The sequence below is a fragment of the Gossypium arboreum genome, chromosome 10 (genome assembly GCF_025698485.1).
Source record: "Gossypium arboreum isolate Shixiya-1 chromosome 10, ASM2569848v2, whole genome shotgun sequence".
NCBI lineage: Eukaryota > Viridiplantae > Streptophyta > Magnoliopsida > Malvales > Malvaceae > Gossypium > Gossypium arboreum.
In genome coordinates, this window is record NC_069079.1 from 961,397 (window position 1) to 1,103,183 (window position 141,787).

General features: G+C 31.7%; 17 protein-coding genes, 1 long non-coding RNA gene and 1 pseudogene across 37 annotated transcripts; 6 read left to right on the forward strand and 13 right to left on the reverse strand.

The window, feature by feature from the left end:
• The first annotated feature begins 867 nt into the window (after nt 1-867).
• On the forward strand, nt 868-5,305 carry LOC108489462 (aspartic proteinase A1-like). Of its 3 annotated transcripts, none has more exons than XM_053019989.1 (14): nt 868-1,020; nt 1,881-2,258; nt 2,376-2,436; nt 2,858-2,952; nt 3,024-3,136; nt 3,222-3,390; nt 3,485-3,524; nt 3,649-3,713; nt 3,960-4,073; nt 4,158-4,222; nt 4,325-4,481; nt 4,571-4,690; nt 4,782-4,870; nt 4,964-5,305. In XM_053019989.1, the coding sequence occupies exons 1-14, from the start codon at nt 883-885 to the stop codon at nt 5,046-5,048; spliced, it is 1,689 nt and encodes a 562-aa protein (XP_052875949.1). In that variant the 5' UTR covers nt 868-882; the 3' UTR covers nt 5,049-5,305. The 3 variants fall into 3 exon arrangements, with proteins under 3 accessions (XP_052875949.1, XP_052875950.1, XP_017649513.1); XM_053019990.1 differs by having other exon boundaries at nt 889-1,009; XM_017794024.2 differs by having other exon boundaries at nt 964-1,132.
• Nucleotides 5,306-8,653: 3,348 nt separating this feature from the next.
• Nucleotides 8,654-10,264, forward strand: LOC108488486 (mitogen-activated protein kinase kinase kinase 18-like). The gene has a single exon (XM_017792759.2). The coding sequence runs from the start codon at nt 8,785-8,787 to the stop codon at nt 10,123-10,125; it is 1,341 nt and encodes a 446-aa protein (XP_017648248.1). The 5' UTR covers nt 8,654-8,784; the 3' UTR covers nt 10,126-10,264.
• A 1,688-nt stretch (nt 10,265-11,952) lies between these two features.
• Nucleotides 11,953-14,284, reverse strand: LOC108487074 (uncharacterized). The gene is made up of 2 exons (XM_017791302.2): nt 13,774-14,284; nt 11,953-12,623 (listed from the first exon to the last, which is right to left on the reverse strand). The coding sequence occupies exons 1-2, from the start codon at nt 14,054-14,056 to the stop codon at nt 12,247-12,249; spliced, it is 660 nt and encodes a 219-aa protein (XP_017646791.1). The 5' UTR covers nt 14,057-14,284; the 3' UTR covers nt 11,953-12,246.
• Nucleotides 14,285-24,045: 9,761 nt separating this feature from the next.
• On the reverse strand, nt 24,046-26,665 carry LOC108487375 (autophagy-related protein 8C). Of its 2 annotated transcripts, none has more exons than XM_017791700.2 (6): nt 26,373-26,665; nt 26,195-26,261; nt 25,252-25,307; nt 25,102-25,154; nt 24,772-24,890; nt 24,046-24,361 (listed from the first exon to the last, which is right to left on the reverse strand). In XM_017791700.2, exons 2-6 carry the CDS (start codon nt 26,229-26,231, stop codon nt 24,255-24,257), a joined length of 372 nt encoding a protein of 123 aa, XP_017647189.1. In that variant the 5' UTR covers nt 26,232-26,261; nt 26,373-26,665; the 3' UTR covers nt 24,046-24,254. The 2 variants fall into 2 exon arrangements, with proteins under 2 accessions (XP_017647189.1, XP_017647187.1); XM_017791698.2 differs by having other exon boundaries at nt 26,195-26,246; nt 26,373-26,664.
• A 7,259-nt stretch (nt 26,666-33,924) lies between these two features.
• Nucleotides 33,925-34,810, forward strand: LOC128282497 (uncharacterized). 3 transcript variants are annotated; one of them, XR_008272777.1, is made up of 2 exons: nt 33,925-34,045; nt 34,506-34,810. It is a non-coding gene; the product is annotated as an uncharacterized LOC128282497 (long non-coding RNA). The 3 variants fall into 3 exon arrangements; XR_008272775.1 differs by lacking the exon at nt 33,925-34,045 and adding an exon at nt 34,054-34,387; XR_008272776.1 differs by lacking the exon at nt 33,925-34,045 and adding an exon at nt 34,054-34,387 and having other exon boundaries at nt 34,521-34,810.
• A 2,928-nt stretch (nt 34,811-37,738) lies between these two features.
• LOC108487359 (probable beta-1,3-galactosyltransferase 2) lies at nt 37,739-41,994 on the reverse strand. Of its 4 annotated transcripts, none has more exons than XM_017791680.2 (11): nt 41,612-41,994; nt 40,778-40,865; nt 40,230-40,288; nt 39,920-40,131; nt 39,363-39,426; nt 39,218-39,290; nt 39,009-39,129; nt 38,812-38,899; nt 38,591-38,716; nt 38,366-38,475; nt 37,739-38,231 (listed from the first exon to the last, which is right to left on the reverse strand). In XM_017791680.2, exons 1-11 carry the CDS (start codon nt 41,719-41,721, stop codon nt 38,029-38,031), a joined length of 1,254 nt encoding a protein of 417 aa, XP_017647169.1. In that variant the 5' UTR covers nt 41,722-41,994; the 3' UTR covers nt 37,739-38,028. The 4 variants fall into 4 exon arrangements, with proteins under 4 accessions (XP_017647169.1, XP_017647168.1, XP_052875568.1 ...); XM_017791679.2 differs by having other exon boundaries at nt 40,230-40,291; XM_053019608.1 differs by having other exon boundaries at nt 39,920-40,126; nt 40,230-40,291; nt 41,612-41,661.
• A 3,485-nt stretch (nt 41,995-45,479) lies between these two features.
• Nucleotides 45,480-46,488, reverse strand: LOC108488704 (uncharacterized). Its single transcript, XM_017792994.2, has 2 exons — nt 46,379-46,488; nt 45,480-46,127 (listed from the first exon to the last, which is right to left on the reverse strand). The coding sequence occupies exon 2, from the start codon at nt 46,123-46,125 to the stop codon at nt 45,727-45,729; it is 399 nt and encodes a 132-aa protein (XP_017648483.1). The 5' UTR covers nt 46,126-46,127; nt 46,379-46,488; the 3' UTR covers nt 45,480-45,726.
• A 2,505-nt stretch (nt 46,489-48,993) lies between these two features.
• On the reverse strand, nt 48,994-55,653 carry LOC108489251 (soluble starch synthase 3, chloroplastic/amyloplastic-like). 2 transcript variants are annotated; one of them, XM_017793649.2, is made up of 16 exons: nt 55,021-55,653; nt 54,681-54,747; nt 53,267-54,592; nt 52,610-52,824; nt 52,148-52,418; nt 51,887-52,062; nt 51,553-51,660; nt 51,363-51,472; nt 51,143-51,248; nt 50,869-51,042; nt 50,635-50,763; nt 50,361-50,543; nt 50,025-50,156; nt 49,815-49,926; nt 49,428-49,551; nt 48,994-49,339 (listed from the first exon to the last, which is right to left on the reverse strand). In XM_017793649.2, exons 1-16 carry the CDS (start codon nt 55,114-55,116, stop codon nt 49,207-49,209), a joined length of 3,462 nt encoding a protein of 1,153 aa, XP_017649138.1. In that variant the 5' UTR covers nt 55,117-55,653; the 3' UTR covers nt 48,994-49,206. The 2 variants fall into 2 exon arrangements, with proteins under 2 accessions (XP_017649138.1, XP_052876183.1); XM_053020223.1 differs by lacking the exon at nt 54,681-54,747.
• A 1,505-nt stretch (nt 55,654-57,158) lies between these two features.
• Nucleotides 57,159-58,937, reverse strand: LOC108488167 (protein MITOFERRINLIKE 1, chloroplastic-like; annotated as a pseudogene).
• Nucleotides 58,100-65,622, reverse strand: LOC108489669 (uncharacterized). 7 transcript variants are annotated; one of them, XR_008272566.1, is made up of 11 exons: nt 65,469-65,622; nt 65,036-65,171; nt 63,267-64,912; nt 62,833-63,190; nt 62,599-62,683; nt 62,443-62,499; nt 61,948-62,007; nt 61,648-61,869; nt 59,688-61,190; nt 58,812-59,461; nt 58,100-58,665 (listed from the first exon to the last, which is right to left on the reverse strand). XR_008272566.1 is itself a non-coding variant. In XM_053020498.1 (10 exons), the coding sequence occupies exons 3-10, from the start codon at nt 64,840-64,842 to the stop codon at nt 58,964-58,966; spliced, it is 4,359 nt and encodes a 1,452-aa protein (XP_052876458.1). In that variant the 5' UTR covers nt 64,843-64,912; nt 65,036-65,102; nt 65,469-65,622; the 3' UTR covers nt 58,100-58,963. The 7 variants fall into 7 exon arrangements, 3 of the variants coding, with proteins under 3 accessions (XP_052876458.1, XP_052876459.1, XP_052876457.1); XR_001872045.2 differs by lacking the exon at nt 65,036-65,171 and having other exon boundaries at nt 58,819-59,461; XR_001872049.2 differs by lacking the exon at nt 65,036-65,171 and having other exon boundaries at nt 58,100-58,596.
• Nucleotides 65,623-66,350: 728 nt separating this feature from the next.
• On the reverse strand, nt 66,351-69,755 carry LOC108488624 (uncharacterized). Its single transcript, XM_017792914.2, has 6 exons — nt 69,123-69,755; nt 67,949-68,737; nt 67,654-67,844; nt 67,321-67,527; nt 67,178-67,238; nt 66,351-67,093 (listed from the first exon to the last, which is right to left on the reverse strand). Exons 1-6 carry the CDS (start codon nt 69,348-69,350, stop codon nt 66,512-66,514), a joined length of 2,058 nt encoding a protein of 685 aa, XP_017648403.1. The 5' UTR covers nt 69,351-69,755; the 3' UTR covers nt 66,351-66,511.
• Nucleotides 69,756-72,048: 2,293 nt separating this feature from the next.
• Nucleotides 72,049-76,034, reverse strand: LOC108489630 (calcium-dependent protein kinase 21-like). Its single transcript, XM_017794302.2, has 8 exons — nt 75,042-76,034; nt 74,166-74,309; nt 73,936-74,088; nt 73,559-73,674; nt 73,220-73,387; nt 72,978-73,105; nt 72,524-72,623; nt 72,049-72,444 (listed from the first exon to the last, which is right to left on the reverse strand). The coding sequence occupies exons 1-8, from the start codon at nt 75,787-75,789 to the stop codon at nt 72,343-72,345; spliced, it is 1,659 nt and encodes a 552-aa protein (XP_017649791.1). The 5' UTR covers nt 75,790-76,034; the 3' UTR covers nt 72,049-72,342.
• Nucleotides 76,035-81,128: 5,094 nt separating this feature from the next.
• On the reverse strand, nt 81,129-82,312 carry LOC108488619 (uncharacterized). Its single transcript, XM_017792909.2, has one exon. It carries the CDS (start codon nt 81,978-81,980, stop codon nt 81,351-81,353), a length of 630 nt encoding a protein of 209 aa, XP_017648398.1. The 5' UTR covers nt 81,981-82,312; the 3' UTR covers nt 81,129-81,350.
• A 13,080-nt stretch (nt 82,313-95,392) lies between these two features.
• LOC108487534 (uncharacterized) lies at nt 95,393-98,756 on the reverse strand. The gene is made up of 3 exons (XM_017791904.2): nt 98,332-98,756; nt 97,669-97,791; nt 95,393-97,165 (listed from the first exon to the last, which is right to left on the reverse strand). Exons 1-3 carry the CDS (start codon nt 98,644-98,646, stop codon nt 95,639-95,641), a joined length of 1,965 nt encoding a protein of 654 aa, XP_017647393.1. The 5' UTR covers nt 98,647-98,756; the 3' UTR covers nt 95,393-95,638.
• A 12,256-nt stretch (nt 98,757-111,012) lies between these two features.
• Nucleotides 111,013-111,689, forward strand: LOC108488809 (uncharacterized). Its single transcript, XM_017793095.2, has one exon. It carries the CDS (start codon nt 111,147-111,149, stop codon nt 111,489-111,491), a length of 345 nt encoding a protein of 114 aa, XP_017648584.1. The 5' UTR covers nt 111,013-111,146; the 3' UTR covers nt 111,492-111,689.
• A 1,320-nt stretch (nt 111,690-113,009) lies between these two features.
• On the forward strand, nt 113,010-118,151 carry LOC108487052 (uncharacterized GPI-anchored protein At1g61900-like). The gene is made up of 8 exons (XM_017791268.2): nt 113,010-113,442; nt 114,901-115,080; nt 115,535-116,140; nt 116,588-116,833; nt 116,978-116,989; nt 117,318-117,461; nt 117,559-117,603; nt 117,691-118,151. Exons 1-8 carry the CDS (start codon nt 113,373-113,375, stop codon nt 117,765-117,767), a joined length of 1,380 nt encoding a protein of 459 aa, XP_017646757.1. The 5' UTR covers nt 113,010-113,372; the 3' UTR covers nt 117,768-118,151.
• A 2,358-nt stretch (nt 118,152-120,509) lies between these two features.
• On the forward strand, nt 120,510-126,413 carry LOC108489136 (protein DETOXIFICATION 40-like). The gene is made up of 7 exons (XM_017793438.2): nt 120,510-120,954; nt 121,229-121,860; nt 124,013-124,069; nt 124,241-124,479; nt 124,625-124,743; nt 125,519-125,605; nt 126,094-126,413. The coding sequence occupies exons 1-7, from the start codon at nt 120,586-120,588 to the stop codon at nt 126,157-126,159; spliced, it is 1,569 nt and encodes a 522-aa protein (XP_017648927.1). The 5' UTR covers nt 120,510-120,585; the 3' UTR covers nt 126,160-126,413.
• LOC108489135 (heat shock 70 kDa protein 16) lies at nt 125,763-136,724 on the reverse strand. 5 transcript variants are annotated; one of them, XR_001871905.2, is made up of 11 exons: nt 136,423-136,724; nt 134,844-136,175; nt 133,928-134,140; nt 133,671-133,763; nt 133,508-133,570; nt 128,144-128,344; nt 127,448-127,594; nt 127,244-127,372; nt 127,028-127,158; nt 126,716-126,943; nt 125,763-126,186 (listed from the first exon to the last, which is right to left on the reverse strand). XR_001871905.2 is itself a non-coding variant. In XM_017793437.2 (10 exons), exons 2-10 carry the CDS (start codon nt 136,011-136,013, stop codon nt 126,856-126,858), a joined length of 2,235 nt encoding a protein of 744 aa, XP_017648926.1. In that variant the 5' UTR covers nt 136,014-136,175; nt 136,423-136,724; the 3' UTR covers nt 125,763-126,855. The 5 variants fall into 5 exon arrangements, 2 of the variants coding, with proteins under 2 accessions (XP_017648926.1, XP_052875831.1); XR_008272003.1 differs by having other exon boundaries at nt 126,301-126,943; XR_001871906.2 differs by lacking the exon at nt 133,508-133,570.
• A 3,256-nt stretch (nt 136,725-139,980) lies between these two features.
• Nucleotides 139,981-140,629, reverse strand: LOC108488166 (uncharacterized). The gene has a single exon (XM_017792464.2). The coding sequence runs from the start codon at nt 140,583-140,585 to the stop codon at nt 140,241-140,243; it is 345 nt and encodes a 114-aa protein (XP_017647953.1). The 5' UTR covers nt 140,586-140,629; the 3' UTR covers nt 139,981-140,240.
• Between the last annotated feature and the right edge of the window lie 1,158 nt (nt 140,630-141,787).

Sequence of the window (141,787 nt, forward strand, 5' to 3'; positions counted from 1 at the left end):
GTGGTTTAAGAAATATTATTTGAAAAATCCCCTAAAAGGAGAAAGGGATATTTAACAACTTTAGAGAATAATTAGGTTAAAAATAAGGGTTAATGTACTTCTTGACTATTAAACTTGGCGACTAAGTCTATTTTAGTATTTAAATTTGTTTTATTCATGTAAGTCTTATAATTTTGTAGCTTTTTTCAATTTAGCTCATGAATCTAGATTTTGTTAAGGTTTGATGACGTAAAACTCTAAAATTCTACCACATCATCTCCTGACATTATTTTGCATAAGCTTTTCTCAATTGTATGTATATGTTAAGCTTTCATCACACATTAATAAAATTTAAGTTTAAGGGTCAAATTAACAAATGTTTTCGATTTCAAAGACTAACATGGATAAAAAAAATGATTTATATAGTAAAGTGAATTTAACAGTCAAATTTAGGAGACAAAAATTACGGTAAAAAAAAGCCCAAATGAGGCTAGGCTGTGAAGGTCCAATCTCAAAACCTTTTGGGCTCTTAATATCCCAAGCCACTATGTCTTAGGGCTCAAAATCCATAACTCCGAAAACAGAAAAACGCCGCCGTTTTAACGACTAACAGTAGTGCGTTAATGTTAACAAATCTTATTAGAGTCCAAAAAGTATGGCTTTTACAGCCACGTAGTCGTTTCAGTTTTAACCTCTTAATTAAATTCCATTAATTTAAGCATCACAACCGTCCATCTCTTCATCATCGCCATCAATTCACAAAGATTAAAGGCATTGATATTCAAAAACACCAACACTCAAAAGCATGGAACCATTGCCCTTACCCTTAAGCTGTTTAACTTTTACTCGTTATAGTAAGATGGTCCGAGAAACGAGATAAATCGTGTGCCTTGTTATCCTCCCATGTTTATCTTAACCGTTAAAACTACAGCCCTCGATAAAGATCAACGGCTCAGATTGAGCAATAGAATCATTAGCTTAAATATCGGGTTTGCTGAGTCGGACCCCACCGGGTCTAGGAATTTGACAGGTAGCTTTAAGGTTCCTTTCTGTTTCATTCTTGGGATTCTCTCTATATATTTGTTTCCTCTTTTTTTTAATTTTCTCACATCACCGTACTTTACCTTTCCCTTGTTTGTTTTCGTCTAAAGCGGTGAGCATTGTTCTTTCTTGGTCCTCCATTTTCTTTTTAATTTTTCGTATTTTTTAAAATCTTTTTTGGTGTATTTTATGCTGATATTTTGTTGCTCGGTTTTGATCTTGTTGGATGATGCTCTGCTTGTTATCGATGCATGCTTCTTTGTAGTTTAATTTAGCTAGAGACTTTATTTTTTTTTTCTGTTGTTGATCATGTTGAATCAAGGCTTGAATGGAGTTTCAGTGACTATAACCTGTAAATGATGACTTGTTTTCACTAGCTAGTTATTTGTTTGACGGTAAATGAGGAATCAAATTGGTTGAGCTGACGTGAGGATTAGGATCTAGTATGGAGTTTGAAGAAATATATTGTTATTGAACTTTGTTTCTTCTTAGTTGTAACTAGCTTGAGGATGAGGATATAGTATGAATTTTGAAATATATAGTTGTTGAACTTTGTTTCTTCTTAGTGCTAACTAGCTATATGGCAGGTTAAAATTGAAAAGATATATATATATATATATATATATATTTTAAAATTTTTGTATGCAGGAAACTATATAAGCTGAAAACAATAAAATGTTTAAGATGTTTTGATGTTTTTATAGGATTTTTAGAATTTATAACTTGCCAGGTTCGAAGTTATGGCAGATGGGTGTTGATATTAGCGTTTCTTCATCGTGCATAAGTGGATAAGTGATATACCTAATTCTTTGCCTTTCTGTTTGTTATCTAACAACTGATTGTTCAATGGGGCTATATAGGTTAATATGGGAATGTCTATGAACGTGGTTGTGCTGTCATTGTTCGTCTTGTCTATTTTGTTTTCTGTCATGACTGCATCCGACGATGGGTTGGTTAGAATTGGGCTGAAAAAGAAGAAATTTGATCCAAACAACCGACTTGCTTCCCGGCTTGAGTCCGAGGATCGACAGGCTCTCATAGCATCTATGCAAGAAAAGTATGGCCTCCATAATAATCACGGAGACCATGAGGACACAGATATTGTTGCCTTGAAGAACTACATGGATGCTCAGTACTACGGTGAGATTGGTGTAGGAACTCCACCACAAAAGTTCACTGTGATATTTGACACTGGCAGCTCAAATTTGTGGGTGCCATCATCTAAGTGTTATTTTTCGGTGAGCCCCTGCATTTAAGTTTACTATGAAGTATAGGAAAAAAACTATTTGCCTTGATAATTGGGGAAGCAGACATGTTTCAGGGCAAAGGATTTATGTTCTTTCATTTTGGTGTAGGTTGCATGCTACTTCCATTCCAAGTACAAGGCAAGTGAGTCAAAAACATATAAGAAGAATGGTATGTCTTCTCTTTTTACGGCACTCATAATTGTTTTAGAAACTTGTTCTTCTTGATTTTAAGGGCATACGAACAATATCAAGTTCCTGATTTTATTAATTTGAGTGGTGATGTGTGAAATAATTATTTTCAAAGTAATGATCTCTGATATTCTTTAAGTACATGCACCTAGGTCGATCATAATTGCTGTGTAATGTATGGTTGTTTCTTTGGTTGGTCTATTCCTGGTAGGTTTGACTTCAGTAAGAAGATGGGTTCCTACAACTCACGACATTATGCATGTTTTTCTGGCCTAGTATTAATGAAATTGCACTACGTTCTTGCTACAGTTTTCTTGTAGGCTCACTTGATAAATTGAATTATGCTCGTCTATTCTCCTTGATGCTAAAATAATATAGTCGTATTTTCATATTTGGTGCAGGGAAACCTGCATCTATTCAGTATGGCACTGGAGCTATTTCTGGTTTCTTTAGTTATGACAATGTCCAAATTGGTAACTTGGTTGTGGAAGATCAGGTTAGTGCAGCTAATCTTCTTCTATTTCATCTGCACATGAAAGCTAACCTGGTAATTGTTTTCTTTATCAGGAATTTATTGAGACTACTAAGGAGCCAGGTCTTATATTTTTGGCGGCCAAGTTTGATGGGATTTTAGGACTTGGGTTTAAGGAGATTTCAGTTGGGAAAGCTGTCCCAGTGTGGTATTTTTCTTTTCTAATTTTATTGGCTATTTAAGATTTCTCTAAATGGTATGTGCTTATCTGGGAACACTTGTTTGTTTTACAGGTACAACATGCTCAAACAGGGTCTTATCAAGGAACCAGTATTTTCATTTTGGCTTAACCGGAACGTAGGGGAAGAAGTGGGTGGTGAAATTGTGTTTGGTGGGGTTGATCCAGACCATTACAAAGGAAAACACACATATGTCCCTGTAACACAAAAGGGATATTGGCAGGTTAACCTTTTAAACTTAAATTATTACGTGCAGATGAATGATCTGTACTTAGTTGTCTTTTTCATATTTCTTAATTATCTCTTCTTTTTGACAGTTTGATATGGGTGATGTTCTTATTGGTGACAAACCAACTGGTATGTTTCTTCCAATGCCAAGTGGGATAAAGGAATACCTGAAGCTCATTAGTTACTTTCTTTCAATCAACAACATTTCTTGGCATTAAATTTTCTAATTTTTACCTGGGCATATGTTATTCAGGATTTTGTGCTGGCGGCTGTGCAGCAATTGCAGATTCTGGAACTTCTTTGCTCGCAGGTCCAACGGTAAGCCATAATGCTTCATTGTTGGATCTTTTGATCAGTCTCTTGTTTAACAGATTAAAACAAGGTGGTTTCAAGTCATTTTTTCCTGGGCTTCAAATTATTTTTGCAATAGAATAATGTTGTGTAAAGATAAATGTTATCGACTAGGGGAAGTCTTTCATACTGCTGATCAAGCTCCTGCTGTTTATTTTACTTGTTAACCTGGTTATTGATATGATTCCCAACCGTTTATTTGTCTTGGTGCAGACTGTGATAACCATGATAAACCATGCAATTGGAGCCACTGGAGTAGTTAGTCAGGAGTGCAAGGCAGTGGTTCAACAGTACGGGCAAACCATCATCGATCTACTTTTAGCTGAGGTGAATTCTAGTTTTACTCAGAATGTTAATTTTAATATAAAGTTGCAATTAATTTGTATCCATTTGTTGTAAACTTCCCAACAGACACAACCACAGAAAATCTGCTCCCAAATTGGATTGTGCACTTTTGATGGAGCTCATGGCGTTAGGTCAGACCCTGAAGTTCTTTATCTGTTCATTTGTGCTTTAATACCGTATTGCTACCTTGTTTAAGCGGTAAACTAATGGTGTGCGCAAATGTGTTTGTATAGCACGGGCATTGAGAGTGTGGTGGAAGAGGGCAACGGCAAATCATCCGGAGTTCAAGGCAATGCTATGTGCCCTGCTTGTGAGATGGCTGTTGTTTGGATGCAGAACCAATTAAAGCAGAATCAGACTCAAGACATCATATTGAACTACGTCAATCAGGTAACCTAATAGACTCGATGCTTGTTGAATAATTCGTGAGTGCATTCCTTCCAATGCCTGATTCTTTCTTCAATTTGATACTTATGCAGCTATGTGACCGTATGCCGAGTCCGATGGGAGAATCTGCTGTTGAATGTGGAAGTCTATCGTCCATGCCAACTGTTTCCTTCACTATTGGTGACGAAGTTTTCGACCTTTCCCCTGAAGAGGTAAAACCGATCCTCATTTTGTGTTTGTACTATATCAATAGTTGAAAACTTGTCCTACTGATGTTAATTATATCTCTATTGGTGCAATCAGTATATTCTCAAGGTGGGTGAAGGTCCTCAAGCTCAGTGCATCAGTGGCTTTACTGCTTTGGATGTTCCTCCTCCTCGTGGACCCCTCTGGTAATTTTTCTAATGGTCAAATTATGATTTTGTTCGACTTAATTCGATCCTCCTTAACATTAGTCCAAATTGTTCACGTTTTATTTGATGCAGGATTTTAGGAGATGTTTTCATGGGCCGCTACCACACCGTGTTCGATTTCGGTAAAGAGAGAGTTGGCTTTGCCGAGGCGGCATAAAAATACCTTATCATGGAATGGGGTGACTGAGTTTTCTTCAAATGTCCACCCATTACTGTGTTAGGTATAACTTTATATAAAGATGGTTGGAAACATGGAGTCACTAGCTCTCTCAGCCTCCATTACGTAAAGATAGTGTTGTGTTGCTTGTAAATATTTCCGTCGTTGCTCTATTACGTTTAACCATGGCTGAAAGTTGGATTTGCTACTTTGTTTTATAATCAGTGATCAAAGATACTTATTAATCAGTTTCCATACCTATTTCTTCTTCATTATTGCCTTTTAATTAATCATTTTATAGTGCTTAGAACAATCTTCAAGGTAGGGGCAGAGGAAGCAAAACTTCATGCGTCTGGTTATATTTTTGGTGGGTTAATTAATACATATTTTAGAATTTCTGAACTTAGTTTGAGGTTTGGATCTATTTTAGGTTTGGTCATGTTTTAGATTCGAATCGTTATCCTATTTCGGATTCATTTATTCGAATTACACTAGATTCAAGTTATTTTCAATTAAGTTGGATTTAAGTTTTGGTTTATTTTAGATTTGAGTTTTAAATTCGGGTTTAGGTCATTATGGATGTATGTTATTTTAGGTTTGTTTGGGTAAATTATATTGAAGGTTATTAAATTACTAGTAATTATTTAACTTTAATGGTTAAATTATATTGACACTTATTGATACTTTTTAAGTTTTTATTTTAATTATTTAATTTTGAGAAATTATAATGTTACTGAAATTTTGTATAAGTTTCTGTTTAAGTCTTGGGTTAGGTTGTTAAATTTTTTGATGAGCTTCAAAGTACTGTACAGTTAGTAAAATATGCTTTAGATGTAACAACATAGTTTGACTAGAGGTTTGACGGTTTAAAATTGCTTTATTAAAAAATTAAATTTCATAAAAAAGTTAAATGTAGAATAAGTGTAGGATGGAGAATTTTAGATTGATGCACAGTATTGAGTTTAACAACTTAGTGACTAATAAAAGTTTTTGGTATTTTTTATTTTATTTTAAACTATGAAAAAGTAAATATGTTTTAGTGGTTTTTAGTTGATATTACTTTTAGTTAAAGATTTTTCTTTTTGCCTTTTTAGAAAGAACATTTTTAGAAAGAACATTGTAACTATGTAGTTTCTTCTAGGATATCTACGTGTTTATTTATAAGCTTTTCCTTTAAGATATATGCCTACGTGTTTGTTCATAAGCTTTATATCTACGTGTTTGATTATAAAAATCATAGAATGGCATGTCAAGCCAAAATATTAAAAATAGTTCTTACTTTTGGATTATTGTTACAATGCTTATACTTTAAGCATATTATAATTGATGCATACACACTTTAATATGAGTTTATTTTGGATTAAGATATGGGCAAAACTTTCTCTAACACTTAACGAGCAAGTATGTTTGAAATATTATTGGCACGTTCAATAAAAACGTGCCAGTAAAATAATAATGCTTCGGATGTAGACAAAAACCGACGATGCAGAAAACAACACTCTAGCTGGGAATTTCACTTGAAAAGGACTTCGTTTGAGGTGCCAACAAAGGCACCCACGCTAGTGGATCTTATTACAAAAAAAAGTCAATAAGTTAGATCCATTTTATCTGAATTCAAGATTGATAAATTTATAGAGTATGATATGGTCGCGTTCTAAAACAATATGCTTTTGAAAGCATAATTAATTTGTTCTAAATAAACTTAACTTAAAAATAATTTATTCAGAAAAATAATTTCAAATACGTTTGAAGTTTTTAAAGACGAATGAAATGAGTTAAACTCAGAATCGACCTAATTTAGATAAACTTGATTTGAAATTAACCCAACTAACTCCAATTCACACGTCTACAGGTCTAAAGCAATTAGAATTTAAAGATGGTAACCAAACAAATAAAATTTGGATTATGAATGAAGAAGGGTGGGTTGGAGAATATGAGTTGGGTTAGCTTTATTAGGTCACTGCCTTGCCTTCTCTCAACTAAATGCCGACCCCACCAATCCTTTTGCCTTCTTTCACAATAAAGCCTTCACTTTTTTTGGCATTGGGGTTCTCTTCTAAAACTTCACCCACAATCCGAAAGATATAAAACCAACTAACCCACCGCATCTAATAATTTAGCTACCATGGGTGCAAAGTGCCATGTCATTAGGTTGTTAGGTGTTGGGTATTAGCATTTAGTGTATTTTTTTTCTTTTGAGAACTACCCAATTGCTTGAGTATATGAACATTGTTCAAACATTTAACCATTTCTAGAATGGATTGTAATAATCTTGAGGATGAAATTAGAAATTCTTTTTTGAGGTTAAAATTAAGTTATATTTTTCTCGAGAGCTATTCATTATTATGTTATCTTTTAAAAAAATCAAATTAAATTTTATAAATTTTAAGGTGAAATTATAATTTCAACATATTTCAACTTATAATTTTATAAAATTTATATGGAGAGTAACCAAGGCCCTTGCCAATCCGAACATCGTCTCTATCTTCATAATTTTTAACTTATTTAAAATAACTAGTAAGGGTTTTGGTAGTATTGATAAAAATTAAGATATTAAAGTATTAAGCATTCAAGTTTAAATCTAATCGTATGTAGGTTTTGTTCAGATATATCTAATTTAACTATGTTACTGTTCTTAATTTATTGTACTTTGAATCAAACTGATTCTAGTTCTAATTAATCATGTATTAATTATGATTTATACTGTACTTTTAAATTTCTTGCAAAAATAAAAATATCTTGATTCATGAACCATTGATAAGGAAGCGTTTACTTTCTCTTAAAGTAGTCTACATATTTTTATCATTTTAATTAAGCATCTAAGTAAACAACTTTATATAGTCCACCATTGTAGTACGGATTAGATTAGGTTAGGTTAGATAAAATACAAGTAATGGGTTATTTGCATTGACATCTTTGAACTATGATCTATATTTTAAATTAATCCTAAATTTTATAGCATTCAAGTTGAGTTCTTAATGGATTATTATCGTATCAATTAGGTCATTCTATTAGCCTAATCATTAGCTTAACTATTAAATGACAATTCAAATTTGACTTAAAGCATATTAAAGCCACGTAACTCAAATTGTAAATATATATATATTTATTGCATAAATACCTTAAATCTGACGAGTCAAAAAACATCAAATTCTAATTGTCCATGCAATCTTTGTGCTATAAATATGTTCCGTTTAAATTGACAATTAAGTTAATACAAGAACGTGATTGGTACAATATTAAGATTTTAAGAACTTAATAGGAACATTTTTCAAATTTAGGACTAATCTTAAATTTGAACAATATTCCTTGAACTATTAGTGAAATTAACCTAAAAGTAGGTAACTACTATAAGCAAGGGCCAACATCTTGAGGTGGCCATTGTATCTGCACCAAAGACCAACTTTTAAATACAGGCCATTCTGCCAACTCACCTACCACGTGCCACTACATGATTCATTGCTTAACTGGCTATAAGCTAAGCATTGTAAGCAAATCCGCCGTCCAGTCGGCCAAAGCTTCTCCTTTTGCCACGTGGATCATTGTCGGTACAACATGAAGAGAAAGGCGGCCGCCCATTGGCCATGGAAAAAATGACCTTTTTTTCTTATTGCGATTAAAGCTAAAACCTTTACCTAACTAAACCCACAAAGATTTTGCATATAAATACTCACACCATTCAACTCACAAAGATTCAAGCTTCTTCTTTTTTTTCTTTTTCTTTTTTTTTTATAAAATGGACTGGACACGTGGCAGAACAATTGGACGTGGCTCCACCGCCGTCGTCTTCGTCGCTACTGATAACTACTCGGGTGATGTATTTGCCGTTAAGTCCTCTGAGCTTTACCGAGCTGAATCTCTTAAAAGGGAACAGAGGATTCTGTCTACATTAAGCTGTCCCCATGTCGTAGCTTATAAAGGGTGCGACGTTTCATCGGAAAATGGTAAGGTTTTGTATAATCTTTTCATGGAATACGCGCCGAAGGGCACCGTCGTGGATGCGATTGAAAAGCACGGTGGTGGCCTGGACGAGGCGACGGTCCGATCTTACACTCGCGGGATTTTATTGGGTCTCCGGTTTCTTCACGGTAATGGGATTGTGCATTGTGATATCAAGGGCCGGAATATTTTGGTCACCGACGATGATGGTGTGAAAATCGCCGACTTGGGTTGTGCTAAGCGAGTTAATGGAGTGTCGTCGTCAGTTTCCGGTACGCCTCTTTACATGGCACCGGAGGTGGCGCGTGGGGAACAACAAGGGTTCCCAGCTGACATATGGGCGCTTGGGTGTACGGTTATCGAGATGGTCACCGGAAAAGCCCCATGGCCTGACGTCGATGACCCATTATCGGCCTTATACCGAATCGGATTCTCATCTGATCTGCCTGAAATACCCAATAATATTTCGAAGCAAGCAAAGGATTTCTTAACCAAGTGTTTAAAAAGAAACCCTTTTGAAAGATGGTCTGTAATTCAACTTCTAGCTCATGAGTTCGTGAATGAATCGAAATTTGCAGTAAATGGAAGAGATGGGTCTCAATCTGAGACACCCACCAGCGTATTGAATCGACAATTATGGGATTCAATGGAAGAAATTGATACAAATCAGATTCTTTCTAAGAAACCATGTTTTCCCAGCAAGTGTTTGATGAAAAGGATTCAGCTATTGGTTGAAGACGATCTGGTTTTCTCTTTGAAAATGCCTAATTGGGATTGTGATGAAAATTGGGTAACTGTTAGAAGTAATGGTAATTTAGAAGAAGAAGCGTGGGTTAGCAGTAATAATGTGGATGAACCTCACATGAATGACGATTATGGCTTAGACTTAGAGATTAGTGGGCAAAAAACTAGTAATAATTTTGAGAGTAGGTGTAAAACAAGTTCATTCATGGCATGCAAATATGTGACTTTTATCTTATGTACGAAATTGAATTACTGTAATGATAGATATACTTTTAATGAAATTTTACCACTTGTAGTTATTGGGATTCTAAATTCATATTTATTGATTCATAAGTCCTTCAAAGTTTTGTCACATTCAAAATACAACTTTATGGATCCAAACCCACATCCTTAAACATGAAAGGATACCGATTGATCTTACGTAGATCAATCGGTTATTGATATTCTCATTATGTAGAGTGCGTTCATTTGTGTGTGGTTGATGATGCGGTTAAGAATGATGAGATCTATTTGTGTGTGGTTGATGATGCGGTTAAGAATGATGAAATTTATGAATATCCGAAGATGAAACTTTTAATTTGTGAGTATAGTTAAGTTGATATTGATCTTAATGCTTAGTAGTTGGCGATTAATTTTGGTAAAAATATCTCTAGAGTCCCTCTCAATTTTAATATTGAGTAAATTGGTCCCTTTAAAAAAATGAAATAGTTTAATGCTTATCAATTTCTAAAATAAGCAGTTAAAGATAACTAATCACAATATTTATTTTTTCCGTCAATTTATCCTACTTTTAACTGGTATAAGAATAGATTTAACCTTCAATATTTACAAATTCTTTCATTTTGGTCTTGATTCTAAAAAAGAATCAACAAATTTAACTATTATCTAATATTAAGAAATTTAGAATCAGGAACAAATTGATAGAATAAATAAATATATGGTTTAATTTATATAGTTTTAAAAATTAGGATATAATTGATAAATATATAAACAATGAGAACTATTTATACTAATCAAAAGTAAAATAAATTGATAAAAGAAATAGATATTACGATAAATTATTCTTAATTGTTCACTTTCGATACTCAATATCGAAATTGAGGACTTGAGAGTAACATTAATTTTTGACAGTTTGAAACATTTAATTTGCATATTCGAACTTGGAACCGATGAGCAGCATCTTTAAAGATAGTAGGAAAGAAAGTTTGAAACATTTATTGTTGTGATTGCTATTTACAGGCTTGCAGGCAGTCTCATTTCAAAGTAAATTATGTGTAGAAACCGTGTTAAGGCTCTGTTTTTATTACAAGTATTGTAGAATGTAGCCTTTGTAAATTGTAGGTTTAATTAATGTCTGCCAACTCTGAGAGGTTGATAGCTGGAACAAATTTATCCATTTCTGAGTTTTTCCGAGTTTTAATAATTTAGTGTTTGAATTTGGTTACAAAGATGTTTTCAAATTGGAGTTTGAATTTTTTTTTAAGTTAATTTTTGAACTTAAATAATTATTTTCAAATTAAGATTTAAAGATTAATTTAGACAAAAAAAGTTCAAGTTTTGAAAACAATTGTCAAGTTTAGAACTTAACTAAGACTAGAAAAAGTTCAAGTCGCAATGTGAGAAAAATTACCAAGTTTAAGCCCTAAAATGTGATTTAATCCTTTTTCCAATAATCCAATTATTTAAGGGCTAAATCATTGTTTAGAGCTTGAACTTGACAACAATTCTCATATCGAAGCCTGAACTTTTTTTATCCAAGTTAGACTCTAAACTTGATAATTGTTCTCATATTGGAATATGAACTAGACAATTAATCTTAAATTGAAGCTTGAACTTTTTTTTTGTCCAAATTAATCCTTGAATTTGTCAATTATTCTCATATTAAGACTTGAACTTTAAGATTTTCCTAGAAAATATTAGAACTAAATTGGACAAAAATATCCAAATTCTAATGTTGAAACAATTACTAAATTTAGAGATTAACTTAAATAAAAAAATTCATGCCATAATATGTAAATAGTTACAAAGTTCAAGCCTTAAAAAGTAATTTAATTATATCTACTCTTTTTAATACAATACTTAAGAATACTCATAGCCCCTCCCCACCTCCATAAATAAAAAGATGATGTATTCCAGCGCGTTCAAACCCACATCATTAATTTAACAATAAAGTGATATTTCGGATATTTTAATTTTCACTTATTAAATGAAACCCAAAACCTTAAAACTAATGTTTATCAATATATCAAGTAAAAAAACTATCCATTCAACATTTTAATTCCTACTTAAATCATACACATCAACCCAAAAAAATACACAAAGAGGCTTAATTTCTCTAACTTTTTTTTTTCTCTTTCTCTTTGTATTTTTTTTCTGTCCACACTTAAAAAACTTGAAAACTCATACATGAATCATATAAACTAAACTGCTGCAACCCACAAATCCATTGCATAACTATATTAAAAATGATAATGAAACTTAAAAAAAGAAAATTTACCATAGGTCCTCATTTTCCTCAAGTATTCTTCTTATTCCCCGAACGCGACGGACTCTGTTCCAAAGATTCCAATTGGTTCCGAAGGTTTTGGTTCTCCTCGAGTAACCGATCATACTCGAGAAGAAAACCTTCGGACTGTTTCCTTAAAGCAACTGCATTAGCGTCTGCAGCATCCATTTCTTTTGTCTTTGTTTCGAGATCGGATTCTAGCTGCTTCAATTTTGCCTGCAGGGTAGTTACTTCTCCCTCCAAGGCCTTAACTTTGTCGGAGCCACCCGACTTTCCATCCTCAGGACCCTGTTTCTTGATAGCTTCCATGCTCTTCCTTCGAATCCGAAGTTCTCGGATATAATGGTGCAATCTGTCTATCATCAGTGCTAGGAATAGTACTCCCCCTGCAATAAGGTATCCAACAATGAAAATAGAAGTTAATGGTGCAGTAGGAACCAACATACTTGCCAACACTTAAGATCACAATTACAACGTCCCTAATCGCCAAAATATATATACACAACATCCCTGAACTCTCACTCATATTCTAAACTAGACCCTAAACTTTAAAATGTTCTAGTAACAGTATCATATTAATCAGATCATTCCATCAATCTAGCCACCTATAGCATAAACAACTTGAATTTGAGGTGTTGAAAAAAGTAATATTAATAAGATTTAAGAGGGTTATTTTTTCTTCTTTTTTAATTATATAAAATTTCAAATAATAACGTGGTACAATTTTAGAGTGTCACATACAATGTTCTAATAACCGAACTGGTGGTTAAGCCAATTAGACCACTAGTTTCTGATTCAAGCAGTTTGATCGATTCATCTACTAAACCAATAATAATTAGTCAATCAATTAATTTTTTTATTAAAAAATTATTAAACTAGCTCAACATATTCAACTACTGTTCCTTACTCAGTTTTCGATTTTTACTGATTTCGAGCCGTTTTCAGTTCAATTGGTTTAACCCATTTGTTTGGACCAACCGGTTTGTGGTCCAACTGGTGTGGCTACGAAGTAATCCAATCATGTTCCAATAATACTAGTAATATCAACTAATCTTGTCAAGCTCTAAATTCAAAGATTAAAATGAATCTAAATATCAAATTTAGATATTAAAATAAAAAATAATATAAATATTATATTGGACCTAATTACAAATTCAAACCCCAAAAATTATAGATTCCCTAATAATAACCTATACTTTTCCCTTAATTGTGAGATTAAGTTACTGTCACCCATTAGTCAAAAACCTAACTCAGTAGCAGAATTATTAAAACTCATTTTCATTATTTTTATAAAAAATTATTACTATGAGCATCGTAGATCATAATTTTTAATATTTTATTTTTTATATAATTCTTTTAAAAATAATTATCGCATAATTTTTTTCACTCTGCCGTAATCTACCACTAATAATAGATTCTACATGAATTTTGAATCTCAAATTAATTTCCCGCACAAAAGTGAAAAATAAAAATAAAAATCCAGCAATGAAAAAAGCAGCTTAGATTCGAAAATTTTGAAGAAAAGGACTAATTTACCCATTAGAGTAGCTTCGAGAAGGTGTTTGACCATAAGGATCTGTTCCGTCGGATTAGCCGATCCATCATCGATCCACCGCTTCTGGATCATCATCATGCTGTAAACGCTCGATATCATCACTACCGCTATCGTTGCCGCCACTGTCTTCACCATCAACGGTCCCCGTCCCCGTTTCACCCGATCCAAAACCATTAGCGTCAGCTTCCTTAGCGGTGTTTTGAACGACAATACCATGATCACCGCCATCTCGGAGAATATCACCAAGAACAATAACTGAAACATCTTTAAAATTCCCTTTTTTTTACGAATCCAGAGAAAAAGGGTCAAAATTAAAGAAAAAAAAGGTCAAATTCTTTGCTTTTTTGCTTAATTGAATGGTTTGAAAGTTAAATATTGTGAATTTGTATGGAACCAGTGTGAGCTTGAGAGCTTAAAGAAGAAGAAGAAGAAGCAAGGCAATGAAATAAAAAGGAGTTGAATCTTTGGTCGTAACGTCGAGTTTGATCTTTAAGTATTTTAGTTATTTTTCTAAAAAGTCCCTTAATTTTTAGTTTATTTGATTTCTTTCTTCTTTTTTTTTCTCTTGGTAAAAAGACTTCTTTAGTCCCTCTTAATTTTGATATTAAGCAAATCAGTCTATATCAAAAAATTAAAACAATTTAATTCTTGTTAACTTTGAAAGTGAGCAACTAAGACAATTAATCGTAATTTTAATCTTTTTCGTAAAATGCTCATAGTTTTATAAGTATAATAATAAATTTTGCCTTAAAATTTACACATTCTGTCAATTTTGTCCTGATTAAATAAATTTAACTCATAACATTTACACATTTCGCCCATTTTATTCTGATTTAACAAATTTAACCTTAATATTTATACATATCATGTCAACATTTACACGAAATATATAAACATTGATGGCTAAATTTGTTATTATAGTAATCAACATTATGTACAATTGATAGAAAATAGTAGATTAACTGCCATCGATTGTTCACTTTTGTAATTGACAATGACTAAATTGTTTCAATCTTTTTAGAGGGATCTATTTGCTTAATATCAAAATTAAGAGGAACTAGAGAGATGGGTTTTATCTTTTTTATTTTAGGATAAACAACCTTAAACATTTTTGAATTTATCGATAAATTTTAAAAATTTTAATTAATTCTTTAAATTATTATTTTATTAATCAAATCTTTCCGTCACTCTAATAGTTAAATTGGTTGCTAAATGTCGGTTAAAATTTATACTATCCATGCAATAAATATAAACGTATTTAAAAATTGATTTATATTTCTTAGATATATTTCACATCAGACTTGAGTTGACATTTAATGTATAAACTAGCAATTAGGTCGGCAAAAGAATCAGATTGATATGATAATACTTTCATGACAAAATCAAAATGTTCTGACATTTAGAGATTATTTTAAATTCAAATCATAACTTGAGGATCTTTCATGGAATTAACCCTTTACTTTTACTTTATTCATATATATAAAACTTTATGAGCTTTTTTAGCTTTCTTCTCTCTTTATTTGTTTCAATTTAGAAAAGAAAAAGTAACTGAATAAAGGTTAACAGCAAGGCTTGAAGGCTAAGCAAATCTAACATGTCCTCATTCCTCACTAATTATGAGCTTTATTAAGGAATTATTATTATTATTATTATTATTATTAATTCCAAGTTAGAAACTTATAAATTGAATGTTGTTCTTAAATTACTTTTAATACAAATTTAAATAAAAAAACATATTAATCACAATCCATAATAATAATCTCAATATTATACATTAGTTGTATCTATTTTTACTATTTAAAACTTAATCTTTGCATTAGTATAAGTCACACCCGACACGTCACGTGTAAGTATCGATTATTCTTTTAGTTATATCAATTTTAAGCAGAAAAATAATTAAAATTTTTAATAAAAAAATTAATTTATTTTGTATTCAGAACTAACCCATTTATTTTTTAAATAAAAATCTTACTTTTATCCTAAAATATGAAATTGGCAACATTGACTACTCAAATTGTCGGCAAGGAATACACCTTTGGTCTTAATTAATTCCCCAGTCTAGACGTGGTCCGCGGTTGGACATTGACTACATGTACACATGGATGAAAAAGCAAGCCTTAAGCTGTTAATTTATTTGGTCAAAGTAGTGAGCCAATAATACGACCCATCGTTTGACCTTCGAAGATCGAATGCTATATCAGCGGCCACCATTTAAATTCCGCGTGTGCGAATGGATTGTTCCAAGCAAGTCCCAACAGTCGGCACATGGCTGCCTCAAAAACGCATAAATTCCCACTTATTCCGCTTATTTATCATACTTTAATTTGATTTCCAGTTTTTTTACCTAAGTTGAGATAAAATAACATTTATTTAGTATTTAGATTTGACAATTTTTTTAATTTTATTTTTAAATTATATATTCTTTTAGAATACACGTGAAAATATAGGTGAAAATACGGGTATATTGATGGAATTTTTTTCAAAATTTTTAAACTATAAATTCCAAAATGCGGGTATTCAGTGAAAAAAAAAAAGAAATTATTTTTTAATGGTGTGGATTTTCGGAACCCGTGTATAGACACTCTCGAAACCTCCATCTATGGGTCTTGAATTCCATATTGTTGACTTGATGGAGTGACATGTTGAACGGGTTTCACATTCGCTAACTTAGCAAACAACTCAACTAATTCAACGTTCACGTTCCCAGTCAAGCAATAAATTGTGACATTGTCTCTACGTCTTTATCATCTACAAGTTTCATCTCGGTATAATTCTATGGATTTGATGAAACTGGAAATTTGTAAAATAGTCTTGACATCCTACTCTCACAACCTCGAGCAATTTTTGCACTAATTTTTTGTTTCATATCATCGACTTTTACATTCTTATTAAACTTCATTCCTCTTTGCTAGCGAGATTCAAATATACAACCAATAGTTGTTTGTAAAATTACTCTCTCGAAATAAATGTATACGAAAAATTAGTTATTTATATTTGATACTAAATCTGTAAATAAATAACAAATAAAAAAATTAACTTTTATTTAAAAAATATTAGATCCTACTAAAAAAAATATAATTACAAATTAACCTTATAAACTCGAACTTGATTTTTGCAGTCTCAAGCACAATTCTTTTTTCTTTTCAATAGATAACAAAAAACTTCACCAGAAACTCAAAATTTCACCAAAAACTGATTTTTGGCCTAAGAAGGGGTGTATATAGTGGGTGATGTCACCTGACAGCGTCATGGGATCGCTGATGTTGCCTAACATGTCGGCAGCACCACTAATAAATTAATTTTTTTCTTGGTTTCCTTTTTTTTAACAAAATTGTATTGGTGCGCTTGACACATCAACAACACCCACTAAAAAATATTTTTTAAATTTATTAGTGATGCCACCAGACACACTGGCGACACTTATTAAAAAATATTTTTTTATCTTAGTTTTTTTCCTTTTTGACTATTTTTTTTAATTTCACCGGTGCTGCTTAATACACTGGCGACACCATTAAAAAAAGTTTCCACTAGTATACTTGTATTTTCACTGTTATTTTAGAAAAATATATACCAATGTCACCTGACATAATGGTAGCACTAAATTTTTTTTAAAAAAAGCACATGATTAAGCCACGATTGCCTGAAAAGTGAAGGTGGTGCCACTGATGTGTCAGGTAGTATCACCAGGTACTATTTTTAAAAAAAAACTAATTTTTGTAAGTAATTTGTCCTCCAACTCATTTTCATAATTAATTAATATGTTTATATAAAAAAGTCCACTTATTTTAATAAAATGAGTTTTGTTTTATGTTTTTGAACATTATTTCATAAATTTTCAAAATCAATTAAAATATTAAGCAAATAAAAACCAATCAACCAATGGCTTAAATAATATTATGTTCAAAAATATTTTGATATAGCGTTTTGAAGTTATTTTCACAGTTTTAAATATAAAATATTTATTTTACATAATAAAAATAAAATTAATTATAAATCAAACAAAAATAGAATCCAATTCAATTTGAAAACCATAATATTTTAACTTATATTTCATAGACGGTCCAAACATTTTGATTCGAATAAGTTTTTGGTTTCTTAATTTTTCTTGATCATCAGAGATTGTTGATTCAAATCAAATCTGTTGAATTCAATGGAAACTATTATATTTTGACTAAATTGGGAATCGAGCAAAATTAGATCTTTAAATAAGGAAAGCTTTAAGATGTTGTTTTCTCTATTTACAAGACGTGCACTAGATACTTTACTTAAAGGAAATCAAACTCCTTATCATCCGATCCAATAAATAAGTATAGATGAAGATAAAGTTAATAGCACGAAAAAGCCTTACCCAAAAAAGATTCTTTCACTTTTACGAATTATCTCAATTTCTTAGAAATTTCAAATATTTTCAGCATAACTTGACAACAACCAAATTCCATAATAAATGAAAAAGAATCAATAAATAAACATAAAAAGGGGGGATTCATAGAATATAGGATAAACGTGCCCTTGAAGAAGCTGACAGGCTTGCAAATGCAAAGGTCAACAACACAAAGCATATGTTAAAACCAGATACATTCACAAACGGGAAAAATTAGATCCAATAGGGAAGTAACTCATCGGAATTGGTGGGCTTTTCTTAGCTTTGCTTTCCTTCAATTTAGCCTTACTAGCAGTGTTAGCTTTGATCGACGACGGTGAACCCTCCTCTACTTGAGAACCAGAGAAACAACTGAAGAAACTGATCAAGAGAGCCATGAAAAAATTAGGGTTAGCTTGCACAACTTTGAGGACTGATTCTTTTGCAAGAGCCGAGTAGTAGTAGTTGTTTGTTGGAACATGATATTCTTGGTGGTCTGGTCTCTTTATATAAGCAGGCTGTTGGGTTGTAAGAGAGGAAAGGACATGCATGGAACCTGGACTGATGTTGTAGCTTTCAGGTTGTTTTTGGTGTGTTCGAAGAAAGGACTAAGAAGGTATGTGGCGTTTCATGCATGGTACCAAGCATGAAAAAGAAAGGGTTAAGTTGAAATTTCAACACAGTGCTCATAGTTGACTATTATCATCTTTGTAATTAAGTTAGTAGCCTATGTAAACCATTTCAAATTAAATGACGTGTACTTTTGGGGATGTTACGTATATGAAAAAAAAAATTGTCACACAAATATTTACTGAAATACCATGATAAAAAAAATTTCAGTATTCCGTAAATCAATGAAGAGTACAGGAGAAAATACTCTTAGAACAATAAAACTCAAAACTCGTATACAAATTTTTTCAAAAGAGTTCAATTGGAAAAAAATAACAGACTTTTACTGGAAAACCTAACTTATAAGGGAATACGCCGCCACGAGTGATAATTGTTAGATAAAATAGTTCAATTAACTAGAAAAATAGATAGCATCCTTAAAATTTTCGGTTAATCGATTGATTAATTGAAATATTTCGGTTTGATTAATTTTTTTACAAAAATTTCAGTTCAGTTAACAGTTAAAGAATTAAAAAGTTCGGTTAATTCGGTTAATACTAATTCAGTTAACTGTTTGAATACCCCTACGTCTGACACACCGGCGGTACCCATTTAAAAAAACTTTTTAAAATTTATCAGTGGTGCAACCTAACATGCCGGTGGCACTCATTAAATTTTTTTTTTGTCCTAGCTTTTTCTTTTTTCTGACTTTTTTTTATTTAACCGGTGTCACTTGACACCCTAATGACACCATTAAAAAATAATTTTTTATTTTATTTTTTTCCACCGGTATACCTATATTTTTATTGGCATTTTGGATAAATACATACCAGTGCCGCTTGACAGTAGCGATGCAAAAAAATTCTTTTTTTTAAATCACATAATTGAGCCATGATTGCATGAAAAGGGAGGGTGGTGCCGCTAATGTGTCAGCAAAGACTGGCAGAATCTGTTAAAAATAACTCATTTTATAAATAATATTCTCCCAACCCACATTCGTAATTAATTAATAATTTTATATTATTTATATAAAAATTTATTTAAATAAAATAACTTTTGTTTTATATTTTTGGATAAAGTTTCAAAATCAATAAAAGATATTAAACAAATAAAAAAAACAATCAATGACTTATATAGTGTTTGAAAAATATTTTGATACAGTGTTTTAAACTTATTTTCACAGTGTTATATATAAAACATTTATTTTTACATCATAAAAATTAAAATTAATTATAAATCAAATAAAAATAGAATCCAATTCAATTTGAAAATATAAATTTTTAACTGATATTACATAGATAGTCCAAACACTTCGATTCAGATAACTTTTTGGTTTCTCGATTTTTCTTGATCATCAGACATTGCTGGTTCAAATGAAATCTCTTGAGTTCAATGGAAATTATTATATTTTGTCTGAAATTTTTTGGTATTCAATAGTCATATTGTATTCTGGCTAAATTAGGAATTGAACAAAATTAGATCTTTAAACGAGAGAAAGCTTTAGGATGTTGTTTTCTTTATTCACAAAACGTAAATTAGAGACTTTATTTAAAAGGGAATCAAACTCTTTACCATTCGATCCAATATATAAGAACCGAAAAAGATAGAGTTAATAGCAAGAAAAAGCCTTGCCCAATAAAAAAAAAGGCAAAAATTACTGTATATTCCTTTCAAATTTTGTGAAATTTCTAATTAATACAAAGATTTTTTAGATTTTTCCAACAACAATATTAGAGCAAGCTGGGCCTTTTACCCTTTTGTTTTTGCTGCTTGAGTTTATAAGCTTTGGGCTGTTTTATTTTTGAAATATTAATTATAATTTCATTTTAATTATAATGAAATTTATTATTTAAATATTTTATATAAATAGATTTAGAATTAAACTAAAAGAATTATGAGAAATTTCTTAGAAATTATAAACATAACTTGAAAATTATATTGATTATAATTTCATTTTATGAATTATCTCAATTTCTTAGAAATTTCAATTATTTTCAAGATAACTTGGCAGTAACACAAATTATAACACAAATTGCTTATTAATGGAAAAAATCAAAATCAATAAATAGACATAAAAAGGGGGGGGGGGGGTTCATAGAGTATAGGATAAAGGTGCCCTTGGAAAAGCTGATATTCACAAACGAGAAAAATTCGATCCAATAGGGAAGTAACTCATCGGAATTGGTGGGCTTTTCTTAGCTTTGCTTTCCTTCAATTTAGCATTACTAGCAGTGTTAGCTTTGATCGACGACGGTGAAACCTTCTGTAGTTGAGAACCAGAGAAACAACTGAATAAACTAATCAAGAGAGCCATGAAAAAATTAGGGTTAGCTTGCAAAACTTTGAGGACTGATTCTTTTGCAAGAGACAAGTACTAGTAGTTGTTTGTTGGTGGTCTGGTCGCTTTATATAAGCAGGCTGTTGGGTTGTTAGAGAGGAAAGGACATGCGTGGAACCTGGACTGATGTTGTAGCTTTCAGGTTGTTCTTGGTGTCTTCGAGGAAGGTGTGTGGTGTTTCATGCGTGGTGAACAAGCATGGAAAAGAAAAGGTTAAGTTGAAATTTCAACACAGTGCTCATAGTTGACTATTAACATCTTGGTAATTAAGTTAGCAGCTTATGTAAACCATTTCAAATTCAATGACGTGTACATATATAAAATTATAAAATTTTGGAGGGGTAGGTTAAAAAATTTGTGTTGTGTTGTGTTTAGTGTCACGCGACTAAAATTTAAATCTTGTAAACTCCGCAATTTTAGCTAGAAACTTAGCTTTAAATATGCAGAAGTTAACTTAACTTTCGAAAGTGAGAATTCACAAAAAAAATTCTTCAAGTCATCAAAATAAAGCGGAAGCAAAATCAAAGTGGAAAAGTAACGAAAGAACCAAAAAAGCCATAAGAACTTTGAATGAAATGTTTACAAATGAGGGAGAACGCCTCGATTTAAAGTTGAACTCCCCCAAATCTAACAATACTGTCTAAATTACATCAACGATCAAAACTAAAGTCTATTTATAAGATAAGAGTCTTAAGCGATTTAAACTCTATATAATATTATCCCGTAGGATTTACAATATTCACCATGGTAACTCTAGTTTTACTAATTTAGTGTTCCATTAGACCACCAACGCTTCAAATAGATAGGTTTCTCTACATATTTTACAAATCGAACCAGTTCAAATGAGTCGATTGAGCTTCATTTAATCGTTAAGCTTTATTGGATGTTCTGTGTGCTTTGATTCGTGGTCCATGGCATTAGGGCTATCTTACTTTGTTTTGATTTTCTTGTGTTAATAAAATGATAATTTTTTTATTAGTCAATATACTCTGCATAAGTCGTGGATTTAGTCATTGTAGTTTAATTTGATCAATTTTAATCCTTATACTTTTTCGAATTTTGAAATTTAAATCCTAACCCAAATCGTAACAGTTAAATGGTTAAACTTTACTATTAGTCATATAATATGTTTGTAGATTTTATCCGTGTTTTCTAATTACATCATTTTTAATATCTATATTTTTTGAATTTTGAAATTTCATTCTTAGCAGGGCAAAGGGAGGGGCCGGGCATTGGCCACCCAAAATTGAAAATTTTTGTTTTAAACCCTGTAAATTTTATAAATTTATAAATTAATTCACGATAAAATTATAGTTTAGCTCCCCAAAATAATAAAATCTCGATTTAGTCTCTCAAAAAATTTTGAAAATATAAATCAATACAATGGTGAAATCGTATTTAGCTCTCATCAAAATATATAACATAATCCCGCCTCCAGAAAAATTTTCTAACTTCACCCTGATTCTTAATCTTTATACTTTTCAATTGAATCATTTCATTTGATGATTAATTTAATTGAATAAATTAAGTAAAGTTAATTTGATTCGATTAAATCAGTAACTAATTAATTTGGAAGTTGATTGATTGAACCGAATATTCATTGGTTTAACTAAAGTTATAATTTGCACTTAACACACGTTCTTAATGAAAAATATAGCGACACATTTGAGTAATAAAAATAATTTTTCCAAATATCAATAATAATGAAATTTCTTACAAAAGAATACACTAAACTCACTAAACTCTAACAGTAGATTTCCTGAACAAACATTATTAACCTTGTCGAAGATGAAAACAAATTAATACAATTCTCAAAATAAAAAACAAAGAGTTGATTAAATACAGAGAAAACGTGCTCTTAAAGAAGCTGACATTCATGTAAGCATATGTTTCAACTCCAACATCGGACTTGAGACCAATCTGTCTCGGGACATGAGCGTTTAAAGTAGGGATTCCAACTTATACTACTTCAACCAACAGCTTTCATAACAGGGAAAGTTTTGATCCGATAGGGAAGTAAGTAATGGGAATAGGAGGGTTGTTCTTAGCCTTGCCTTCCTTCAGTTTAGCATCACTACCTGCTTTAATAATGGTCGATGATGATGGTTGAGTGTCTTCTCCTTGGGAAGCTAGCTTATTAGAACCAGAGAAGAAACAAGTGAAGAAACTGGTTGAAAAGAAAGCCATTGAAAAAAGATTAGGGTTTACTGAGCAGTGATTTTTATTTTGCTGTGTTGTTGGATATAATATTGTTGGTGGTGTCGTATATAAGCAGGGTGTTGGGTGGCGGTGAGGAAGGAGAGAGGAAAAGTGGATATAAAATGATGCATGGATCCTGGAATGTTGAAGTAGCTTTCAGGTGCCTTCTTGGAAACAAAGGCTATGGTGTTTTTTTCATGAGTGTCCAACAAGCAAAAGAGGAAGAAAGGGTCAAAGTTAAAAATTCAGCAGAGTTCATTGTTTTGACTAACTATGATCTTCATTATTAAGCTGTTTGTTATTTTAGGGTTTAGTTGATGTCGTGTTCGAATAATTATCAAATTAATAAAGTATAAACAGATCAAAAATTAGAATAATCAAAATTAAAACTCCCACATAACAATCGTTTAAGTATATAGAGAAGTGTAAGGAATCCCAACAAAAACTTTGACTAGAATCATTTCAAGTCTAAACTTTTAACTCGATTCTTTTTAAGTTTGAAACTTGAGTTCTTCGAGTAAATCATTTCAAATTTCAATCATTTCAAACAAATTTGAATGAAAATGGATTAAAATTAATTCGAATACAAATTGTTAACCTCTTATAACTAAATGGAATTAAAACCAATATAACCATTGATTTGTCTTCTCACCTTATAACCTCTTGCAATTCATTCAAGAATCATATCTTCAAATTTGAGCTACAATGTTATTTCTTGATTCATCATTTTCCACTAATCAAAATATCTTAACTAAAAGCATAGAAATACCATTAGAAATCAGTGATAAAGTTAGTTTCGGACATTAAATTTACAGAAAAACAAAGGTTCCAAGTTCAGACAGTTAAAAGAACTGTCATCGTAAAGGGCAAATCATTTACTCAAGCAAACACCATATAGAATTTACACCTTTTCTTTTAGCTATATATACATAAGCTTCTTTCTGCATTGCATTGAATCAAGCTAAAAGTAAAGGGGAACCAAATGTGTTTTCTCCACTGTAAGTCATGTAAAGAAAACCATCTTCATCCCTGTTTTCCTCGTAAATAGCGGACATCAAGGCGGCTGCGTCGAAAATAAAGAAACAAATAAGCCTCACAACTAGAACCCAAAAAAAATGGGTAAAAGTAACCATAGCACCCCTCCAATAGGAGTCGGATCAAAGAGCAAATTGATATTTTCTGTTAAAAACTGACGTAGTTGACAGAAAACCCAAACAATTATATGTGACATGCCATGTGCATCTCTTGATACATGGACCAACTTTTAACAGTAAAAATGAATGGAACTTTTAACAAAAGGATCAATTTGCTCATTGATCTAACATATAAGGACTAATTAGCCCATTTTTTGAGTAGAGGGGTCAAAATGCTATCCGACTCCTAGTACAAGAACTTCAATGGTACTTTTACCCAAAACAAAAAATGATTTGAGTTATACAATACTTGGAGCTATAACGTGTTCATATAACTCACCAGTAGGTGGGAGAGTGTTCTTCACAAAGACAAATATAGCTTTCTCGGCACTAAGCTTAATCCTTTTACGAACAACATAAACAAACTGCCCCACAGTCAAATCAGCAGGAACGAGATACCTGAAGCCATGATTGAAGAAGAATATTGAGAAAAAGAACATTGACCGGGATAAGAGTAGGTTTATCTTGCACAATTCTTGAGAACTCATTAACATTGATGATCCAAGCAGATAATAGACACGAGATATCGTTCACTAGAAAGTGAGTTTGGCAAGTACATATCATACTACAACGAGGGATTTCAATATAAAGAAGGGAAAATGCTACTAACTTCTTTTTGTCAATATCGGGAATGTCACTTCGTTCGGCTTTCTCGACGATGACCTGCATTGGTTACTCATTAGCATTCAAGAACATTAAGAGACTAATATGGGATAAAGAAATCAGCAGAATGGGAAGATGGTAATTCAAATATTCTTACGGGAATTCTGTCGGGATACTTTTCCCTGATTCGACCAGCTTCAGCCTGTCTCCTTTCTGAGAAAGGGAAATTTTCGAAAGGGGTGAATGAGTACTTACCGAAATTTTCTTCGATTAAATCGGATCAAAGAATAGGAGAAACATGACAAAACAAGGAAGATGCAGCAACTAGACTCAAAATAGGCGAGACAAATTACGACCAGCCAACCGACAAGACAAGGCTTAAGGAAATGAGAGTATCTTGCTGGTTGGTCGAACCATGGTAGCAGAAAAGGTCTCCTATATGATGGAGGTCCCGAGTTAAAAGGCTAGGAAGGCACACCTTTGGGTGACAAAGCCGATGGTCATTCAAAAACAACCCAATCAAACTACCCCCAAATTGATCCAATTGAGCCAATCAAACTACTCTTCCTAAAATTGAAATTTAGTCCCTATACTTCTATTTCTAGGAATTCAGTTCCTCTAGTTTTCCAATTGTTAACACTACAAAAATTATTCTGTTAAATTTACATTCATTACAATAACATTCATTACAATATTATTTTCCTAGTTTTTTATTCCAAAATGTCACACCATCAAATTTAACCAAAAAAAATTTAAAATATCTTAACAATTGAACCTGAATTTTAAAATTTGAAAAGTAGAGGCTAAATTCTTAGAAATAAAGGCAAATAGGCTAATTTCCAAATTTGAGAAGAGTACAGGGACTGATGGCATATTTTAACCAAAAGTATACCAATTTTCTAAATTTTCCAGACAATGTTCGAAGTTAACAGATAAAGAATAAGAATCAATAATAATTATATACTTTTGGATCAATTTTACAAATCAAAAAGATAAAACAAAGAATACCCAAAGCAAATCTAATAGCTACAATCAAGCAGAAAATTCGACATTCATAAAAGGGGAAAACAGAAAAGATTAGGGGAATCAAGGAAGCTAACCCAAAGGATGTTCAAGCTTGAAGGAACTTTTCGCCATTGCAAAATTTAACACCTGATTATATATTCACTGTGAATTAGGGTTTCTAAATTAGAGAAAAAGGAAAAGAAAAGGCGAAAACATATGTATGAAAGTAAAAAATTGTCAAAAATAGCTTTCAGAAAAGAAAAAAAAAAATACCCAACACGGAAACAACAAGGAAAAAGCTTCAAGAAATTAGGGTTTCAATATTGATTGATTGATCGCTCAAGAGGAAAAAAAAGGATCGGTTTCAACTTTCAAGCAAAGAAATTTATAAGAAAAATTCAGAATTTATATAATGAAGGGGAGATTTTTGAGGCAACAACAAGAAAACCTTCAAATGGTTTTACTTAAATTCGAGGCGAAAACACGAAACCAAAAAGCTTAAGGGGGAATTTGTGAATCGAATTATTCATTGGTGAAATTTCCCTATTTGTTGCCCTTGCCCCGGTTACAAGGAATCTAATTCAACAAATTTTGCTATTAGTCCATGTAGTATGTATAAATTATGTATATAGTCCCTATACTTTAAATTGACCAAATTTAATCTCTATACTTATGGAATTGATCAACTTTAGTCCTTGCATATTCTTTGAACTTTAAAATTTCTATTCTAACCCAATCGGTAGCAATTAAATATGTTTGATTAAATTTTTCTATTAATATTATACAATGCTTGAAGTTGTAGATTTAGTTTATATTCTCCAATTTGATCATTTGTGTTTTTTATCAATGATGTTTAAACCAATTTGAATCGATCAGTTGGGCCAATTGGATCGAAAACAAATCGGGGTATCAGTTCAAAAATAGCCATTACATTAGTTGACCCAAGAATCAATATGGGTCGATTGAATCAAGCAAAAAAAGATTGAACTGGTTGAAACGAATTTTTTTTTAATAATTTATTTAATTGAACCAGATGGGTTGGTTGGACCGATAAATCGGTGAGCTAACTGGTTCGATCAGTGTTTGGTTTTAAAAACCTTGTTTTTTTATACCTTTCAATTTTGAAAATTTAGTCTTCATATAAACATGGTGAATCCATAAAAATTTTTAGGAACAGAATTAAATTATAAAAATTTGAGAGGTCAAAATACAATTTTATCATGTATTAATTTATTATTACATTATTTTTAAAGGATTTAACAAGTTTTTTTTAGTCAAAGTGCAGTTTGACCATATATTTATTTATCATTTAAACATTTATTAAGGGTTTCCATAACAATTTTTTTCATTTTTAAGGGGCCCTTCAGTTCATCCTTGGATACAAATGAAGTCACCAATTTCGTTAGCTGACGATTTTTGTTAATAATATGCGGAATAACAAATTAATATGACATTGTACATGTGATAATATATCTGTCTTATACAATTTTAAAAATAATAAAATTTAATTTTATGAATTTAGTAGTTACCGCTTAGTCGGTATGAACTTTAATCATAATTTATGCATAACATAAGGAGTAACGAAAAAATTTAACCTAATCTAATTGGGACTGCTCAGCTAAAGTAATAAAGTAAGCTTAAGTTAGTTTAGATATCTTTTAATTAGGAATAAATATGAAAACTAAACATAAACTTTAATTTTTATAATGTTATACATTTAATTTTTATTTAATTCGATTTTCATAAATTAGCACAATTTACGTTGATATATTACATACATAAACAATTATATTGGTCTAATATGAAAATAAATGTGTATATATAAACCATAATTCAAGTTTCATATATATAATTATACCAAATCAAAGTTCATGTATTAAATTGTATATTAGATCAAAATTCATATATAAATTTGATATTTCTCCTTTATGATTATCATTGAAGTTTGGGCTCCAATGGGCTGCCATAAACAATAATAAAGGGGGTTGGTTTAGAATTTGATGGGCTTTCTTACTAGTTGATAAGATTTATAGCAAATAAACTTGGATTTAAACATGTGACCGTAATTTTAGGTATAATATTTGGGTTCATGGAGTTCGGATTATTTTTTATTCGAGTTTTAAATTTGGATCTGATTATTCAGATTTTGATCATTTTATATTCAAATAATTTCGATTTAGGTTATTTTTTGTTTTGATCATTTTAGTTTGAATCGTGTTAATGTTTAACGGATTAAAGTTATTACTTTTAAAGTTATTGTCAACCCTATAAAAGAATAAATAATTAAAACTCTTGTATTTTTTTATTAAAAAGACCCCAAAAAATAAATTTTACGTGTTGGTTTGATGGTTAAAGTGTTCGCTGCCCCAAGTGAGGTCTGAGTTCAAATCATGTTGCGATTAGGGCTTCACCCTGTTATTGTAATTCCCAAAAAATTCTTTCTCATTTATATTAATTGCTAGTCCAAATTTTGAAAGGATTTAAATAAAAATATAATGTCTGTTTAAAGTTTAAGTCGGGCTTGAACATTCAAAGCTCAAGTCCAATTCAACCGTATCCGTTTTCTATGTTTATAATATATTTTATTATGTTATATATATTAGATCATTTATAAAAAAATAAAAATTAAATCTACGGTAATATATAATACAATAATTTAAATATTAAAGAATTTAGTCTTTATACTTTTTAAATTGGTCTATTCTAGTCATTGTACTTTTGAGTTTGAGTCTTGGTACAAGTAGCAATTAAAATCATTTGATTGAATTCAATTATTAGCTATGTATAATGCGTACAATTTTATATTTTATCTATATTCTTCAATTAGATCATTCGAGTCTTTATTTTTTAAAATCTGAAATTTCAATCTTAACATAAAATGAGTTATTAATCTATCATCTAGATTTTAGTGAATAATAAGTAAAAATAACAAACCGACATGATATTACACAATATGATAATATGTTTTTGGTGCATCAAAATTTTAAAATAATAAAACTTAATAAATTTAACAATTATCGTTTGATGATTATCGAATCTTTAAAATTTAAAAATATAAAATTTAAAAATAACCAAATCAAAATATATAAATTAAATCAATAACTTTTACTTTTGAACACTCTTTTGTGTTTATTAACTTGCTTTCATAAATTGTGCCGTGATCTTCAAGTATCAATGATGTGAAAAAAGTACCACTAGCCTACTACCTTAGTTCAATGGTCATCATTTACTCATCCCCGAAAATGATGGTTAATTCACTCGTCTGCAATAAATTCTATTACCGAGGTTTAAAAAGATAGGATATAATTTAGGGTTTTTTTAGCTACGAAAGATAACACGATAAATAAATTTTCAGAGTCTTACATAAAAATAATTATTAAAGTAGGGATAGGTCATTGAATGAGTTGGTATACTTGGGATTCTTTTTTTTTTTTTATGATTAAGGAATCTATTGTTAATAGTAATCATATTCATAGGTGCTCTCTAAAATAGTAAATTACTAGACATTAAATGTATATTATTCTCATGAATAAGAATTGAATTTCCGACTATATGATTAAAGAAAAAAAAACGTATTCGCGCTTTAAACCTTTTATATTGCCACATGAGTAAACTATAAGAAAAGGTGTTAACTAGATGTAAATAAAGCGTAATATGTAAATATACGAGCTTTTGTATGTGAATATATATATTTAGAATTTAGAGTTTAGATTTATAGATTAATATATATAATAAAATTTAAAGTGTAGTTTGGTTTATCTAAAATAAATGCATTTCTTTTATTAAGGTCAATGGTTTCCTTGTATGATTTCTTTATATTTATTATATATATTATCTTAAACTTTGCAAAGAATATTAAAAGAAAAATATTTTTATTTTAAAAGTCTGAGATCTTGTCTCATCAAATGGTGAAAATGTGTAACACACTTTGTTAGCTATACCTAAGGCAGTAGGTGTACACCTTAAAATATTCCTTTCTTAAAAAATTTCCTATTTCATTTTCTTTTTGCTTTCGCTAATTAAGTCTTAATTCGATTAATATTAATATTATTGTCAATACAAGAGGATATGAGTTCGAGTGTGTTAAAGCGTGTTATCTTTCTATTTAAGGATTATGGAAAGATTATACCTAGTTCTAGGCATTATATTAAAAAGAGTAAATATAATAATAATAATATATAATGAGATAGACGCTAACCACGAGTTTTATCGAAATAATATTTAATGCATTATCAGTATATAAATTGTTAAGTACGAGTCTTGTTTTAGTCAAATTTGAAAAATAATCTTCCAGTTAAACTCTAATTATTTGTTTCAATCAAACTCTGATTAGTATTGACTTATGAATTTAGCCTATAAATAGACTCTTTTACAATATTAGAAAATACACCCATTAGAGACATTAAAACTCATAACACATTTAGTTTTTATCCCAATCTTTTGTACTTTTCATTCTTTTGCTATTATAGTAAAATTATCTTTGCCATAATTTTTTATCATTTTTAGAGGAGTTTTTTCACGTTAAATTTGTGTGTTCAATTTTTTAATTTCTTCTATTATTTTTACTTATTCATTACTTAATCGAATCGATCTCCAACATAAATCTCATATGCCATCCATAAACAATAAATCACACTCATTAAATAATATTTGATTCACCATAATTCTAAACTTCAGTGGGCTAGTAGGTAAGCATATACCATCAAACAAGACATTGATAGAATATGAGCGGCAAATTTGTTGTTGTATTAAAGGCATCTAGTAAGTGGTGGTAGCCAACCAAAGTTTATCATTAAACAATTGGAAATTTGATAATTAAGTGCCTTATATTTCTATTTCTTTTTCGCCATATTTTGACAAATTACGATAAAGTCTATATATGATATTAATATATTTTATATTTATTTCAATTAGTACAATTCAAATATGTATTTAAATTTTTTCCAAATCCACTTATATTTATAAATATATTATTTTTGAATTTAATATTTTAGATGATTTTTCATTTTTGGCAATTTAAATTTAGACAACTTAAATTTTTAAACATTTACAAGTATTACATTAATATATATTTAATTTTATGCGATATGAAAATAAAATAAAATATATTACAACGATATAAAATAGGACTAGTTGGATTAGACCCAAGCCTTAAATGTTAAACCGACTCAACTTATATTTTAAACGTATCTAATTTTTTTGCTCAAATTTATTTTTTAAACTTCGTATTATTGTTCAAACCTTCTCATATTTTGAACAACCCTTTAAGCGTGAATAAATAACTTGATTCATAAATAGGTTTAATACATAATGTAAAGGGCATGTGGACAATTGTAATTTTACCCCTATAATTATTAAATTATAAATTTAAATATAATAAAATTACACTTTGACCTCTCAAAATTTATCTAAAATCCCCCTATTAATATAATATGATATTAGATATAGCATTACATATAGAGAGTTATATTGAACATATATTGATCCACAAATAATTTCAAGAATCAAAAAGTGATGGAACATGTTTTGTTCACTGCTTTTATTAGGGGGGTAAATGCTTCAAGCATATATTCACCATGAGGGGTCTGTCAGTAAAATGATCAGAGAACAGTCTTATAAAAGACAAATTATTTAAATTTTAGGGTCCCATGGCTCAATCTTTATCATTTATTTTGTGTCTTACACATGCTCTTCTTTTTGTTTATACAAATTAAACATAGATACTTATATCATGTTAAAATTCCCAGAATCTTCAGAGAATATATCATGTCATCAATGATGCAATGTGCTATTAAGTTTTAAGGACCTAAATAAAATTTTCAAATATTTAGAGGGTTAATTAGAACTTTTAAAACTTTTGAAAGGCTCAATTAAAGTTCCTAAAAAATTGGAGGGACTAAATTTTAAAGGATATGAATTTATCAATTTTGATCCAAATAATTTATCTGAATTTGATTCAATTCAGAATTAAATCTGAAATAATCCAAACTCAATAAAAATTCAAAAATTTTAAAACTTGATTCGTACTTAGCCCAAGTTGATATACTTATCGATTTCCATGTTTATAGTTTGAAGTACTAGAGTTGTACAGTTACAGATGAGTACATCTTTCGACGTATATTAATGTAAAATTAAAATAATTTTATAATTTTTTACTAGTAATATTTTAATTTATCAATATAATTATATTTCTTAAATATATAAATTTTAGAACAGATATCTATTATAGCAATTTAAAATATAGTTTTTATTAATATATTTAACATTAAAAGTATTTTTGTAAATGAAATATGGAACATGATTGGTCAAAATATATAAACTACGTTAAGTTCAGGTTACTGAAACAAGCAAAGTTGATGGCTTGAACCACCCTAACTTAGACCGTTGAATTAGGACCTCTTTTTTTTTTTTTTTTGGGTGGGCAGCAGCTTGAGTCTTGCTTGAGCTAGAAAACCCTAAAATCAACTTTACTACCTTCACCGCGAGGGGCTCAACTAAAATTTTTAAAAATTTTGATGACCGAATTAAATTTAATGAGGCCAGACTTTCCTCAGATTTAATGACCGTTTGCCTCTTACATCTCATTATAAATTCTGATTATGTCTGTTATTTTTGACACGATACTTAAAACTATTAAAAAAACTATTTAAAGTCCCTAACTCATAAATAAGAGGATAATGCATTTCACGCATTTGAACACACGTATCCTACATTGACAATAATATCTATACGTTATTGATATATATACTATAGAAAATGAAGATCAAGCATTGGACCACGGCCTCTAAAATTAATACCAACATTTAGGATATCATATAGTATTTAGCATTTTCTAAGGTTATTAGTTGCAAAAATTAATACCAACATTGGAACATTCTATATGGGCTATATATCTTATATGGTTTTATATACAAGGGTTTTGCTAACTTACTTTTTGATTTATAATAATAAATTAAATAATATTACTTTCAATCTTTGGTTCTTAAACGCGACATCTCTTTCCCAGAGATATGGTTTAGTAAATAGACACAAAACCTAAAAGAAAATTTAAGTTCACCAACCGAGGACTTTATTACAAAGCTTCCCCTTTTTTTTAAATTCAAATAATATTAGTGGAATTTCGGACTAATTTGTGCATATGATTTTGTTTTTTTTAATTGTTCAAATATTTTTTTTTAAGATTTAAGGAAATAGGTTAATTTTGAGAAGAGAGTGTGAAAATATGTTTAGCTGGACAAGCTTTTGCTGATATATTAAGGAAGTGTATTCAATTAGAAACGTTTTCTGAAAATTTCGAAGAAAATGTGTTTTGCTAGGCGTACTTTCCCTGACATATTAATAAAAGGCTTTCTTGACAACTATACGAAAAGCTTACTTAGCTGGACGTGCTTTTTACACTTTTTCGTCAAAATCAACCTATTTCCTTAAATCTTAAATAAATAGCTAGAATTTTTTTAAATTGAAATGCCAAAATTTTACTTAAAAATAGGGGCAAAGGAAGGGACGTGACGTTGACCTTACCCTCCTCCAAAAAATTAAAAAAAAAAAAGTCTCTATTGGTATTTTTAGTTTTTAAAAATTATAAATTAATATAATAATAAGAATATATTTTAGCGCTTCAAATTTCTTTCATATATCCCACCTCATAATTAATACAAAAAATTGAAAACCTTGATTAAAACCTTGATATTTAATATACCAACCCCCCTTTTGCTCTTTGGGTTGGTGCCAATATTCAATGCTTACCATACCCTTCTCATGTCCTCTCTCTCTCTCTCATTCATTTATGAGAATCTCTTAAATTCACTCTACCAAAGAGCATAATATCCCCACCTCTTCCTCTATTAATGCGTCTTCTCTTCATTACCCTATAACCTATTCTTCTTTCACGAGTCTTAAAACCCTTTCTTCTTCACATGTTCTATGATCATCACTTCAAGTTGAAGGTAAGCTTACTTCACCATTGTTATGAAACTCATGTATTGATTTTGAGTGCGATCGAGATATTGGTGCGGTTCAATCAGATAGAACTTCACTCTTTAAAAAAAAAAAAGGAAACAATAGAGTTGTGTTTTATTTGATTGAGCCGTGCCAATATCACGCACAGTAACTCATGGTTTCTGTCAAAGGGACGTCGTTATATAAGTCAGTATCGGATTCTCAATGAGGTATTGTTCTAAGGATGTCTATATAGTATGACATGAGTTTGAGGTAAACCAAAGTTAATACCGAACATTACCTCCATTGAGGGTACGAGACTCTCCCATTGAGCGAGCTACCCTCAGCAGGTATATATACACACCCTTTTTTCTCTTAAACCTGCAATGGATTATTAGGTTATTAGACTCTCTTTTTTGGCCATATATGCAAAATGATTATAATCTAAACCCTCTCTCTTTTGATTAGATTTTGAATATGCAGGCTTTATATTGTGTAGTATATGTATATATATCATGTGTGGAGTTGCATGCAGAGCTTTCATGGTGGTTTTAAGTGGGGGTGCATCATACCTCAAGGAGAAAAAAGGACCATTTCAAAGTTACTGAGATTTTTTTCTAGAAGGCAATGAGAGTGGTAGAGTAGTAGGTAAGATAAATATTTTTAATTAATGAGATTGATTTTTTTTTTTTTTGTATCAGTTACTTCTAGTGTAAAAGGTGTACAACCTTTTTGACAAATTGATATGGTAGTTTAACAAGGCTTCTTTATAACACACTCCATGTATGTATGTATGTATGTATGTACGAACGAACGAAAGATACAAAACAATTGGAGGTCTATATTAATGAATGCCAACACATTTCCAATGACCATTTCAATGTACTAATTATGTTATATATTAATTTAATTTAATTTTTGATGTGACATAAATTTTTAAATTGTTGATGTTATATTTTATTAAATTAAAAATAAATAAATTTAAATTATTTTCACCTAAATTAAGAAAAATAAACACATTTCAAAAAATATTTTTATTTTCTCAGAAATATATTTTTAATCTATAAAGATAAATAATTATTTGTAATATAATATATCAATTTTAATTTAATATATTTTTATACATCAAATTTTAATTTTAGTTTAATTTTTACGTTTCATAACTCTATTTTTCATTTAACATAATTCTCTATTAAGTTATATGTAAAGGTTAAAATCCAAAGGCCATGGCTCCACATGGTTTTCCAATAGGTTTTACTTAATCAGAGGCATGATTCTGGGACCTAAAAGATTATGTTTGGCTGTAAATTAAACATAAAGAAATGAGTACTTGAAAGAAAAGAAAACAGTTTCCCAGTATGCCAATTTTTTTTAGAGTTGAATCACTTTTTGGTCTCAATTTAAGGATTATATTTATATTTATATTGAAATTTGAAATTTATTTAGTTCAAATTAGATCTTAAACTTGATAATGGGTTTAAATTTTTTTCTATTGTTTTAAGTTAATCTTTAAATTTTGCAATTATTTTTTGTTAATTCTGGATATTTTTTGAAAAACTTAAAGTTCAGACTATAATATGAGAACAATTGTCAAGTTTAGGCCTCAATATGAGAGCAATTACCAAGTTTAAGTGTCATGCATTGCACATGGAGATCTAGCCCCGTGACGTAAAGACTAACTTGGACAACAAAAAAGTTGGGTTAAATAACTTTTTTGGGACCTAAACTTGGCAATGATCTCCACATTGGGGTCTAAACTTTTTTTTTATTTAAGTTAGGTCCTAAACTTGGCAATTGTTTCTATATTGAATCTTAAACTTTTTTTTTATCCAATTTGATCCTTGATATTTTCTTTAAAACCCTAAAGTTTAGATCCTAATGTGAGAATAATTACCAAATTCGAGAACTAACTTGAACCAAAAAAGTTTAAACCCAATGTGGAAAAAATTGTCTAATTCGGTCCTCAATACAAGAACTATTATTAAGTTTAGAGATTAACTTGGACAAGAGGCATTTATACACCGATATAAAAATTGTTTTCAAGTAGAAGCCAAAAATGGTAAAATTAAGTTCTCAAATTTGTTAAATTTATTGTAATGATAAAAAAGGCATGCCACGTGAATATATTTTCAGCATAAAATATAAGAACAAACATGGCTCGCCCACAAGATCACATTCCATGGCAAAATTAAGGGAAAGCCAAACCATGTACTATTTGGCTTTGATTGCTGTATATTATATGAATCCAAGGCCCCCCAAGAGGACGCTTGTAGCGGAGTGAATGGAGAGTTTTTGACTTTATTAGGTAACATTATGTAACATTTTGTAACATTATCATAGTGATTCAGTGCTATTACAGCATTAGAAACATGAAAAATAATGCCTATATTTAAAGATATATATATTTATATACTTTATGTCCGATCTATGGTTCATGTTAAGGGTTCGTGACTGTCTTTTTTAACTATGTCATCTTTAAAGTTCGAACTTGAATTCTCTCTTTGTTAAGTATATATTTTTAATGGTGTTTTGTTTCAATCCATTTAAAGTCATATCTTTATCATGATTTTTATCGGTGGGCAGGTTATTAAGTTATCTACTACTACTCTTATTTCTATAGGATCTATGGCTGCGAGTATAAACTCTTGAGGAAAATGGATTTCGTTGCAATAAGAGTTAGATTACGTTTTACTTATTTTATTAAAAAATAGATAAATTAATTCCTATACACTAGATTAAAGAGAAATTTGATCTTTTTTGTTAAAAATTTCATTAATTTGTACTGTTAAAAATTAACATAGTTGATAGAATAACTAAATAGTGACATGTGATGTGCCATGTGTACATCATGTTGACATATAGGGATTAATTTTTAATGGAAGGATTAATTTACTCTTTGATATAATATACAAGGACTAATTTGCCCATTTCCCAAGTAGGGGTAAAATACACTTAATACATAAACCTCCATGATACTTTTACCACTTATGAGTTAAATCACCATTTGGAACTTAAATCTTAAATCTGACAATTATTTTCACATTGGGGCCTAAACTTTTTTTTTATCAAAGTTAGGCCTTAAATTTAACAATTATTCTCACATTAAGCCTAATCTAGACAACTGTTCCACATTGGGGCTTGAACCTTTTTTCTTATCCAAGTTAGCTGTTAAACTTAACATTTGTTCTTATATTAAGGCCTGAACTTGCAATTATTTTCATATTAAGGCTTAAATTTTAAAATTTTCAAGAAAATATAAAAGACTAACTTAGATAAAAAAAATTCGAATTCTAATGTGAAAACAATTGTAAGTCCAGAGCTTAACTTAAAAAAAAAACTCAAACCCCAATGTGACAATAGTTACCAAGTTTAGACCAAAAAAGGATTTAAATATTTAAATATTAAAAAATCGATTCAATCCAATTTTTACCCGATTCAAGTAGCTAGGCCTTACCGGTTCTCATATCAACCCGTCCAATACCCTTTTTCAAAATGATACCTCGATTTTCAGTCCAACTAACCTTGAACTACCTTACACATAATCTGGGAGATAGTCTACTCTTGGCAGGCCCAACTTAATTGGCAAGGTTTTCTCAGTCAAATGGGATATCCCGACGAGGTTTAACCAAGCAATGTTAAGAGCATAAAACACCTCAGCCAAAGTCATCATCGATATTATCAAGAGATAGAAGCATCGCATATATAAAAATGTGTATATTATTGATCTTTATTGAGTAAGAAGCAGCAAAATACTGCCCACAAAGATTACTATTCTAGTTTGTGGATCTCATCACCATGGTAGTGAACTTTGTAATACAGTCCTCCACCATTCAAAGAATGAGGGTTGAGGCTGCTATTGGGGTTAGTATATCCCCTAAAGTAGAGGGGTACCCCAGTAGCAAAGGAGGCCTCTATTTATATATATATATATTACACCTATGAATGCATATATGTAAGTGTGTAGGAAGGGGAGACAGAAAATAAACCATCTCTATGCCTGCACCCTCATGTGTATCTTTCCTGAGCTAGAACTTCTAGTCGTCTGCACAAAATTCGCGGTCCATAAAGCATTTTTGTCTTCGCCGCATCGTTCGTGTACTTCCATGATCCTCTCCACTGATCTACAAATCCCACTGCACTTCCAGTCAAACGAAGCAACGCAGATATTACCGGCTTGTGCTTTCCATTCACAATCTGCAAAAACATAAAAATAAAAATAAATAAATAAATAAATAAAAAAGGTTCAGTTGAGGCCATGCTTATCCCCTAAAAGGAAATCTCCCATACGTCGTCCTTCCATAGAAACGGGGCATATATATACGAGTTACCTGGTGGAGTACCACAGCAGAGTCTCCTATCATCGACATGCTCAACGTCTAAACCGATAAACCAAGATCCCAATGAAACATCTTCGTTAGCATATTTATGCAGTACATCCCTGAGATAAAAGTAAACAAGATTTGAACATGTACAAACTCGATGTTCTAGAGCTCGAAGTATCAACTGATCGAACATAACATTGAAAACGAGAGAAAATAGAAGTAGGAACTGACTGATTTATCAAAATGTAAGTGGCCAAATCCTTAGATATAGCATACAATTGTCCTGTAGCATGTCGGAAATATTTGTTTCCAACCTCACCGAATTTCCAGTACTCGGGTTCATGGTATTTCACTCCCCTATTAAATAAAGAACGTATGTATAAGAAAAGCTGAATATTACCAATATCGTAACATAAGCTAATTTAGAAGAAAGCACAGTAATTTCTGCTTACTTTCGAGCAAGAACGGGGCCAGACTTCATGCAACCAATATAAACTCGAGGTTTCTTTCTATGTTCAGCTAAAGTCATACCAAGTGTTGCTGCATTGTATTTAGAGCATATAAACTCGATAAGGAGTAAGACATAAACTCGATAAGGAGTAAGACGAGGCATATTCACAAAGGAATTACGAGAGGCAGCTTGTTTTACCTAGATTTACATGAACATCATCATCGACTTTGACGTAAAATTCTGCATCCCACAAGGAAACTGCTGTGGCAAAATATGTTTTCGTCTTGGCCGACAACTCCAAATAGCCCTCGACGTGTTGCTGTTTAAGAACAAACAGAAGTAAAAGCTTGTTACATATTCTCATATGTACCATTTCACACTTGTAACGACTAATAACAAGTATTTACCAATCTCAAAAAGTCACCATGCATACTTTCCTCAGCTTCGATGGCTTTATCGAGAATGCCACCTGACGTAGAACTGACGAAAAGACCATCCAGATATTTTAGTTTTTATGAAAAGTTGCCAGAAGAATCGGAAAGTGAAAATTACCTGTGACCTATAACGAATCGTATGATGATGCCTCTCTCTTCCTCCAATTGTTTTAGCTTCTCACCTGGGACATATATTTTAACATTTATCTTACACGAGGAAAACCATAGAAAAAATAGAATTTAAGAGGATAAAAGTACCATGGAGGCCCAAGAATTAGGAATGAGATTGCATTTTGCTCCCTTTACTAAAAAAATGAGCAAATTAGTCCTTGTACATTAGATTAAAGAGCAAACAGGTCCTTTTTGTTAAAAATTTCATCCATTTCTATTGTTAAAAAATGGCATGGCTGATAAAATAACCAAACAGTTACACGTGGCATGCCACCTGTACCATTTTCTAAGGTACAATGACCAATATTTTTAATAATAAAAATGGATGAGGTTTTTAAGAGGAGGACTATTTTACTCATTAATCTAATGTACAAGAACTAATTTGCTCATTTTGTAAGTAGAAAGGGCAAAATGTAATCCAACTTTTAGTACAAAGGCATTCATCGGACTTTTACCAATTTAAGGTCCATTAAAATAAAGACTTCTATGAAACAATTAAAGCACCTTGAGGCATCCAAGTTGCACGAACAGAATCCCTCCGCTTACGACTACTAAAAGCCGTATTAATTCCTATAACCATGAGATATTTTCTTCTCGAAGTCAATTCAACATTCTTCAAGTCCTCGGATATTATAGTATCTTTCATAACTGTCTCACGTTCTGCCCTAGCAGCCATTAATTTAATCTCCAAATCTGAAATTGCTTTATCCACTGTCCTATATTACATGTACACCAACATGGTACGCGGTTAAGGCCACATTAGATTACAATAATAGCTTGAAACCAGATTAAAAAGAACACCAGCTTGGCTTACTCAATAGAATGTTGAGACCCTGAAATGCCTCTAGAGCTATTGTCTTCATTCTTTAGAACCTTCTAAGTTTAAGAAAAAAGATCCAATATATTACAAAACAAAAGTTGGCAGTAAAATTTGGGTAAAAGTATCTTAGAGGCCCCTTTACTAGAAGTTAGATTACATTTTCCCCCCTCAACTCAAAAAATAGGCAAATTAGTCTCTGTATGTTAAATTAATTTTTTTTGTTAAAAATTTCATTCATTTGTACCGTTAAAACTGCCATGCTATGCTACATGTACCTCATGCTGATGTATATGGAGCAGCTTTTAACAATAGAAATGGTTGTAATTTTTAATAGAAGGATCAGTTTGCTTTTTTATCTAATGTACGGGGATTAATTTGCCCATTTTTTTAGTAGAAAGGGTAATATGCAATCTGAGTACTAGTACAAAAGCCTCCATAATACTTTTATCGTAAATTTTGCCACTATACTCAAAAGAATGACAACAAGAAGGATCTTCAAAGCTCAATCAAATAGAAGTAGAGATGGAACAAATAGTACTCACAATTTTCATATCACAGTCCACATGTTGCTCATCCCCAGTTCTAGATGTCTTCTTTACAATGCTTTTGGCATCAGGCACCATCCACATCCTGATTTTAGTATACCTCATGATTAAAATTATTTGCATATAAAGTAAGCCATGGAAGACACTAAACATTTACAAAAGAAGCACAGGACAAAAAAAAGGGTTAAATTCTGCTATTAGTCCCTGTACTTTGCAAAGTTGTGTATTTAGTTCTTGCACTTTTAATTTGATCAATTTTAGTCCCCCTAAACAAAGTAGTTAAATCTATTTGGTAAAATTCAATTCTAGCACTGTACTATACAGTTATAGACCTAGTCCATGTTCTCCAATTGGATCAATCTAGGTCTTTATACTTTTCGAATCTCAAAATTTCAGTCTTTGACACAAATGATAATAATATTTTTGCCACATCAAAATTTGAAAATAATATAACTTAATGAATTTAACAGATATCTTAATAAATACAAGACTAAAAATGACCAAATTGAAGTACAGGGACTAAATCCATAACTTTCCTAAAGTACAAGGACTAATAACAAAGTTTTAACCCAACAATACCATATGGTGTAAAATACTAATATTTTAGAAGAATTAGGACTTTCCCAAAGCACCATTCAAAGCTCTGCTTGCAATTTAAAAGAAAAGCTTCAGCTAAAATATTGAAGTACAAGGACTAAAGACTGAAGGAACTGAAATTTGAAATACCCCATGTTGAGATCTACCATTATTCTAATACTCACTCATACTAAATTAACAAAAAAAAAGAGGAAATTAAAAACTGTTAATTGAGGATTAAGGCCAAAAAATTACCTGTTGGTGAAGAACATTCCTGCAAAGAAGCTAGCAAAACAAAGCAAAATAGCTAATTTCTTTGGTAAAACATGCTTTGAAGCATACTCTCCTCTATTCTTCACATACATCTTTGGTCAAACCAAGTCTCAAAAATGTGAAATTTATAGAAAAAGATGAGAAATTTGGAAGTAAAAAAGAAAACCCAGAAATAGATTTAGAAATGACAAGACATTAATAGTTTAAAGGTTTGGTTTTTTTTTTTTTTTTTAATTACAGCTTCTGTTGCTGTTTCTCTCTCTCTCTCCTACCTCAAAGAGACAAAGGGGAAGAGAAAACAACTGGTGAAAATAGACATAATAGCTGCCCTCTTAATACTTTTTAAATTACAACAAAACCGTCCACTACAAACAAAACGTACTTCATTTATAAATGTATTTTTTTAATGTTTAGTAACCTCACTCACTTCAATGGAGTAAAACTTTTTTTTCGAATTTTAAGTTAATTATTTAATTTTTTCGAGTGAACTCGAATAAGTAAATTAAGTTTTGACTTCAAGTTAAATTAAATTTAACAATTTAAATAATTTAAATAATTCATAATAGATTAGTGTAAATACATTTATGATCCTTGTCAATTTTGAAATTTAGTAATTTGATCTCTTTCTCTCAACAAATATTAAAAAATCAAAATAAATTTAAAATATCTATAAAAATCTAAAAATCTAGAAAATTCTAATGAATATTTAAAGAAAATCTAAAATAATAATTTTAGAACCTAAATAAATAAATAAATTATTCAAGTATAGCATACTAATGTATTTTATTTTATTTTGTTATTTTGCTTGAAAGAGTTTTATATATGGTTTTCAACTTTTATGCTCTAACATGTTGTTAGTTATATTATAACAAGATTTTAATTTGACATCTTTAAAATTTTAATTTCACTCAATTCGATTTGATTTGACTCGAATTTCATTTCACTCAACTCAATTTGAAAAAAAAATTCAAATTAACTTAATATAATAAAATGAGACTTGTCAACTCAAAATTTTTTCATTCAATTCGACTCGATTTGATCGAATGCTCATCCCTACACATAATTATGTTTTTTTTTTAAATATCGATGAGATTATTGTATTAAGAGTCTAATTGTATTTTATTTCTTTTATTTAAAAAATATAAATAAATTAGTTCTTATATGTTAGATTAAAGAACAAAGTGATCCTTCCATTAAAAATTATATCTATTTCGACTATTAAAAAATAGTTCTTGTATGTCAATATGAGGTACATGTGACACTCCACGTGTAACTATCTGTTTATTTTGCCAGCTCCACCAGATTTTAATAGTAGATTTAGATTAAATTTAGTTAAAATATGACATAAGTCTTTGTACTCTTTGAAATTTTGAAATTTAGTCCATTTACTTTTATTTTATTTGTAGAAATATGACATAAATTAGTTCAACTGTTAAACAATATCACAACTATTTTGTTAAGTTCAGGTTGATTATAACGTCATCTTTTAGTCACATCACTATCAAGTGAGTCTCTTTTTTTTTAATTTCAAAATTATTTTGTTATTTATAAAACCATATTTCAAATTTATAAAGAGTACATAAGGTCATGATATTTTAATCGTGTAAAATTTACAAAATGACTAGTTTTTTTTAATATAATGGACTTATTATTTAATAAGGAAAAACAAAATTCAATCTCATCTTCATAATACTTTTACACGTTTATTTTCCTTTTGTGACATTCATATCTATTTTGACAAAGGAAACCAAAATATTTTGGTTTTTGGCCCAAGACCTTAATGTGGACTTAGTTCCCTATTGGGTATATAGTTGAATTAAGTAACTAAGGAATTATTGGTTTTAACTTTGCAGAAAATATATTGCATCTTTTCCATTAATATTTTTTGGCTAAATTAATTAAATATGTGGAAAAAAAAGTTAATTAATAAAATAAGTCTATTTTTATTTTTGAAATTTAAGAAAATATGTTGTTTTTAGAAGAAAAGTGTAAAAATGTATCAAATTGGGCGCTACACACTTGACAAGAAAATATGTCCAGTTAGACTTGCTTTCCCTTTAAGTTGTATTTTTCTAATTTTTTTTAATTTTAACTAGCATTTAATTATTTGATTAAAAAATCGATTATATTTTAAAAAATTTAAAAAATGTGACTTAAAAAAAAAACACGTCCAGTTAAACATGTTTTCCTATCAACTGTACATAAAACACGTCATTCTCTCTTCAAAAATAATTTATTTTTTTAATTTAAAAAAAATCAACATATTTTATCACTTAACTTTTTTTTATTTTTTTACATATTGAACTAATTTAATCATTTTCTTCAGATTAATAATATAAACGTACAAGCTAGTAATTATCTTCAACTTTTTTCATCAATGGATTAATCTGAAAGTAAAAAAAAGGTGGGAGTAGTTATGGTGGTAGTGGCAGACAGCCATGAAATATGGGCACTTTTCCAAGTGATCCAACATTCAATGGTGAAAATAACATCAAACCCTTAAATTAAAATTTTCATCTCACCTATTTTATTCAAATAAATAAATAAATAAATTTTTATACATTAAATTAAAGAATAAACTAATAATTTTGTTAAAATTTTTATTTATTTTATTATTAAAACTGTAATAACTAACTAAATAGTCAAACAATTGAAAGTAGCGTTCCATGTATACCTCACGACGACGTGCATAGATTAATTTTAACAGTAAAAATGAATAAATTTTTAATAAAATAACTAGTTTACTCTACGATCTAAGCGTATATAGATTAATTGACTTAAATACAATACTATTTTTAATAAGTAGAAAGATCTTTCGACACAAACTTATGGTGATAGTAAATTTTAGGCTAAATTATATTGATAGTCATCTAATTATTAATAAATTTTTTGTTATCCAATTATGAAAAAATTATAAAATAATTATTTCACTTAATAACTTTTAAAATTGGCATAATAACGATTTTAACCCTCACCATTGATATATCATATTAATTTAATATTGTCCCAACTTGAAATAATTGGAACCAATTTAGATTCAACCCATTTGCCACTATTAACTAGTTTACATGCATCAAACACCTAATGTGGAGTGGCTAATATAGAAAAACATGTTAAATTTGGACAAGATAATTAGTTGGATACTTTACTGCTGACTTCATTGTCTTGTGTGTTTTCACCAGCAAAATGAAAAAGTTAAATATGGAAGTACAAAATTTAAATATAAAAAGACAAAAAGAGAGGAAAAGCAACAGTGGTGAAAGTAATAGAACAATTACCATGTACTAATTTGATAAATCATAGGAAACATCTAAATTTTTGCCTATTGATGAGCTTTGGAAACTTCTTAGTTAAATTATGCTATTAGTCCCTATACTTTATGAATGTTATAAATAATTTTTATATTTTAATTTGATATTTTTAATTTTTATATTTTTAAATATTCAGTCTCATCAAACAATAATTGTTAAATTAATTAAGTTAAGCTCAGCTATTTACAAAATATGTTACTCCAAATATATTATTATATATTAATATTGACTTGTCAACTTATTATTTTCACAAATCTAGTTAATGGATTAATAATTGTCATTTATGTTAAGATTAAAATTTCAAAATTAAAAAAGTACGGAAATTTATTACTATTTAATTAGAGAATATGAAGCAAGTATATAACTGTACGCATAGTATTAGACCGTTAATTAAATTTAACAAAACATATTTAAATGTTACTGTTTAGGTTGAACGTAAAATTGACCGATTCAAAAAATATAAAAACTAAATCCACATCTTCACCGATATTAAGCAAAATCTAACACCAACCCTCTCCCTCTTAGCTTAAATAAATAAATAAATAAAAAGAGAGTAATTTTATTGTTCTTCCAAGTTCACTACATGGCCTACAACATGATAGTAATATGGGTAAAAAAGCTGATAAAAAGCAAAAGAAGGGTTACATTATGGGACCCAAAAGAACAATGAAGATGATGATGATGATGATGATGATGATGGTGATTATAGCATATTATATGAAATGTTTGTATAATGCAAATGAAACTATTGATGATTTCACTATGTGTGTGTAAATGACATTAATTTTACTCAAGGAAGCCTGTTTTTGTCAACACTGCATTCCTCACTTTGCTGAGATCTCTACCTTTAAGTTTCCTTCCCACACCTTCACATACTGAAAAAGAAGAAATTTGAGACCTTGTTAGCTTCTTAGCTAACCATTCATGTGGTGGCACCATCTCATCATCATCATCACCATCATAAACCATACCATCATCCATACCGTTATTATCATCATCTTTGTTTGCATGGTGCTTGCCATATATCTTAGACCAATCAGGGATACTCACTGGTGCTGATGATTGTTGTTGACTCACTCCCTTGGTTGAGTTGCTAACTCGTTTGACCATCCTTTGTGTAGGGCTTGAATCTTCATTTTCCTTCTCACATGACCACAATACTTGTTTTTCATCAAAATCTGCCATGGCTTTGGCAAGAAAAAAAGATTCAATCTTTGACTGTAAAAGTCAAAACTTTATAGAAAAAAGAGGGAGACTTGAGCAAAAAAAATAATGGTTCCTTTCCATATAAATACAAGTTTTCAAAAAAAAAAAAAGTCCATTTTCTTACTATTTTCTTTTATATATTTTTGTAGTTCATGTGTAGGAAAATTTGAGTTTATTTTCTTGGGAATAAAAAAGGAAAAAAAGATGTAAGAGAATAATATCAGGAATCTACCTTGCCTTTGTTCCAATACCTTCCAAAAAAAACCAGAGCCTTTTTTTTTTTCCAAAGATAACACAAAATGGTTTAACCTCAAAAACCAACCAGAAGAAAGGGAAGAGAAGTGTGAAAAAAAATTGCTATTAGTCCCTGTGTTTTACGAAAATTATGGATTTAGTTTTCTACTTTCCGAATTTTGAGATTTTAGTCGTGATCCAAATAGTAACAGTTAATTTCGCTTAGTTAAAATTAATTACTAGTATTATATTTACAACTACAATTATATATTTAGTTAATATTCAATTTCAGTATTGATATAAAAAATAGTCGTTAATCCATTAATTAAGTTTTAGTAAGGAATAAGTGAAAATAATAAATTGATATAATGTTAGATAATATGTTTATAATATAATATTTTAGAAATAATAAAATTTGACTGTTTAAATTTAACTGAAATTTTAAAATTTAAAGAGTAGGGATTAATAATAAAATTTAACAAAAATCCTTTTTCACCTGTATCTGAATACTTCCAAAGTAAATCACAGATTTCAAGACCCTCAAAATAGTAGCCTGCAATAACAGAGGAGGAAAAAGACAACAACAGCAACAGATGTAAAAATGAAATAATTTCTATTTTGCCCCAATTTTTATGCCTTTAATGGAGTTATATTTATGATCAAAATGACTATATATCTATCTACCAAATAATATTATGATAAAGTAAACCAGTAAACTACTTAGTTGACACTAGTCCATAAATTTACCTCTAAATGGTGTCTGTGAAGGTAAGTTGGCACTTACAGTAAAGAGAGTACGGTAGGGTGTTGAGGCATTATCTCTTATCATCAGAGTATATTCAATCGGATTTAACTAGTTAGATTGAGAATCGGTGGAATATTAATTTAGAAGATAGTTTTAAATTGATTAGATTTAAAATTAGTATGGGTCAATTGAATAGATTAAAAAATTAATTAAATCATCAGTTAAATCAGATTTCTTTTAAAATTTTTAATTTAAATTAACCAATCGAATTAACGAATTGATGACTTGTCTAATTTGATATTAGTTCAATATAAAAGACATTATGTGTGAAAGATTTTCATCATACGGGGTCTCAATATTTTCATTGCTTTATACATCCATAGGGGAGCATTGAAGATTTTCTATAAAGAGTACCATAGTAAAAGTACTATAAAAGTTTTTATACTAATAGTTAGATCATGTTGTCCTTTTTATTAAAAAAAGAGTGAATTAGTTTATATATTTTAACCAATTGGATCGACGAACTGATGACTTGACCAATTCGACATTGGTTCAATTTAAAAGACATTATATTAAAGATTAATTTCTATTAAAATTTTTATCAATTTTTACCGTTAAAAATTGGCTTGACTAATAGAATAGTCAAACAACTATGTGCTACATGTATCTCATTTTGGTATATAGGGACCAATTTTTAACAAAAAGATTAATTTACTTATGATCTAATTTATAAATATTAATTTACTTATTTTTTAGTAGAATGATAAAATACAATCCAATCTATACTTTTACCAAAGTCAAGGGCAAATGTAAAGGGACAAGTATTAAAATTATTATAATTATAATTTTATTTATGATAAAATTACTCTTTTATTTTTTAATATAAAAATGTTACATTTAATTTTTTAAAAATTATAAAATATAAATTAATATGTAATAAAATTATATTTTAATCTTTAAGAAATTTATAATTTAATTTCCACCTAAAATATTTTCAAACCCAGCTCACTAATGACTATATTTAATGCAATCAGTGAGAAAAGACTGGCCTGTGATATGGTAGAACCGTAGAAGGTGGAAAGGAAGGGTTGGACTGACCAAATTCACTGATTTTCTGTAACCTTATCCTCAAATTCACAGTAGCAAAACTCAGTTCATTCGGCGTTAGCAGAAAGGGCTCAGTGCAGTGCATGAATGGAAATAAACTTTTTTGCCTTCCTAGGAGAAGGTGGTTTTTAAGGAGTAAAACAGCATTTGGTTGCATTGATATATGTGGCAATGGATGATTGATTTATCATCGATAAAATAATTGACAACTTAAATTACTTTGTATACGATAAATTAAAACGTAAATGAGTTCTTTCTATTAAAAATTGTGATTGATGAAATTATCAGATAATTATATATTGTATCATAATGTATTTCATGTTAGTGTAATCTAACCGGTTTTAATAATAAAATTGATAAAAATTTAATAAGAAAATTAATTTATCTTTTTTGGTGAATTACAAGAGAAGGGTAAAATCCTAATAACAACACAACTCGCATAACTTGAACCCAAACTACATCTAAGGTGATGAATATATTAGCCATCAAACTAATACCAGGGTTTAAACTAATTTAAAATACTAATTTACTTAATTTTTAGATAAATTAAATAAAATTTAATCTAACTCCTAATATAATAATCTTAGCGATAGTTTTACAATTTATGATGATACTGTAACTGAATTTTTAATCTATTATTAATATAATCACTACTTCGCTCTTAACTAATACAACCATTTTTTTAACAATTTTATCATTTCATAAACACCAATAATGAACAGTTGAAAAGAAGGGATTGGTCTCAAAATGATACAACTTAGTTTTTATTTTAAAGGTTTAGGGATTTGATTGAAAATTTAAAATTTAAAAAGTACCAGATTAAAAATGTTGAAGTAAAGTATAAGGACTAAATTCATAATTTTTGCAAAGTATAATGGAGCTAAGATTGTTTTAAGAGATAAAACTATGGTAGGAAAAAGCAGGTTCTGAAAGGGATGAACCCTTAAAAGGTATCATACAGTGCTGTACAAGCTCTAGTATTTCTTAGTCGCATGGTAAAGCTCGATATACTCGAGTGCAGGCCGGTTCCAAGACCAGTCTTGCTCCATCACCATCTTGCACAATGAGTTGAACCAATCCCGAGCACCGTACCAAGCCGTGATCGCCCTAGAATATCGATAAAAATGAAGTCAACTAAGTGATAGAGACCGAACAAACCGGTTTTACTAACTTCAATGCTGAGAAATGGACTCACCTATTGAGGGCATAATCAACTCCACTACCATCGGCTCCATCGAAATTAAATCCGTTGGGTTCAAGACCTTGTGCTTCTGCTCTAGCTTTATCGTTATCAACATCAAATACAGTGTCATATAGTCCTTGCGGAAGAAGTAACCGAAACACGGTATTAGTACACTTTCTGAAAGATTCTAATAACAGGAGCTCAATAAAATCATATAAAACAGTATGCCAATCTAAGAAAAATAACAAATTCAATGAAAATCATATGCAAATTGAGAAAAAAAAACAAAAAGAGAAACCGAAAAGTTGTCCATAATGCCTGTATACCTCCAGGCATCGCGTGTTTAACACAACTTGATAATTAAAGACAGAAGGACATTGTTCAAAGACGAGTATGCACCTCCAGTTTTACGAACAACTGGTATGGAACCGTATCGCATTGCTGTAAGTTGTGTCAATCCACAAGGCTCGAAAATTGATGGGACTAGAATGAAATCAGAACCAGCATATATCTGTAAAAAAAAAAAATTTTAAAAAATGAAAAGGCAAAATACAAGTATGCTTATTGAGGGAATGAAAATACATAAACATAAAATCTGAGAATGCGCACCAAGTGAGAAAGAGGCTCATCATAATTCAAACAAAGACGAGCACGATCTGCATGAGATGAATGTAGTTGATTGGCTAAATTCACAAAATCATTTTGGATATGAGGATCCGGAGCCGAGCCAAGCAATACAACCTGCCACAAAATAAAAAATTTCCATCACTTGCTTATAAAGATGCATTAAGTAGAAAAACACAATCAAGGAGATGCTGACAATTTGTTTATGAAATCATTCGAAACATACTAATTTCACTGATAAGTCTGGACTAATATTGAACTCGTAGTGTGTGATTCTATATGAGCTTCATATAGGGGATCATGAAAGGGGTGAAGGAGAACCTGTCCATTGAGTTCCAAGGCGCGTGAAATTGCATGCTTGATGAGATGGATTCCTTTCTGATGAGTTAAACGAGAAATAATTCCGACCAAAGGAAGATCAGATTTTCTCAAACCAAGCCTTTGTTGTAAGGCTTTCTTAGCAGCTTGTTTGCCTTCGATGACATTTTCCGAATTGTAAGATACCTAAAATGAAAAAGCATAAAAAATCAAGAACAAAAATGGAAAAAACGAAATTTCCTGCATAAAAAAGAAGAAAGTCTCCTTATCTACTTACAGGAATGAACTTATCGTTAAAAGGATCCCAAATATCTAAATCAATTCCGTTTAATATTCCATGGAACTTGTGAAGATGAGGAGCTATTGCAGGATTTCCAGCAACTTCCTTCGAATACGTGTGTGATACCTGCATAATATGAATAAGAACTAACTCAGACACCACAAAATAACAAAATTATAATAAAAATCAAGTGTAATTGATCATAACTACAGCAAAATATTAGGTACATACAGTTGTTGCTTTGTCTGCATATACCATAGCTTTCGCAATGAAGTGTGCTCCAAATTCAAGGTTGTGTATGGTGAAGACAACCCGAGATTTGCTAAGACCATCATAATGCATATAATGGTCCTTTAATAACCATGCAACCGGGGCACTAGACCAATCGTGGCAATGGATGATATCCTGCCAGGGGTTAAAATTAATTGTAAGGCCTGTTACAGGCTTGATATACCGCTGTTGTGAATGTTTAGAGCAAGATCTATAGGTTGAATCATAAACTCACAGGGTGAAATCCGCTTTGATGTAGAAATTCGAGAGCAGCATGGCAAAAGAAACCAAACCTCTGTGCATCATTTCCACGACCATAAACACACCCTGTCGAGAAGAATCTACAAGCAACGGTACACGAAAGGAACTTTTGTGATTATATAATATGTTTAACGATGTTAAACATTTTCTTTCTACAAAGTGCATCGAGACTCGGGAGTATAAAAACTACCCACCCATTTTGTGGATCGAGAAAGTAAACTGAAAGGCCCTCCACTTTACCGAACCAAACTTCAATTTCAGTGCCACCCCAAGAATAACATCTTTGGTAATGAAAGTCTGTCACCTACATTATAAAACAGAAATATCCCCAGTGAAAGCAATGAAACTGAAAAATAAGACTAAAGGGATAGCAATGAAGCTTACATGTTCAAATTTCAAGCAGTCATATTTCGGAAAAACAATATTCACATTGTGGTTCAGATCTTGAACAGCACGGGAGAGACTAGTAACGATATCTCCAAGGCCTCCAACCTGCAAAGTTATAAAATGGAAGCAACTGAGAAAACTATGCAAATCGAAAAATCTTTGTGAGGCGAAGCCTTCACTCCACCGAACTATCTCATTTACGAAATACTTTCCATTACAAAAAGAATTTGAGCAGACTCATAATAAGCAACTATAAACTCGAAAATTCTTGATATAGGTAAGTGCAGTGGAAACTATTAAAAATGAAACTCCCTTAATATCCAAAAGGTACCTTTGCAATAGGGGCCATCTCAACAGCAATATGCACAACGTGCATTGGTGGCTCTTTCACGATTCCTCCAACAACAGGTATATGGTAATCCCTACCACCATTGTTGTCAAAAATTCCACCATCTTCCCTCTCAGAGAATACGAAGTCCATCATATATGCATCCAATGGAACCTTGACTGTAAAGACACGTAAAGTAAGTCGGTCTTTGCATCCAAAGAGGTACATATAACTTAAAATCACAAGAAGGTTGACTCAATTTACCAGTAGCTTTTACATGAAAGCCATTATCTACAGGCAACATTCTTTGAGGTGGCAATGGACCTATACTGTGAGTCCAACGATTAAATGAACATCTAAACCATACTTCTGGTTTTCCATTGAGGACAGTGTTAGCAGGATTATAAAAAATCGTCACCATGCTTCCTGCGTGAATACCAAGTGGCTCGGTATAAACTACATTCTTCTGAGAAAGCAGAAACCTCTTCAAAGTTCTTTCCTTCATTTCACCCTTCATTTGTGTTGTTTTTTTAGCCTATGACAAGCAAAGAATAAGAAAAATAAATCAGTAAACAACCAAGCAACCACAATTTTATCATAGCTATAATATCAGAAAACTACAACCCAATCTTTCATTACAATGTTCTTAAATGTGACTACCCCAACCTTTCTGCAAAATGCCCAAGTGTGCACATCATGAAAATTACATCTTTAACAGAAACAGACCTTTGCATGAATGGCCTCCTCTCTTAGTTTCCTCTCCTTTTGAAGCTTCTCAAATATTCGGTGTTCCTCCTCAACCCAGAACTGCTCTTCAGGAATGCTTTTCAGGACAATAGCATGGAAGTCATGATGATTATTGTTATCATAGATAGTGGCAGCATTAGGTGGTCCATTGGCAAAGACCCAATCCAACACAAGGGCTCCATCAGGTATAACAACTGTAGAAAAAATTCATCCCAATTGTATGATACCATACCACAGAAATGTCCCTCTAATTACAAAGTATTAACTCAATATCATCTTTCTCTATCCAACTTGGGAACACCAAGATAGAAGTCGTAAGCATTATGTGACTCGTAACTGAATACAAACATAAGTTCATATGTAATCAAACAAGCATGTTTATTTCCATAACAAATATTTCATTCACCACAATATATTGCATATAAAACAACATTTCAATTGGAAAGTAACATAAGTTCCTATGTAATGAAGCAAACATGACTATTGCCATAACAATCACTTCATTCACCAAGCTTATGCATACAATATCTTGTATAAAAAGTAACATTTCGTAACAATTTAAAAAATATCTATAAAATTTAGTCCATATCACCTTTACACAAGAAATTCAACCGGAAAATGTATGATCAAACATACCTTCTGCATACCACCAATCACCACCCTCTTTCTCTGATTTGACAAGCTTTTCAGCAATTGTTAATCCATTGTTCCAATTATTATGACCACCATGAATCCAAAGCTCATTGGCATGAGTAAGATGGCTTGAACTTTTATTATAATACAACCTAACCTTTTCTGCTCCTTTGAATTCCTTAGGCTCGATGAACCAAATATTATCAAGTGATTGTGCAGCCTTTTTCATCAATTGTTGCAATATTACTCGCCTCCTTTCAATCTCAATTCTTGCTTGTGCTCTTTCTGCTTCACTTGCTGCCTTCTCTACTCCTATTCTTCTTTGCTCTTCTTCTTGTCTTTCCTTTTCAGCTTGCTCTTTCGCAATTTTCTCTAATTCCATTCGCTTCTCCTCAACCAAGATATCTTCAAATGCAAACACATCTATTCCACCCTCCACAGTTATGCAGAAATCATTTTTATCATTATTTTCATAAACATTCTGCCCATTAAAGAACACAAAATCCATTTTGTAAGCTTCCTTCGGTACACGAATCAAACAAGACCACCAATCCCCTTTGAGATGTGTCTTATTCAACCTTACAGTAAATGATCTCCATCGCCAGTCATTGAAAGATCCCATAATTAGAACATCTGGTTCATTTTTCAAGTTGGACAAACCCCTATTAAAGAACACTTCTATCTCTCCATCGGGCTTTATAATTTGAGGATAAACAAAAAACTTGTCTCCTCTTAAGAAATTTTCATCTGCAAGCCCCTCAATTTCCTGCTTACGCAAATTAGATTCCATCTCCAACTTCAGCTGTAGAGACTTATCTTGAACTGTTTTTTCATCAACCTCAACACTTTCAACCTCGACAGTAACAACTTCATCAGTTTTTGTATCATCTATATGCTTTCCTTTAGAGACAACATCTCTTAATGTACTCGCAGTGCCATTTTCCGAGCCTATTTCTTTCTTCTCCAACCCAATACTCGCAGTGCCATTTTCCGAACTTATTTCTTTCTTCTCCAACCCAACAACATCTCCAATAATAATTCCATTCCCATTTCCATTTACAACATTTTGGTTGCTTAAGCGAATATCTAACTCTTTTCCAATTGATGATAAATCCTCTTTTTCTTCTTTATTTTCAACTTCATCTACTTTCAATTCAATTTCCCTATTATTTGGCTCTACAAACTCACTCAACTTGGGAATGCTAGAATCCTCTTTCTGTTCATTATTCTTTTGTTGTTTTCTCTTCTGAGTACTTATTCGTGTTTTCGAAGTGAAACCCTTTGGAGTTGAACCTTTAGAAAACCTTCTGTGTCTCCTCTTGGAAAAATCTACAAACAGCCCATTTTTGCAATCAAAGATTAGTTATCAAAAGCATTAAAATTGAAATCAAAGCATATTCAATTAGCAATAACTAACCAGCAGCACTAGCAGTAACTCTATGTGAAAGACAAATGACAGAGCACTTGCTACGCCATGGGGTAAACTGAAATCATTTATCAAAATTAGAGCAAGCAAATCAATTATACTCGAAATTATATATAGAGTGAAGCTACAAAGTACAGACAGGAAGAACACTGCCAGAGCTATGGAAAGAATGAGATTTCTACTGCAAAATAGTGCAATTAAAATTATTATCACTTATGATTTCAATTAAGAAAAGGAAACCCAAGAATTTTTCTACTAAAAAATCAAACAAACAAGAACAATGAACATCAATTTATTAACAAAGAAAAAAACCAAAAAAAATAAAAATTACCTGTGTAGTTTTAACAGAAGGAAAGGAATCCAAAAATGGTTTGATTTTGAAGCAACCATAACTGGAAAATCTCTGTAATTGTAAACTCGCCTCCATGAGAGAACAGTGTGCAAATTTTCTTTATTCAACTGATACACAACAATTTTCACTCCTGCATCATCATACACAAAAAAAAAAAAGAAACAAAAAAAGAGTGATATAATCTCAAAGCTCAATCATTAAAAATGACTACAATTTTAAACCTATCAAAAACTTTCATTTGTCTAATAATTATTGGTCTATGATACATGAATTGAAATGGGTATTTTTAGAATCGAAATGGGTATATATCACTGTAAAGTTTGGCCTGTTTGGCTGTTTTCAGAATCAATATCTATGAAGAAAAAAATTAAGACTTTAGCGGCTGCTAGTAGGTGTTAAGTGTGAGATGAATTAAGAAGAACCGTAGAATCGAATCAACTCGTCAATTTATAAACTGTTAAATTTGCAACATGTCACTGTATGTATATCTTTTTTGATGAAATGATTGCAACTTGTAAGACCCACCATCATTGTCACTTTCTACTCTCTTTATCTTTATCACTATCACTATGTACAACATCAATTACTAGGAATATTTTTCTAAAAAGTATGTGGCTTTTTTTTTAGTAAATTTAGAGTGGTCCTTATACTTTTACTTCTTAAGAATTTAATCCTGTATTCTAGAATTTTAAATTTTAGTTCCAATTATTATATCAATTTAATATTTTCAAATTAAAAAAAAAAACTTCACATAATAGGCATGTAATAAAAAAAATACTTTAAACAACCTAAATAAACTCCGTAACAATTAGACTTATACTTTTTTAATTTTAAAAGTAGAGGGACTAAATTCTTTAAAATACTCTATTTAGTCCCTCTATTTAAGCAAGTGGCTCAATCCATGATCAAGTCTATCGAGAACTTGGCAACTAAGTCGACTTTGATACTTATATTTTTTTTTGTTCATTTTGGTTATTGATTTTGACAACTAGATCTATTTTGGTTTCTGAACTTGAATTCTATCACGATTTGATTATGTAACCAGTGTTACTGGAACGCGATCAGATTAAACAGACCAAAAACTGTTTGATATAACAATTCGAATAAAGAGATAAACCAATTAACTCAAAAATTACTTAAAATTAATAAAATTCGAAAACCGCTATTAAAAAACCCTAAAAAACTTAAAATAGAATCAACACCATAAAATCTTACAACCAATAATCTTCCCACATACAAAATAATTGGTCAAATTTGATTCACTGTATATGACCAACATCTTTTACCACTACAGAGAAATATTCTTAAATTATAACAAGAATATGGGGAAGGATGGGAAGTAAAGTGGGATATCAAATGTAGAGATTATTGAGCAAAAAATATTGAAACTCAATCTAATAGTTTGCCATCCAATTGGTTTAGGCATAATCTTGACCAGAACTGACTTAAACTGATGCAGATGCCATCTAGGCTTAACCAGGAACTTCTAAAAGGAATCTACATTACATACAGCACCCTGGATGGAGAACTATCAGTCATTTTTTAATCCATTCACCAAACCAATAACAAGCCACACTAATCCATAAAAAAATTTATCTAATACACCAGAACAAGAGATGACCACAAAAGTACCATTACTACCTAATCAACTAGGAAGTCTTAGAAACTTCAACCTACTATTCATGTGAAATCTTCATATGTTCATGGTCTAGCAAAGATGGTATAGGATATTACAAACAGAAAAATGTAAAATTCGGCATATTGAATCTCAGGTACTATAGGATAAGAAGGTTCTTCATTTATTTTTACTATTAAAAACTGGTCCCCATTTGTCAGAACTCAAAATGAGATTATACATTATTTTATCAGTTTTTAATAGTAGAAATAGAAAAAATTGACTAATTTACTCTTTGAACTAGTGTACAGGACTAATTAGCTCTTTTTTTTAGTAAAGGAGGCAAAATGCAATCCGACTCTTAATACAAGAGCCTCCATAATACTTTTACCGTGCATCAATTAAACCAGGAAATGTAATGCCAAAAATCAGTTTCTTTGAACTACTCTATATGGCTAACAAAACGAATTTAACAAAAGCGGATATAGAAATTAGAGCATTATCACCAACTAATTGTAACTCGAGCCGGTGCAACACTGATTTTGGACAACTCCTCCTCCTTGTTCTTCAAATACGGGTGCAAAATTGCAAGCCTAGCAGTCTCAGATGCAGAATAACTCAAAGCTGAAAAACAAGCACTATGAACAACTCTACTAGTTAAACCAATCCAACCTTCCTCCTTCAAAATCTGCTTCACCAAAGCATTAACCCCACTATACATAACAGCAGCAACTTTATTACCACCATGAACTTGAGTCATCAACCTTGTTTTCACAACATCAAGAGGAGTTGTCAAAGAAGCTGAAATTGCACCACAACAAACACTTTGAATTGGTTCCAAATTAGTCTGTTTTGTTTTTCTCAAAACAGCAGCTTTTAAATATTCAAAAGAAGAATAACTAAATACCCCAGCAGGTAAATTCCTTAACAACGTAGCTGAATAACCAGCATAAAGACCCAAAATCCCATCTTTTACTAAAATTTTCAACAAGACTTGCCATGATCTTCCTTTAGCACCAGCTTGCATTCTTTGAGTAATTAACTCTTTAGGTACCAATAGCTGATGAAATAATATTTCCCATAGCAACAGTAGTTGGTGGAATAAGTAAACTTGGATAATACTCTAATTTGGATAAAAATGACTTACCAAATTCACATGTACCAAAATAAACAGCTGATGAAGCTGTTGAACCTATAATAACATTTACAAAAATATTGGAGGTTAAATTTGTTAAATCGTGACCAAATTTATAGAAGATGTAAATTATGAAAACTAAATTTATTATTATACCAATTATATTTATGTAAAATTGATGAAAAATATTAACATTGTGATTTTTTATCTTTAGTTGTTTACTTTTAAAATTGACAGGACTTAAATTGTTCCGATTTTTTTTAGAACCAATTTGCTCAATATCGAAAGTGAAAGAGACTGAAAAGATCTTTTTACCAATGGATGATCAAAACGATGTTGAACACCAACCCACGATGTCGTTTACCTATGGTTCACGTCACCATAATAGGGTTTGTACAGCCCTAAACTTTCAAGTCTGTATCAAGATTTTGTATGAACATTTATAATGTACATTTGGTAAAAATCTTACATTTTAAAAACAGGGATTAATTGCCTTCACACATGTTCTTGGACGTGATCGGGGAATGTATTGTCCAAACCTCCACAAAGACCACGAATCACCAGCAACAATGACCAGGGCAACCTTTTTGACTGGCCTAACATTTGTGAGAGGAATATCAATGTCTTCACTCCGGAGTGGTTCGTTGATGTCGTAAAGAACTTCCATTAGAGAGACTCGGAGAAAGGTCTGTTGTTGATCACAGCTTCTTGAGCTCTCCTGACTTTAGCAGCAGCAGCAACAAGCTTTATGGCTTAGGTAATCTTCAGCATGTTCTTTACCGAATCGATACGATCTCTAAGGTGTCTGAAAGAGATGGTTTTCAGGACACCCACATTGTTAGATTAGAGAGCAAGACATGGTGACAAATGGATTCTGGAAGCATACAAGAAGATACTAATTACTCAATAACTCTACAAAGTGAAAGAGAATGGGCATTTTCCTTTTATATGCAAAACTAATAAATACAAAACAAAAATTTTGGGAATTTGATCTTCCAATGCCATTGCAAAATTACTTACAACTTACAGCAAGAGTGAAGGCAGTGGAGATACAAAATCTCTGCTGGGGGCTCTCTTTTCAGCCACGGAAGCAAGCATACAAAAACAAAATCTCGGCTGGGGGAATATAAGCAACTCAATCACCATTACCAGCAATAAATCTGTCACTTTAACTAACCACTGTCTTTCGCATCTTTTTTTGAGTTCCCTAAACTTGTACCAACATTTGTTATTTTATTTGCCCGACATGTACGTTTTCTTGGTTTCCTCGATGTTGAAGCTGATAGAGGACCCAAGCTGAGTTGTTCTGCCATATCTACAGCATGCTCCTGTAGTGTAACTTTTCTTGTGCTTGGTGTTGCCTGCTTTGAAGGTCTGGTGGTACGATGTGAAGCCGAAGTTTTAGTAGGAGTGCATTTGCTGATTGTACTCGCTTCATTCTTAGGTTTTGCACGTGAAGTACGTCCTGATGCAGATGCATCTAAGCTCAACCAGGAACTGCTTTTATCCTTCTTTGGACATGTGGAACCCGTCTTCAAGAAAGAAGGGCTTCTGCTTTCAGGATCACAAACATTGTTCTGTGACTTGTTGCCATGGATGCTTAATTCCCATTGTTGATCATTACAATCTTCATCCATCACAATTTCTCGTGTCACGGAACCTTGGGCATCCTACAGAAAGCAATGAAGTAGGAATTGAGAAACAACATACAGGCAAACTGGTAACAAAATACCAAGGAACAAGGGATACAGAGAAGAACAAACGACGGCAGAAGGATATTCTTTTTGGGTTTCCGAAAAGTAAAAACATAGATAAGTTATTACACTTAAATACCTACGCAATTATGTTCTTAATTCAGAAACATTTGAATATAACATGAAGAAAGAGGAGAGACACCTTATCTTGCATCTCCGATACTTGTTCGCAGCCTGAATCTCCTTCTCCTTCAGAATCAGCCATTTCTTCGCACTCAAACTCCACATGTTCTTCAACATCTTCATCTGAGTCACTTAACTCTTCCTGTTCCATCACAATCTCAGGATGAGACTGGTCACTTCCATCGTCAATGTATCTGCCAATGACTTTGCTTGATATGGTAGATGCACAGCCACCAGAAACAAACTTGTTGCCTGATGAATGGAAAGTGTCCTGTGTTTCTGTTGCATTATGAGAATTTTGTAACCTAACTGATGAGTTTGTAGGATGTGCAGTCACACCCCTACATAATGCAGCATTTTCTTTCGCAGATGAAGAACTAAGATGGATCTCCAAGTCTAGTTCGTTAGCTTTCTCATTTGGACTAGAAGGCCTAGATCTAGCAGCAAATGGGCTGTAATGGACCACTGGTCTCATCTGGACAGCATTGGAAGGATTAGGTGCAGCAGATTTGCCATCCAAACCAACAGATGGAGATGCAATAGAGCCCGAAGTAATTAGTTCACTATTTGTTTCATCGGTTCTTTGCAAGAGCGGGTGGAAATCAATGCCATAGGATCCTGAAACAGATTCCTTCATTTTCTTAGCTTGCTGTGGATTGTAAAAGAGACTTAGGTTTAGTTGGGGCTGGTTCCCGGAAAACAAACTGAAAGAACTGGATGCACCAGCTCCACAATTCAGTGGATAATATGGAACTTGTCCATCTTCAGGGGCCTGGAACAGCAACGGATGCATCTGAAGATCAGTATGAGTACTTTCTTTTGCAACACTTTTGTCCTTGACAACCCCAGATTCTTCTGAGTTAGAATTTGTGACATTATCTCCCATTGGATTGCTTTTATCACTTTTATTCACCAATGGTTTAGTAAAACCTGAAAACGGAGAAACTGTATTTACTATTCCAGCATCAACAACGCAATTTCCAGTTGCAGAAACTTTGGCGTATGCTCCACATTGATTGAATTTCAGAGCTGATTCTGAGATTACACGAACAGATGGTGGTAGATTTACTGGGGGCAAGTCTGGTGCCAATTTCACTACCCTTAGATTGTTGGATTTACGAGATCGATATGGCCGTAAATATATTTGAGGTTTAGAGGTATTGAATATCATATTAGGAACAGGGTGTTTTGGCTGCAATGCATTAGATGCACAATGAGAAAAGGTGTAAGGCGGCTGAGAATGGTTCAACACATGTGCAGATCCCTGATTATGGCCACTCAAGGGCCGAGTGACTGCAGACATATAGCTATTTGACTGTTCTCTGACATTTGCACCCTCTTCTGTAAGCATATCATTAGGTGGGTTCTTGTCTCCAATGATCGAGCAAGGATGTTCAGGTGAAAAGAGCTTGGAAATACCCGGCCTCCAATCAGCTAAAAATCCCTCATGAACATAAGACTCCTCTGCATTATCCATGTCATCATCTCCACTGCAATTCTCTACACCAGTATATTGACAGTCCTACAGTCAAGAGAAGTAAGTTCAATAATCATCTTATAAAAGAACCCTCACGCAAGCATCATCTTATAAAGTAAATAAATGAACTACAAACAAGAACATTACATGAACATATATTGCAAAATGCAGGTGGATTTTTAATTACAATTTTCTGAACATTTTAGAATCTTTGCTTTATGGTCTGAAAGTGTTATCCCAATCTGCAATGTAATACAATTAATTGGATGATTCAAGATCAAGCTTTAGCCAAGCAATAAAGAGATCAGCTATTTTGAAGCTCAATAGTAATAGACATCAATGCTTTGATACAACTATTTAGAGAACATTTAGATTTTCTAACAGTCTTTCATATATCAGAGTAAACAATCATGCTTCGAAGATCATGCATGGTACACGGAATAACAGGTGAAAATGTGAAGAAATGGGAATACATGTTTCCAACTTCAGGTTAGTAACAAACCTCTTTATCAGATGCATGTTGCCAATTAGTCGAATTGGTAGCTTTACGCTTTCGTCTTTCAGATTCATAGAGTCGCCGCTTCTCTTTTTTGGCTGCATCTTGTTTATATGACTTCTGAGTTCCAAGGGCTATGCGCCACTGCCGGGGAAGTAAGGATGGATCCCTGTGTGGGACTATAAATTTCCAGACAGACATCCAGTCAAGTTTAAATGCTTTAAGCCCCTGCGAATGTTGAAGACATGCTTCAAGTTACAAGATTATAATCAAACAAACCAAACATAAGCAGTACACAATCATTACCTCCTGAATACCTTGTATCTCTTCTGCATTCAAAGGAGAGTTTTTCATTCTCCGGACTGCCTGAACAAAGCACCAAAATATTTCTTATATATCCTCCCAAATAAAAGTAAAGAGGTCAGTAATCCAGTAACTATAATGCAAAGTTAACTCCTATGATGTAACTTTTTAAGAAGAAAATTTCAATCAAAAGACCACCTCTTTCAGTGCAATATAACCTAATAATCATATTAGACATTCCAAAATTATAAAGCTCTTTTAGGCATCGAACAAAGCAAGACTGATGACCTGGATTTTAATAAAATATGAAAATTAAAATATTTAGGAACCATGGTGCTTAGTTTGAATATAAGCAAGCAGATAAAGAAAAAGAAAAAGATGAGAAGTATCATAATTAACTAATAATATTCACTGACGAACTAGAAGATAAAACCTAACTCAAACACATATCGAAAGGCAAATATGTTCATCTCTGATTAGTGTAAGATGGGTTGATACCTTTATAGGATTTTCTGGCGCCTTGGATGAGCATCGATTTTTTTGCCTAACAAAAATCTGAAGGAAGTAAATGCATAAAATGAAATAAGAACTTAAGTATTTAATAAGCAAGAATACTTAGATAGTGTTACAACTAAAGATGAGGATATAAGTTACCTGATGCTTAGATTTGCAAGGAAGAAAACGTTGCTGAATTGCTTTCCAATCTGAATTATATTCCATTAAGCCCAATGCCAGTAATCTACATAAAATTTTCAATTATAAGAAACATGTACCTTCACAAGATTTGTTTCTCATAGTTTAAATAAATGAAACTTCACATGATCGTGTATGCTTAACAATGGGTCAAGACAATCAAACAAAAAAAGAACAGGAAAGCATGCAACTCACTCATCCTCTGCATCAGTGAAAAGAACCCGATTTGCAACTGCAACAGGAGGTGGCTTATGGGGAAATAATGCTGGATTGAACAATGGAAAAAATCTCTGTGCTAACTTCGCAATTTCCTTAGGGACTAAGGCAACTGACTGCTTTTTTGTTTTCTCAACAAGTGTAGCAGCCAATGTCTTCTTAGCCGGAGGCTGACAGACTGATGATGGCCCTAAACAGCCAACTGGTGAAGCACTGCTTCTTGATGCTTCATTATTAGCTTCCATCATAGATGAAGAACAAGGAAGAGGGAACAGGGGTGCCTTTTCATATTGTGTAGTACTACTCTCCAAGTGACGTTGTCGATGCTCCTGGACAGCTGTCAAATAATTGTAAATTGCCAAATCCCAAGGACATGCATAGCAACTAGAAAGCAAAAAAGGAATCAGGCATACCAGAATATACATCATCCATGTATCTTCCAACTAAATTGAATGGAGCAACATCAAGAATGGATAACACTGGGCTGCTTAAAGAAGGCACCCAGAAAGAGTACAACTGCACATCAGAATGTTCATATCTTCTTCCAGGACTGGAAATATTTTGAGCATCAGGCAGCTGTGTATTTGGGGAAAAGCAGACTCCATTAGCATTAGATGTAGATGTTTCAGGGGTGTTCTTTGTGGGGCACAAAAGGGGGACCTCATTTGGCACTGACGAAGAGACATATGGAGGCTTGAAACAAGAATCAGGATATGGCTTTCTTTTACAAGCTATCGCTTCATCTCGTTTTTGAAGCATCTCGAGAATCAAACCCTGAATTTGAGATGCAATGTGCTGCCGAGAATGGTCAAGCACACAAAGAGAAAATATTTGAATAAGAAGTTGCACATGCTCATGTATCAAGCAATGCAACTGGCCTATTTGATATGGAGTGAACCCATTGATGAAACCATCTACTGCTGCAGAAGCTACACAATTCTTATAAATCTCAGGCATCCAAGTTTTCCCATTAAGAGTAGGTATGGGTGTAACTTGTTCATTAGGCAAGATTGGTAAGAGGGGGCGCAATGGCCTCTTAGTCTGCTCTAAAAGCTTTCTTTCATACTGAGCAGAGGCTTTTTGCCGTCTGTTCTGCCTTGTTTCTGGACGTCGACCAGCTCCCTGATTTTCCTCTGCCTGTGTCTTTTCCAATGTAGGTTCATCATAATCACTCTCAAGTGCCTCCTCAAGTTCTACTTCAAAATCTGCATCAGTGTCCTCATCTTCATCATCAACATTTTCATTTTCCTGAGTTGACTGGTGATCGCCATCTCCACCTTGCAAAACAGCTGCAAGAAATTTCCTATACTCCTCTTCATCGTCAACATTTTGAACATCATCCTCATCATCTGTTTCCTGAAGAAAGGCCTCAAGTTCATCGAGAGTGAAACTGGCAAGTGAATAACGAGCCCTAGTACGCCTGCAGATAGCATCATCTTCATCATCAATCAAATGCATTATTATCTTCTGGGAATGTGTAGCATTACTCAAGTCTCCAACCATATTATTCTTTACATTGCTGAACTGACTTTCCTTTTCTCTTTCCAATTGAGAACTAGATCCAGCTTCCCTCTTGTAATTTTTCTGGGGAACTTTATTTTGCAATTCATGGGAGGAAGTACTTTGCATCACAATTTCCTCGTCACAGTGCTCAGAATCTCCAACATCAGAGTTTCGCAACATATTATTAATCTTTGATGAATTGACATCTGGAGTAACATTAACATTTTCTCTACTATCAACAGTATCACCATCTAAACCCTCAATTTCAGAGCTCAAACTAGAAGAAGCCTCCAGAGAAGGTGTTTCCTTCAAAAAGGGATTGAAATCTACATCTTCTTCCTCATCCTCACCATCCTCCACTTCTTCCTCAGCCTCCTCCTCCACACCATCATCAGGTCTCAAGCAACCAACACTTACAACAGGAGCATCATTTTGATGATCTTGGCTCCCAACTTCACTGGTTTGCACATTCTCACATGAAGACATTTTGAATGACTGATTTAATGGCAACAACCAATCCTTATAATCTCCAATTTCCTCTATAAACAGCAATTACCTAAAACCGTACATAGGATTAAAAATCAATACTCCATAACAGCATTACCTAAAGTATCCATGCATCTATAAATCAATACGCCTTCGACTACACTTAAAACCAAAAACTGCAATGAACAATTACCCCAAATCTAGAGTTGAAAAGCCACGTCCCATGATCATCATCAACATTAATCCGGGAAAAGATGATTCTATTGTATAGCAATAAACCAATAACAAATTTTTTAATCACCGGCGTCAACTAAAGATTTCAACACTAACTGCAAATATCATTCACTAAATTAGATGATTGTGTGTGGAAAATCAACAAAGTGAAAGCTTTGACCTAATAATTTATTGTTCAAGATCAAATACATATCAATTTTGAATCCTAATTTCACTGCATTGTAAATAAATCATGAAAAAAAAACCGGAGCGAACTAGAGAAAATTAATTTGTTTGAGAGATTAAAAACCGCGGAATATTCTATGGAAACATTTTAAAACATGGAAAATAAGAACAAATCCTTAAAATATAATGAAAAAAAAAAAAGGAAAAGAGGAGAATCGTGGTCTAACCGGCGATTTGAGTCGGCTTTGTGAAAGGGAATTTGGGAATGTAGGGCGCGAAAGATGGAAACATGTGTAACTTTCTCATCCGAGGAATAGATCCAGTTAACGACGTCGTTTTCTTCACAATTTGTTAATGCTGGTCCCTTTTGCTTTCTTCTTTTTGGTTAATGTACTATTTAGCACCTTAGTTTAGTTTAAATGTTTAATTTAGTACCAAAATTAAATGATATTTCGTGGCTCAATAAATGTTTGATATGTGTGTTCTACTAAAATAAATGAGATTTAGTTTGAAAAAAAGATAAAAGTTCAAATACCAAATTGAATATTGAAATTAAACTCAAATAATTCAAATTAAATGTAATATAAATACCAAAACGATAATTCAATCTTATTTAAATTACAGTGGCTAAATCCTAAAATTGAATGTAGTAAAAAACCAAAATGAAAATTAAGATTTACTTAAATATCAACTAAAATTTTTCCTAGAACTTCATTATTACTTATTTCCAGTTTGTATAAGATAGGAATATCTGCATTTTTAATTATCCAAATTTAAATTTCCAAATCTATTAAAAGCTAGAATTCTTATTAGCAAATTATTTAAGTGTTACTATCCAAATTCAATTAGAAATTATTATTTATTTGATATCTAAATTCACCAAATTTCATGTCCCGATCTGCTAAAATGTAAAATTAATCTTTTTAAATTTATCATATATCTAAATTCAAATCTGCAAATTTGATGCGAATTTAGATGTTCAATTCTATTATCTAAAAAAGCAATAAAAATTCGAATAATGAATATTACAGGGAGATATCTATCCGCATCCACTCTAAATTTGTAACTGATAGTAACTTTAACATTTAAATCCAAATACTATTAAAATCTGCCGTCCGAATTACCACCTCTACTTTACAAGGCTATATATGTGTGTATTTCAGAGAAAGTCCCTCAAATTATGATAAATGATTGTTTGATGCAAAATTTGGTAATTTATTCATCAAATGAATGACACAAGAAAAATTGTATATGCATGATACTTGATCCACTATCTGCAGCTAGCTAATGCCTCTTTCGGTTCTTCCGTACTACTCGAACTGCTATTCGAGTTGCTATCAGGTTCCGAGGATGCTGAAACATTCTTCTTATTATTGCCTTCTGTCATCTTTGGAGTAAAACAACTTGATGAAGGGTGATTATAATAAGGCTGTGGATGGACAGAGACATAATTCGCATTCGTCGGAAAGGACCGATAACTGTATGTAGTAGGATAAGGACCGGGAGGGAACACACTTGGTGGAGGCCAAAATACCATAGGCATGAAACTATTCGCAGGTTGCGGTGGAAACAAGGGATATGGGGTTTGGTTATGGTAGGAGATATTGTTACCAAGACTCTTCGTAGTATTGGGTCGGGCCTGGGATGGTGTGGTTTGAAATGTTGCCATTGCGTGCGTTTGAATTGATGTGTAGCCCATTAGACCGAATTGAGCAGGGTGTGTTGAACTCGACGGTGCCGATTGGTGATATGAGGCTTTCGGCAAAGTGAGAGATTTGTTGTTGGAGTTTGTATGCCTTTTTCCTTTGGTTTTTGTTGAGGTTGTCTTCAATGGCTGAGAGCTAGGACTAGCCTGCTGAAAAAGCAAAATAATTAGCATGACTATAAACAAAACATAATACGAGGCTTTCAGGAAATTCGGGAATCACGATCTTACAATGTTGGAAGCTACCGAATGTGAAAGAAACAACTCTTCACCTTCGGCATCCTTGTCGGTCCTACAATACGAAGGATTTGAATATTAACTGCAAAATGGAGACATCATAATGGTGGCAAAGTGCAACCTAATCCGGTTCTTACCTATAATATTTTTGCAGCAAGTCTAGGTTCCGATATTTCGTTTCTCTTTGAACAATGTCGTCAGGAAAACCAGCCATGAAAAGTAGTGTGATGCCCAAGGCCTTGAAGAAGAAGCTCCCACTACGAACATGGACGAGCATTGCCATTCGGCACATGATAGGTCCGAAAGACTTGAGTTTATTTCTTCCCATTTGTTGCCTGACATATCTGGAAAAAGTTCAGCCCGAAAAATGTTGCTAGATCATTAGGCCGATGAGGTACAAGCTCTATAAAAGTACGGGGGTATCAGTAAAAAACCGTTCAAAATGTCAGTACTCGGTAGTCGGTACTCACTCATTTTGAGGCAGATTTCTTGTTCTTCCACCATACTTGATGCACAAAAAGAGGCACGATGGACAACTAGGATCAGATGGTCGCATAGCCTTCTCTTCCTCGAGTATTTGAACAGGGCATAGCCTTGGATTCTGTCGATTTGGATAGAAAACCTTCCTCTGGATGCCAGGATTTTCGTATAAGACATGCTCCTGTAACAATATATACCAGTGAAAGCAACCATTAAACTATTAGCTCAAATAGCAACAAGCAAAGCAAAGACAATCGACAAACATTAGAAAACTAGGTTGCTTACACCCGGGCTACTTGGAGATACATATGGGTCCCCCTTCCTTGAAATGCTGAAGTGATTAAAGTCGAGCTCGTACATATCTTCACATCCATGCCTTATGCCGAGGGATGCAAAAACGATGATCTTCCTTATGGTGTGCGACTGTGCGTTTTTCAATAAAAGCACATCCGATTCTAGTATTTTCTTTATTTCTTTCGGACAGAAAGGAACTTTCGGAGGTTTTTTTGATGTCTTTCCAGAAAATACCATTTGACAAGGCTCATACTTCAGACTGCTTGGGTTTAAAGGTACTTGTATATCCCGTAATGTATAGTCCTTTTCTCGGTTTTCTTTCATTAACTTGCTCGTGTTTGCAAAAGTAAGCTCACTCGTACCACCGGGACAACTTTGGAGACTCAATATAGGCATTCCATGGCCTTCACCTTCCTCATGAAGTTCTTCTTCACAAGTACTTATTAGATTCTCTTCATTTTCTTTATCTTTATACCCGATGTTGGAATCCTCCTCCTCGTAATATTCATCTTCATCATCACTCTCATCCATATCCTCGTGATATCCCGCGATGTCATTGTCTTTAAGTTTATCAAAACGTGAAAAGTGTGTCTCGTCCATGCTCATCCAATTAACTAACTGGTCTTCCTGGTTTTCATCCACACGAGGCATGTTTGGCGTCCCGTTTCTTGACTTGGAAGCCGTTTCACTTTCGATACCATTTCCATCTCCGCTTCTATGACTAGCACTTTCCATTTTCTGTCTTTTGAAGCTTCGTTCCGCGGTATCAAGACAGCTAACCTGTGAAATAACACAAGACACTCGTTAAGCAGTCAAAAGTATACCATGTACCATTGGACCATTACCGGAAATTTCAACGGAGAACTCCATTGGACCATTTATCAAAGACCAATAACTTGATTAAGGCAGTAAGATATAAATTAATCCGAAAATATACGACTTAAATGTCACCGAAGCTCTCCTAAATGGATTATTTTATCAAAACTACTGTTCATCCTATTACAAATAGACAATATTAAGAGGCCTTGAACAATGCATAATAGCCAGAGCACATCGAAGGTAAAAGGAAATATGCATTTTTATTTGGAAAAATGAAGCATAGTATTGAGATCAAAATCAATAGGACAATAAAAAACAAATCAAAAATGGATTGGTGAAGCAATACTTGTTCATTTGTTATAAGAGATTCCTTATCCCTTCCCTGTATTTGAGCTTCAAGTGACGATATTCTCTCCATAAGCTCTGCATTTTTCGCTCGTTCTCTATGCAACTCGGCTGCAATCTTTGCTATAAAATTTACGGTACTGCTCTCACCTTTCATCCCTTTCTCTATTGCACACATTGTTGAAGCATTAACCAAGCTAGCACAAGGTTGAAGTTCCATTTCCACCATTTATCAAAAGTACCTTCCTAGGAAAACCTCAGAAAAAAGCTTCAAAACAAAAAAAGTAAACATTCTGTCCATGAAGTTTAATGCAAGGATCAATAATGAAACGGAAAACCCAGATCACAAAGGTGGTTTTCAAATAAAAAGAAGTATTAAGATTGTTTAAATCAACATGAAGAAAGACCAACTTTTTTCTATATCAAAAGGAAGAAAACAAGGAATGTTTCACTTAAACACTAAGTCAAAAAGCTTTCAAAGTTGAAAATAATCAACTTGTTTACTTATAAAAACAAAGAAAAAGTTAATGAAAGAACCTATAAGAAGTAAGAAGAAGGCAATGAACTGATCTTTATAGGAAAAGAGAGAGATTCATAAGAGGTTTTGTAAAAAAGAATTTAAAAGAGAATGGTGAGCAGTGTGGCATGCAACCCCACGTGCATCTCTTTCTATATGTCCACTTCCTTTTTTTCCTTTCTCTTTTTTATTTTTCTTTTTAATCTCAAAACTACAAAAGATTATCATTTATGTTTCTTTCTTAGAGTCCCTAAGTTTATTAGATTATCATTTCGTTGTTCATTTGACAGCAAGTTTTAATTTAACAAAGTTGTATTGTCTTGTTATATAGTGGTAAGGCTGTACCCCCATTGTTAAGCATCCAAGGCATTGGATTATATGCATATAGAACCAAAAAAAAAATGATATAGAAATGTAAATTATACAGCTAGAATGAATATATATATATAAAAGAGTTTACCCACTTCTAAAAGAGGACAAAGATCAAAAGTAGTGGGAGAATGTCAATGCCTACCCTTTAACCTGACCCACCACACTTGGAAATGATCAGATCTCTGCAATTATATATATTTTCCTGGTTTATGTATATCAAGAAATCTAACCATAGATCACTTGTCTTCCATTGTAGGAATTTGATAAGTGGACTGGATTTGCTTTATGTTTATGTGCATGTAGCTTGAAGAACATTGTCTTCATATAGGGTATATTACCTCTCAAAATATAAACAACATTTAAATCCACTTATCTTGCTATGATATTGATTCCAAAATGCATGAAAACTCCATTCATATATATAAGCACACCTTTCAATATAAATTGATTAATATGGTAACTGCATTGAACTGGTGAAGGCTTACTTGAAGGTCATAATATAAAAAAAAGGTAATTATGAATACATAAATGAAAAATGACTGACCATGAGTTCATTATATAAGGTTATGATTACTGTAATAGAAAAAGATGGAAATTTACTATCTGTCTTGACTTGGGAACCGGGAAGCACTTCATTTTCCTAGGCATAAAGAAAATGTGTGCACACGTGCATGTAATTTGCTTAATGGAGGGGGTTACAACATATAATATAGAAAAACAAACTCACGTGGAAAGGTTAACTTAAATGGTTGTCTCTAATGCAGTTCCTGTCAGGGGAATATGAAGCTTAAACCTTGGATACCATCCTTCTAATTTTCAACTAAACCCCACTTTTTTAAACAAACATGAAACCCCATGATTATTTTAGTTCATGATGAAGTAGACCGATCAGCCCTTGTCTGATCTTAATACACAACACAATCTGGAATGGTTCTGCAATGGACAAAGTAGTATTTCTACCAGCAAGGGTTAAGGCCAGACATTGAAAAAGAGGACAAGCCAGCAAGGACAATATAAGAATTGTTAATATATTCTTCTTAGGGTTGTGTGTAAAAAAATAAAATGTGCTGCTTAAGAAGAAAGGATTCTATAATAATGATGAATACACCTTTAATTCACTGGCCTTTTTTTATGGTTAAAAATGAGTAAAATATTAACTTTTGTACCTACAGAAAATTGCAAGTGGCCCTTGGGTTGTGTAAGATGCAATTTGTTTTGTCTAGTGAAGTGTGTTTCATAAGTTTGCCTCTTATGATATTTTATGATATTCAATCCTTGGATACCCTGTGTTTTATGTTTATGTTTTCATTAAAGAAATGGGGGCTCTGAGAACTTTAACAATGCCTGGCAAGTAACTTCAACATATACAAGATTGAACAACAGTTTTGCATCAATGTCTGTCATGTACTCGAACATCAAACTAAAGCAAACAGACAGTTGATGGTAAAAATACCATGAAAACCCTTATACTATGTGTCAGATTACATTTTACCCCCTCTACTAAAAAAATGGACAAACTAGTCCCATATAATAGATTAAAAAGCAAATTAGTTCTTTCTATGAAAAATTTCATTTATTTCTACTATTAAAACTGAGAATCACCAAACTAGTTCCTGTATATTAGATCAAAGAGCAAATTGGTCCCTTTTATTAAAAATCCCACTCATTTGTGCTATTAAGAACTGACATGGCTAACAAAATCACCAAAAAGTGACATGTCACATATACTTACGACGTACAGGGACTAACTTTTAACAGCAGAAATAGATGAAATTTTTAACAGATACCAAATTACTCTTTGATATAACGTTCAAAGACTAATTTCCCCCTTTTTTGAGAAGAATGGCTATAATGCAATCTGAATTTTAGTACAAGAGCGTTAATGATACTTTTACCCTTGAAATCTTAAGTTGTCGGTTCACCAAAAATAAAATTTATCAATTGACAAAACCAGCTGCAGACAAGATTCAAACTGCAGCAATATTGAGAGATTATGCAAGAATAACGAGAGAAAAGAACATGATAGAGTTGTAAGCGATTTCATTAAGATAAAAAGAATCGCCTTAAAGGTTGAAAAATCAGTTGAACTTGAAAACTGATGGGCAATTTATTCCAGAAAATAGATATACACAAGCAGTACTGCAACTTAAATCAATTCTAGTTTCTACCCTCAAATTCACAAAGTGCCCACTTCTAGAACCAGGATAGCTATTAGCTAAGGACCCAAAAGGAAATTATCCTGGACTATGAGTCCATATCCAACCCATACCTTCCACCGTGAGTGCTCTCTAACACTGTTAAATCACTTTAGTCTTCAGTGACTCAGTTGTTGCTAGGTAATGGAACTGTTAATAGTATCTAAAAAAGCTTTTTCAGTTTGTTGTGTTCCACTTCTCATCATTGTGCAAAACTCCTCGTAGTTAATTCTCCCGTCCTGTTGAATTCAAATAGTGTTAGTACCAGTAATGTAAACACGTTATAAAATGTTCCAAAAGTTTGATTTGCAAACTTACATTATCGGTATCCACTTCAGAGATTACAGCCCTGATGCTGGCTTCATCCACCATTCCATACTCCTTCATAGCAGTCTCTAGTTCATCCTTTGTAATGTACCTGTGACGAATAATATATGTAGGGATGAAATTAACATCAAACAAGCGGCAGTCTATGAATTTGTCCTGGAAATCTGTCAAGTTTTAGCTCCTTCAAATATTCTTAACGATTATCGAGCATCTAAGAGAAGAACCAGAAAAACTTTCGACATTTAACAAGAAAATTTTATGGCAGATATACCTGAGAATAACAGATCATTCAGGTAGTGCTCACACATATATTTTCAACATTTAACAAGAAAATTTTTCATAAGTTCTTTGGCATATCAGTTCAATGTCGAATGTGGCCAGTTTAGCATTAGGTCAGTAGAAGGATGCAGCTACAATAACGAAAAGACGAAAACTCGGTACTCACCCACTGTTATCTTTATCAAAATACTGGAATGCTTTGTATAGGAGCTCATCTCTATCAAGTCTGTATCTATTCATTGTAGCTGAGATGAATTCAATATAGTCTATAGTTCCATTTCCATCTACGTCAGCCTGAAATGTATTGTACGTAATTCCAAGAAGGCCATTGGAGTGTAAGATGGAAGCAATAATAAACTACAAACAAAATGAGCAACTGTAATAGTTGTGAGGTAGATAAATACTTACAGCTTCCATTAACTGCTTTACTTCAGCTTCGGAGAGCTTTGATCCAAGACGAGCCAAACCTGTCTTCAGTTCTTCATAGGTGATTGTGCCACTCTTGTCTGTGTCCATGTTTGTGAACATTACTTTAAGACCTTTAATCTCTTCTTCAGATAGATTTTCTGCGATAACCTATAGGGTATTTCCGATAAACCAACATTATTAATTGAAGACAGAAGAAGAACAATTCATAGGTCTAAAGAATTTCAGGATATCTGTTGTAAGAATACAAGCGTGCTGCATAAACTGTCATGCTTAGAGCTATCGAATAAGAAGCCACTTCAATGCAAATTGATATCATACCTTCAACGCAAGCTTCTTCAGCTTATTCATTGCCCTAAACTGCTTCAATCTGGAGAGAACCGCGCTACCTATTGGCTTGTCTGATGCTTCACCATCTTCTCTCATCCAAGGATGCTCTAACCATACCAGTAATATATGTTAATCAAAAACATCGAAACAGAAGAAGGCTAACATAATATTAGAATATAATTTGAACCTATCTTAATCAATTGACAAACAAGGAAAGCCAGAAGGGTCGCATACTGTCATATGAGCGGATTGAAGTTTTATAAGAAACCTTCATAAAAATTGAATTTCTGAGTAAAATCAGACCATCAAACTAGACACAGTAATATATCTCCAAGAACTATAACCAATAACTAAAAAGGAATACAGACCAAGAACTTGTGCAGAAGTGAACCGCTTTTTCGGGTCCTTTGTTAGCATCTTTCTCACTAGATCTTTGGCACTTTCAGAAATTGAAGGCCATGGCAGACTTTCAAAATCTAGTTTTCCTTCACTAATGGCATCAAATATTCCTTTCTCAGTTTCTGCAATACAATTTCAGCAAATATATCAATTTCTAGAACATGTAGAAGTAGCAAACACCTAATGTTTTTCCTATTACCAGCCCAAAATGGAGGGACACCACTAAGTAGAATATACAAAATAATGCCTGCACTCCATATGTCAACTTCCTTTCCATAACTACGTCGTAGAATTTCAGGAGCAACATAGTATGCACTACCTACTATATCACGATATCTCTTCCCTGAGACGAAAATAAAAATGGTTATTACATTTGCAGCAAAAATATCACTTGAATCAATCACAAAACAGAATGGTATCAAAAGGTGAAGGGAAACTTTAGTGATCATTGCACCTTAATGAGTATGCCAACTTCCAATGATGTCAATTTACTTTCAGTAAAAGTATCAAGGAGACCCCTATACTAGGAGTCAGATTACATTTTGCCCCTTTTACTCAAAAAATGGGCAAATTAGTCCCTCTATGTTAGATCAAAGAGCAAAATGGTCCTTCCTGTTAAAATTTTTTATTTACATTGTATCACATGTTCCCTATGCCGACATTCAGGGATCAATTTTAAACGTAGAAATGGATGGAACTTTAACAGAAAGATAAAATTGCTCTTTGATCTAACATACAGGGACTAATTTGCCCATTTTTCGACTAAAGTGGGGCAAAAAGCAATCTGACTTCTAGTATGAGGACCTCCATGGTACTTCTACCATTTACTTTCATACCAATTTGTGCATCTGAAATTTAAGTGTTCAAAAACCCAAATTAAGCAACAAAACAGTAAGACTTTTGAATTTAAGATCACAAATCATATACAGCATACATAAGAAAGGACATATGGTGGTAGCTATGGAAAATCATCAAAATTTTCAATTAGCTACATGCACATTCTAAGAATCAAATAAGTAAACCAATTCATTGAAAAAACACTATTATAAAACATAGGGAAAATTGGAAATTGAACCTTCTTCAATAAAGACAGACAAGCCAAAATCAGTGGCTTTCAACATAGCTCCAGCATCCTTACTAGACAGCAAGAAATTCTCAGGCTTAAGATCACGGTGGATCACTCCCATGAAATGACAAATATGAACCACATTCACCACCGAGTTAAAAATACCTGCTGCAGCTCTCTCAGAGTAATGTCCTTGAGCAATAATCCTATCAAAAAGCTCACCCCCAGCACAAAGCTCCATTACAAGATGAACAGATTGCCTATCCTCATAAGCACCCCTAAATTCCACAATACATGGTTGACCAGACAAATGCTGCATGATTTGAACTTCCTTTTTTATATCTTCCCTATCTTGTTTACTCCTCAACTTCCTCTTCAATATTGATTTACAAGCATAAGTGTTACCAGTTGAATTTTCAGTACACAAATAAGTTATCCCAAACTGACCTCTACCAAGTTCTTTCCCAAGCTTGTAGTATTGCTTAATGTCTTCCAATGGCTTCCCTAATACTGTATCTTCCATTGTTTGAATTGGCCTTGTGCTTGCTGGTGAAGGCTTCAAAGGGACAGACACTGCTTGGGGTTGCCTTGTTTGTGGAACTTGAACTTCAGGCACTGATACTTTCTGGGTTTGAACTTGTTGTTGGGGCCGTCTTGTTTGAGGCATTGATACTTCCTGGGTTTGAACTTGTTTTGGTTGTGTTGTTGGCATTGAAGGAGGATCCGGCAATTTATGCTTGCTGCTAAAACAACCCATCTTTCCAAAGAAAGGAGTAAACTTTGGGAATTTTTGGAAATTGGGTTTCTTCGGAAATTTATGAATAGAATAAACTTGGGAAGTAAAGGTTAAAGCTTTGCACAAAAAATATAAGATTTTTCTATTAAAAGAACCCAGTTTAGGCAAAGCCGAGGCCTTGATGGGCTCTTTCTTTTTATTTTTCCCTGATTTAGAGGATAATGGAAAACCATAAAAGGAAAAGAAAATGCAAACTGATGATTTTTTTCGGGGCAAGTTAGTATTTTATCACGTTGTTATAAAAGTTACAAAATAACTATTTGTATAATTTATTTCTTTTAAATATGTAATTAATAAAATTAAATATTAATTAATTATACGAGATTATAAAATAAATAAAAATAAAAATATTAAAATACAAAATACAAAATTTTAAAATATTAATTTTGTATATATTAATAAATAGATGTGAGATGAGGACACCATTTCAATTACTTCCATGTTAAAAGTTGTTTTTCCAATTGTTATGTACCTTTTTGTGCCACAATAATTGTGACATTTTGGGAGTAAAATTATTTAAATTATAATTTTTTGAACTATACTCTGACTCTATCCTTTTAATAAAGGATACTATAATTTTAATAATTTTAAATTTCTTACAAATATTTTTTTGATTTTTAAATTTTAAAAGTTAATTAATTCCTAACATAGCATTTACATAGTAATTGACATATATGCCACGTTAGTAAAAGTTAACAATTTATTCACTTTACATCAATTTCGAGGAGATTTGATAAATAATGCATGTTTAAGAGTTAAAAAAACGAAAAATTAAATAATTTTTTTTAAATTAAAGAATCAAATAAATTATTATATCCAAATAATAATCAAAGGAAGACGATATCATGACCTAATTAAAACCGAACAACAATAAAAAAATAGAATCCTAAGAGGAAAAAAAACATTACTGTTAAATCAGGAAAAAAATGTATATTCTTATAGTTATTGGAATAACAAAGATGTCAACTGCTCAATCAGAAAATATTTTAAATAAAAATATTTTTATATTTCATCCATGATTTTCTTTTCTTTTTTAAATATAAATGACATTTTTTTCTATAGAAATTCGGTTAATCTAGTTTAAATATATTTCAAAAATAATTTTAATATACAACACATATATAATTTACATTAATAGAATAAAAATATTTTAATTTAAATATATAAATTTAGTCTTAATTGACCTCTCAAAATCTGACACTAAGTATTAAGCATCAACTATTAAAGTAAGTGCTATTAACTATCTTATTTATCCCAAAATACCATCAAAGCCTCATATCCAAACATAGATGGGCTTATGTGGACTAGGCTTTGGAATGCTTTTCTTATATTGTATCTTAGGGTCTAGCTTGGACCCTAGTTCAACCCCATTAGTACTGGACTTCAAGCCTGAAAAAGAAAGAAAAATACACTAAAAAGGACCAACATCAAGGGCCTATAAAAAATTTATCAAAAGAAAGCTCAGATTTTGTGTCATTCTGTACACTGCTAATCAATTTTTTATTTTAGTTCCACAAACAATATTACTAATAGGAACATATATTCTATTCTAAAGAAAAGAATAGAAATTCGACCCTTAAAGACAATATTATTGAGAGAGATAATTACGAATCCCGAATATAAACACACACAAAAAAAAAATAGAGAACACTTGACAATTAGTTGATTCTTCGGTAAAAGTACCACGCCACATGTATCTTATGCTGACGTACATAAATTTAGCTTTAACGGTAGAAATGGATGAAATTTTTATCATAAATCACCAGTTTTCTCTTTTATCTAATGTATGGAGACTATTTTTCCCATTTTTTGAGTAAATGGGACAAAATACAATCTGACTCGTAGTATAGGGGCTTCCATAATACTTCTATATTGAGTCTTCTTTGGAGTTAAAAAAAGTTCATTGATAGTGTATCAAATAATTATCCATCATTATTATTATGAGTTAGTTACACCAAGAGCGTTCCAACTATCTCTTGTATTTTAAACTAGTTCTTGAACATTAAAATGTTCTAATTGAGTGCTCAATGGATCAATATTATATCAATCATGCCATTTAATAAGTTTAGCCGCCAATTTAGGTGTTAAACGCCTTAATGTAGAGCGCGTTGAAAGCACGTGGATCAAATTGTTAACATGTGTGTGACTACCATATAGACAATTTAAATTCAAGTTGTTTATGCAATAGGTTTAAAATTAATTCCCATGTTTTGAAAATGTTCGACATTATATTTAATCAAGCATTTAGTTCTCGAAGTTAATAGTTGGGATGATGGAATAGCATGATTGCTATGACACTAGTACTTGAAGAAACTAATTACAATGTTTTGAAATTTAAAGGCCGATTTAAAATCCAAGTCATAGTTTAAGAATGTCTCGTACAATTAATCTTATATTTATGTGTTTTTCTCTTAATTTTACTTAAAAAGTTACTATTTCTAACTGTTTATTGATATTTTAAAAGGAAAAATAATAGATAAACTTTTCTTTTTATCATTACAAATATTAGCAGTCAATCAGGCCGTTGGTTCAATCTCTATATTTTTAAACACTTTCCCTCTTTCTCCCATTGTAATGTCCTTGTTCACTTGTATAAAAAAAATACAAATATTAGAGAGGGATGAGAAATGATAAATTTTAAACTTATGTCATTTAAATGTCAAATGAAAATTTCTAATCACTGCTACAAACAAGTTTTTTTTAGTGGAAAGAAAATAAAACAATTTAATTACATAAAGCTATTCTCTTTTATCGTGAATCATTTTGGTCAAACCGTCAGCATCATCATTATTTTCTCTAGAGTTATGTTATAGACTCCAATGTCCTACCTTTGGTAAAAGTTAATAATTTTTTCTGACCAAAGTGGAATTGAAACCACTAAAGGAGCTGCCCTAAATGATTTTAATTGTCTCCAAACTATCAGTTACTAAAATATATATGGGTATTCAAGAAAAATTCCAATTTTTTACCTATTTATATTTTGATATGGCCACTATGGATGCATGTAATGTAACCCATTGGTTTTATTGTATTGATGCATAAATTTCAAGCCCAAAAAAAGTCATACAGTGAGCCCAAATTCTTATTCTTACAAAATTTAAAGGATTTCATTTTCAACTTGCTATATTTGACCACCAATAAATCACATTCAAGCTCATAAAATTACAGTTGTAGTGACAAAATTGTTATTTGTTTATATCAATACAATCCATTATCTTTTCACAAATTTGTAATGATAAGTTGATTCAGTTCTAGCTCGATTGGTATGAATATTGTTATCAATGCAAGAGGACGTGAGTTCTAGTGCATTGAAGCACATTATCCTCCTATTTTTAAGTTGAAAAAAGGCTATAACTAATTCTAAGCATTGTGTCAAAAAAGAACAAATATAATGCGAACTATTCAAAAAAAAATTGTAATGATAAAAATATATATTAAATTCGAACTTTTAGTAACCAATAAAAAATAGCATTGAAAAAAATACAATTTGAGAATGAAATTGGGACAATAGAGAAAGATATTGTTCATCTTTGGCTTCTTCTTTTTTTTTTCCTCTTTCTAAAGTCATTATTTAATTGGATGGATCAAAAGAATGGGAATCTAAGAACAAATGAACTTAAACCAATAATAACCAATGCTACCAAAATCCATGGGACCTCAAAAATATCCCAAAAGGCATATATTTATTGCTTTAATAAAATTTTCATTGAAAAATAAAAGAAATAAAAGGAAATGAATGGAGGGATGGAAAAGAAAGAAAGAAGGAATGGTCATAAAAATTTTGATGCTTAAATTGAAAGACCCATCAAATAGGGACTTATAATGTCAATTTTTTTTTCTTGCAAAATGGCAAAGCCCCCACATCACAACTTTGGCTACAATACAAAGCTCTCTCTCTCATGGACTTTGTTGTGTATTTTGTGTTATATCTTGACCCCATTTTTGCTCCACCCATCACCTTCCATCAAAAGCAATTTTGGTTGGGACTTTGGACCCACTTTTTGTCCATTTTTTTACCATGTTTTTATTCCTTCATTTTTTTTTCACTTACACATAAATTTAGTGTTTTGATTTTATTTTATTTGTTATATAAAGTATGAATAAATTGCCTACATTTAGTTGGAGTAGTGGTTGGTATTATTGTTTTACATTACAAATAGGGGAAGGAATGTGATTCATTGGTTAAAGGTTTTGTATTAAAAATTAGATTATATTTTGTTTTATTTATTTTAAAAATAAATAAATTAATCATTATATGTTAGATCAAAACTTCTAGTAAAAATTAATCCATTAACTGGTGCGTGTACACTATAATGAGGTATAGTGACATATCACATGTAACTATTTAGTTATTCATTAATAACGTTAGTTTTTAATGGTAGAAATGAATGGTTTTTTAATAAAAAGAGTTAATCTACTATTTGATTCAACGTACAATAATTAATTTATCATTTTTCAGTTAAGTGGAGAGAATGTAATCTAACTCTTATTATAAGAGACTCCATAATATTTTTACCGCCATATATATATATATATATTATGTACATATTAACTAAGATTTTCTATGATTTATATATTCGAATATTTTAAAAATTCATCAACATTTACATTATTTTATTAAATCCAAAAGCCAATTTTCAAACATACTATTTATTAAAGGTCAAATTATGCCATAAGTCCATGTCATTTGATGAAGTTTGAGATTTATATTTTATACTTACAAGAAAATTTCATTTTTTATTTAAAATTTTAGTTCAATTATTGATTTATCATCAATGCACCCATGCTGTCAAATTATCATGAACATAGTAAGCGTATTTGATAATAAACAAATTTTGATATAAAATACTAACGATCTCAATGATTAAACTACAATTTTAAGTGAAAATGTACTTAAATACAGCTAATGACAACATATTTTGACCTTAATTAAATGGAGCTAACTCCAAAACTATCTATGAACAATTTAAACCAAGTTTTGAATTTTATTTTATTTTTCATTCTTAATTGAAAATTGCTAAAATGGTAACGGGTGGCTTTCAATTTAAAAAAATTCAAAATCAAGTCAAATTCATATAAATGGTGCTTTATAGTGATTGTACTTATTGACTTTAGTGATAAAGATTTTGATACCTTTTTAGGTAAAGTCTCGTATTCGAATATTGTAAATAGAGAAACTATGTTAAATGAACTTTGCTTTTCGTTTTAAAAGTCTAACTTAACTTGATTCTATATTCGAGTTATCCTAAGATAATGTCCCATTAAATGGAAAATTTTGGCACTTTCTTTTATGAACTTAATTTGTAAAGAGGAGGAGGTAAACACACTTCATTTCTTTTAGGACCCTAAGTTCAAAATCCTGCTTGCTTGAGCTCACTCGGAAACTGAGTTAACTCTACTGTGTCGACTCAGTCGAATCATTGCTCAAGTTAAAAAATATATATTATTATGTAATAATTAAGTTGGTTTAGGCTCTTTTTTTTTTTTTTCTGGTCCAAGTGGCTAACAAATTGGTTAACCTTTTAACCATAGAACCCGGTTTGGTTCCATACTGCATCCCTGACCCGTCTCATATCCCGGCCTTTGAGGGTCCGACCCACACCTTCAAAAACCGAAGCCCCACCCGATTTCTTACGCGCCAAGTACTCGTGTGGCGGCATCATATCCGACTCACCATCATCATCGTCATCCGAGTCATGCATCGACTCCTCCACCGAGTCGGACCTATAAATCTTACTCCAGTCAGGCACATTCAACGGCGCTGACGTGGCCATATTCCGTCCACGTGGCGAATCCTCCGTCGCCGCCGACACGTTATCATGGCCACGGTACTGGTGTACGATCCTAGGTTTGGCCGATGAAGAATCATCGAAAGCCAAGGAAAGCCCGCCAACGTGACCAGCGTCACCTCGCGGGATCCGACGACGGCCGCTTCTCACGTCGAAGTTAGCGGTTTCGTTACTCTCGGACTCAGAGCGTGGACTCCACTCTCTCCGGTCATCTCGGTCTGTGACGTTATCAACCATCGACCATACATCTTCTTCCCCAAGTTCCGATTCGCCTGTGAGGGCATCCCCATGACTGCGACCGTAACTGTAACTTCCTAGAAACCGTTCGCTTCTGCTGGTGGTCAACCGCCGTCCCTTCGCCATGAAAACAATAAAATACTATCCAAAATACCAAAATCAAAAACCAAAAAAATTAAAAATTAAAAATTCAATCAAAGAGAGAAAAGAAAAAGAAACCCAGAAAAGAGGGAGGTAAAATATTTTAATTAGAGTCCATTAGAGAAGAGACTCGAACATAAGGAGGCATATAAGGGGAAGCTATGTATTTATACTATATAGCATTTTGAGAAGACAACGAGAAGCCATTTTTTTTCATTTCATGTGAATTTCGACTTCATTTTGTCTTTCATTTCATCTCCGACTTTCCAATCAGATTTATGGTGAGAATTTAGAAGACACCCAACACTGGCACGAAACTATAAAAAAAAAAAAAATAAAACAAAAAACAAATAATATATGCAATTGAAAAATAAAGTAAAATAAAATAAGAACGAAGAAGAAGAAAGTGTATGTTCACGCGCTGTTATAAATAACGTGGCAAACACCCCGCCAGGTGGTTGGAGGAAATTTTAGAGGTAAACGACAATAACAAAAATCTAAATTTTGGATAATGATACTAATAATTCCTTTATTAATACTAATTATTTATAAATTTTAATAATTTTTATAAAATTTACGTCAATTTTAAATACGATTTTAGTTGAAGTGGTTAAGATGAAATTTGGGGAGGGGAAATGATATTTTAGGATCAAACTTAGTGGAAGTAAATTTTTATAAAAGATTTTATATAAAAATATATAAATACATCTTTTGTAAAAATAATTTGTACGTGTTTCAACATGAAAACACCTAATATCTAAATTATTTATGTAATAAGTATATGTATTTATAATTTAAATTGTGTGTCTTTTATATACTTTATGTCCTGTTTAAGATAACATTTAACGCTTAAGTTAATGGTTAGTGTAGATAGTTTACTTAATTGATTAATTCCGATATTTAGACGATTCAACTAGAATATTTTGAAGTTTTGAATTAATTTAATATTTGGACCATAATTTAAAAATATTTTGATGAAATTAACCCTAAATGAAATAAAGGGGTGATATGTAATTTATGAGTATACTTACCAATGAATAGAGAGTTGACGATAAATTAGAGTGACATTCTTTTAGCACGTCATATCTAAATTTTTCATACAGTAAATATACGTGTTTGTAAATCAAATTGTGTGTTTTCTATATGCTTTACATATAATTTTGATACTTAGATGACTTAATTAGAAAGTTTTGAAATTTGTAATTAATTTAACATTTGGACCATGGGTAGTACTCACACACACGCGAGCGAGAGGAAGATGTCTAAATAAATGTCTACCACTTGCTTTTTTGAAAATGTGCAAAAAGCTTGAACAATAAGATAATTAGCGCAACTTAAACTCAGACCACACTTGGGACAATGAGCGCTCTGATCATCATGTCAATACACGAGATTAAAAAATATCATTGTTAAATATTTTAAGAGTTCACAAAAATACTTTCATATTTGATGTATTAAAATAATGGATAAAATTTTCAATTAATTATGTTTAATTTATATTTATAAATAATATAAGTTACTTTCTAGACAATTTTTTTTTCAAATGGCCTTAATAATATATCCACGTCAGATTTCATTTTCTTCAAAAAGTAGTGGAGCCCGCACCATAAAGCTATCTATTTAGGTCAATATTATTAGTCCCTATATTATGTGTAAATTATGTATTAACCCGTGTATTATAACTTAATCATTTTTAGTCTTTATATTTTTCAAGTTTTGAAAATTCATTCATGACTAAATGGTAGCCATTAAACTTATTAAGTTAAATTTTACTATATTTAAAATTTTATGTGGCGAACGTATTGTCACATATTTAATGCCACGATAGCTTATGATTTATACATAATCCCGAGAGAAACCCACATCATTATTGATTTAACTGCTACCATATAGTTTAAGATTGAAATTATAAAATTTAAAAATAGAGGAATAAAATTATTAAATTAGAGAATAGAGACTAAATTCATAATTTATACATAGTATGGGACTAATAGCAAAATTTAATTTAATAGACTTAACTATTACTATTCAAGTTATTACTGAAAATTTAAAATTTGACGAGAAAGATTAAATTAGAATAAAAAGATAAATCCACAACTTACACGTATAATATAAGGACTAATAGTAGAATTTGACAATCTATTTATGTGTCCTGTTTGACTATGTCAATTTCATACAAAATTGGGTCCCACTATCCACGTGGGTTCTCACACTAAAACCCCTCTCATTTCCATTGCTCTTCAATCCTCCAACACGTGTCCCATTAGTCACTATTACGTCTAGAACATTGCCACGTAGCTCCATATATAAGCTAGATTTTTTTACTAATAACAAAATGTAGAGATGTTGTGAGCATAGAAAAGGGTTTAAGGCTATTGAGAGTGACAATAAATTATAAATAAATAGTTATTATTTGATTTTTTTTAGAATAGTTATTATTTGGTGTATTGTTAGGGAAAGAAGAGTTTATACAATAATGTGTTTTTTAGTATATTTTAAAAATTAAAATAAATAAAGGTAAACTATATCAAGTTCGTTAAATCATTAGTAAGTTTATATTTTGGTCATTCAACTTAAAAAAAGTTATAAAATGGTTAATGAATAATTTGAAAGTATTCATTTAAGCAACTAGACTATTAACATTGTTGATGTATAACCTTCTCTGTTCGTATCGCTTGTACCAATTCAAAGCTCTCATTCCCCTTTTCTTCTACAATTTAGTTTTTTTTTTCGTGAAATAGCATTGAATGCTGTAAATCTGCGAATCTAAATCCAAACAGTTTTCTTTCCGATCTTTGGCACTACTCGTTAGATCAACTTAGATCTAAGATATGTTCTTCTACTATTTGATGGTTACTGATCCATCACACCAATCGTTTAATCACCGCTTGGAGTTTGTTAGTCTAACTATTTCTCTAAAAAATGGGTGAACTAGTCACCCAACTATGAAAAGTTACAAAATGTTCACTCAACTATTCAATTTTGTCTTTTTTGGTCACCCAACTATCTTGGATTTTTGGGTGTTTTCATTTTTACGTTAGCTAGCTGATGACAAAAAAAAAAAAAATAGTTAGGTGACTATTTTGTAAATTTTCATAGTCAGGTGACCAAAAAAGAAAAAAAAATCATAGTTGGGTGAACTTTATTGTAGCTTATCTTTAAAAAAACTTAACAATCTAGTGACTTAAATAAAAACTTTCGAATAATTCAATGACTTAAATGAAAACTTTTGAATAGTTCAATGACCATTTTGTAACTTTTTTTAAGTGACTAAAATGTAAGCTTAATAATAATTTAGTAACTCTGGGTTCAATTTACCCACAAATAAATAGACATATATTACCATCTTAACCCTACCAGTAAATTTTTTTTCTTCGTTGTGCATATGATAATAATTATTAGCCTTCCGTAATTGATGGTTTAAGGGTTGTTTAGGTATGTTTATTTATTTGTTTTTGTTAATTTAGGTGGTTTAAAAGTTAAGTAATCCCACTTGTGGGTGAGAGGCTATTTTGTAGGGCCAAACTATTTGATTATCATTTTTTATTTAAAATAATAAAAACCTTATCCCATTTCACCATCACTAAAAAAAAAATCATCACAAATCACAATCATAGTCCCTTACATAAAGCCTAGTAATGAGCTGTTCAATTCTATTTTTAAAAAAAATTAGAATACTCAATGCTTTGAGTAAAATTCGAGCTAGTGTTTAATGTTTAAATTGACAGAATGGCTTATTTGACATGATACTGATGTTCCAAGGACTCAAATAAAATGTTTTGAGATTGTTATATTTATATCTTGTGAGCTCACCTCGAGTATTTATAACCTTGTGTTTTAATGTTTTTGATTAATGGGATCACCTTGCGAGTTGGGACACTTGTGAACTTAAAAGTTAAGACCTCATGAGCCTGAACCATCGGGGCCACATGATGCAAGACGTTTACTATTCACACATCAAGTATATTCATTCCCAAGACATGATAGCCCAAACATTAAGACTTACCCAAGAAACCTCCGACAACAAGTCATCAGTAGACCAACTAACTTTCACGGTGTTCGAAACTAATATATAAGTACACGTGACACATTAGGAACTATAAGACAAAACCTCTCTTATAAGTTTCTGGACAGTAGAAAAAGAAGACAAGACACCTTCACCTCTAACCAAACTCTCAACTCTCTCCTCTCTAGTGTTCTCTTGGCTTTCACATTTTGATCATTCTAATCCATCTACAACTCTCCACCCTTTTAGTGAGCCATCACAAACAACCACAATTTTCTCGTTGTATCAACAAAGAACAATGTAGAAATCTAAACTATCATTTGGGGGACATAAGATGAAACTAACCCAAGTTTAAATTTAAAACTTTTAATCAAACGTCAATCCTTTCAAAATAGTTATGTACCAAATAGTGCTGTAGAAAACAGCAACTCTTAGGGGTGTCAATAATTGCCGTGACGATAGTGGTGTGCTTAATATGTATCACATCCACTAGCCACTTGACCATCTGTTGGACTTATAGTAGAAAAAGGTGGACCTTGGTTTCACCAGAGATCGGACCCGCACCACGGTCCTATTTCCACTAGTTGGGTTCGGCAGATTGTACACCTGACCCAGCTCTTGCTAGTCTTGGTTCCATCATTGTTTATCAGCATCCAATGCTAAGTTAGCTTTGATGATAGCACGGTCCACTGTTTTTTTTTTTTCTTTTTCCCCACTATAGTAAATTCAAAACTTTTCATACATTATATATATATATATATACACGTGTGTGATAGAACCTGGTTATATCATTCTTTTTTACAATTGTATAATCACTAATGATAGAAATCTCATGATTATCGCGATAATCAAAATATATTCACTTATAAAATCTATCTGAGTTTAAGCTTTTAAAAGAATTAGGGTTAGACATTTATTTAAATAATTCTCTTTAAACTTAATGTATATGTGATGTGGGTATATCCTACCATGTGTGTGCTGAGTAGTAACTATAGTAACTTTACAAAGTGTTAATAATCAACATAAGTGCTAAAATTTAAATGGAATAAAAGTAAAATTAGTCCCTAGCACTTATCCAATCTATCATTTGGCTCTACTTTTTAAAAAATTACTTTGGTCATCAATTCTTCAGTACTCTTAGTAATTTAAACACGTTTTATAATTTTTTATGTGATGTAAAAACACATTTTTACAACTTTTTATATAATTAAAAATTTAATAATTTAATCATTTTAGTTCGAGCCAATCTAATTTGGATGAATTTGAATTCTAAAATCTTTTGGCTGATTTCTGTTCGAATTTTTTTAGGTTTTTTGTCCATTTGAGTTTGGGTTTTTTTTTGGTCGAATTATTGTATTAAGATTATTTTGAGTTTTGGTCACTTTAAGTTCAAGTCATTTGGAATATTTGTTTAAGTCATTTCGAGTTTGGATCATGTTCGGGTCAATTTTGAATTCAAGTTAGCTTGAGTTCAAGTCAATTCAAATTTAAATTATTAACATTGTACGATCAAACCGAACTGATCAAGTTCATATAAAAATTGACAAATCTAAAAAATCAAGTTCAACACTTTGCTAATAAATCAATTTGTCTTTTCCTTACATTTCTTAAACCACCTATAACCCCATCCCTAAAGTGAAAGATGTGTGTTTGAACCGTACTTGTCCAATGGACTCGATTTAGACAATGATTTTTGTCTTGGTTTGACTTGAATTTAATTTAAATTTAATTATAAAATATCTAAATATTAATCTACAAATATATATTTAATATTCTATTAATTTTTTAAAGTGAAATGAGCGGACGAGTTGGACAGAAAATAAAACTAAACTTGAAAATTTCTTTTGATACAATTCAAACAATTATAGTTGAAACTCATAAATTTCAATCAAATTAAAACTTAATCGAGAATAAATCAATTAGTTAATAGAGTATTAATATTAGGTTAATACAAAGTATGTGCATGTAATAATATGTTGATGTTAGAGTAGTTTCATATAACAAAGCCAATTAAGCAATGCAAATATGGTCATGATTTACTAATTAAAAGAAGACATATCTAGCTGTATACTGACATCCAAATTCTAAAGCTAATCAAAGACGATAATGGCGGCTATAAAATAAGCCATATCCAATAACATTGGAGCTAACTAATTGACATTTAAATATCCCATAGAGTGGCAACAATGTGGAAATTATTATTAGATTGTACATATATATATATATATATATATATAAACCACACACTTAAACTCCCATAACATGACCCACCACTTTGTGTCCCTTATACACCAAAACATGACAGCCCAAACACACTTACCATGACCAGAAAAAAAGAAAAAAGAAAAAACAGAACATGTCATGCAATTTGGGATAATCTCTATTGAATGAATACAGTTTTGGAACAGCCTTGGGTGCCAAAGACAGCATCTGTGGGGGGGGGGGGGTGTACTGTGTGTTATTATTTGTGGCAGAATCTGAGACTCTCACATGCACCACCACAGCCATCACCGTCCCCATCTCTGCAACAAATCCATAAAGCCTTTGCATTTTAAGATCTCAATGCATGTGATGATTTTATGGTTTTATGTTTGCATGAAACATAATGACTTTTTGGGGATTAGTATAGTTTATACAAGGTTTAGGATTATCGGTTTACTTGGTGGGTGTTGTATTGTTTATAAAAGGTAGGGTTGGAACTAGGAATTTTGTTTAGGGGTTAAAATAAAATTATAATTTTTTGGGAGGGGAACAAAACTAAATATATTGTGTTAAAAGTACTTAAATTAAATTATTTATTTTTAGAGGGACCAAAATTTGAAATTTTCCATTTAAGTAAAAGCTTAAAATGCTTAAATTTAATGTTTTACTTGTTAGAGGGCATTATATAGGAATTTCACCATTTGGCTGGCTACGCATGTGATAAAATGGATGCTTTTGTTCCTTCCGCTAGACATCCCCCAACCGACAGGGGTGTAGCCAAAGGGTCCCTTTGCTAAATAGAAAAATTCTTTATGGCTCCTCCTCGAAATTAAAAAAAATTCAATTTAGTCTTTTTTAACCCTTGATTAAATAAAAAATTTATAATTTAGCCCTTTTGAAAATTAATAATTTAATTTAAAGTATTTTTAATACAAGAATTTTAGCTTTGCCCTCCCTTGGCTAAATGGAAAATTTGCTTTATATCCCCTCCCAAAATTAAAAAAGATCAATTTAGTACTTTTTAATCTTTGAATAAATAAAAAAATTATAATTTTAGCCCTTTTGAAAAATTAATAATTTAATTTCAAGCATTTTTAATGCAAGAATTTTAGCTTTGGTCCCCCAAAATTTATAATCTTAGCTTGGTTCCTTCTAAACAAAATCTCAAAGTTCACCATTGCCAACTAATTACTTCTGTCCTGTCCCGTAAGTATAAATTGTCATGTTAAAACAACATATAAATGTGATATGGGTGTGACAAGCCATGGACTCATGAGGTTGAGGGCTTTTGCAAAGACTTGGACTCCCCGAGTCTTTGTTTCGCAGATATCCTTAGCTCACAAGGTGATTCATAATCTTGCGAAACTGGTAGAGCATAAAGTGAGCTCACGAAAAGTTAGGTATAACAATTATACCATTTGATATGTCTTATATAGTCTCTATAATGCATGCATGCCCCGGTTAGATAAGTTGGATCAGAGTTTTTGGTAACGATTATTCTTTTTTAAAACTCATAAAATAAAGTCATGCAGTACTCTATGATTAGTTTAAGAAAAGGGTTCCCAACTTTGATGTACTAAGAAAAAATAACACTGCAAAGTTTGGTTTTAGGGTTTTGTCGGAAAGTGAGGCTAAAGTATTGTGAGGCCAGCCAATGTAAACCAGATTCTTGCACGAGCTACTCAATCAAAACTGGTGCAGGACAGTGGGGTTTCATTGTTTTTTTTTTTTCTAGACCTATAGAACTACAAGTCCACGTATTAAAACAGGAGAGTGCATGGCAATTTTTTTTTCCATTGTAAAAAGCTTGCATGAAACCATGAAAATAAAATGTCATGTTCATCTTCATCAAGGGGATGCCAGAAATATATTTTAGGGCTGGATTTGAATCATGAATTGTTGAGAGTTAAAATATAATTTTTTTCATTGTATTAATATACATTTTACAATTTTTGAAGGATTAAATTATAATCAATTTGGTTTCGAGGGATTAGAATTGAATATTAAATTTTAAGGGGTAAATATACAAATTTATCATTGAATTAACTTAAAATTTTATAATTTTTAAAGAGAGAAATAGAGGAGCAATTTTCCACTTTGAGGGGCTGCGTTTCTCCTGCTGCTGATAGAGCATAGAGTGAACATTTTTAAGAAACTTCTCTTCCAACAAATAAAAAATAAAAAAAAAAATCATTTCAACATGATAGGTTGAATCTAAACTAATAACATTAAAAAAAGGAGTAAATTATGTTAAATCAAAATATAGAGATTAAAATGTTTAAATTTGAGCATAGCAAAAGGACCAAAACCGTGATTTCCCCAAAATTAAAATACCATTTAAATTCCCTGTTTATGAATAGTCTGAGACATGTGTAAGACATTAAAACTTGAATAAATCTCTCTGCAATATTAAATGCAAGTTGAGCATTGTTTCACTGTACGTGGTGGTGGGATGGGAGATAGATTCTATATAAATAGGGCATGGTAGGAATTGTTTCTTTCAGATTGGTCCCTGCCTTTTGGTTTGAACATATGCATGTGCTCAACACGTATTTTTGATAGTGCCATAACAAAGGCTTTGGTACGTACCCTTTGAATGGGTGCAGTTATACTATCTTATTCACTTGGTTTTTTTTTTATTGCGAAATACATAGTAAAATACTTAATACAATTCCTTTTTGGACTTTGGGGTTGTTGATATTCATTAATGATTCTCAAAGAAGCTGTAATAAAAAATGGAATTATTTATCTTTCGTGTTTGTTATACTTAGTGTAATGGGTTTCACAGATTTTGTAGTGTATGTTGCAAATTTAGTTGTGTATTTATAGAGAGTTGTACAAGTGTCCCCTTAATTGTATCAGTTACATTGCCAACCTAGGTTAGTTCGCGAATCCCAATTCGACAAACTTTGTAAAGTGATAACTCCGCTGAGATTATGTTAAGGTCACGTGCAAACACATGGTAATTGATTGCTAGTCGCCCTAACATATCTCATCCTAAAACATCATGCCACTATCACTGTCAAGGGTATCAAATTAGACTTCCATGTTAGCACATCATGCCACTATCACTGTCAAGGGTATCAAATTAAACTTTCATATTAGCAATCTTGGGACATGTTGCTAAGTTTGTTCCCCACTACAAAAAGGTTAGGCAAACTGCTCATGTAGGGCATTACCTCTTCTCGATCCCCAAACTCTCTCTCGGAAGCAGAAATCTCCTTCCAACCTTCATCCTTCCCTTTCTCGTTCTCCTTTCACTTTCTTACCTTGTTCACCTAATTGGTTAACAATGTTAATATAAATAGATATCTTTTGTTGACACAATGTAGGGTAAGAAGAAGAGATGACGGTTTACACGGTGATGGTGATATAGTATGAATAATCGTATTATGGACGAATTTAGGATTTGCTTTCTTTTAGGTAATAGCTTGTCTTGCCTCCTTGTTAAAAGGAAAGGGGTATTTATATGTGATTTTTAATTACTTTGGCATAATTTAGTTCCTTTACTATTATAATATTATTAGTAGGTTTAAATTGATAACACAGTTAGTTCAGACTCTTAAAGTGATGACATGGATTTCTTTTTAAAAAATAACTTTAGTATTTAACTTACATGTAAATTTATTATTGACTGAACATGGTTAATTGAATTTCCACGTGACCCTAATTATGTGGTCGAATAGCAAGAAAAAAAAATTCTACTTTTATCGTTTTAACAGCAACAACTAATGGGCTTAACAATTTGGACCTGATAAATAACACAATAAAAGTATAAGAATAAAAAATCATGTCAAATTAAAATAGATAGATCAAATCTCAAATTTCAGCATAGTAAAGGGATTAAAATCACAATTAAACCTTATTAACCTACTCAGCCTGATATGCAGATCTTAATCAACTGTTATAGTGCTATTACAAGAATTAGTGTTTCTCCATAAATTTCAAAAGGTCTTAAACAAGTTTCAGATGGATTTACATTCACTTTCAATTTATGCTTTATTACAACTCATGTGCATGTCTCAATTAACTGATACTTCATTCTATCATACACAATGACATATAACAGAAAGTGCATATATATTTATAAGTCAAGTGAGTGTAGGTGCTCCTCCCCCCAAAAAAAAAAATCCCACTTGCATGGTGTGGTGCCTAGACCTTGTGGTTCTGTGTGGTGCTGGTGGTAAGTCCATTTCTCATTGAAATTAAGGTAGGGTTTCCCTTCAATCATGAACCAATATGCACTATGGCTTGTATTTGGCCTCTAACATCACTTGCAATCTTATCATTTGACAGTAGGACCCCAAGGCCAGATCAAATCATGGCCATGTTCTGTTACCTAAACAAAATAAAGTTGGTCACCTTTTTTTTCATAATAAAGATTTTTTTATCTAAATTATCTGATGTACACGGTAAAAATTTTGTATTAAGAGTTAGATTGTATTTTATCTTTTAACTTAGAAAGTAGGTAAATTAGTCTCTGTACGTTAGATCAAAGAGTAAATTTGTACTTTCTATTAAAAATTTCATCCATTTCTACTGTGAAAAACTGGCGTAGCTAATGGAATAACCATACAGTTACACACGTGTACCTCATTTTTACGTACAAAGACCAATTTTTAATTGTAAAAATGGATGGAATTTTTCATAGAAGGTTCAATTTATACTTTTATCTAACAAAGAGAGACTAATTTGCCTATTTTTAAGTTAATGGGGCAAAATGCGATATAACTCTTAATACAAGTATCTTCATGGTTCTTTTATTTATATACACTTAATCTCCAATTTTATCATAGTCTATTTGATTTTCAGTAACTTGATCCATTTAAATCATTGTTGCAGAGGGCATTTCTTTGTGTTTACAGGTTTGAGTTTGAATCAGTTGAAAGGTATATGTAGAAGAAACTCTGGGTATCCAAAGAGAACAAATCTGGATCATGTAAACAACCTGACAAGTCGGATTGTGACAAAAAAATGTGGCTTTTTGTGTCATGGTCCTACTGATCAAACCATCACAATATGCTTAAATTTGTTGATTAAACCAAAAGAATTGCTTGAAGTTATATCGTACTGGTTTTACAGTCCCATCTTAAATGCCTTTATATTAGGACCAACAAATTAAACTTAATTTCCTAAAAATCTCAATATGGTCCATGATTTTATTCAAACATGGCCATAAATGAGGCCAAAAACTTTCATATTTGTTTTCAAAAGATAAATGTAAAGCCATATCCCATATTATGATTTGTATATGGATTCGTGAACTGTTAATCCACATGGTACTGAGACTTCCTGAAAAGTACTTTAGTTAAGGGATGTGAAATTTATGCTTTGAGACGTTGTTTGATACTGTAATGATTAAAACAGGAGCTTAAGCTAGTAGAGAAGAAGTGTGAAAGAGTCTAGACGGTGAGAATGAATTGGTACACGATAAATGCATGGTGATTGGTTATTCTTTTGTCTTGGCTCGACAAGTCTATCCAATGACCTGCAACTCGATTCGTATTTGGGTCTTTCCTAACAAGATTGTTGGTCCTTGAAAGCTATGCTCCTTAGCTACCAGCTGAGGATTGAGGAAGTTTGGACCTTGTAGGTCTTGTGCCTCCTTTGGGCTATAACCCGAGTTCGATCCGACCGTGACCTGTTTTATAAGCTAGTATAACAAGAACACAGGTCATTTATACTTTATAGGCCTTAGTCATATTTCAAGTAAAAGAACAAAATTTCAACATTTCATCATCAGACCAAAACCATTTAGGGCATCATTACGTTGTAAAATCTTTGTGTTAAGAATCAAATTACATTTTGTCCCTTTTACTTAAAAAATAAGTATATTAGTCTCCATACGGTAGATTAAAGAGTAAACTGATCCTTTATATTAAAATTTTTATTCATTTCTACTATTAAAAACTTGCATAACTAACAAAATAACCAAACAATTACATAGTGTGTCACATGTACCTTATACTGACGTACAATATGACCAATTTTTAACTGTAGAAATAGATGAAATTGTTAATAAAAGATTCAATTTGCTCATTAATCTAATACATAAGAATTAATTTTCTCTTTTTTAAATAGAGAAAATAAAATACAATCTAAATTTTTTTTTTAAATAAAAAAAATAAAATACAATCTAACTCCTACTATAATAACCTCCATGATAATTTATCAGCATGATCTCAAACTTTCACCCACTTCCATTCTCTTGGGTCATCCAAGCTAGGTACATGCTAGGCATTTCAGCCATCCCAAACAATCTTTAAAGTGTGGCTGAGGCTCATCAGAAACCGATAACCGGTAGAGCTGGTGGAGTTGCGCTTAGATGATATGACAGCACCCAAACAAGCTACTACTACCAATCATGTATAAGGATTTAGCCATCAAGAGTTTACTATATAATCTTAACGAGTGGCTTTACATGGGTCATGGGAGACAAAGATTGGACTTCACTAGGATATATATCTTTAAAATGATGATGAATGTCTAATGCCAAGGGGCAAATGGGGAATCAAGGTATGTTTTCAAGGTGAAACAATGCATGACATGAAAACAAAATAATTTTAGGCAGGAAAGTTTTTAAGGAGGTGGGTCTATGATGATGTGAACCAAAAGAGACAATGACATGATCACACCTTGCCATTTAAAGTTTTGCTCTTTTTTGGAAATCAATCCAAAGTTTCCACAAGCACAGAAAAAAGAACGAAATAAAATTACATGAATATCTAGGAGTCAGATTATATTTTATTATTTTTATAAAAAAACAAATTAATCCCTATATATTAGATTAAAGAACAAACTAATATTTCTGTTAAAAATTTTGTCTACTTATTTTGCCGACTACACTAAGTTTTAATAGTAAAAATAGATGAAATTTTTAACAGAAAAGACTATTTACTCTTTAATCTAACGTACATGGATTATTTGCCCCTTTTTTTCTTTTAAATGAGATAAAATACAATCTAACTCTTAATACAGAGAACTACATGATACTTTTACCAAAGAACGATCCGTCCATAAAGAAGGATTTGAACATGCGCATTGGCATAACGGCATGTTTCTGATAAGACAGAAATGAATCAGTAATTTCAGTTCTGTAATGTCAAAACCAAAAATCATTTTACAAAAAAGTTACAGTTCCAGGTTTCTGTATTGAGCTTTATGTCAGAGGGAAACTATAATGCATTAATTAAGGCAACAAAAAAAAAAAGAATCATATATAGATAAAATCTAATGATGATATCAGAGTAATACAAATAGGTAGAGATGCACCTTGTGAAAAATGAAAACAAACTTGATATATGATGAGAAGATTCTTTTATCAGAGTTGAAACCTCTAAAGTATAGCTTTTAAAAGGATTTCCAGGGCCACAATCTAGCTCTTTGGATGCTTGCTCTTTAAAAAAATATTGAGAAACCAATAGTTTGCCTCTATCTATTGATTTGTATTGTGTCTTTGCAATTGAGGTTTCTTGCTTTGGGTTCTGGATTCCGAGAGTTTTGCCTTCAAGGTGTTGTTCTCGTACCCTCTTGCCCTTTCAGTGAACCCTTTCATGCCTCGAACTACATGTGGATTTACAATGTCCATAGAGCCATACTGCTCCATTGGCTTCTGGTGCTTAAGACCGACTTTAATAGACTTTCCATTTAAAAGATATGTCCCGGGACTGGAAGTGATTCTACTCGAAAGCTGTCCATTACCCTCATCTGTTATTGCTTTATAGGATCCACTACTACTCGCGCATGATGCCTGAAGCTTAGCAGAAGATGAATTCCGCTTTGAGGGTCCTGCAGATATCAAGGACGCTTCATTAGTTTCTGTGTTCGGAGATACTCCAGTAGCAGTTTCATCCCATTCTATTTCACACCTTGGAGCGCTTCTGCATGCACCAATTGTGACAATAGGGTGTCCACTCTCCTCAACCGAGTCCTGATTCTCGACATGATTAACTCCTTCATGGCCTTTAGTATCTTCTTCATTGTCACTGTTGTAATCAACAAAGCCACTTGAACGTTTCGGGACATGGTCATTATCATGATAATTTTCCTGAGGAATCACAGGGTGGTAATCAGAAATATCACCAGTCAAAGAGTAATTGAACCATGTCTCGATTTCCCTTTTACAAACTTCAACTTGCTGTAATTCTTCAAAGATTGAGAATATATCACACGATCCCAACGGCTCATAAGAAAATTCTTCCATATTTTGAATACTAACTGCTTTTACCGCTTGTTCGATCAGTTCAGCTTTTTTTAACTCTCTAATATCTAAGCTTGTGCTTCTCGACCTAAGAAAAGTTTCAAGGACGGTTATCAACTTGTTCAACTGAGAGTACTTACTTTCAAGAGCTAACTTAGCATCAAACAACTTCATTTGGACACGTTCTTCACGCAAAACCTCGGCAACCTGTAACATATTTCTTTCTTCTTCAACCTCTTCTCGAATTTCCATCATCTCTATTCTCATGGCTTCAACTTCGGCTTCAGATTCTCCAATCTTCCTAGCTAGCTCGTGACATACTTCCTCCAAGAGCTTTCTCGTTCTTCTCTCGTCCTGGTGCTTTTGAACCGATTGCATTGCTGATAATTTGGCTTCAGCAAGCTCATTTACTAATTGAGAATTAATAACGTCCATTTTTTGTAGCTTTTTTCTTTCCCTGCTCAATTGGACCTTCAAATCATCAATAAGTGCAAAAATCTTATCATGTTCTTTATTTTCCCGTGACCTTCTTTCCACTCCAAGCTTCCTCGCTAGGTACTTGACTCTATTCCTAGAAGACCGCACTTCATATTCAAGATCGTGAATGTATAATCGAGCTTGCACTAGTTCTGCTTGCAGAGCAGACACAAAAGACATAGTTTTGACTTGATCTTCAAGAAGCCTCATGTGACTTGTAAAATAATACGCTTCAATGGATGCTTTCGAGCATCTACTTGCTCCCTCTTTTAAAGACTTTGAATGCTGGAAAAGAGATTCAAGGTATGAAAGTTAAATAAAGAGACAATAACAACCGTAAAGTACGAAAACAAAAAGGCTACTTCCTTGTTTGGTAAGCAAACCTAAGAAGTCATAAGCTGAGGCAGAGAAAATGTAGAACCTAGAACCAGTCTATAAAGGAAGCTCAATGGCTATAATGAATCTATACGGGATTTATAAAGAAAAAAGGGATTCTAAGGATCAAGTTTCGGAAAACAACTACGCATAACTGAAGATGAAAATGTAGTTCGAAAAACATTAATTCTTAATCTAACAAATGTTTCAGAAAACAACTTTGCAAAGATGAATATGAAAAAACAAGCATTGATCCTTGATCTAAATAGAATCAGGTCTATCCTTCGAATTATCTAGATTAAGGCAAGACCAAGGAGGGAATCGAGTCCTCGTAGCTGCCTTTTTGACCAGATGGCTTCATTACCAAATGGTGGCCAACTACCTCTAAGCTCTAGTGATATTAAAACACATACTTTATGAAGGGCTCCCTGCTTTGGACCAAAGCCAGTGGATTGGCTCCTCCGTAACTGATGTTCACGATGTTCTTTGCTAGACTGATTCCGAGAAAGCATTGTATTTACGCGTGACACGCTAGGCTGCAGAGGTAAAAGCATGTCCGAATGAAATACAGTACTTTGCAAGAAAGCCAAGAACTAGTTCCAGAGATATCATTACAAAAAATTATGGAGAGAGCTTATCAAGAATATTTCTATATATGCACAAAATCATCATGGAATTCAAGTAAGCAAATTCAAAATCTCACTCTGTCTCTCCCTAATATGAACTGAACATATAAGTTCTCTGTTAAGATCGATATATAAGCTCATCAAAAGGGTACAAACTACAAAGACCTCAAATGTATAATTATAACTCGAATTCAGTATCCCAAACAAATCTAAAAGAACCCCATTTCCATTTAGCTGCATTTTTCTCGATATCCAATAACATACATACATGAATATACATATAAATATATTTACTAATATAGAATAGAATAGGCAGCCACTTTCATGTATATATTATATTAACCCCAAATATCCCTCCATGCAAAACACGTCATTCAACCATTAAAATACTGAACTAAATCCACAAGGTATTTCTAATTGAGTTGAATCATATAACGAAAACATGAGTACCCCAAAGTGTGACCGATCAGAGGATCTACGTCTAGTGCTGAAACCTCCACCAATTCCGTAGCGCAACGAACGCAACCACCAGAGTCCAGCAGCCAGTTTCCTCGCCGATAGCTCCACTACGTGTCCGCCACCGGAAAAGTTGGATTCATCTCCGGCTCCGGGGACTGAGGAGAACCATGCATGTTTATTCTTTTCGTTGTTGTTATGGAAAGTCCAGTACTGGAGAGGGGTTGATGGGGCTCCTCCGCGCCTCCGTCGACGCCGGGTTTTGAGGCGAGCGGTGGCTGAAGGGTGGGTCCCGCCAATTGAGTTCATTGGGATGGCGATGGCATTAGCAGACAATAACAAAAGAGGGCTCGAGTTTCGGTGAGTTTGTCTGTTGGGGCCTTAGTCACGCCATGAAAACCGAACTAAGAATCGATTGACCTTATTATAATGTCGTGCCTTTTTAAGTGCACTTAAACAAAAAGGTATAATACTAAATTTAGTCAATAATATTTATATTGTTTTTCAATTTAGTCATTGTTACTTTTATTAACTAAACTTGACTTGCAATTTAAAAAAATTAAATTAAATTTAACCATCAACTTTTCAAAAATAGTTGAATTAGTTTTTTTACGAAATATTGATTAAAATGTTAAAATTTTAAATATGATAGCTCATATGACAAGCTACATATACTTTATGCTATTTTTTTGAATATTTTAAATTATTTATTAATATGACATGTAAAATAAATAGTATTATGTCGGCATAAATTATACACAGGTATAAAGTACATATTAATATTATTAACACATGACATGTAATATTTTTATTACTAATTTTAAATTTTATCATACACACAAGGGGTTGGGAGGAGTTATGTTCCCCTAAAAATAGAAAATTTTCTATTTAAACCCTTTATAATTTATAAAATTTTAAATTAATAATAATAAAATTATACTTTGACCTCTTTAAAAATAATAAAATTTAATTTAATTCTTTAAAATTATAAAAATATAAAATTATAAAATTATAAAATTACTTTTTTACTATCAATATAATTTAATTTTAACTCTCCAAAAAATTTTCTAACAGCTGCATACACAAATACACATTCGTTTAAAGGAACTCCTCAAATAAAAATTTATCATTTACTTTTCAAAAGCTCAAATCTCGAGAGATTCTATGAATGAATAGTTTTCTATCATCAAACTAAACACAAAAATCGAAGCTATTAATTTTTAATTAAATTAGGTAATAAATTGATGTGAAATAATTGTCATTAATTGATTTTTTCTTTTATTTCTCCCGTTTTAGTGTAACAAGCGAGCACGATTTAAATGGTTGGGAAATCTAAATGTTGAATAAATTGGACAGCGTTTCAGATAATGCAAGCTTTCATTATTAGACAGTTGAAGCTACTAATTTGTTAATTTATGGAGGAACAAAGAAGTTAAAGGAGCGTTGGCATTCTTGGCAGAAGCACTAATTGCTACCTTCAACAATGTTTTTAGAATTAGATTAGTAATCGAATTTATATTATAAATTCGATCAATTTAATTAAAATTTTAAAAAAATATTAAAATAACAAAAAATTCAACCAAATTTTTAATTGATTCAATAGATTCGTGTCGATTTTCAATCTAATCGATTTAATGTCCTCTTCAAATTAGATATGATATGTGTGAAAAATAAAATAAAGAACACACAAATTTTAAGTGAAAACTATTTCAGGAAAAAACCACGGGTAGAGGAGAAGAAAATTCACTATGTCGAAAAATTTGAATCAATACAAGAGGAATAGACTATATCTATTTATAGGCTTTTAAAGCCATATTCTAGTAGGATTGAAACACTTTATCCTAATTAATATAAAATAGATGGAGTTTAATAATGTTTAAAAACCTTATTCTAAAATAAAATAAAAGAAGTCTAGTTCTATATGGATTTTACTTTTATTTTATTTTTTATTATATTTTATTAAATAAGAATTCGGGTCACTTAATTCTAACAATATGATTCAAACATCATTAACCCTCAATTGTCGCTTGCTATGTCAAGTGGCTTGGTTTATTAATTAATAATTTGACAAGTTGGTATTGGGTGCAACCCTCCCTAAAATAAGAAATTTAAGTTAAGGCCTCTTAAATTACATTTTGGTCCTTTAAAATAATAAAATTTTGTTTTAGTCATTTAAACAATTATAAGAATATAAACTATTAAAATAATAAAATTATATTTTAACTCTCATAAAAATTTAAAATTTAATTTTGACCCAAGATAAAATTTCTTACTTTCACCCTAGTTCGATTAAGATTTTGTTAACTTCGATCCTTTTCAACCTTAACTTGTTAGTATTGCTCTATGAATTAATTTACAAATATAATATAACAATTGTTGAATGTTTTTGTGTGTATCCCCTTTAAGGAGGCTGATTTTTTTATTTTTATAATACGATTTTTAGATGTGACGTTTTAGGTAAGCATCTATTCATGTCAGTACGTACCCTATTCTAAAGTTAACACGTGTTCTCTAAATATAAGTTTACTTGCATGATGATACGAACTCACCATATGCGAACTCATGGAAGCGAACTATGCCGACTATCATTATTGAAATAAAGAGAATCTGATCAATCTCAATCAAATAAACAAGTAGCAGGTCAATAATGACGAATACCACAACAACAAGATATCTATATGTATATATATGTATGTACCTCTTAAAATTTAACTCATTAACTGAAACCTGTAAATTGGTGGGTGTTTATTACTTTCTTTTGACATATCAATAAGAACCTTCAAAATCAAAAAGTAAGTTCCATATACGTAGTGTTGAAATTTGAACTAGATTTTAGAGATATCCATTTACTTTTTTCATCCACCAAGAAAGAGTACGTTGCCCCCACCCTCCACAATTTTTCCATTGTTAAGTGTTATTATATATATATATATATATAATTTCGTACACTAAGCATTAATTAAAGAAATTTGAAAGAATTTTATAGCTCAGATTTTGGTACAATTTTCAACCAATAATGTATTATTTTTTTATCAAATTTTGTCTTTTAATCATATCGAGAGTTTAAATAAGTGACGGGTTTACTGAATGAAAATATATAGTTAAGTGCTTGATAAGGCAAATTATGTGCAGATATTTAAATTATAAGTAGAATCAAGAGGTAAAATCTTCACTAAAAATACCACTTGACACATGTATAACTTAATATCTTAAAGGCGAATGCAACTTTTTAGTCCCTTTATAAATAATGAAATTAAAATTTTATATACAGTAATATTACACTTTAAGCGCTCTTTTAAATGAAATTTTTTTATTTAGTGTTAGAGTTGTATGACCCGAATCTTATTATTTGTAAAAGTAATAAAATACAATAGCAAAATAAGAGGGCCTTTTGCTTGCCACAAATCCCTATTAGCATATTACTAGATTGGGGTTGCAACAGGACCATACCATACGAGTAAAATTCGTATAGAACTACACTTCTTTTATTTAATATTGATTAGAATAATGTTTTTCAACAGTTAAATAGATATAGTCGAAACTCCTTTTATATCATTCATTTTTCAACATTAGTGAATTTTTTCTTCTCTGCCCATGATTTTTTTCTGAAAGAGTTTCCATATAAAATCTGTATTTCTAATTTTTTTTATTTTACGATTATTCTATTGTCATTATCAACGTAATTTTATAAAATCATTTTCAATCTCTCCTAAAAAGTTTTCTAAATTCACCTATACATGATCCGATAGTATAAGAGATTGAATACCCAACGTACTTTTACAGTGTAAATTAAGTTTCTAATGTCCCCAAAACAGTGGAAGTGGTTGTTGAGATTTAAGAGGGGATCCCCTCAGGTGTATTTTTCTTACACTCAAATGTGGTGCAGACATTAATGTTTCAATGTACCTTAGCTACGAAAAATTGCATTGATTTAGTTCCCAACTGTGTACTATTAGGGTTTTTAACTTTGATTTGATTTGCCACCAAAATGTTAAACACTTAATTTGATGCACAGAGCCACGTACGCAGACATAATGATTTCCATGTTTTATGGATCACAATTGACCACGCAACACAATCAATGTTTTAGCGACCAAATCTTCATGGTTTTAGTTTTGGAGCAACGTCTTTTTTTTTTTTCAATAGAGTTGTTATAACGTTAAAAATACACGAAATGTTAAATTTTGTAATGAAGACGATTCACATTTTAGGGAGTGTAAAAAATCGTTATAATAAAAATAGTTTATATCAAATGAAGTGCGTAGAATCACTGAACCTTGGAAGTCTAAGTGCGTGTGGGATGGATTATCGAGAAAAGACTGTGTGTCCTTCTTTCTTCTTTTTACCCCAATGTTGAGGGTTATCAATAAGGGTGGAGCCAAGGCATAGGTCTAAGTTATTAAGTTTTCCTTTTTCAAAGTAATATAATAGAGCAACATATGCCAACTCTAGACATTGATGGAGTCAACTCGAAAAGATTAAATGAAAATTTTGTCAAATACTATGAATAGATAGATGATGTTCGAAATCTCAATAGATCTCTTATAAATTGTTGGGTTCACTAAACGTGATATTCAAGCAAGACTATAAAATTGAGTTTTTTTTTTAAGAAAGTTGAGGTAAAGTTGTATGTCATCATATCTTTATAGTGGCCAATTATTTCAACCAAAATAATGCGTTTAAAATTAATCATAGCCCATCACAACCCATAAATAAGAGCATAATACGCTTTAGTGCACTCGAACCCATGTCCTACTGCATTAACAACAATGTTCATGCCACTCGAGTTAAAAAATTTTAAAATATTAAAAATTAAACTTATTAAATTTTTATTAAATGATTCCATTGCATAAATAAAATATTAGACCCATGAAAATATGAACAAACATGGGCTAGTCTTCCAAGCTCTAGCTTCGGACTATTCCATTTCATTTTAAATTTATAATTTTTTTATGAAATGAATAAATATTAAAATTATACATAATTTTAATTTAATTTAATGTTTAATTTCATATATATATATATTATTTTATGAAATTTTATATATTAAATTTTTATTTGATTCAAATTTCAATAATGACTAATAATATTATCAAATTAGAATAATTTTACGTTGATATATTACATATGCAAACTATTATCTCAATCTAATATGAAAAATAAATATATGTATTTATTTTTTAAAATATGTATAATTGAATTAAAATTAAAATTTCATGTATGCATATGAACCATAATTTAAGTTTGATATGTATAATCATAGCAAATCAAAGTTCATGTATAATTTTTATATCCAACCCTATTTTTATAAGTTATGTAGTTTATATAATATTTAATATAAATATTAAAAATATTTAAATTACTTATATTTAAAAATTCAATAACAATATAAAGTTAGTATGAAAAATAAAATAAAATAAAATAAAATAAAACACATGATTTTTACATGGAAACCCTTTCTGGAAAAAACCACGGACAGCAGAGAAGAAAATTTACTATGTCGAATTCGAATTTTTACAAGAGGAATAGACTATGTATATTTATAGGCTTGTAAAGCCATATTTTAGTAAGACTGAAACACCTTATTCTAATCAATATCAAATAGATGGTATTTAATAAGGTTTAAAAAACCTTATTCTAAAAATAAAATAAAAGAAGTGTAATTCTATATGGATTCTTCTTTTATTTTATTTTACCACTGTATTTTATTTAAATAAGGATTCGGGTCACTTAATTCTAACAATCTCTACCTTGACACAAATTCTCAATGAACAAGTTCTTCATCGCGAACTCTCAACGAACAAGTTCTCCACCTATTCCATAAACCCTTAAGGGTTTAACTTCAACAATGAACACCAACCAAGTTTAAACAATGCTCAAACTTGGTTATAGGAAGTGACTTAGTCATCATATCTACAGGATTTTAATGAGTACTAATTTTGCTCACAACAATATCACCACGAGCAATAATATCACGAACAAAATGATATCGAACATCAATATGTTTTGTTCTCTCATGAAACATTTGATCTTTTGTAAGAAAGATTGCACTCTGACTATCACAAAATACTATGCTAATTTGAAGGTCTTCACTGAATTCATTAAAGAGTCCCTTCAACTAAATAGCTTCTTTACAAGCCTCAGTAATCGCCATGTACTCAGCTTCAGTGGTAGACAAAACGACTGTAGTTTGCAAAGTGGCTTTCCAACTAATTGCACAACCTCCGATTGTAAAGACATAACCTGTGAGAGATCTTCTTCTATTAAGGTCTCAAGCAAAGTCAGCATCAATATACCCAATTACTCCATCTCTAGTTCTTCCAAACTGTAAGTAAACATCAGTAGTACCTCGTAAATATCTTAAAATCCACTGAATTGCTTTCCAATGTTCTTTACCGGGATTCGCCATATATCTGTTAACTGCACTAACTGCATATGATAAATCTGGACGTGAACAAACCATAGCATACATGAGAGATCCCACTGCACTAGAGTATGGAACATGTGACATGTACTCAATCTCATCATCTGATTATGGAGACAAAGCTGATGAAAGTCTGAAATGGGTTGCTAAAGAAGTACTAACAGGCTTAGCACTCTGCATATTGAACCTGCAAAGAACTTTCTTAATGTACCCCTTCTGACTTAGGTACAATTTACTTGCTTTTCTATCTCTGAGAATCTCCATACCAAGTATCTTTTTTACTGGTCCTAAATCTTTTATCTCAAATTCTTTACTTAGTTGAGTTTTGACCTTTCTTATCTCTCCTTTATCTTTTGCTGCTATTAACATGTCATCAACATAAAAAAGTAGATACACAAAAGAACCATCACTGTTTTTCTTAAAGTAAACACAACTGTCAAAACCACTTCTTTTAAAATCATAAGAAGTCATAAAAGAATCAAACCTCTTGTACCACTGTCTTGGTGACTGTTTCAAACCGTAAAGGGACTTTTTCAGCAAGCAAACGTAGTCCTCTTTTTCTGAGACTGTAAAACCCTCTAGTTGTTGCATGTAAATATCCTCCTCAAGTTCTCCATGCAAAAATACAGTTTTTACATCTAACTGTTCAAGCTCCAAGTCATGCATGACTACAATACCAAGCAAAGCTCGTATCGAACTATGCTTAACAACTGGGGAGAACATATATGTGAAGTCCACTCTTGGAATTTGACTGTAACCCTTTGCAACAAGCCTTGTTTTATATCTGGGTTCTTCAACTCCTGGAATCCCTTCTTTCTTTTTAAACACCCATTTACAACGAACAACCTTTTTACCTTTAGGAAGTTTTACAAGATCCTATGTTCTGTTTTTATGGAGTGATTCCATCTCCTCTTGCATAGCAAACATCCACTTTTCTGAGACTTCACAACTAATCGCCTCAGAATAATTAGATGGTTCTTAATTCGCATCTATATCTTCAGCCACATTTAAAGTATAAGCAACTAGATCAGCCTCGGTATACTTCTTTAGAGGTTTAATTTCTCTTCTAGTTCTGTTTTTGGCGATAGAGTATTGTGGTGAAGAAGCAACTCTATTCTTAATTTTTGTACTGACTTGAGGAGTTGACTCTGTATTAATCTGATGCTCCACCTGCTTTTGATTTTCTTTATTGGAAGAGTCTTTAAGAGATAAGTTAGGTAGCATAGCAGTTTCATCAAAAACAACATCTCTGTTAATCACAACATTTCTATTTACAGGACACCATAACTTATACCCTTTTACACCAGCTTTATAATCAAGAAAAATGCATTTAATGGAACTCAGTTCCAATTTTCTATTATCAACATGAGCATGCGCAGGACACTCAAAAATCTTTAAATCAGAATAATTAGCAAGATTACCATATCATACCTATTGTGGAGTCTTTTTTTCAATGGCAACAGATGGAGATAGGTTGATCAAAAAACATGCAGTAGAGGCTGCTTCTGCCCAAAACGACTTTGCTAAGTTGGTATTTGACAACATACATCAAACCTTCTCCATGATCGTTCTGTTCATTCGTTCTGCAACGCCATTTTGCTGTGGAGTATGGCAAACTGTCAAGTGTCTCACGATCCCTTTTGACTTGCACAATCTATTAAACTCATCAGAATAGAACTCTAAGCCATTGTCTGTGCGGAGGTATTTTATTTGTTTTACCGTCTGTTTTTCAATCATAATTTTTCAAGACTTAAATGTGAAAAACATATCGCTTTTCTGCTTAAGGAAGAACGCCTAAACTTTTCTGGAAAAATTATCAATAAAAGTTAGCATATAATTAGCTCCACTTCTCGAAGGCACTTTAGATGGCCCCCACAGATCAGAATGAATATACTCCAACGTTTCCTTCGTGTTATGGATTCTTCTGGTAAATCGAACTCTCTTTTGCTTCCCAAAAACACAGTGCTCACAAAAATTTAGTTTGCAAATTCCTTGCTCATCAAGAAGTTCTCTTTTGCTCAATTCTACCATGCCATTCTCACTCATATACCTTAGGCGCATATGCCAAAGTTTAGTAATATCATCATCTGATAAGGAAGAGGAAGCGACAACTGTATCACCAGTAACAGTAGAACCCTGTAAAACATATGACTTGGCAATCTTTCTTTGCCCTTTCATCACAAAAAGGGAACCTTTGGAAATCTTTAAAATCCCACTTTCAGCTGTGTATCTGTACCCTTTTGAATCAAGAGTACTCAACAAAATTAAATTTCTTTTCAATTCTAGAACATGTCGTACGTCACTAAGTGTTCCGACAACTCCATCAAACATATTAACTTTAATTGTTCCAACACCTGCGATTTTACACGAAGCATTATTTCCCATCAAAATAACACCTTTAGACACTGTTTCGTAAGTTGTAAACCAATCCCGATTGGGACTCATATGGAAGGTGCAGCCTGAATCAAGTATCCACTCCTCGCTTACTTTAGAATTATTGACAGAAGTGACTAGAAGTTCACCATCGCTGTATTCTTCTACAACATCAGCTTCACCGAAATTTTCTGGTTGTTTTCCTTTTTGATTCGCAGCGTCCCTTTTAATCTTATTCTATAGTTTGTAGCACTCAGATTTAATGTGCCCTTTCTTATTGCAAAAGTTGAAAGTTTTACCTCTGTTTGAAGACTTTGATCTACCCTTAGATTTACTGCGAGGATTCCGTTCCTGTGTCTTTCCACGATCATCATCAGCGTTCCGATCTTGTCTCCCACGAACAATGAGACCCTCTATTTGAGAGTTAGGTTTAACCACAAGATGCTTCATCTTATCATATGAGGTCAAAGAATCATAAACCTCATCAACTGTGAGTGACTCGCGGCTATATAAAATCGTGTCTCTAAAGGTTGAATAAGACGGGGGCAACGAACAAAGTAGAATCAACCCTAGATCTTCCTTATCATACTGAACCTCCATGGCCGCCAAATTTGAGAGAATTTCTTTAAACACTGTTAAGTGTTCGTGTACAGACACACCTTCCTCCAAACGATGAGCATAAAGACGTTGCTTCATATGCAACTTGCTTGTTAGAGTTTTCGACATACATAATTGTTTTAGCCTCTTCCATAATACAGCGGCGGTTTTCTCTTTTATCACATCCTGCAAAATTTCGTTGGAAAAATGTAGATGTAATTGTGTTAATGCCTTTCGATCCTTACGCTTCTTCTCTTCATCTGTTAATGTCGAAGGCATCTTATCTATCCCTAGTAGGACATCCTCCAGATCTATCTGCACAAGAACTGCTTACATCTTAATCTGCCAAAACGCAAATCTGGTGTTGCGATCCAACAGTGAAATTTCATACTTTAAAGACGTCATTATCGTGATCGAGATGAGCAACTCGGAAGCTCTGATACCACTTTGTGAAAAATAAAATAAAATAAAACAAAAAAAACACACGGATTTTTACGTGGAAACCCTTTCGGGAAAAAATCACGGACAGAGGAGAAGAAAATTCACTATGTCGAATTCGAATTATTTACAAGAGGAATAGACTATGTATATTTATAGGCTTGTAAAACCATATTCTAGTAAGATTGAAATACCTTATTCTAATCAATATCAAATAGATGGTATTTAATAAGGTTTAAAAAACCTTATTCTAAAAATAAAATAAAAGAAGTGTAATTCTATATGGATTCTTCTTTTATTTTATTTTACCACCGTATTTTATTTAAATAAGGCTTGGTCACTTAATTCTAACAGTTAGTAAATAATTAAAGGATATATATTTTTTATGAAACATAAACAAAAAATATAAACAAATATTGTAGATTAATTATTACAAATATAAGTGAATTTGAATAAAATTTAAAGCTTATATTTTAAATTTAAGCGAGCTTGAACAACTATTTATAATGTTGAATATGAATCATACTCAAATCCGATTTAATCCAATTCAATCAAGTATATATTTATCCAGACATTGATTTCTTTTATCAGTATAGACATTTTGTCTACCTTCATCTATGTTATTACTTTTTTCATATTTAATTGCTTCAATTTTATTTAGGTTTAATATAAGATTCGTATCCAAACTTAATATTTTTTTCTAATTTGGTACCTAATTTTTTTGGGTCCAATTTGGTACTCAAACTTGATACTTTTTCTTAAGTTGGTACTTAATCTTTTTTGGGTTCAATTTATTACCTGAACTTAACTCTTTTTCCTAATTTGGTACCTAATCTTTTTTTTTTGTTTGATTTGGTACTTGAACTTGCCAAACGCTTTACAAATTACTTCAATATATTAATAATATTATTTTTTATGAGGTAATAAAATAATCAATATATAACTGACATGTGATAGATGATATGATATTTTTGTATTTTATATTTTCAAATTCTTTTAGTTTTATTTATTTACTTATTTTATTAATTAAAAATAATGAATTTCTTTTAATTTGGTTTTTTATTATTTAATCTTAATTCATTAAGTATAGCTCAATACCTATTTTTTAACATGAATTTCCTCTAATATTGACAATATTTTTATAGCATAACAAAAAATTTAAATTTGTATAACATTTAATAAATACAGTACTAAATTAAACCTAAAAAGAAGCTTAGGTACCAAATTAGCACAAAAAAATTTAGGTATCAAATTAGAAAAATGTGTCAAGTTTAAGTACCAAATTGAGCTAAAAAAAATTAGATACCAAATTAGAAAAAAAATATCAAATTTAAGTATCAAATACTATATTAGGCCTTTTATGGACTAATATTTGAAGGTGGTTAATATGAATAGAATATTAGCCCTTTTTTTCCAGTTTCTTTCATTATACTTTTTGTCACACCTTTTTTTTTTTTTAAAGTCTAAAGATGCCTCTCTCAATCCATTTCACACTCCGAAATATTAATTAAATCCAACATTAGTTTTGGTTTCCCAACACAACACTGTTTGACCTTGTTTCTTGCTTCCTACCTTTGCTTGTTTATGAACCAATGCTTAAACCATAAGTTGAGCCGTCCATAGCGTCTTTCTTGGGCCCACCTTCACCGCCCAACCTGGCTCGAACGTGTTTCGGCTGGTTCGTTGAGATCCACCTTGTTACATGGGTCCCTTTTTTACAGCCTATTAATTTTAGGTTAAATTGTGGTTTTAATCCCTCTATTTTTTTCAAATTTGAAATTTAATCTTTATATTTTAATTTGATATCATTCGGATTTTCTGCTTTTATAATTTCGTTAGTAAGTCTAATTAGATAACATTGTTAACCATTCTTGTTGAGGGGAGGTTGGAGTTACTCTGGGAAAAGTCTTCAAACTGTTGCCTAGGAAGCTAAAGGACCCTTTAACAGTGGAAGTATTATGTTTGGAGTGTCTATACTCAATTTTTTTCTCGATTTTTATCTTTCACTTTGCAGAGAGCTCCAACGAGTTCAATGGTGGAGATATTGTTGAGGAAATATAAGCATTTAGAAAATATAATTCAATAAAATGGATCAAGCTGAAATAGTCTAAATTAAAAATTATAAATTCAAACCCGACCCAAAATGAAGAAGTTTAATTAAGTCATGAGTACCTCTAGTCAGTCTATATTTGTCCCCATTTTTCCTATGCAAAGGGGGGTCCTTACGGGAGCTTGGCCCCTCAAAGGTTTGGGAAATTCTGATTTTTCCCTTGAAATATTTAAAAAAACTTAACCAGGCCTTCAACTTTTAGAAAATTTCATTTCTCTCTTGAAATTTTTAGAAATTTTAGTTAGCCACCCTCAAATTATAGAAAAATTCTCATTATACCTTTTTTTCTTTGAAAATTTTAATTAAGCTCTCTTAAATTTTTTGAAAATTCTCATTAATCTTACAAAAATTTTAATTAGACCTCAAATTTTTTAAAAAATATCATTAAATTCTTAAGATTTAAAAAATATCATTAAATTCTTAAGATTTCTGAAAATTTTACTTGGACCCCAAAAACTTAGTCTCAGAATCCGCCACTGTTGTTATGCCTCACTTCCAACACAAAAATATGTAAGCATGATGGTTTGATAATGATGCTTTAAGACATAATTTCTATCAGCATTTTACTTAGAATAGTTACTATTTGGACTAACTAATAACATCATAAAATAGGGATGAAATTATGTCAAATTAAAATATAAGGATTAAATCCCGAATTTAAACACAATAGAGACATCAAAACCAAAATTTACCTTAATTTTGATACTAGGCTTGTAGTTGACCTCTCGTGTGTTTTCTCTATAAATTCTTCGTTCCTTTCAAAGCTTAAAATCTCTTCTCTTTTATACTACGCACGTAAAAATACATTAGAAAATTTTTTCTTCCTTAAAAATCCATATTAAGAAACACCTGCAAAAAAACCCAGAAATGGGGAATTGTTTTACACACGAAAACTCATATTGGGCTGATGAAGATTGGGGTTCTTTGGTGTCAACCCATAGCTGGCATAGATATGATGGCGAGATTAACAATACGGAGGAGAAGGTGAAGTTGCTTGGTCATGGTGAAAAGATAGCTGGAAACACCAGTGAGTTGAAGCTAACCATTTCAAAGAAGGAGCTGGAGCAATTGTTACATATGATGGAGGTGCAAGGTTCGACCCTAGAACAAGCCTTGGCCAGGATGTTGGTCGATGGTGGCGGAGATGTCTATGAGGTGGAGCAGCGTCGGCCATGGAAGCCGGTGCTGCAAAGTATTCCGGAGGTGAACTAGTTCTATGAGTCTCACAGATGGTGCTGGATATTGATAAAATTACTGTGGAGATTATTCTAATAAGATTCGGATTACAAATTCATGGTAGTTGTTAATATGTGTATTGTGGTAAAGAATTAGGTGATTATATATTTGTTGATGATGTATATATATGATCAATATATTCTGATATATGAAAATGAAACATTTTCTGCTTGATTTTAGAGTTTCTTTTTTTTGTTCTTTATTGAGAGTAAGGCCACAAGATTATGTCACTGCCCATGGCTAGAGAGTCCCCGCTCTAGGTTTGGATTGTAGTTACTAAATGTGAAAGGCTCTTCATATGGGGGCCACCAATGGCCCAAATAGGCCCATTCATAACTTGGAGTTTTTACCAGAAATTGGATTTTTTTTAATAATTAAGCTATTTTTTTACGTCAATTTTACTGTTTATAAGGGTAATTTTTTTTGTGAAGTTCATAATTGTTGGTCCCAATAACATAATTTTTAAGGTTTGAATTTATATTCTTTCATTAAGTTCAAAGTATTTTATCATTACACCAAATACTTATCGATAGATTTTTTGATCGTATATTGTTTCTAATGTTTGAACTTTCAACCTGAGTTCTTCGTAAAAAGACCTGAATCTTAATAGTGTTAATAGTTGAATTTGAATCTTGAAATATAAAATGTAGAATGATTGAATTTTTGAAAACAAAAGTACATTGATTAAATTACAAATTTACGAATAGTACAAGAACTTATGACATATTTTAACCTCAATGTATTTTCTATATTCATTTTACTGTTTATGAATATCAATCCCTTTTGAGTTTGTGGTTGCTCTTTCTAATAACATTGTTTCTAAGGTTTGAACATGTATTCTTCCATTGGAAGTGAAATGTATCTTATCAAGGTATCCAACATTGGTTGGTAAGTTCGTATCTCCACCAATTTAGGTGTCACTTTTCATTAATCATACACGACTCTCCGTGAAAGCCTATGACAAAATCATAACACAAGGACAATATCTTTCATTGAAGAGTCTATCGACTCTCAAACAGACGACACTTCAAAGGCTTTTCCTAAAAAAGGGTCTGACTTCTCCTTAACAAAACTCTTTTAATATAAACTTATTAAATTTAAATCTCAAATTTTACGATTTTATATCAGCGGGAATTCAAATGGATTATATCTAAATTATCTAAATTTAAAATAAACTTCAAAATTTTAAAATTAAATTTGATTATAAATTAAAAGTTAATTATTTAATTAAAATATGTCTAAAATTTTATATTTTTAAAATTAAAATTTAATCATTATACTTGTATTTTAAGTAATTTAGTTTCTTTATTTTTAGATTTCAAAATTCAGCTCCAACTGTTAATAGAAAGATTTAAATTTTGAAATATGAAAATAGATAAACTAAATTTCAAGAAATACCAAGTATATGGACTAAATTCTAATTTTTGAAAAGTACAAGGACTGTAAGCATATTTTAACCTAATTAATTCTATCTATAATTAGGAAAGGTCTCACACATGTGAAAGATGACTTGTGAACTAAGTGTAAAAAAAGAAAAAAAAAAGAAAAAAAACGTTGATGGCTTTATATGTTTGATGCAGTGGGTGTGTGTTTATATCTGAGCATTTAATTCGATGGTAGGGTCTACTAAAGATGACAGCTATTTTCATTACTCTTCTTCAGTGCTTTCTTTTCTTATTATTTTCATCTCTCTTTTGAAGCACATTCATGGCTTCTCTGTGCTCTCTTCTCTCTCTTTCTCTCATGTCTTCCAACTTATCCCCTTCCTTAATCACATTCTCTCACTTTTAATCCCTTAACTCTTTAACATCTATTTTCTAGTTACAACTGTTTATCTTCATTAGAGGAAAGAAAGGGATGAATGCTGGCGTGTCTCTTAAGCACAATTTCAGCATGTTGCTGCTTAAGCTGTTTGTGGTTCTTGCCTGTGAGTGATTTTTAAACATCTTGTTTCTCATTTTTCATTTCTGGGTTTTGCTTATATTGGTATCATCTATTTGTTTTAACTGTTGGGTCATTATTCAAATTGCGGGAAATGTTAGCCTGGAATTCTTAATTTTATTTTTCTTGTAAATTTGAGCTTAAAGAAATAGATTATTCTTGAATTTGACTAAATAAGTCTGGTAAAGTTTTTACTTTATGTGTAGGAAGATTCTTAATTGAAAATAGTATTCAATTTTCAGTGATTTGGTGCATTAACTTATTGAACTTATACTTTCTTGCATTATTTGCGCTGATACATTTTAGGTTCTTTGTGTTTGCCAGCTTGAACTTTTCTTTATTATATTAGCTTTGTAATTTATGTTAAATACAATGTGATGGGTAGAAGTATCATGCAGACCCTGTATCAGGAGAAAGATTGCCTTTTATCCCTTTACCCTGGTTAAATTTAGTTGTTGTAGAGTAAACTGATCTTATTTTTTGTTAAAAGCTTATCTATTTCTACTGTTTAAAAGTTAATGTGGCTGACAAAATTACCCGACAGTTACAAGTGATTACAAGTGATGTGCCACTGCCATATGTACCTCATTCTAACCTACATGGATCAGTTTTTAGTAGTAAAATTGATGAATTTTTTAACAGAATGAGCAGTTAATTTACATGGACTAATTTGTGTACTTTTTTGAGTAGAGGTGGCAAAATGCAATTCGGCTCTTAGTACAAGGGTGTCCATGGTACTTTTACCCAATGTGATGATATTAAGTTTGGACCTCTATTATGTCCATTAGCTTGAAAAAATTATTAGAAAAGAAGTTAATGTAATTGGAATGTTTGATTCTTGTGAATAGTTGATATTAATTTTAGTTTGCTCGTGTTTTATTGTAGTTTTAGAAATCTGTCTGCTAACAAATACTTGAAATTTTAGTCTTTATAACTATTTATCACCAATAGGTCTTATAATTGTTTACTTATATATGTACCTTTTTAATCTGTTTAAGCTTTTCGAGTGACTGTGAGGTTCATAAAAATACCATGGAGAATTAGTTTAGGTATTTTCCGTGCTTAAAAATGTATAATCTTGATTTTGGAACATTTACAAAGAGTTTGATTTTGACAATGACTATCCTGCCTGGGACAGCGCCTGTTAGACCACGATAAATGTGGTTGAAACTTGATGTACGAGGAACAAACATAAGCTATGTTGGTTTGACTCTTCATTTCTCTTGTAATCCTTGTGTTCAATGCATGTCTTATCAATAACATTGTCATTTTGAACCATGCTAAGCAACACTTTAATGTTTAAGCACTAAATGAGTATAAGATTTTTGCAGTTTTATTATCGGTTGCCTTTGTGTAGCATAAGTGGAAAATTTTAAATTTCACATCTTACTTAATTGGTTATGTATGATATTTTCAATCTTTGTGATTCATCCCTTCATTTCAGGCTTCCATGAATGTTTATCCGATCCTCAAGTTCATCATAAAGGTTATATGTTAACCAGTAGAGAAACTAGTGATTTTGTACCTAAAATTACTCCAACGGCATCTCCTCAACCATTTCTTCCTCTACTTGCACCTTCTCCTCTATCAACCTTCACAAATAGCACTTCTCCTAAATTATCAGGTATGTTTTACATAACGGATAAATATCAAGTTTATACATGAACTTTGTTTCAATTTGAAAAATGAACTTTGATTTGGTGCAGTTATACGCATGAAACTTAAATTGTGGTTCATATGTATACATGAAACTTTGATTTTGATTCAATTGTACACATTTAAAGAAATGAATACATACATTTATTTTCATATTGGATTAGTATAATAGTCTGTATATGCAATATATCCAACATAAAATGATGCTAATTTGATAATAGTGTTAGTGATTTCTGAAAATTGAATCAGTCAATTTTATTTATAAAATCGCACAAAGTTAAAGTTCATGTATAGCATTGCACATTGGATCAAAGTTCATGTACAATTTTGATATTTATCCCTTTACATAATAGATTAAAAGCTTAATCTATTTGGATTTTAGTGTATAATTACATTTTTGTGTTGTGTTTGGTCTTCTGTAGGACTCTGTATGTTAAATTTCACTGCTGCTCAAAGCTTGATAAGCATTACGTCAATTGATTGTTGGGCTGCATTTGCTCCACTATTGGCAAATGTAATATGTTGTCCACAACTACATGCTACTCTTGTGATTCTTGTTGGTCAATTGAGTAAAGAAACTGGTGTGCTCGCTCTAAACAGAACCCTTGCCAAGCCTTGTTTATCAGATATTGAGCAAGTCTTGGCTGGCCAGGGTGCTGGTGACGGTCTCAATCAAATTTGTTCGATTCATTCATCAAACCTTACTGAAGCATCTTGTCCCGTAAAAGATGTTGATGAATTTGAGAACATGGTAAACTCTTCTGAGCTTCTTTCTTCATGTGAAAAGATTGATCCTGTTAAAGAATGTTGTGACCAAGTTTGTCAAGGTGCAATATCTGATGCTGCAACAAGACTTGCATTGAAAGCTTCTGATCCTCTAAGCATGGATGGACCTCATCTTTTACCTCAGCACACAACAAGGATAAATGATTGTAAAACCGTTGTGCTTCGATGGTTGGCAAGTAAACTTGACCCTTATCATGCAAAGGAAGTTCTTAGAGGATTAACCAATTGCAATGTTAACAAAGGTATCAATGCCCCCTCTATCTTATTGTCTTAGGTATTATCATTCTGATTACATCTTTGGCTTTGTTGTGGGGAGGTTGCTCTCTGGGCCGATCTTGGACACTCAACGGTGGACGTATTGTGCCTGGGATGTCTATGGCTCTATGCTTGGCTAGTCTAGCTAAGTGGTAGTGTTCTTACCCACCAATGCCATATAAAGGCATGGGTTCGAACCCCACCAAGGCCAAATGATAAAACATTTCCTTGGTGGTGAAGTGCTCCCCAAGCTCTGTGAACCCGTTTGGGCTCTCCTCGGAGTCGGGGGACAAAACGTAGGGCTAAAACTGAGTATAGACACCCCGGGAACAATACCTCCACCGTTTAGGGTCTGAGACCGGCCCAGTCGACCTCCCTTCAACAGCCTTCATATTTAAACTATTTTCTTTGTTTTTGGTTTTCTTCGATTTCAGTTTGCCCTCTCGTTTTTCCCAACATGAAGCATGTGGCAAATAGCTGTGGTAACGGAATAAGTGACCAAACAGCTTGTTGTGATGCTATGAATAGCTATGTCTCTCACTTACAAAAGCAGACCCTAATCACCAACTTACAAGCTTTGGACTGTGCTACCTCGTTAGGGTTGAAGCTCCAAAAATACAATATCACCAAAGATGTTTATAGCCTATGTCACATAAGCCTCAAGGATTTCTCTCTTCAAGGTTGGTTTCCTTGCTTGATGCCACTGCGATGAGCAACCTGAATTGATCCTTACATAAAAATAATGAATTAGTCCTAACACTTTATTCTTTTTTCTCTGTCATGATCGGATTTGATACTAATTATCAACAACTTCTATGCATCAGTCGGAAGTCAAGGTGAGATTCTTCTCCACTCAAAAATGGCAACATAAATTTGCTTTTACATATTGGGAATTTGTTCCTATGTGCATCTGTATCTTATACTAATTCTGTAGTTGGTACTTGAATCATGTTGAAAGCATTCTTCTCCCATCTTTTTGTTGTTTACCCGTCATGGCTTAGGCAAGACGAGGTGGGAGTTGTTACAATTGAAAGAGTCATGCCTGTTTCGAAACTAGAAAATTCTTTAAGTACTTGTACCCTTCATTTGCGAGATTAGCATATTCAATTATCTATTTACATAATTAACATGTCTAACTTGTTTGTTTCTTTTCACTGTTTTTAGAATCTGGATGTCTCTTACCAAGCTTACCTTCTGATGCAACATTGGACAAATTTTCTGGGATCAGTTTCATTTGCGATCTAAATGATAATATTCCAGCTCAATGGCCGTCTCTGTCACTACTACCAGCTTCATCATGCAATAAGAGTATGTACTCTCATTAGTGGTTCACATTGATTTTAAATTACTTCAATGCTATTTCCCTCATCATTTCCTTATTTTCACTTGTATTCATGTCATACAGCTATCAGAATTCCTGCACTACCTGCCGCCACGAATGCTCAAAGTGGTAGGAAATCGCCCTGTTTACTCAAGCGATTGTAATCTCTTGGAAACCCTCGAAACTTTAATGAAAGTCTCACCCTCTCTTTTGCAGGTCTTAACACAGAATATATCGTAGTTTATCTCCTCGTTGCATATTCAATGGCCATAATGATGCTCTTATGGGTCTAGTTTGAGGCTAATTCAAGAATCCTGTCATTCATTGAAGCTGAAGATAACTAGAAGAAGGTTATACGCAATCATATAAGCATAACTCCTGGTTCAAAGATTTGTGTTAAAAGCTTGATTCAAGTTCATCTATATGATCATATTAATTCAATATTCTTGCAGGTTTTATATAATAATATTTTGTAAAGTAAATAACATGGGAGAAAGACAAATATATGTTGTATTGTATCTATACAAGTATCTTGAGTACAAAATGTAAATTTTGATTGGTAGATTGAAAGGTTTTACCTTAATTTTATTGAAAATTTGTTTCTATTTTGTATAATATATTGAGCTAAGGTTGCTTGTGATTGAATGAAACGTTTGATGCTATATAACAAAATTAAATTGGTTTTTTTAATAATTTCATTATAGGTTTTGGTTATATTTATTCTTTTTATCAATTGAATTGATCGTAAATAAAATATTTAATTTATTTATATTTATGAATAAGCTTATATATGAATCATTGATTTTCATTTTATTTATTATTTTGGTATAATGTCAAATTTTGCTGTTTTTATTTTTTATTTAGCTGTATTTGGTTCTCAATCAGTCAAATTTGATAATTTTTTAAAAGAAAATTGAGAGGATCGAAATGATGTTTTTTTAATGAGAATATTAATTAAAATATTTAAATTTTTATATACAATTGTACTCCATGTTAATTTAATTAAAAATAAATTTATGAACTTTTTATTTTTAATTTTAATTTTGATTTATTTTAATTTTTAAATTTTTATAAATTGTGAATTATTTGATGATGTGACATATAATACAAATGATATGTTAAGTTAACATGATGCGTACATAAATTACCATTTAAATTACCATGTCAACAACATTAAAAATTAATATTTGTCATCATTTCACTTAAAAAAATATTAAAAGCTAAATTTATCATTATGTCTTTTTTTTTACAACAATAATTTAAACTAAAGTTATTTCTGAAAAAATATCATCGGACCAATAAATCATAATTTAGGTTATTTAAATTTTGCTTATTGACTTATAAGAATCTTATTACAGCATGTTCCAATCACTCTAAAGGAATAAGACGTGTTACTATTTTGTTACTTAAAAGTAAGGTTTTCAGAATTAGATTAGTAGTTAAATTAATCAGTTCATCGATTTATCGGTTTAATAGATCCGATTAATTCGTATCGATTTTTGACTCAATCAGTTTAATATCCTCTAAATTGAACCCCAATCAATTCCCAATTTAATCCAATTTAACCTTGGTAATAAGCAATCAACGTTTTCACAGGCGGGTGGAGATTCACTGGACAAATTGTTGCCTTTTTACAGTTTTGGCTTTCTTTTAAGAACTATCCTTTTTTTTAATTTAAAATTAACAGTTTTTAAATATTTAAATAATTAATAATTTTATTATATGATAAATTAATTAAAAATACATTTTTATTATACTTAATATGATTAATTAAATTAAGTAATCACATAAATAATAAATAATATAATAATTTTATATAAATATAAGTTTAATTATATATTATATAAATTTTAATATAAATATTAATATGATAAAATGATTTTAATGTAAATTTTTCGTTCTAATATCATCACCACTGCTATGATCCAATCCAAACATATTTTGCCAGTAATTTTAATCTCTTTGCGATGGTAATTAATTTTATTACCATCATTATTTCTAATCTCATTGCTCATTTAAATGGAATCTAAAAGTGATACTTATATATCACTTGCAAAATCAGTACTTAATCGACTCAACCAACCTATGTTAACATCATATAAAAATAGGTAAAGTACACCCAAGGTCACTAAACAATTAGTAAGTTTACGTTTTAGTCACTCAACTTTAAAAAGTTACAAAATAATCACTGAACTATTCAAAAATTTTCATTTTCAAAATATAAGTACCACATTGGACAATTTATGAAAGTATAAGTACTGTAAGAAAACACATATTGATAATTCAAGTACCACATTAAATATTTTGTGAAAATATATATACCAAATGTAATATTATCCTTAAAATATCTTTTGGATTGGATTCTGTTTGAATCTAAATTTAATTGAGACCCAATTTAGATACTTTATAAAAAAGGGAAAAAAAGAATAGGTGCTACAATAATGGCTATAAAAGGCATAATAATTTATTTGGCCCTCTAACTTTATAAAAAAAGTCATTTTAGCTCTATATTTAATTTTGTCTCTTTTAGCTATTGAACTTGCATTATTTGTCAAATCACTCCAAAATGAATGGAAAAATTAACGTTTGTTAACTTTACTAGCGTGACATCCATGTGTATATCACATTAGCAATTAATTAATTTTAAAATTTAAAATATTAAAAATAATATATTTTATTTTTAAATAATTTAAAAATTAATTAATCGTTGATATGATATTCACATTAGCAAAGGTAATAGACGTTAACTAGTCTATCTGTTTTAGGATGATTTGATAAATATTATAAGTTTAAGGACTAAAAGAGACGAAAAATTAAATAGAAAGCTAAATAAATTTTACAAAGTTGAAGGGCTAAAAATTATTATACTAAATTTAATTAAGACCCAATTTAGATACTTCATAAAAAGGTAAAAGAAAGAAAGAATAGGTGCTAAAATAATGTGTATGCCCCTTACAAGTTACAAGGTAAAAGGCACAAAGAATCACTTTATGTAATTACAAAATGATCCCTGAAAGAATATAAAGGCTGCCATTTTCCCTTAAAAGCCTGGCTAGCTTAATTAGTATCAACTATCTGAAACCATATCTACTGAAAAAAATAGAACACACCATGGATTCTCAACAGGAGCAGCTGCACCAGCCATTACAAAACTCCATGCATGGCCACCGGCCGCCGCCGCAGACACCCGAGCTGTCTTCTTCAGAATCCAGTGATGCTGGCAGTGTCTATGATGTGGACTCTAAGCTTGAAAAAGTCTTGTTAGACAACGAGCTCCCATATTTCAAGCGTCTCCGACTGGCTTTATGGATCGAACTCCGGCTGCTCTTCCACCTTGCCGGACCGGCTGTTTTCGTTTACTTGATCAACAATTTCATGTCTTTATCCACTCGTATCTATTGTGGTCACTTAGGCAACCTTGAGCTTGCAGCTGCTTCTCTTGGTAACAATGGCATACAGCTCCTCGCTTATGGCCTCATGGTATATTATATATAACCATATATATTGCACATACATACACTAGGAATTAGATTACATTTCGTTCCTTTATTAAAAAAATATCAAATTAGTCCGTGTACGTTAATTCATGTACGTTAGATTAAAGAATAAATTAATTTTTTGTTAAAAACTTCATCTAATTTTATTATTAAAAGCTGGTGTGATTGACAAAATAACAAGAAAGTTAGATTTTTACTTATATTCTTCTCCTGTTTATTTTACTAGGGTTTTTATAATTTTATTCAACTTTTTGCAGCTAGGTATGGGGAGTGCTGTAGAGACACTATGTGGACAAGCATACGGTGCTCACAGGTACTCCATGTTAGGGGTTTATCTTCAAAGATCAACCATTGTACTTACCTTAACAGGGATCCCATTAGTGTTAGTCTATGTGTTTTCAAAACCAATCATGATCTTACTAGGCGAATCCACGGCGGTGGCATCGGGGACAGCGGTTTTCGTTTACGGTTTAATCCCACAAATCTTTGCTTATGCCTTCAACTTTCCCATACAAAAATTCCTTCAATCTCAAAGCATAGTAAACCCAAGTGCTTATATCTCAGCTACTACACTCGTGGTGCACCTTGTTTTGAGTTGGTTAGCTGTGTATAAGCTCGGTTTGGGGTTAATAGGTGCATCAATGGTGTTAAGCTTATCGTGGTGGATCATTGTGGTGGCTCAAATAGTGTATATATTGAGAAGTGAAAAGTGTAAGCTAACATGGGATGGTTTGAGCTTACAAGCCTTTCATGGGTTATGGGATTTTTTCAAATTTTCAGTTGGTTCAGCTGTGATGTTGTGTTTGGAGATTTGGTACTTGCAGATATTGGTTTTGGTTGCTGGTTTGTTGGAGAACCCTGAGGTTACATTGGATTCTCTTTCTGTATGGTAAGTAAGTTTATTTTTCCCATATAATTCCTCCCCAAAAGTAATATCGGGAAATTATATTAGTTCTGATATTATATTTTGTTTCCTTTGCTTGAAAAATAAATAAATTAATTTTTGTATGTTAGATCAAAAATAAATTGGTACTTTCCATTAAAAAAATTCATCCAGTTCTACTAGTAAAAACTGACATTGCTAATAGAAAAATCAAATAGTTACATATGATGTGCCACGTGTACATCATGTTAACATATAGAAACTAATTTTTAACAATAAAAATGGACGAAATTTTAAATAAAAGAGCCAGTTTACTTTTTGATCATATAAAGATTATTTTGCCTATTGTTTGAGTAGTGGAGACAAAATACAATCTTACTTCTAATATAAGAGCCTACATTGTACTTTTACCAATTTATACTACTACTCATAATCTCACTAAAATCCTTGAATCAAAATTTACCTAATCTTTTTAGGGAGAAGTTTCTACTTTCGTTTTTATGCTTTTCGCTTAATAATATATCTCATACATTATATAGATTATAATATTTGGTATCAGAGTCAGCTCTGGATAGTTGAAACTAGCAATATGTCATTTAATATGGTAGACTCTTGTTCAAATAAAAAAATATCATGGTTCTAGATAAGAGTCATAAATCTCAACTCGGTTATTGACAAAAAAAATCTCATTAGTTATATACTAGAGTTGTTTTGAGATATAGTTAGAGATGACAAAAAAAAACCCCAAACCCGACTTAATTCGATAGGGCCAATTTTAAAAAATTGACTTTTGAGATGGGTCTAATTTTTCAATAGATTAGAAAAACTTACCTAGAGATATTACCAAAATACCCCTTATATGTAATATTAGTTTAAATATATATAATAATGAAATTTATATTAAGATTTGTTCTAACATAAATATACTTTATGGTATGTCTCATATTTAGACTTAAATTTTTTTTCTTGAAAAAGCTTTGGAATAATGGTATGTCTCGTATTTCAATATTGGTCCATGCAATTCGTGCAAATTTTAGATTAATTTATTATTATTACTACTACTATGTGGTCTTAATTAATTAATTAATTAATATTAGGGTTAGAAGCATAAAGTAGATGAAATGTAGTGTATCAACGTCTCAAGGGAAAAAGGTGAAATATTAAAGGGAATAAATGCTTGCAAAGTGCATATATATGGTTCCAATGAAAGTGGAGTTGGGGGTCATTCGTGAAACACGCCATAATCCTTTTTGCTTAGTTATTCTTTCTAATTTTAGCTTTTGCTTTTACTTTTTTTTAATGCTTCCTCTAATTAAATCTAATTTAATTTATTTATAAAAAGTTAGTCATTTAAATCATTTTAATTTTAAGGGTAAACTATTAAAATAGTCATTTATGTTTGAAATATTATGTTTTAGTCACTTACGTTAATGTGTTATAACATTTTAGTCATAATGGTGTAACGGTAAGTTGACGTAGTACGTTAAATCATCATTTTAAACAAAAATTTTAGGTTAAATTATACAATTGCTCCTCATATTTTTTTTGTTTTGAACAAAAAATTTCTTTTATGTTCTTTTAACTTTCCTTTTTCTTTTTCTTTTTTCATTCTCTTTTACTTCTCCCTCTATTTTTCTCTTTTCTTTATCTCTTTTTAATGTAAAAGAAAAAATCAAATTGCTCAAAACAAAAAAAAATTAGGGACCAATTGTATAATTTAACCTAAAATTTTTATTTGAAATGATGATTTAACGTACCACATCAGCTTAGCGTTACACCGTTAATGACAATTAACACTCAGTGACTAAAATTTAACTTGAGAGAAACAAAAGTGACTATTTTAACAGTTTACTCTAATTTTAACTTAAACTTAAAATTGATTGTAACGAATAAATGATTTAATTCTTAAAATAATTCACATTCGAATTTATCCTAATACTCAGAGTTTCAAACATAGAATAATTATAAACCAAAAATAACTCAAAAATTTTAAATAAAAATTAATATGATCCAAATTTATCCGATGCAAAACTAGCCTATTCCACCATAACATCCTGATTAAATTCTACTTATTTTCTCGAAAGATGCCCCCTTTTTTTGTACTTCCTAGCAAATATATATTACCATGAATTTATTGATGTTGGTTGAAATGGTGCAGCATGGGTATATCCAGCTTGTTGATGATGATTTCGATTGGGTTCAATGCAGCTGCAAGGTTTGTCACTTTCACTAGTTTTACTCCGGTTAAATTGCAGTTTTGGTCGTTCTACTATATTAAAATTCAGAATTCAACCTTTATAATATCATTAGAAATCAAAATAATTAAGATTATTATCCATTCGAGTTAAAATGCTAATTTGAATTTTTATGTTTTTCCCTAAATCAGTGTTAGGGTGAGCAATGAGCTTGGAGCTGGGAATCCCAAATCGGCAGCATTTACAGTTAAAATTGTCACTTTGGTTTCGTTAACCATTGCTGTAGCGGAAGCTGTCGTTGTTTTAGCTTTACGCCATGTAATAAGCTATGTATTTACGGAAGGTGAGACTGTGGCTGAGGCAGTGTCGGAACTATGCCCATTCTTGGCCGTCACTCTTATTCTTAATGGGGTTCAACCTGTCTTGTCTGGTAAGCAACTTTTTTTTGGGTTATGTAGCGCTGTTAATTACTCTAATTGGCTTACGTAGCGCTGTTATTTGTTGCAATTAAAGTAATGATATGAAGTTTTTTAAAACCAAATTATGTTTATGATTTGATTGAATTGCATTTACAGGGGTGGCTGTTGGGTGTGGATGGCAAACATTTGTAGCGTATGTAAATGTGGGATGCTACTACGTTGTAGGGATCCCACTGGGCCGTCTTTTAGGCTTTAAATACCACCTTGGGGCAAAGGTAAAAATCGCGTTAACATCTAAATTGGCCCCTAAATTTTATCCTTTCTCTTATGTTGGTACATCTTTTCAGAAATAGTACATAAACTATCGATATTGTCCTATTTTGCCTCAAAGGCGTCTCGCATCCAAGAAGAACATGCCACGTTCTTATTGGTTGAAATTGGCTGGGACAAAATTGATAGCTTAATTACCACTTCTGACCAATATCGAGAAAAAGTTAAAGTTTAGGGGACCATTTTATTAATTGTAAAAAGATTAACCAGAAAACTAATATTAATTTGTGGATTAAATCACTTTTTAGGACTTGAACTTAACAAATATTCCCACATTGGAGCCTGAACTTTTTTTTGTCCAAGTTCATCTTTGAACTTGACAATTGTTCCCACATGATGGCTTGAACTTCTATTTGTCCAAGTTAATCCCTGTACTTGATAATTGTTCTCACATTAGGGCCTAAACTTTTTTTTTATCCATGTTAATCTCTCATATTTTCTTTAAAACCCTAAAATTCAAACCCCAATATGGGAACAATTCTCAAGTTCAATGACTAACTTGGACAAAAAAAAAGTTCAAGCCCCATTGTGAAAACAATTGCCTAGTTCAAGCCCTATTATGGGAACAATTACCTAGTTTAGGGACTACCTTGGACAAAAAAAAAAAATTCAAGCCCCAATATGGAAATTGTTACCAAGTTCAAACCCCAAATAGTGATTTAACCCATAATTTGTGAAAAGGACTTGCCCTAAACCTAAGGTATTTGACTCCTCCAACAGGGAATATGGTCTGGGATGATTGGAGGAACATTAATGCAAACCCTCATTCTATTGTGGGTGACATTTAGAACAGATTGGAACAACGAGGCAAGTAGTCCTTTTCAAACCTTTGTTCAATTTTTGCAGCTAAATTATAATTATTTATCACCCATCTATATTCAAATTTGAGATTTAGTCATTATAATTTAATTAGTTAATCGAAATAAATAACCTCTAACTATTCCGGTTAAAATGTAAATGTCAATTTTTCTTACAAACATTCTTTCCAACAAAAACAACAAAAACTTATAGACGTCAGTTAGCATGACAAGTTGAAATGACAGTTTTCAAGGAGAAAAAATCAACATCAGTATTTTAACCGAAATACTGAACTTCATTAACTATTTAGACCAACTAAATCTCAAATTTAAGCATAGTAGAGGAACCAAAATCATAATTTGACATAATTTTTGTAACCTAGAGGGCATTCAACGAAGTTTTCATCTATATTAAGTTCTTAATTAACACCCTATATGGGGCATTAATTCTCAAAGCGGAAAAGATGGAAGCATTGATGAGCTTACTGAAATTTTCAGGTGGAGACAGCAAAGAAGCGGTTAGACAAATGGGAAGACAAGAGGGAGACTCTTCTCAAGAACTAATTATTGAAGGGATTATTAAGCTTTTGCCTGCATATGCATCAAAAAAATGAAGAAATTAAGGAATCGATTGACCCACCACAATAAGCTAAAATGCTAATGCAATTGCATTTTGCTCATACTACTATCAAATGGTTTGCTTACTGGTAAGATGTTCAAAGGGCTATATAAGCCTTGAATATGGTTGTCGCTTGAACTCACAGGTGAGAATGTAGAACCCTAGAGTTTGATTGATTACATAAAACATAAAATAAGCTTCCCAATGTGCTCTAATTGTGCTTATTGCTCAAGAAAACAATATACAAAGTAATGCTAATCCAAGTTGAAGCTCATACTACTAAGTTAAAATTGTGTCTGAGAGAAAGCGGAGAGACATTAAGATTTCTGTTCACTATAGTAGTTAGCTCCTTTAAATGACGAAAACAACCGAAAGGTTTAGAACTAAAAGGGGATAATGTGAAATGTAAGGTACGGCTAATAACGAAAATCATAAGTGTTAATCAAACAAACATCAAGTATTAAAACGAAAAAAAAAAAAAAGGAAACAATCTGTGCTCACCTTGAGCAATGATGTCTGAAAGCCCAAACAATTTTGTATCAGTCAGTATAAATCTTCATATTTCGAACGACAGTTGATTTGGTTGATTTTGAGTTTGCTGGTATTTGGTGTGATAAATTATATGCGTATCAGCATCGATCTTACTGCATGCCATCTGATTTGTCTCCTTGATCTGTTACATTCATATCATCCCGAGAAGCATTGGATCTTATCATATATTTGCATGTCCTGAACATAAATGACTCAAAATCATCAGATATTTAAAAAGATGCTACAAGAAAAAGAAAAATATTAGTAGCATTAGACTATTACGCTTCAAGAGCCTCCATTTTTCTCTTGATCTCACATGACCAAATCATTGGATCAACATCTTTGGGCAAGGAGTCTTGTTGTTGGGATTTCTCTTGTAACCACCTCTCTGCTTTATTACACTCATCAGTAACCTGCAAAGGGAGAAGACACAAGTGTTTAACCAATGAACTAGCAATATCAATGAATTGAGCCAATTGAACATCAACAATCATATACCGCATCTTTCTTAATGGATGAAAGTGATGCTGCAGCCTTCCAATAATCTTCAATACACTTTAGCAGATCCTTTGCTGCTTGTACCCGAGCTTCTTCATCTTTATAACGATTTTCGATAGGGTCAACAAGCTTTAAAATTCAAATCAATTAGTTGGTTTTATTACAGAGCTGAACTGGGGTAAATAGATGCCAAGTTATAGCTACCTTTTTTAAATCCTCAAGCTTCTCTACATAAACATTTTCAGTTTCATCCATCCCGTCCTCATAAAGCCAATCTTCTGTCTGCTGAAGTTTTCTAGATATCTCTTCCCTATCTGACTCATTTGCAAAGCTTCGATATGCATTTAAAATCTATGCACACAATTGTGTTACTCTAATATGTAGCAGAACTTTAAGAAACGGAAAATGAACATAATCTACTACACCTCAGAATATGTCAGAAATTAAGATTATTTTATAAGAATATGCAGATTAAGATTAGATGGCAATCACCAAAAGGCTCTTGCTAGGCCTATTAGATGACATGAATATATCATATTCTGCAATTACTATTCATGATAAATCATCCAATCATATGATGTAGCAATTTCCAATACATTGAAAATCATCAAATTAGCTACCCAATACTGCATTTAATATAAAAGTATTACCATCTATAGTAACTTAACTAATCTTAAAAGGCAGGAGGGTGCATCCATCTTTTAACAAAAAGCAAACTTATTCTTAAGACTGACTTAAAAGTTAAAAGCACAAGCTGCGTTTATACTTCTAGACACAGGGTTTGAATTACAGAAAAATTGAATTTCCCTCTTATAAAATCATTATGTGAAAGGAACCATGTGAAATTCTTTAGTTGTAAGTGGAAAATAAAGCTATTATCATTTTAAGCCAAAGCAATACCTTATCACGCATCTCATAAACGTAAGACTCAAGGGCATTTTTCTTATCTTTGGTTTGCTCCATCTTCAAGTCCTGTTGCATCAACCAACGTTCTTTCTCTTCAGCTTTAGCAATCTCGTCCCTTTTCATTCCATCACAGACACTCTCACTAATAGGGATTTCCAACCTTTTTACAGCTTTTCCTCTTCTTGCTACACCAGCCTGCACAAGAATACTGAATTTAACATCAACGCTCTTCAATTGGTATATTTGAATTTTCGTCCAAATATCCTCAATGACATTGTCAAGAATCAAGACACAATAGATATAGGCATTGGCAGAACATCTTACTGAGGCACTCCACAAGAGGATAACTGCAAACAAATTAGCCTAAGGTTTCCTAACCATTTGTTATTTATTTCAATTCTGAATTGAGAGCAAACAGTAAAAGCAAGGATTTCACTGCTCTCCTCGTTCTTCTCATTTATATCTATTTTTCCTGAAATGTGATAACAACAACAAAAATGCAGATGGAGGAAGAAGTCAAAGTGGGCAGTACTTCAACTGAAACTTACACCAGGACAAGATGGAGGTTCTGATTGTGAATTATCACTGACTTGAGCAATATTTTTGTAGAAATCAGAGTATTTTTTATACTAAATAGAACATAAATCAGAGTTTTTATATACAACCTATGACACTACTTTAGGAAACTCTAAGTTAGGAAAGATACTAAATAGGAGATATGATCCCTTAAAATAAGGGATTTTAATAAAAAAAATATCTACAAAATATTCCTAAAATATTTACAGAATATTCCTACACTCCCCCTCAAGTTGGAGAATATACATATAATCCCAGCTTGAATAGGAATTTATTGAACACAGGTTTTGGCAAAGCCTTGGTAAGAATGTCTGCAATCTGTCCTTCTGAAGGAATGTAAGAAAGAGTGGCTGTCTTTTTGTTGACTTGATCAGCAATAAAATGCCTATCAATTTCAACATGCTTTGTTCGGTCATGTTGAATGGGTTCTTGGCAATCTGAATGGCGATTGATTATCACACAAAACTTCAAAGTGATCCTCCGATTTGTGCCAAGTTCTTTTAGTAATTTAAGTAGCCAAATTCCTTCAGATATCCCCAAAGCTAGTGCTCTAAATTCAGCTTCAGCACTACTTCTTGAAACAACAGATTGTTTCTTACTTCTCCAAGTTGTAAGGTTACCCCAAACAAAAGTGCAGTACCCACTAGTGGATCTTCTTTCGGTGAGATCTCTAGCCAACTAGAGTCTGTAAAAATCTTAACAGATTCATCTTGTGTCTTCTTAAACATTAAGCCGTGTCCGGAGTTTTCTTCAAGTACTTGAGAATTCTATTTGTTTGCTGCCATATGCTCTTCAAGAGGATTAGTCATGTGTTGACTTATCACATTTACGGAAAAGCTATATCTGGCCTTGTCAAGGATAAGTAGATTAGTTTCCCAACTAACCTTTGAAATTTCTCTCTGTCTACTAAGGACTCATCTTCTTTATTGAATCTCAAGTTTGCCTCCATTGGTGTATCACCGCTTACGACCAAGAAAACCAGTTTCTTTGAGTAAATCAAGTACATACTTTCTCGGTTGATCACAAGTCCTTCTTTTGATCTTGCCACCTCCATTCCTAGGAAATACCTTAGCTTTCCCAAGTCCTTGGTTTGAATTCCTGTTTAACAACTTCTTCAAATTGCTAATCTCTTCCTCATCATCTCCAAGAAGAATGATGTCATCCACATACACAATTAGGATAGCTTTCTTATTTGTAGAAGTTACCTTGATGAAAAGCGTATGATCGGCAAGGGATCGCTTGTAGCCATTTTGAAGAATGACTTTAGTGAACCTCTCGAACCAAGCTCGGGTGATTGTTTTAACCCAGTATAGAGACTTGTTGAGCTTGCAAACCTTGTTGCTACCTTCAATAGACTTTGAGCAGTGGCAATTGCATATAGACTTCTTCCTCAAGCTTGCCATTAAGAAATGCGTTTTTTACATCAAGTTGGTGTAATTTCCAATCGCAATTTACAGCCAAACTTAGGAGTACTCGAATAGTGTTAAGCTTTGCCACAGGTGCAAAAGTTTCTGTGAAGTCTATCCCATATGTTTGCGTGAAACCTCTGGCCACTAGTCTAGCTTTGTATCGTTGGATACTGCCATTGGAGTTATACTTTACAGCAAAGATCCATTTACAGCCGACAGCCTTTTTTCCTTGAGGAAGGTCTGTAATGGTCCAAGTAGCATTTTTCTCTAGTGCACAAATTTCCTCTTCAACAGCCCTTCTCCATTTTGGATCCTTTAGAGCTTCACTATGCTTGTGGGAACTCGTCCTTTATCCAAAGTTCTGTAAATGCTTGAAAAGACGGCATCAATGAATTATAACCATAAATTTTTCAATAGGATGCTTGGTGCAATTGTCTAACCCCTTTTCTAATAGCAATAGGAAAGTCATCTAGAGTAGTGGACTTCTTGATTTCTTCTTCCATTTCGCAATGGACCCAAATCCAATTCTCGGCAAGAATCAGTTGCAAAACAGTCTCGGGGATATGTCTTCTTTTCTTGTGTAGACACGAAGTTGTTTGGGTGGTGGTGTTTTTGAAGACATCAATTGGAGTAGGTGTATTTTCAGGAAGAGTGTTTAAAGTGGGTGTAGGTGAATTAGTCATAGGTACTACAGGAGAATCAATGGGAGCATTCACAGGTGATAGATCTGCAGGTAATGGCGAACAAAATGGCAATTCTGAAGGTTGAGAATGAAGATTAGGAGGAGATACTGTTGTGGTGAAAATCACTCCATGTTTCCCACAATTTCAGCTGAGTGAAATAGGAATCTGCTCATTAAATGTTATATCCATAGTGGTGAAAAATCGTTTAGAAGGAGGATGATAGCATTTATAACCCTTCTTAAGTGAAGAATACCCAACCAATACACATTTTAAAGACTTAGGATCTAACTTGGACTTATTAGGAGCAATATTTTGGATAAAAACAGTGCAGCCAAAAATTTTAAGTGGCGAATGGAGGAGATAGGCTTAAAATGAGGAAAGTCTGCAAAAATATAGATTGAGGCGTTTGAAATTTTAAAACCTTACTAGGCATCCGGTTGATTAAATATGTGGCGATTAATAAGGCTTCCCCACAAATATTTAGGAACATTAGTGGTAAATAGAAGAGAACGAGTAACTTCAAGAAGGTGCCTATTTTTCTTTCGGCAATGCCGCTTTTGTGTGGGGTTCCAACACAAGAACTAATCTGAACTATGCCTTTTTCCTTAAAAAATCACCTAAAGACCTAGCAAAAATTCACGCCATTATCGATTTAAAGAGCTGGATTTTAGACCCAAATTGAGTGAGAACCATGTTATAAAATTGCACAAAAACACTAGCAGTTTCAGATTTATCTTTCAGCAAATAAGTCCAAGTTATCCTACTGTGATCATCAATAAAAGTGATAAACCACTTACAATTATCAGCATTCTTCACCCGAGAAGGGCCCCAAATATCACTATGGATCAAAGCAAAAGGGTAAGAAGGCTTGTATGTAGAAGGAAAATAAGATGATTTAGTATGTTTGGCAAGAGAGCAAACTTTGCAAGAAAAAGAATTAGGCCTTTTATTAATGAATAGAGCAGGAAACAATTTTGCAAGGTATTGGAAACTAGGATGGCCTAAACGAAAGTGCCATAACATAACAGTATCAACTTTTCCTAAAGCGGTAAATGACTTGGAGATCTCGATTTTAGGAGAGGTAGGGAGGATGTAGAGACCATTATGCAAGCTGGCCTTACCAATCATCTTCTTCGAGTTCAGTGCCTGCAAAGTACAATCACGATCATTAAAAATTACAGAGCAGTGCAAGTCTGTGGACAATTTACTAACAGAGATGAGATTGCACGCCATTTGGTACAAAGAGAACATTTTAAGTGCAATCTGTTCATTGAGAATAACGATTGCCATGTCCTCTATTTTGCACAAGGTACCATCACCGCTTTTGACACTTTACCAAAGGTATGGAAAAATTGTGAAACAATGCCTTGTTACCGATCCATATGATCCAGTAGCACGAATCGAGGATCCAATTAGGAGTCAACTGGGAGGAGAAAATGCAGAGAAGAAAGGTTACCTTCGGATCTTTTATGACCAGATTACCTCACAAGACCCTTGAAACTTTCCAAATAGTTTTGAAGTTCAGCAATCTGTTCTTTAGTGAAACTAGTGATGAGGTGGCAACAAGGCTTGATTTATTATCTTGAGAGTGCTTGGACTTCCATCCGAGGCTTACCATGAAGCTTCCAACACTTCTCCTTAGAGTGGCGGGCTTTTGCAATGATCACACCAAGGTCTCCCCGTTTGGAAGAGGAGATGATTGATGGGTCGATGAAGGCGATCTTCGAAGTGGAAGATGGTTCATCGACAACATCACACACCTTCGGCTTTCTTCCTTCTTGACCATAGAAAGCCTCTCGAAGGGAGGGAAGAGGAGAAATAGCCAGGACCTCCGCGAACCTCGTCCGAGTTCTTATTTAAGCCTTGGAGAAATTGAAAAGTCTTCGTTGAGTAACAATTTGCTTGATAAAGAGCAGCATCTCTTGGATCTACCCAATCATAATGTGCATACAAATCTAATTGTTGCCAAAGAGCGATAAGGGTATTGTAGTAGAGAGTAACAGCATGGTTCCTTGTTTAAGAGTGGTGCTTGATCTTCAACATGATATAATTCAGCAATGTTATCCGTGCTAGAGTAGGTTTCATGGACTGCACTCCAAATTTCAGCGGTGTGGTGTAAAGAAGAAAGTTTACCTTATACTGGGGTCATGGAATGAAGGAGCCAAGTCATAACGACCATTGTCACGCATCCACTTAGCAAAACCAGCATCGATCCACAAGAAGCTTCTTGATTTCACCATGCGTAGTCCAATCTTTCTCTGCCCAAGAGAAAATCTTAACCGATTGGGACCATTCAAGAAAATTGTTGCCATTCAATCGATGGCGGTGATAGTCGACCCAGATTTAATCGATGGAGCATCGAACTAGAAAAATTTTCGGATTTGAAGTAATCTCAAAGTAGGAGAAGGAGTTTGGGACATGGTCTAGGTTGAAAAAGAAATCGTAACCTAAGTGATACCATGTAGAAATCGAGTATTTTTATACTAAATAGAACATAAATCGAGTTTTTATATACAACCTATGACACTACTTTAGGAAACTCTAAGTTAGGAAAGATACTAAATAGGAGATATGATCCCTTAAAATAAGGGATTTTAATAAAAAAAAATATCTACAAAATATTCCTAAAATATTTACAGAATATTCCTACAATTTTCTACAGAAGATATCCGATCAGATTTGTCCTCTACCTGTTCTGAAGTCAAATGAGGATCATTGGTTGTCACAGAGTTATCCAGTTGATCCTCTATTAGCTGATGCAATAAAATTTGGAGTTCACCACAGTTAATTTACTTGGGAAATGACTAAAGGCCAATATGATACAACATTAATAGAAAAAAAATTCATATTTACCACAGCTGAATCCAATTTCACAATTCCATGAAGATTTAGCTGAACTCTGACCTTCACTTTAGCCATATTTGTGTGGCATTGGATAGGCCCAATCTACAGAAACGTTAAATCATAATTCCAAGAGTGTTTTAACAATGAAAAAAAAAACTAAACATTCGTAACACTAAATCAAAAGTTAAAATAGAAAAACCGTTAACAAAAAAATTACAAATCGCGACATGTCTACAAGAAGAAGCATGCAAATATAGTTATCATACCGTGAAAGTATTAATTTGAGGAGATAATTTGGAAGGTAACTCATTTGAATTGACATAGAATGCTTCCATATTGAACATATTAGTTCTATGCAAAGTAAGAATCTTAACACTTGGAAATGGGTGCCCTTTTGGGAAAAGCACACCATTCGAAAGAGTGCAAACTGGACCTTTGTCAGATAAGAATCCAATAGATAAAGGAAGAGAATCTTGGACCTACAAGAGAAAACATATGACAAATGTTATAGCTTTGTATAGGAAATAACCCAATTAAGCACCAGCATGCATACAGATGCAAGTATCTAAATGGAACTCCTCCTTTTTGTTCATTGGTACCCACAAAACACTGGGCAAGGAAAAACCTCAGTGATACCTGAACTTACTATTCCTTTTCTTTCTAATACTGGGGCTAAGAGGTTAGAGATGACCTCCTATAGATATTCAATTAGTAAAGTAGCTCATCTTTCAAAAAACATAATAGTGAAGTTACCCCTAGAAAGCTCCAACCTCCTGGACAGGCTTGAAGAACCAATAGTAATCATTCCTATAACAGTACAGCCAGAAGAAATCCAGCACAATGGAAAATAGTGCAAAGCAAACAGAAATTGAGGTTTGCATAAACATTAATAGAAATAAACAGTATTCATCTACATAACACATTTCATTCTCACACATCAAAGAATTTCACCCAAAAGATGAAAAAGGAAGAAATTTAAGCATCAAGATATAATTGTATCACTCAGATGAGTGAGAGAGTGTGCTTAAATAAGAAAAATGTGACAGAACTTGGGAAAGGATTTTTCTTTCCCAGATCAAGGAAAACCAGTTTATTTTATAATACAAAATAAATGGATTTGATTCAGAAGTAAAAGCTCAATCTAACAGTGTGCCAAAAGCAACAATGTGTGGAAACACAAACCTCATACTCTCTGACACGGAATATTGGACTAAGCATTGCACACTGAAGAGCACAACCACGAGCCACACACTCACTAGCATTTATTGTCCGGCTGGGCTCCCGGTTAAATATAGAAGCTAAAATCCGTGTAATAGCCGGAATTCGAGACCCTGATCCAACAAGCTCAACTGAATTGATTTTATCCAGAGTCAAACCAGAATCAGCCAAAACCTTGCGACAAGGAACAGTAATCCTTTCCAACAAATCAGAAGACAACTTCTCAAACTCCTCCCTCTTGATTAAACCCCTAACATCTTTCTCATCCATCAAGCACTCTATATTAAGTGGTGCTTCCGCATTAGCACTCAAGACCTTCTTCAGCTTCTCACATGATGCCCTCAACCTAACAGATGCCTTTATATTTGTAAAAACATCAATGTTATACCGCTCCTTAAATTGGGATGCAAAGTGATTGAACAGAACTTCATCAAAATCTCTTCCTCCCAAGCTACAATCAAAAGCATGAGAAATGATTTTCATTTGTCCAGTCTCAAATAATGCAATACAGATCTGTGTGTCACAGTGACCAATATCCACAAAGACAGTATAAACTGGACTAGAGTTAGAGATATCAGTCTTGTAAATTCCGTATCCAAGGGCAGTGGCAGTACAATCGTGCAACAATCTCAACGGTTTCAACCCAGCAATCGCCGCTGCATCCAAATAAGCACGCCTCTGTAAATCAGTGAAGTAGGATGGAATTCCAATTACACATTCCGAAACAGGCATTTCCAAATTCTTCTCAGCTATCTGCTTTAAATGTGAAAGCAACATCCCCAAAATCTGTATAGGTGTAAATTCATGAACCTCTCCCATAAACTGTAACCGGATCAAAATTCCGCCATCAGGGCTTTCAAATGTTTCAAAAGGGAACAACTTAAGTTCTTTCTCCAAACCAGGTTCATTAAACTTCCTACCAATCAATCTCTTAACCTGCAAAATAGTGGACCTAGGATTCATTGTTGCAGAAGCAGCTCCAGCTGAGCCAATGAACCTTTGTTTCTCACCAAACGAAACAGCAGCAGGTGTCTCACGCTTCGATTCTTCATTCAACAACACATCAATACTACGTTGCTTAGCAACTGCAATAATGCAGTTCTCGTTCCCGATATCTAATCCTACCACACTCATTCTTTCCTACTAAATTCAAACAATAAGACAAATTTTTCCAACAATTATACCCGCATTTATCAAAATTTTCAAAATTTCTTATCCCTAAACAACTACGTCAACTTTCTCTAGCTCAAAAAGTAACCAAAAAAGCTTCAAGTCTCCATAACAAAATCAAAACACCTAAAAATAATTAAAATTAAGTCAATCAACCTAATATTTGAATCAACTCTTATCATAGCTAAATGCACTTAACTTTTAAAAAATGAAACTAAAATAACGATTTTTGTTAGTAAAGTATAAACGTGAGCTTAAATGAGGTTAAGCTTCTATACTTAAATAAATTCAAAGCTCCATTATTATTATTTCTTTCTTTCTTCCTGCATTTGTGTTGAGAATCAAACGGATAATAGAAGAAATCGAGAGATACCTGCTGAAAATTGAAATGTAAGGAAGCAAAAGAATATTGGGGGGACTGTTTGGCCTTTAGGGATCGAAAGTTTGCGATGATCGATCTCTTTTCTCTGTTTTATGAACAAAGTAAATGAAATTTTAAGAACATATTTACAAGTAAAAGCTTTTCCGATTGAACGGAAAAATGTTTGGCTGTTTGAATTGAGAAAACGTGTGTTTTTTTCTTTTTCTCCCAACGTGGTTGTAAATAAGGGCGTGACGAACAGTACTAATAAGAAAGTAAGCATTCACCCAAACCCTTGATTTGTAAAAATTTAATATCTTAAATTTGTTTTATTTAAGTATAGATTAATTAAAACTTTTTTCTTTTGGGGAAACTTAAAAAAAAATAAAAAATCTCCGCTTTGAGTTAGGTATCACCCCACATTTTTTTTCGGACCATTAATTCTCTATTTCTTTCTTCTCATTTACTACATGTATTTTTTTTCCTTAGTTTGTTGATTTATTTTGCGGGTATCGTTGTTATTTTCACAAATTGTAATGGAGATATGACAATGCCTATTATCGTTGAAACACCACCGATCACCAATAATTTTTTTAAACTAGGTTGCTCTTCGTTGGCATCTCCATTTGTCATATTGTTTTGTTTTTTCATTATTTAATAAGTTCGCACATTTAAAAAATTTTGTCTACTTTTGTAGTATGTTTTTTAATCTTTCTTTTGCAAATAATTTTAGGGTTAGTTTTTATCATCGTTCTCTCTAGTTTGGTAGATGATTTATACCCACCGCTTTAGATCATTGAAGCTAATTTTCTTATTGTATTAAATGCTTGCAATCATTTTATATAAGTTGTGCTTGAGTTATGACCCCCGAATTATATAGTCTCGTTCATTTAACGAATTAATAAAATTTTCTTTTAACTTTTTAATTCAAAATCATAATTAAAATAATCTAAATTTGAAATAATTATGATTCAATATCTTACCCACAAAACTTTAAATTCCAAATTTGAATAATTTGAACTCAAAATAATTTAAATCCAAAACCATTCTAATAGAAAAATAACTTTAAATTTTAAACTCGAATTAACTTGATTCATATGGTTCTTATATTATTAAAAAGAATCAAATGAGAGGCTAATTTGATCCCATTCTCATAATAAAGAGAACTCTCAAGTATATTCATCAATTTTCTAACCCTAAAGTTAAAAATTATTAGGTCTACTTTAGTACACAAACTAAGCAACTATACATAACCCGTCGTAACCTTTAGTTAAGAGTATAAAATATGCTTAAACATATTCAAATTCACAAGCTCCTACATTAATAATATTTTTGATACTAATCGAACTAAGACTCAATTCACGTTTTAATATTCAACTTAAATATTATAAAATTTTAATAAAATGACACTTAAAAATTATGTGTCGAAGTAAATGTAGTAAGACGACACAATCTGGATCATATTAACTTAAAACAAATTTCATTTAATTTGTTGATTGAAAACATTTTTTTTTTCTTTTCTTTCTTATTTATAATTAAAAAGTCCATATCATCAACCAGAGAGTAGACCAAGCAGTGAATCCATGCTCACCTTCGGCTCAAAAACAAAGCCTTCAGAATTTTGGGCAATAGCCTATTGCCAATAACCTAGAATTAGCCCAACCATCTTGAAATTTATATCAGAATTTTGGGCTTACTGTTGCCCACAAATTTATATACATTTCAAATTTATGGAAAAATATGTTAAAATTAAAAATTAAAAATTTTATTATAAGTGTATATGTAAAAATTATGTATTTAAAATATATAAATTAATTTAAAAGTAATATATAATAAATAATAAAATATATAGTTTAAAATTAATTAATAATAACATGTGAAATATATATATGATATTAAAATAAAAAATAAATTATAAGTAATATAAAATTTAAACACATAAATATATTATATTAAAATGTATTTATTAATATATACAATTGGTGTAAATAATAAAGTGTGCATTATAAAATTAAAATATATTTAAATATTAAAATAAAATTTTGATTAAGTGGTAAATTTAAAACATTACTAATACATTTGACATGGTTCAAATACTATTAAATTTTTTTTTATTAAAAAGACTAAAATACTTTTAAATAAGAAAGTACGTCAAAGTAATTTCCTTAATCAAATTAATAATAATAATAATAATAATAATAATAATAATAATATAAATAGATGAACATAGACTCGCTACTAAAGTTGAAAACTAGAAGCTATTTTGCTTATTTTATAGACTTCTTTTAGAACTAATACAATGGACTTGACCAAATTGCCCACACTTGGAGATTAACCATTTACTAGAGTGAGGTTGGTACTCAACTAAATTTAAAATTAATTAAGTTTAATTTTAATTATCTCAACAGTATTTTTTAATTATAAAATTTATTGTGAAGTTAAAGGATAATAATTTGGATTATAGATTCGAATATTCAATTCATATATATATTTTATGGATTCGAATATTATTGTTTCAAATATTATGAATTTTGATTTATTACAAATTTACAACAGATGCAAATAAATATTCAAATATTTATTATCTAAATTTATATTATTTATTTGAATAGGACTCCGATATGATATTTATTATCTAAATTTATATTATTTATTTGAATAGGACTCCGACTTAGATATCTAAACCTATTACTTGCATAATGCTTGTATTTTGAGAATATATATATATATATATATATAAAGAATTTTAGCAGATTCAGATATTACAAAATTGGGTAATATTATACGTGAACACTTATAAAATGATGATTATGCCTAACGTGGTCCCACTCCCAAGTCCCAACCAAGTTCCTGATAGGTGTGGGGTGCATGAATATGCCAATAGAGTAAGTGATAATTTTATTGCAACTTTGAATTTATAAACCATAGAATTAGACCATCTAATGATCTTTTCTATATCCTATTCTGATTTAATATTATTTTATTATAAAAGTAATTCTAATCTTAAATATAAAGTTATTGTGACTAAAAAATTTAAAAAGTAATGATTGAAGCTCAAATTTAAATAATTTGAATAAAAAATAATTTTAACTCGAATGATTAAAAAATTAAAATGATTTGAAATTTATTTGTTTTATGAGACAAATGTCGTTATATTAATTGATATTTGAGTTTGGTTTTAATGTTTAATTTACAACTTAAAATTCTTTTTTTTATCTCAATTTAGGACATGAGTTTTTTAATTTGATACTTCAGTTTGTTTGGTCTCAATAAAGTACATATAGAGCATATCGTAAAATATTCATTGAATAGAATAATATTGTTTAATTTATATACCAAATTGAATATTAAAATCAAATTCATATATCAAATGATATATTAGCGTTGTTATAAAAATCTTTATACCATTATTATTATTATTAAAAAATAATTAGATGTAATAGTAAAATACATTGTAAACTTAATTAAGGAGAAAATATAAATTTAAATCTTAAAAATAACGTTATAGAACAAGATAGTTATCAACCTGAACCTGAATTCTCTCTCTTTAGACATCGCATTAGTCGAGGCTTAAATCACGGCTGTTAAATCTTTTGTTCAATTTTAAACATAATACAAAGCTATACCTGCTGGAAAATTGCACAAATGAAAAAGAAAAAAAAGAAAAGAAAAAAAGCTTATTATTCCAAAATCACAACAGTATCACTCTCCTTTTTTCTTTTTCTTTTAGCAGAACTCTCCTATTTTTAACCAAAACAAAATCATCAATTCTTATATATGCATATACATATATAAGCAGTATATGCATGTATATATATACATAAAATGTTTTAAGTGAGCAAAGGACGATGAATGGCAGCAGCAATGGTTCCATGATCATTACCACCACGGTTAAGCAATCGTCTCCAAGTTTTCAACTGATTAAAAACCTGTTTGTATACATCAACTCTTAAACCAGAAATACTAACCATCGCAGTTTTCTTCAACTTCTTCAATTTTCTACCAATCTTCAGCTTCAGCCTACATAATTTGATTCGAAAGAACGATGGTTTTCTTCTAGAATCAGCTTGTTCTAGCACTTTGTAAATCAAGAACTGAGCTCGTCTATGGATTATCTCATCTGGGTCTTCTTTATTCACCTTTGAATAACCATATGATCTCTTCAAAACAGACATGTTTTGGTTGTTTCCGGGGAAAATTTTATGGCCGGGAAAAAGTTTTGAGAGAAAACGTTGGAGGTGGAAGCAATATTTATAGGAGAAAAGTTAATATGGTGATGGAGTTGTGCATGTGAACTAACATTGACTTGGAAGGGGAATAATAATAAGGGTAAACTATACAAATGGTCACCCTACTATGTCTAAGTTTCTGTTTTGGTCATCTAATTTAAAAAAAATTCAATTTAGGCACTAACATTTAAATTCATTCCTATTTTGGTCACTCACGGTTGAATTGATAACGAGAAGCCTTTTTATAATCTGTATAATAACAAATTTAACCCTCAATATTTGCTTACTCTATCAATTTGATCCTAATTCTAAATAATTAAATAAATTTAACCTTCACATTTACAAATTCTATCAATTTAATCATCAAACTTCCTAACCAAAACTTTCTGCTTTTAAGACAGGGTATTCCACATCTATTAATTGTTTTATATATGGTTGAAATTATCCAATTCGATATATAACCCTTTTGTTTATATTTTTAAGAAGTAAGTGTTGAAAAATAAACTAAATACCATTAAAAATAATATAATATATAATATATAATAAAATTATATAAATAATATTTTTAGAAGGAATATAAATAAATAATTTTAGTTTTTAATTAATTTGGTAAATGATTTGACACTAAAAAAATAGAACACATAATAATCTCTTAATCAATTTATAAAATAAAAAAAGTCTCAATTTTTTTCTTATGAAAAATTAAATGTTCATAATTTTTCTTGTATAATTATTGATTGAACAATTAGATTTTTCAAAGTCATACTTTTAACTCTGGATTTAATTTTCAATTTCAAGGACCAACTTCAAGACTATTTCTATGTTCTTTGAAGAAAATATCATATCGTTAATAAGATTAAATCTAAAGTGTTTTTCTTAAAGTTTTTCTAATTTCTTTAGCCAAAATTTCATCAGCCAAAGGGTTATAAAATATTATATTTAGAAGAAAACTAATGAAAGAAATAAAATCAAATTAAACTTTCAAGATAAATTCATTGATATCGAAAGAAAATGGCTCATTAATTGAGAGAACTTTTTTTTTTCTATTTTAGGTATTTAAATGTGGAAAACTTCTGTTTTAATTAGAAAGTTTGAGGTCAAATTGATAAAAATTTTAAACAATAAGGGTTAAATTTATTAAACTATTT

Coding starts and splice junctions, on each gene's coding strand:
- LOC108489669 (XM_053020497.1), bottom strand. CDS start 64,842: ATGTCTTCATGTGAGAATGTGCAAACCAGTGAAGTTGGGAGCCAAGAT. Junction 62,684..62,832: donor TTCACTGATGCAGAGGATGA/GTGAGTTGCATG, acceptor AATTTTATGTAG/ATTACTGGCATTGGGCTTAA. Junction 61,870..61,947: donor AGATACAAGGTATTCAGGAG/GTAATGATTGTG, acceptor CAACATTCGCAG/GGGCTTAAAGCATTTAAACT.
- LOC108489135 (XM_017793437.2), bottom strand. CDS start 136,013: ATGAGTGTGGTAGGATTAGATATCGGGAACGAGAACTGCATTATTGCA. Junction 133,764..133,927: donor CTCAAATTAATACTTTCACG/GTATGATAACTA, acceptor ACGTTTCTGTAG/ATTGGGCCTATCCAATGCCA. Junction 128,345..133,507: donor CTCATTTGACTTCAGAACAG/GTAGAGGACAAA, acceptor ATTCTTGTGCAG/GCTGGTGTAGCAAGAAGAGG.
- LOC108487074 (XM_017791302.2), bottom strand. CDS start 14,056: ATGTTTCAGTTATTGTTCTTGGTGATATTCTCCGAGATGGCGGTGATC. Junction 12,624..13,773: donor TCTCGAAGCTACTCTAATGG/GTAAATTAGTCC, acceptor ACCTTATTGCAG/GGGGAGTACTATTCCTAGCA.
- LOC108488809 (XM_017793095.2), top strand. CDS start 111,147: ATGGGGAATTGTTTTACACACGAAAACTCATATTGGGCTGATGAAGAT.
- LOC108488704 (XM_017792994.2), bottom strand. CDS start 46,125: ATGGCAGATTTTGATGAAAAACAAGTATTGTGGTCATGTGAGAAGGAA.
- LOC108488619 (XM_017792909.2), bottom strand. CDS start 81,980: ATGGCGAAGGGACGGCGGTTGACCACCAGCAGAAGCGAACGGTTTCTA.
- LOC108487052 (XM_017791268.2), top strand. CDS start 113,373: ATGAATGCTGGCGTGTCTCTTAAGCACAATTTCAGCATGTTGCTGCTT. Junction 113,443..114,900: donor GCTGTTTGTGGTTCTTGCCT/GTGAGTGATTTT, acceptor CCTTCATTTCAG/GCTTCCATGAATGTTTATCC. Junction 115,081..115,534: donor CACTTCTCCTAAATTATCAG/GTATGTTTTACA, acceptor GGTCTTCTGTAG/GACTCTGTATGTTAAATTTC.
- LOC108488166 (XM_017792464.2), bottom strand. CDS start 140,585: ATGTCTGTTTTGAAGAGATCATATGGTTATTCAAAGGTGAATAAAGAA.
- LOC108488624 (XM_017792914.2), bottom strand. CDS start 69,350: ATGGTGGAAATGGAACTTCAACCTTGTGCTAGCTTGGTTAATGCTTCA. Junction 67,845..67,948: donor TATCTCCAAGTAGCCCGGGT/GTAAGCAACCTA, acceptor ATATTGTTACAG/GAGCATGTCTTATACGAAAA. Junction 67,528..67,653: donor AGAAATCTGCCTCAAAATGA/GTGAGTACCGAC, acceptor AACTTTTTCCAG/ATATGTCAGGCAACAAATGG.
- LOC108487534 (XM_017791904.2), bottom strand. CDS start 98,646: ATGAACTCAATTGGCGGGACCCACCCTTCAGCCACCGCTCGCCTCAAA. Junction 97,792..98,331: donor CTGATCGGTCACACTTTGGG/GTACTCATGTTT, acceptor TTACCTCTGCAG/CCTAGCGTGTCACGCGTAAA. Junction 97,166..97,668: donor AGCAGGGAGCCCTTCATAAA/GTATGTGTTTTA, acceptor TCTCTTTTCCAG/CATTCAAAGTCTTTAAAAGA.
- LOC108489630 (XM_017794302.2), bottom strand. CDS start 75,789: ATGGGTTGTTTTAGCAGCAAGCATAAATTGCCGGATCCTCCTTCAATG. Junction 73,388..73,558: donor TGAAGAAGCTTGCGTTGAAG/GTATGATATCAA, acceptor AATACCCTATAG/GTTATCGCAGAAAATCTATC. Junction 72,445..72,523: donor CTGAAGTGGATACCGATAAT/GTAAGTTTGCAA, acceptor TGAATTCAACAG/GACGGGAGAATTAACTACGA.
- LOC108488486 (XM_017792759.2), top strand. CDS start 8,785: ATGGACTGGACACGTGGCAGAACAATTGGACGTGGCTCCACCGCCGTC.
- LOC108489251 (XM_017793649.2), bottom strand. CDS start 55,116: ATGGAGGCGAGTTTACAATTACAGAGATTTTCCAGTTATGGTTGCTTC. Junction 50,764..50,868: donor ATGCAGACAAAGCAACAACT/GTATGTACCTAA, acceptor CATATTATGCAG/GTATCACACACGTATTCGAA. Junction 50,157..50,360: donor CCTTGGAACTCAATGGACAG/GTTCTCCTTCAC, acceptor ATTTTGTGGCAG/GTTGTATTGCTTGGCTCGGC.
- LOC108489462 (XM_053019989.1), top strand. CDS start 883: ATGTTTATCTTAACCGTTAAAACTACAGCCCTCGATAAAGATCAACGG. Junction 3,137..3,221: donor GGGAAAGCTGTCCCAGTGTG/GTATTTTTCTTT, acceptor TTTGTTTTACAG/GTACAACATGCTCAAACAGG. Junction 3,391..3,484: donor CACAAAAGGGATATTGGCAG/GTTAACCTTTTA, acceptor TCTTTTTGACAG/TTTGATATGGGTGATGTTCT.
- LOC108489136 (XM_017793438.2), top strand. CDS start 120,586: ATGGATTCTCAACAGGAGCAGCTGCACCAGCCATTACAAAACTCCATG. Junction 124,744..125,518: donor AATACCACCTTGGGGCAAAG/GTAAAAATCGCG, acceptor CTCCTCCAACAG/GGAATATGGTCTGGGATGAT. Junction 125,606..126,093: donor GAACAGATTGGAACAACGAG/GCAAGTAGTCCT, acceptor TGAAATTTTCAG/GTGGAGACAGCAAAGAAGCG.
- LOC108487359 (XM_017791679.2), bottom strand. CDS start 41,721: ATGTATGTGAAGAATAGAGGAGAGTATGCTTCAAAGCATGTTTTACCA. Junction 40,132..40,229: donor GGGTCTCAACATTCTATTGA/GTAAGCCAAGCT, acceptor CATGTAATATAG/GACAGTGGATAAAGCAATTT. Junction 39,427..39,919: donor TGCAACTTGGATGCCTCAAG/GTGCTTTAATTG, acceptor TATATGTCCCAG/GTGAGAAGCTAAAACAATTG.
- LOC108487375 (XM_017791700.2), bottom strand. CDS start 26,231: ATGGCGAAAAGTTCCTTCAAGCTTGAACATCCTTTGG. Junction 25,308..26,194: donor CAAGCTTGAACATCCTTTGG/GTTAGCTTCCTT, acceptor TCCCTTTCTCAG/AAAGGAGACAGGCTGAAGCT. Junction 24,362..24,771: donor GAACACTCTCCCACCTACTG/GTGAGTTATATG, acceptor TTTTCGACGCAG/CCGCCTTGATGTCCGCTATT.